Genomic DNA, 103,868 nt, shown 5'->3' with positions numbered 1-103,868 from the left:
TCGTATGGGTTTTATTTTCATATCAGATTTGAACAAGATGCTTCTAAGTCTGAACAGCTCAAATGGGATTGGACTGTCTGTAACCTCACTGTATGCTACATGACGCCTTCATTGACACACCAATCTGTCAGGTGTGTCAATAATGTGGCCCAGTCTGAAAGGGCAAGATCTGATTTGGACACTTGCTAAACATACGTAAACCCATGTCACACACATATCCCGGTAAATTCCCGAGTAAGGTGACACGGGATTCACTCACGTCATTGCTTTCACTAGGGCTTCAGCTATCGATTATTTTAGTAGTCGATTAATCGATGAACTAGTGAGTTCGAATAATCGAGTAATCGGATAAGGAACATGAAAAATTAAAATACCTGAGCTGAGCCTCAAACGGTATAAAATATAAATAAATGGGGATCTATGTACAACAAAAGAACAATTGGCCAACTTACATAGCAACGTCCGCTAGCTTAAATGCTATAAAATGCTTACATTTTTGTTTTTACAAGGCTCTTGACAAATGGTTCAGACTCTGTTCCCACAAAAAATGGCCCAATATACCTATAAACTAAATTATGAATGCATTAAAAAAACATTAGCTCTAACAAAAGCTTACGTTGGTCTTAACAGGGAGCAGTGGGATTCAGCCATGTGAAATGAAGCAGACCAGACGGCAGTGTATCCACCCTAATCAATGAAACTAAATGAAAACACTTTCAAAATAAACCATTACAACGCCACTTTGATTAAACGAATACTCGAAGCAACAAAATTTAATTCGAAATTTTTTTTTCTAATCGAATACTCGAGTTAATTGATTAATCATTGCAGCACTAGCTTTCACGCATGGAGAGATATCGCAGGAATGACGTGGGTTGGACCCTTTCACAGACTTGTCCCGTGTTGCCCCCTCGGCACTCTCTGTGCGGGGAGGTCAGCTGGTACGATTTTATAACCTGGACATTACTTCATTTTTGGTCAGCATTGGCTGTCACGTTCTGCTGGTCAGATCGTGTCTTGTGGGAGCATTCCCGACGTCGTACCTGCAGCCAATTCAAGCTCATCAAGACTGTATTTAAAGTGCTTGTGACACGAAAAAGCATGTTTATTTCATAATACACGCGGTATTTTATGCTCCTGAATGATATGGACCGCTTGGATGTGTGTGGAAGCGATCGCTATATTTATTTAGTTTTTTGAATCCCGCGCCAGGAAAATGAGTGACTTCCGGCTTCGGTCTCGCATTGAGGAGGAGGGCGCTGTGACGTGTACGGTAGAAGACGTCCTCTTCACGCTACAGTGTACTGTTGTGTATGAGGACGAAGGATTCAGCTGATTTTGCGGATTAATACTTTTATTTTTTGCATCAAGCCAGCCAAACGGCTGCAGAAAAATCATTCTGTATGCGGGTTAGGCGTATGCGCCTTTTTGGAGTTTCAAAAGGTTCCCATTCACCGTGGATATTTACTGTGGGACCATTGGACTTACAAGGAAGTGAGTAAACATCTTGTTTTGTATTATGTCAAATACGAATACAGTGATTACAAAGTAAACACTATAAAATTCCTTTAAATAAAGGACTACTTACGTTTGATCATTGATAGGCATGTAAAAAGCTATCCTCACGCTCATTAGCCGTTAGCTATTAGCACGTTAGCTACACAACAATTCCAGCCACCCTCCTCCAGGGAACGAACTGTAAATTGCTCTCCGCCGGGCGGTTTGCCGATCCGCAAAGAAACTCGACAACCGGGTCGTCATGTCAAATAATCCAGGCTAGTTATGTGTGATTTTCCACTTTGAAGACTTTGAAACATCCCTCGGTTCGGGTTAGCATGTCGGCTAGCTGTCACTCCTTCTGGTCTGTTTACATTCTCCGAAGCCGGGGAAGGGAAATGACATATGTCCGATTTAGGTGTCATAAAATATCGTTCGGCAGGTGTGACAGTAAAGGTAAAGTCGACTGTTTTGACCATTATGGAGTAATTTTGCCATGTCGTCTTGAATAAATGGATTTTTATTATTTTATATTCCATTTAGCACAAGTTATTTGTCATGACCATGCCATTTATTTAGCAATTGGGGAAAGTACTTGGGTAAAAAGAATATCCTGTAAAAATATTGAAGTAAAGAGACAGAAACAATGACATTTTGCCGCTCTCTTCGTCGCGTTTTCCTCATTGTGAATAGTTCCCCCTCGACGGGCTGACTGGTCCTTCTCAAGCCATTTATATAGCTATTGGGGAAAATACTTGGATAAAAAGAATATCCTGTAAAAATATTGGGAGTAGAGAGACTGAAACAATGACATTTTGCAGCTCTCTTCGTCTCGTTTTCCTCGTTCTGAATAATTCCCCATCAATGGGCTGAATAGTAAAACCAATGAGCCTAGTCTACCGCTGACGTCATCCACCTGTTGGGGACGCTAAAGCCCTATAATTGTAGGCGTGGCTAACCGGCAGATTAAAAGACTAATTTCTCGTCATCTGTGCTTTGCTAAATTGTTGTATATGGTCGAATCGTCTCAAAATATGATTCTAATTCACATAATAATGCCATTTAAGACTTTTTTTCTGGTGTCGTATGCTCTTTAAGCCCAGGCGATCCAAGAGAACTTGCTGGGCACCATTCGACACCTTGTCTCAAATTTCGTGCATTTGCTAACTTGTTCGTCTGCCGCCCTGTTTTGAAATCCCCTACGATGTGCTTGTATTTGAGTGATTTGTTTTGTTGTCTTATCGACTCTCTGCCTGCCGCTTAAGTTAGTATTATTGATCCCCATCGACCTACTGTCACGGACTCACTGTGTTATTCCCCCTTTTCCGCGATCGCATGTATTTTTGTTTTTATTTAATAAACCCTTGAACGCGTCCCTCCGTTGTTTTCTGCTTTGAGGTACAACCTTGTTTCCACAGTTGCAGACCCTAACATCGACAACAAAATAAACCACATATTTCCAAAGATGGATAATGGACTCTCTTCCTCGGCTCTACGATCCAGGAGCAATTTCATTTCATTATGTTTTCAGCTTAATTTAGCTATTTCCAGGTTGTTATATTATGTCTTACTGCAAAGAAAGAGGACTAACGATCGGCCCGCCGTGATATTTACCGTATTGGCCCAAATATGACTGTGTTTTTTGCATTGAAAGAAGACTGAAAAACAGGGGGTCATCTTATATTCACAGTCCTAACATTACACCCATTCACGACGCTAGATGGCGCCTGATATCATTGAAGCGATGTTCTGTTATGACAGATCTCACCTACTCTCAAGTTTAACTAGTTTGCATTATTTTATTGACATGTATTTCCTTATTCAGATTTGTTTCAAGACTACAGTTACAGTTAGACTTCACTTCGATGGGTAATGCAGTTATTGCAATTTTGTTGTTTTATCACAATAGATCGGTTTATTTACATTTAAAAAACCAGAAGCCATTCATTTATGAATGCGATTGCACTTTAGTTTAAATATTTAAATGTTCAGATATTAAGATTTGAATGAGGCAAAATAATATGCTTTTCTCTAAAATATATTATGATCATTTGTTTCCGATGTACTGTAATTATTTTCTGTGTAAAAATTAATTTGGTGTTCAAAAAGTATTTTTTCAAACTTGAGTCTTGTCAGTCCACCCGGGAAATTGCTTTCACATATAAGGGGTGCCCATCTAAATCCCGGGATTTAAAGGCAAAGGCAAATTTATTTATATAGCACAATTCAACACGAGGCAATTCAAAGTGCTTTACATCACATGAAGATCATAAAAATCACATTTAAATCAATACAACGTAAAAACCAAGACAAAAGATCACACTTAATCACAGAATTAAAATAAATAAATACAAATAAAACAAAAATAAAAAATAAAACAAAAACTACTACTCTTAATAATAATTGAAATCAGCAATGGAGATAAGCACAAGAGGAATAGAAAGCAGGTAGATTGAAATATATAGACAGTTATGGATATGTTGTGCCAAACAAAAGTGTTTTTAGCCCTGATTTAAAAGAGCTAACAGTTTGAGCATACTTCAGAGGTTCGGGTAACTTGTTCCAGAGGTGAGGAGCATAGTAACTAAATGCTGCCTCACCCTGCTTGGTTCTTGTTCTTGGAACATGCAGAAGACCGGTTCCAGACGACCTTAGGGGTCTAGATGTCTCATAGGAATCTAACAAGTCAAGCCTGTATTTTGGTCCAAGGCCATTAAGTGTTTTGTAGACGAGCAGTAGTATTTTATAGTCTATCCTTTGACTCACTGGAAGCCAGTGTAGCGATTTCAAAACTGGTGTAATGTGGTCCAGCTTCCTTGTATTTGTGAGGACTCTGGCTGCAGCATTCTGTACTAGCTGCAGCTTCCTGACTGATTTTTTATCAAGACCTGTAAATATACCGTTGCAATAGTCCAATCTACTGAAAATGAATGCATGCATAAGTTTTTCCATGTCTTGTTGTGTCAGAAGCCCCTTAATTCTGGTTATATTTTTTAGGTGGTAATAAGCGGATTTAGTGACTGACTTTAGATGGCTATCAAATTTTAGGTCTGAGTCAATAATTACGCCGAGGTTTCTGACCTGATTTGTAGCTGTAAGTGACATTGTGCTAAGTTGGCTGCTTATCTTTGACCTTTCCTTTTTTGGCACAAAAATGATCACCTGTCTTCTCCACATTTAACTGGAGAAAATTCTGGCACATCCATTCATTGATTTGATGAATGCATTTACTCAGGGAGACTAAGGGACTATAATCATGCGGGGTTCTTTAAACGGTGTTCATGTATATGTGAAAGGGGCTTTGCTAAAAATAGTGTGAACAGTCAGTTGAGGAGGAATCCAATTGGAATCAGATAAGTCTGCAATCTGAACGCAGCCTTAAAGCCGCTAGATAGTTCTCAAGGACCAAATATCGCTGCAAAGTGTAAGATACCATCACAAGATTAAAGAAAAATAGGTGATCTTTAAAGTCCAGGGTTTGACGAAAATGCTGTTATGAACATGAATAGATGTTTACATAAAGTGACACTTTAGTTCCTTTGCACACAACAGCAATCATAACCCCTAACTCTTAGCAAATAGCACTGTAATTCCATGTTGTTGTAAAGTCCCATATGCACAAGTTGCATTGTATGACTTCATAATCGTTGGAGTGTAATGTATTTTCGATGTATGACGACATGATAATGCCTGTGTAACACAAGTTGTGTTTGTCTGGCCTGATGGGAGCCTAGGAATAATGTGTGTGTATTTAGGTGGGGGAATGGGGAGTTCTATGCTATCTACACATGAATGCCAGGCTTCCACAAAGGCCCCAATGCAGAGGGGGGGTTAAAATGGGGCACATGCCAGGAAGAAAAGACTGAAAGGGGGGCAATACATTACCAGAACACTCTTTGTTATTATAAGGGTGGGGGAGCTACTGTTAAAAGCTCCCATTGACACTCAATTGGACTACTAATAGAGTGAAGTCAGGACATTAGCACCACTAGTCACTGCTTTCAGACCCCTCGTCTTCCTGCCCCTCCAAATCATTAAAACTGTGTTGACTAAGTGTGTTTTTTTTTTGCTTTTTCTTGACATTTTTCTGGTGCCTGTACAGGAAGTGAAAAATGGGATGATACCATCAGATGATACCAGCGAGAAGGAAATGAAACATTCTGATTTTGGCTGCTCAGTACATTATTTAGCATCAGTTACATGTACTGTACACACATCCATTTTACCAAGCGAAAGCTCATATCATGTAGCATAGAACTGACCAGTTTTTCTCATTACTTTTCAAAAATACTACTTTTAAGACAACTAAAAAAAAAAAAAAAAAAACTTCATTTGAATGTTATTAGAGGTAGGAGTGTGACAATATATCGAAAAGGTGATATATCACCAAAAGGTTATCGATATGCTCCAGTAAAGAATCTCTTTATCGATCGAAAAGTGTTACTGTTTAAAAAAAATAAAATGTTGCTACCCAAGGGCGTAGGTTTGCATTTGGGACAGTAGGGACAAAACATTAGCAACTTTTCAGGACGTGTTATATAAATAATGACTTCAGTTATATAGGCCATTTAGATTGTCTTAACCATTTGTTTAAATTGATGTAATTGACCCCACCATTATTACAACAAAATGACTTATTTTCATTATTTTCAGACTTACATGTACCTCTTTTAACTTGCTGAATGTGCCAGTCCATTTTTTTCCCCTCCTAAACGCACGTTTGATTGACTGATGACTTGACCCCCCAGCCAGCAGCAGCCACTGTAAGAAATGTAAAAAGACATCAATAATGTGGAAGTGGGGAACACACCACTTATTTTGCTACTGAACGTCTGACCTGCATCAGAGTTAGCATAACATTAAACTGTGTGAACTTGCTAACCTGCAAAACGCGAATAGGTAGCTGTTTAGAGAGCATGTTTTCTACTGCTAAGGTTAATTAAACTGTGAGAAATGTAGTGAACCGAGTTTTACCCCCTTCTCCCCGATTTGACTTTTTATGGATTTGACGTCTAGCACCGTCAATGGCACTGAAACCATTCACAGTCAGTTTTGTGGGCATTCACATGTTATTTCCAGTTCATTTTAGGGCATTTCCAGGTTACTTCTTCTGGATTTTGAGTCCCTTCCTATTCATTTGGGGACATTCTAGAGTCACTTCCTGTTCAGTAACCCAAAATCAACAGGAAGTGACATGTACACGCCTCAAAAAACGAACCAGAAGTGACCAAAAATTAACTGGAAATGACCTGAAATGCCGCAAAGCGAACTCACGTCCTGGCATTGGCTGCCACTGACGGCCATAGATGTCCAATTCGTTTGAAGTGGGAGGCATGGCACCCTCCCACTTCAAATGGATTGGACGTCTACTCGTGATACATTCATTTTCACGGCAGAAGAATGGAAAGAGCTTGTTTTTCTGTTTATTAGTTGTATTGTAGAATATCCTACTTCCTGACCAAATTGTTTTATCGCCATAGTAGGATTAATTATACATTAGGATTAGTTATACACGGCCATTTTCACAATTTTTGCAACAACAACAAAAAAAAACATTACTAAAATATCAAGCATTTCTAATGTTACGTGACTATGTATCGGTTGTGCTAATCATATTGACATTTATAGGTGTCGTTTGTGTTCAAACAATATTCACAACTTTTTATCTCCTTTCGCCATATAAATGTTAAACATTAAACCGTTTGCCCACAAAACCTACTAGCTTAACAAGAAATATGTTAGCTTTTAAATACGTCATATCAACTGTGTTGACGTGAACAATTAGTTGTTTAGGGATGGTAACGATTGAAAAGGCGTCAGGTTGATATCTAAATTGGAAAAAAAAGTGGAAAAAAGACACTAATATCAAGTTTGACGTTTATATGATGTGAGCTGCCATTCACCTGACCACTTCCACCTTCCTTAAACAACGGAGTACAAGTCAAACCATTACGCTAAACGCAGGGGAAATTAATTTAAAATGTCGCAAAAACAATACTTTTAGTCGTAACTCTTCGCTTATTTATTTTTTAGAATTTGTTAATAGCAACCACTGAAAATACGTATTCCACATATGTGCATAGTTAATAAGAGAGGACGACGAATAGAAACTTGCTACAATACGATCACCCCGCTGTCTGTTTCTATTTGGTACGCTCCACCATTGTGACGTTTTAAAAATTCAGCAAGCTCACTCGGCTGTTGGCTCTCAGAGGTGGAAAAAAGCCCTTGTTGTGGAACGTAAGAAAGACGCTTCGAAGCCCGGAAAAGGACGCCCGACACCGGCACAAACACTCAACGAATCTCATTTCCATTGGTTTCGCGTCCCATTCTTTCGCCGAAGATGGCCTGTGGGGCTACGCTAAAGCGCTCGATGGAGTTCGAGGCCCTCCTGAGTCCCCAATCTCCCAAGCGGAGACGGTGCAACCCCCTACCGGGGACTCCCGGCACTCCGTCCCCGCAAAGATGCAACAACCTGCGCGCCGCCGTCGACGGCTCGACGCTCTCCATGTCGCCGCAGAGTGTGGCGGGCGAGAACAGACTCACACCAGGTACGGTTTTATTCGTTTTTACTTGCTTTTTCTAGGGTGGGTGTCACGGGGAGGGGGGTTTGGGTGGAGTGGTTTGCTTGAATGGGGGTTGGAGGCTAACGCTGAACTCGCTATGCTAACATCCGCGAGGGGAATGTCGTCGTTGAGTTACTGTAATTCATGACCTATATATACTCATATGAAATATATCCTTGACGAACGTCACTCTAAAGTGCGTCACAGTGGAAATAAAACTGTTTTATCGTTAAAATGCTGAAATGGAAGTTGAATAATGCACTTATTCATGTGGACATCACGTCCTCCTTCCTCAGACAGGATGTTAAGCTCATGTGTCGACTAGTCGTATAAGACGTTACAAAATGGCAGGTAAAGGTTGGACAAATACGTTCAAGCTGTTAATTAGGTTGGCACAATCATCCTGCATTGTGGCGGTGGAGGTGAGGGGATGTTGCCATTATTGCTTTCCTCCTGAGGGTGGGAGGGCATTGTTCATTTCCTTCATGCTTTTGCCTTGTCTTCCTTGAAGAAACGAGCTGCAGAAGTGAGGATAAAAGCCTCAAGTAGGGACTAATGGGCCCGAATCCTAGAAATAGTGACAGTCATCCAACTTTGACACCAGATTTGCTATTAGAGGTGTCACAATTTGGAACAGTATATCGATTTCTAAAGCAACAATTCGATCAAATCAATGGGGACGAAAAACCAATCAACATCGTCGACTTTTAGATAAGCCACGTTGCTAAATAGATCAAAATGACTGAAAGGTTTCAGCAAAAAATGTCAAAATGGCTATTCAGTCTCAAATGTGTCGTGGTAAATTAATCGATTCGCATCGAAAAATCGCTATTTCTCAAATTGTAATGAAATTATTCATTCACGCGAGAGTTGTCCAAGGATGACTTTTTAACCAATGTCCTGATATTGTCAAACTCCAAAAATCCAATACCGATATCAAACCGAAATGTTACGGCTAATTGTATTGTGATGCTCCAATGGATGCGTTAATAATGATAAATGTAACAACTAATGAAAATTCTGTGAAAAATTTGAACTTCAGACATTGACTTCGTAACAATATTGACAGGACACGGGGCGCGGGGCCGATTAATATGGGGGCCTGCATTGTTGGTGTGGCCGTCAAAGCTGACTAAGTGGAATCACTGACAAAGAGCTTTTTTCCTTGAAAATTCTTGTGAATAAATGCTTAAATTCCTGAATTCTTTATAGATATGCATGTAAAACTGTCTTGATTCTTGGCTAAAAGCAACAAAAAAAAAACGTGAAGTTAGCATTTATTTTACGTAAATATGTCAAAGTACAATGCTAGTCTGTTAGTCAATGTGGCGGCCGCCTTACGTAAACGGACCTTTTCCGGTGAAAATTGTGAATAAATGCTTAAATCCCCTAATTATTTATAGATATGGACGCAAAATGGTCTAGTTTTTTGGTTAAAAGGGGGGGGGAGTGCAGTTAGCATTTATTTTACTTAAATATGTCGAAGTACGATGCTAGTCTGTTAGTCAATGTGGCGGCGGCAGCCTTACAACACGAAGCTTTTTACGTTGAAAATTCTTGTGAAAAAACGAAAAATATAATTACCTTGAATCCTCAAACAGTCACTCCTGAGACAATCCTGTTTGTATGCGGTACAGCTTCCGTACTTTTTCCAACCTGAATCCGGTGTTGGATCGCTGCATGTGTCGCTGCGACCGACTGTGAATAACTAATGTAGATTGTGGGATGGCCCCCTACTTGATTGGCAGTCTTCTCCCAAAAGCAAACCTCAACATGAAAACTCCCTGGTTTACAGCATTCGCAAATGATGAAAAATAGACAAAATCTACAACTGACACCACATGCATAATGAAAGTATACGTTAATAAGTTTTAATAAGTAATAAGTTGGGTTTTTTTGCCGAGTGTAAAGCTTACGGTTAGTGGCTTAGCGAGCTGACTGCCGATGAACATTTCAAAATAAAGCAGGTAATAAAGGTGGAGTTTCTCTCACATACTTCCGATTCAACACTAAGATAGCTGTAAAATGACACCCATTATGAAAAATCTGATAGGAAGCAAGTAATTTGGCTTTAAATTTGCAAAAATGCACACTTTGCAAGACGAGTCATTTTGGATCAATTCAACACTTGATGGGCTCTAATTGGCAGAAAACAATCATGGCGTTGGGTTTCACACCTAATTATATACTACATACACCTAGCTAGCTTTCAAATGGCGAGTAATGCTTTGTGTCATTTTTAAAAATATTTAAAATACAGTGGTACCTCTACATACAAACTTGTCTTGTTCCAGGACCTTATTTCTAAGTCAAAATGGTCGTATGTGGAGCAGGATTTTCCCATAAAAATACATTATAATTCTATTAATTCGTTCCACTGCCCGAAAACCTACACTAAATCCTTAATAAATACTAGGGCTGTCAAAATGATCGCGTTAACGGGCGGTAATTAATTTTTTAAATTAACCACGTTAAAATATTTGACGCAATTAACGCACGTGCCCCACACAGATTAAAATGACAGCACAGTGCCATTGGCCACTTGTTACTTGTGTTTTCTGGAGTTTTGTCGCCCTCTGCTGGCGCTTGGGTGCGACTGATTTTATGGGTTTAAGCATTGTGTAATTATTGACATCAACAATGGCGAGCTACTAGTTTATTTTTTGATTGAAAATTTTACAAATTGTATTAAAACGAAAACATTAAGAGGGGCTTTAATATAAAATTTCTATAACTTGTACTAACATTTATCTTTTAAGAACTACAAGTCTTTCTGTCCATGGATCGCTTTAACAGAATGTTAATAGCGTTAATGCCATCTTGGTGATTTGTTATAATAAACAAATACAGTACTTATGTACAGTATGTTGAATGTATATATCCATCTTGTGTATTATCTTTCCATTCCAACAACAATTTACAGAAAAATATGGCATAGTTTATAGTTGGGTTGAATTGCGATTAATTACAATTAATTAATTTTTAAGCTGTAATTAACTCGATTAAAAATTTTAATCGTTTGACAGCCCTAATAAATACTGCTGGTACTAGAGGTGTGCGAAGGTTCCGAGTTTTAGATTATTCGCGATTAGGCCGTGGAAGATTCGAGAATGATTCACAAACATCCAAATTCCCATTATTGAGGTATGCCAAGTAAAGCGGAACTAATGCACAGTCAGCGCGGTCTTCGGGACGCAATGAGGAACGGACTGAGAGTAAACCTCATGCTAACTCACGGCTCTGGCTCAACTCATGTCTGCTAGCTTAAAAAACAATAATACCTGACTGCGGCCGACAGCCGCTACAAACTACGTCGACATAATGCTACGGTAGATATCGCATATGCATAGAACTAGATGCGAAATGACAGACTAGGCGGTGTCAGCATACAGTGCCCTCCATAATTATTGGCACCCCTGGTTAAGATGTGTATTTTAGCTTCTAATATTTTTTTTATTCAAATAATATGGGACCTTAATGGAAAAAAAGAGAAAAATCCAACCTTCAATACAAGTGCATTTATTCAGTGGGGAAAAAAGTCCCACATAAAGAAATAATTATTTGACATCAAATAATGTGTGTCCCAATTATTAGCACCCCTGGTGTTAAAACTCTGTACAACCCCCTTTTGCCAACAAAACAAGGTCTGGGGACTGAGATGGCCATGGGAGGAGCTTGATTTTGTGTCTGGTGAACCATTTCTGTGTAGATTTGGCCATATGTTTAGGGTCATTGTCTTGCTGAAAGACCCAGCAGCTTTCGGGCAGAAGGCAACAGATTTTGATTTAAAATGTCCTGGTATTTCAAAGCATTCATGATGCCCTGCACCCTAACAAGGTTCCCAGGGCCTTTGGAAGCGAAACACCCCACAGCATCACTGACCCACCCCCATACTTCACAGTGGGTATGAGGTGCTTTTCAGCATGCACATCTTTCGTGGCACGCCAGACCCACTTAGAGTGTTTGTTGGCAAAAAGCTCAATCTTGGTCTCATCTGACCAAAGCACACGGTCCCGGTTGAAGCCCCAATACCGCTTGGCGAACTCCAGAAGTTTGCGTTTATGATTGTGAGTGAGTAAAGGTTTTCTCCGTGCATGCCCCCCAAACAGCTTGTTGGCGTGTAGACAGCACCTCACACCCACTGTGAAGTATGGGGGTGGGTCGGTGATGCTGTGGGGCTGTTTCGCTTCCAAAGGCCCTGGGAACCTTGTTAGGGTGCATGGCATCATGAATGCTTTGAAATACCAGGGCATTTTAAATCAAATTATGTTGTCCTCTGTCCGAAAGCTGAATATGGGTCGTCACTGGGTCTTTCAGCAAGACAATGACCCTAAACATATGGCCAAATCTACACAGAAATGGTTCATCAGACACAAAATCAAGCTCCTCCCATGGCCATCTCAGTCCCCAGACCTCAACCCCATTGAAAACCTGTGGGGTGAGCTGAAGAGGAGAGTACAGAGGAGAGGACCCAGGTCTCTGGATGATTTAGAGAGATTCTGCAAAGAGGAATGGCTGAAGATCCCTCTTTCTGTCTTTTCCCATCTTGTGGAACATTATAGGAGAAGATTAGGTGCTGTTTTGTTGGCAAAAGGGGGTTGTACAAAGTATTAACACCAGGGGTGCTAATAATTGTGACACACATTATTTGATGTCAAATAATTATTTCTTTATGTGGGATTTTTCCCCCACTGAATAAATGCACTTGTAGGTTGGATTTTTCTTTTTTTTTTTTTTCATTAAGGTCCCATATTATTTAGAAAAAAAATATTAGAAGCTAAAAAACATTTATTATGGAGGGCAATGTAGTCAAATCGTCTCAAAATATGATTATAATTCACATAATAATGCTATTTAAGACTTTTTTTTTTTCTCCTGTCGTGCGTACTTTAAATTCAACAGGAAGTGACTGCAAATCAACAGCAAATGAAATGCCCCAAATTAAACTCATTGCTTGCCATTGACCGCCATAGATGTCCAATGCGTTTGGAGTGGGAGGGATGGCAGCGAATGAACATTCGTTCGGACCCTCCTAGTTTAAATTGATTGCAAGTCTACTAGTCATAAAAGAAGGACGAAGATATCTTGTTTTTCTGTTTATTGTTGTTTTGTAAAATATCCTAGGATGATTTTCTGACCAATGTATGTTAATCGTAGTATCGCCATATCATGAGATCGTAATCGTTAGCCTAAAACGATGTGTCGATTCTTGGCAGGAGCCTATCGATGACCTTTTGGGAAACTAAGTATCACAATCACTATTTCGCCATTTTGTCACACCCTTATTTCTTAGTAGTCTTTTGTTGAAGTGCAAGATATGGACTCTTCCCAGAATTAGATTTAGGACAAAATGGCTCACTTCCAGTCCAGTTAGAAATATGGCTCCCAGAGACGTTTTGTGGATATTGTCATACTGGGAGTCCAAGCGCCGCTAGCAAGCGCCGCTAGTCCAAATAGACTAGACGTCTATCACCGTCAATGGCAGCCAAATAGTTGATGCCTGTTGCAAAAAAACTTCCAAAAAGCCCTACGTTGATTTCAAATGGCCAGAGTAGAGACCTGGTTGAGCACGTGTTTGTAGGCCGACGCAGGGAGTGGTGCTTATCTATCATGCTGCACACTAGTCAAGCTTTGATAGAATACACACACAAGCACACAGCTGTTTTCTGACAAACACATCATGTACTTCTGCTCAGGGACAAGTGTGTCATTCCGCTTTCTTTTTATTTCTCTTTGGAAGGGGTTACTCAAGTTTCATGCCAGTAGCCATCCATTCCCAATTTTTTTTTTGGTTTTTATTTATAAAATAGCCGACCCTTAGATTATTGATTGCTATTGACGGAAGTAGAGGTTTACTAGTGATAGTAAATGTGAATTTAAATTATTGGTGCACGATAATTATTGGTCCGATAATAGGAATTATGACGTCATCCCGATAAATCCAATAACATTATTAATAGGACCGATAATATGTATTGTGCTGGCTTTACAGTTTACAGTGACTTTACACACTAGTATAGGAAAGCAGTTGACCATTTGCGGGGCATTGCTCCCACCTGCTGGTCAGAATGATACGTTGCATCTATTTTTTGTCACAGTAGTTTTGTTCACATTACAAGCTCATTCACATACACAGTGTGGTGTCTAGCGGTCGCGTTGACAATCGTGAATGCTTTCTGTTATGTTTCCGCCTCGGAAATATGTCTAAGTATTTTATGTTTACTATCACATATGGATGTGCACCATATGTTTACTTCTGTGGAGAAGGGTCATATGTACAGAACTTAATAAGTTGTTGTGTTATGGAAGCCAGCCAATGCTTTAGTAGCTCAAGCTAGTGTGCTATGCTATACATATAATAGTTGTGTATATAAGTGTATTGTGCAGTTTGTTGCATATTGAGTATTGAATATGTGTATTATGTGTACTTTCACATTATTAAGACAAGTGTCTTCCCATAAAAGCAAGAAAAGACCAAGCCTTGTGGTTTATGGAAGTGCATTCATTTTTAATTGGCTGTCGGGCAGTGCAGATGTAAACCGCACTGTTTTGTTCATGCAATTATGAAAAATCTGGTGAGATCAAAGGCAAATCTATGTTGAAGCCACCACTATTTATTGTTTTTTTTTTTTTTAAAACCTCCAGGTGTTCAAAAACTAAGGTTATATATTTCATAAAATAATTATATTATCGGTTATCGATATCGGTATCGGCTTTGAGGAGCAGGAAGTTATCGATATCGGTATTGGTTTTAAAATATGGATATTGTGCACCCCTAATTTAAATGAGCTCATCGGTTATTTTGGGGTAAGAAAATGGAGATATTTGAAGGCTGTGTTTTTGTTCATAAATTACTGAGATATTATTGCCCCCCCCCCCCCCCATTTTAAAAAAATCAATTTACAATAACACAGTGAGAATACAGTATACATTAATAGATCAAGTACACCCATTTAAACGCGATAAGAAATCACAATTAAAAACAATAGACCATGCCTCTTAAGTAAAAGACAACAATATTAATGCCGCACAGAAACAGAGTAAATAAAATGTGTTTTTCAAGAAAAAAAAATACAATTGCTGTTAATAACTTAAGCATTTAGGCAAATGAAAACTTTCCCCCTCATAGCTTCTGCAATGGTGTTCCCTAGGGATGCAACGATACAGTTAAGTCACGGTTCGGTACGATTTTCGATACGGGGGACATGATTTTCGATCAGATTCAATACAGTTAATGGTCTGAAAAAAAAAAAAAATTTTACCTTATGTTGGTCTCAACGAGGAGCAGCTGGATCCAGCCATTTTAGATTAGTTATGTCATATTCACTGTTGCCACTAGAGGGCAGTGTATCCACCTAAATGAATAAAGCTTACACACAAACACTTTCAAAGCAAACCATTACAACGCCACTAAAATTAAACTAATCCTCGAAGCAGAAATATTTGGTTCAAATCTTTTTTTTTTTTTTTTTTTTTTTTTCCTAATCAAAATACTTGAGTTTAGTGCTGCAACGATTAATCGATTAACTCGAGTATTCGATTAGAAAAAATATTCAAATTAAATTTTGTTGCTTCGAGTATTCGTTTAAAGTGGCGTTGTAATGGTTTATTTTGAAAGTGTTCACATTTAGTTTTATTGATTAGTGGGATACACTGCCCTCTGGGCTGCCTCTTTTCACGTGGCTGAATCCAACTGCTCCCTGTTAAAGGGTATGTTATGCCCTGGGAAAATGTTAATATTCCATCATTTATCCATAAACGCATGCCTTTCTTATTCATATCATGCCACTTCGTGTAATTACACACAAGAAAATGAGAGAAATTTGGCTCGATTGTCAAGCTAAAACGACCGGCGCCCGAGATCTGGCAGATTGTGTGCGTGACGTCACGACAAGTGAAGAGAGTGCCACCGGCCACTAGGGGGGCAGCGCCCGTCTGCGTCAATATAATTCCTTCTAGTGAGGGGAGAATTAGGGGTGTTTTCAGCTGTTTATGCTGATGCATTGTGTTCGTACTGCACATATTCCAGGTTCCCTCATGAAGAAACACCCCTCGTTGTCAATAAGGCTACGTTCATACTACAGGTCTTAATGCACGAATCCGATTTTTTCGTGTTTTTCCGACTTGAGTGAGGCATTAACTTGACGGTCTGAACGTGACAAGTCGCATAGAACGGGACCATTTCAAATCCGATCTGGGTCACTTTCGTATGTGGTCTAAATCCGATCTGGGCCACATTTTTCCAGACTGTCGCGGCGGTCTGTACTGTCCAGTCCCGCAAATCGGATTTCATGCAGCAATTCCGTCATCAAATAGCGAGAGAGTCGTTACCGTAGCGATGCACCTGTGCGTTATTAGCGCCTAGCTTGCAGTGAACACGGCTTTCGGGGAAGGGCTGAGCTTCACAACAGTCATAAAAAATAAAAATGGGTTGAGGATAAGCCTGAGAATGCTTAGTTTTCTCTGTTACAAGTGAGCAATATTTCAACATTGCTTACACGGCCGAGAGAGAGTCGGGGCAAACTGCCCATATGTGTGTGACGTGCACGGACAGTGCGTGCATGCTATCGATCCATATAAACTTTGAATATAAGCCTAAACGGGGATTATTTATGTCTGTTATTTGTGTCCTCCTTTTGAAAAGCAAAACATGATATCCCTGGAATGACGTGTGTCATTTGTTTTGATGCTTCTGCGCATGCGGGTCTTCTTGCTTAGCGCGTGTCGGACTGCGAATTAGTGCGCATGCGTAATACTTGAACGGTCTCAATGGATAAAAGCAGTCTGAACGGGCACGCCAAAAAAACGGATATGACAAAAAATCGGATTCGTGCATTAAGACCTGTAGTATGAACGTAGCCTAAGAGAATTCAGAATTGACAGTGAGGGGTGTTCCTTCAACAAGAAAAAGGCTCAGTGCTTTAATACTGAATGGCGGCGATGATGGCAGACAATTTCGTTTCTAGTTTCAGCGACGAATCCGACGTAGAAGGACGTAACGAATGTTCATCTAATAGTGACGAGGAGAGTTACGAAGCTTTAATCGGTGTTTTACGTTACCAATTTGAGCCCAAACAAACGCCAATGCAGCGTAATGAAACGGTCATTGAGGGGAGCAATGACACCGATGAAACATCGGCAGCAGATCGTGTGGGAAACACCAATGATTTGTTTTGCATTTCTTTTAGTGAAGCTGATACACCGTGACTGCAAAATAAAGGAATGCATAGAATAATTATCATTTATTGCGCTATCATAGCTTTTAGCTCTGCCAACAGACACAAATATGAATGGGATCAAAGGATTTGTTCTATATATTTTACAAACGATAATGTATACATTTGTCCAGTCCTGTATCCAATGCGTGACATTTTTTTATTATAAAAGAGTACTCACTCTGGCCATTTCGAGCTTGGCTGCTCCCCTCCTTTGCTTAGCCTTAGCCTCCTTTGCTAGTCGTCGTCCTCTTTCTTGATATCTCGGGACATTTAGGTCGCTGCGCGTGTATGGTCATCACCGCATCTCCTTTGAGCAGCAATCTTTTAGCAAAATCCGATTTCACTTGTCCATAGTTCGAGAAGCTTTCAGGTGGAAACTGCGCACCACAGAAAAGCATGCCGGAGGCTGCGTCTAGAAAATTAGCCCTCTTTGCACGGACGAACTTTACCCATTGTCTGCGTAGTCCAGCTTTTTTTTTTTTCGCGTTCGGGAACTCATGGATACTATATTCTGATAAATAACTATTTGTACACCACATAGCACAGCAGTTTTGAACCATTTTTGTGATGTTTTCGTCAAACAAACCCCAACGCTACTCTCTCGTCGTTAAAAAACAATGGCACCTGGCTCCGCCTCGACTGTCAATCACTTGTCGTGACGTCCCCGCCCCATTCGGCTGTTTCTGGAACACTTTCGGGAATGTTCGTCATTTTCGATCTATTTTCGACAATTGCTCATTAATGTGATTGATTTTTTTGTTAACTTTATCAATATTTGTTATCTTGGCACATAATGGTTCTATTGATGTCTCACACCCCCTTTGCCGCTACATACCCTTGAAGATCAACATAAGCTAAGTTTCTGTTTAAGCTGTTTTTTTTTTTAATGCTTTCATAATTTAGTTTATAGCTATATTTAGCCGTTTTTTGTGGGAATTAGTGCTGAACATTTTGACAAGAACATTGAAATAAAAAAATTTTAGCATTTGAGCTAGCGGACTTTTTCTTTGTTAGTTTGCCAATTGTTCTTTATTTGTACATAGATAAATTTTATACCATTTGAGGCTCAGGTATTTTAATTTTTCATGTTCCTTATCCGATTACTCGATTATTCGAACTAACTAGTCCATTGATTAATCGACTAATAAAATAAAATATTCGATAGCTGCAGCCCTACGTGAGTTAATCGTTGTAGTGCTATCTGTCACATGATTCTGCTCTTTTATTGGCTTATTGTTGATGACGTTTCATTTTGGGTTTCGGAGTGTGAAGACTTGTGGGCATTGGTTTTGAGTAGGCCTGAACGATATTGGAAAAAACTACTGCTGCGATTTTTGGGGGGGGTTGCGATATTATACTGCGATATTAAAAAAATATATATTTTTTTTAAAGAAATTTTCACTGGATGACTTGAATAGCTGTTTGGAAAGACTTTGGATGACTCACAATGACCAGTGTACAGATCCCTCGTTTTTCGCGGTTAATAGACCCTACCCACGTGACGTCACAACTCCGCTCTCCTGAATGGTACCGCCCAATTGTCCGTCAAAACATAGTGTTAACCTGTTACGGCTACGTACATTCCTCCTATTTACGGCGTGTTTTTCTGCTCCTTAACATTAATAATCAAAATGGTGAAGGCGTGTGTGGCTGTTGGTTGCACTAACAGAGAAGATGGAAGGAGAGACTTGAAGTTTTACCGTATTCCGAGGGATCCAAAGAGGAGAGCGAAATGGACGGCTGGGCACCAAAAAATCACCACAGACTATGTAGTAGTCATTTTATATCCGGTAAGATGCATTTAAGATATACTTAGAGGGTTTTGGGCTGACAAATAACCACAATTAAGATCATTGCTAGGCTAATCGCCGACAACATACACGTATGTTTGTAGTGAGAGTGCTATCTCTAAACCATATAAACATTAAAAGCCTTAACTCCATTGACAAACGACATGAAATACATTAGACTTGACAGTGGATGTTAGCAATAACAAAAGATTTTGAATTGAAAATTTCGTAACTCACCTTTCCAAGCACAAGATAGATTCCTGCCGAATTTTCGTGGACGAGGACCTGTTTCACCCAACCAGCAACGAAGTATTTATAAGCCTCCAAGCTCTTGAAGTTTTTCAAATTTTCGTGAGAATAGGCTGATTTTGTGTGGACAAGATAATTGTAAATATCAGCGTAGCAGATGTCAGGCAGACAGGGCGAAGACAGTGGGTCGAAAAACATCGATTTGGGCATCAAATATGGATCTGGCGACTGTATAGAACGAAGCTTTTCCACATAACGCCTTTTATGCAACACATCCAGTGAGTTTGCGGCATCAGAAAGCACCGGGTCTTCCATGAAATGCATTTTAAATTCCTCGATCAATTGAAACCAATGCTAATACAGAGACAAAATGACGGACAAGTGGGCGGAACCATACAGCGAGCACGTGGTTTTGTGATGTCGGTGGGTAGGGTCTATAGGGACCAGAACCCGCCGCAACAAAGTTGCGCACCCTGCCCCCCAAATTTTTTTTTTGTGTGTGTGTGTGCTCAATGTATTTATTCAGATTTAACATTGGAAAGAGATACATATAAGGCATGTTTTTTTTCTCACTTTTTCCCCAAAGTATGATTTTAAAAAGTGTGTGTGTGTGTGTGTGTGTATATGGTTTTAAGCACTTCAAATGTAATAATGACGATCAGTTTTAAACATAACTGTCCAACCAAATCATTTTTGAACAAGAATAAAGTACTGAAGTAGAAAAATGCTTGGCTTTATTAAATACTTCTGTTTATCTACCTTAGCTGTGACTCTTGGTGGACATGTAGAAATTACAAACTCCTCATGATCACTACTGGCATTTAATTTATATGTCTCAAACGTCTCCACACACACACACACATTCATTCCAAAGCGGCTTCCTTGCAGAAACTGTTTAACAAGTTAAACGATGATTGACAGCTGCTGCGCTGTGACGTCCGCTTCAACTGTATCTTTGAACTTGCCAAACTGAACTTTGAACTGTGAGGTTCAAAGAAATGCGAGAGGGAGGGTGTAAGGCTCTGCGCAGAGCAGAAAGCAGGGCGTATGTGGATTAAAAAAAATAAAAACTATCGCACGTCCTTGCGATGGGACTATCGTGCATGCACACATCGCGATGGCGATGTTTAAACGATATATCGTTCAGGCTTAGTTTTGAGTCAATTTCTAATCATTTGGGGACATTCTTGAAACCCTTCGGGGCCGTTTACATGGTGACTCTCTGAGAATACGAACTATTTCAAATTTGCATTTGCGTCTCCATTTGAACAATGTCGCAATTCCGCATGAAAACGATGTAGTATTCATGCCAAGCCCTAGGGGGCAGTGCAGATTTACCGGGCGACAGAGAATGATGCACTTTGACCCCACCAAGCTCCCTCAGCCCAGAAAAAAATATGCCCACCCATTCGAAGCGATGTCATTTTTCTTTTGTTCAAAAAGGCACAAAAATTGAAACGTTCAACATATTTAATTTAAAAATATTATTAAAACAGTAAATTAAAGCTGACATTCCGCCATATTTGCTGTTTTTAATGTTTAGTAGCAGCGCTGCGCACGCCCAATGTGACGTGTACGAGTGCTGACGTTAACAGCGCGGTCTCACGCGGCCGGAGCCTTTGATATGCATGCCGAGGAAGCCCCGCTCTACCCCCCGCAATCGGATTCTTTCACTTTGGAGGCAGGATTCAGAATTTTTTGTTTTTGCCTTCCGTCTTCGCCGGCACCATATGCACGCGAGGGGAGTCCGCAACTCAGTCATTGCGTCTTTGTGTCGCAGAGTCGCCATGTAGACTGCCCCTTCCTGTTCAGTTACCCAAAATCAACTGGAAGTGACACGTAAAATGGCTCAGAATTCACTCATTGCCTGGCATTGGCTGCCACTGATGGCCGTAGACGTCCAATCCGTTTGAAGTGGGAGGGTGGCAGCGAATGAACGAAACCACCCTCCCACTTCAAACGGATTGGATGTCTACTAACGATAAACTAATTCCAATTCAGAGCAGGAAGAAAATGGCTTGTTTTCCCGTTTATTAGTTGTTTTGTGATGCTATTCCGATACACTTGTCCACCCAATTACATGTCCCTAGTTGGAACTGGTGCGGTGGTCCTTTACTTTCCCCTCCGGCTGTCTAAATTACAACACAGCAGCTGCCAACATGACCTCGGCACAGCAGGTATCGTTCTCACAAAGATGACCCTCATGGGATTTCGGGGGGGGGTTAACAAGCCAGGCCTGTCTGTCTCGCGGAATTTTGTCCAAGCATCTTCTTTTAGTGTTGAGTTAAATGTCAGCTGTCACGAAGCTCAACCCACTCTCAGCCAATTACTGAGGAGCGAGTTGAATTTTCTTGGAGTTATCATGATAGCTAGTAAAAGATACAATTTTATCTCAGATGAACATTTTATACTTTTTGTCAGCGTGTCGACCTTTTAGCTCAACCACCTTTGTGAACTCCCGGAAGGAAGCATCTGTGAGTGATTGCTCAGCATGGCCATGGTTGCCAAGCAACGCCCCCAGAGTTGAGTTGATACTACTGATGAGGATGTACAAGGGCCATTCTCGCTTTGTTTAGTATAGTCTTGTACGTTGCAATAGGAGCATAAATTTTTGTAGTAAGGAAATTGATCTTGTGTTTTTTCCACTCATTCACGGTTTTCATTTCGCTTTGTCAACAACTAATGATTCCTGATCGCTAGAGGCGTGTGAATTTTCTTTTTATCATTGCGTGTGGTGTCAGTAATAATTTATAATTTTGTTTGCAAATGCTGTTAACCAGCGATTTTTCATGTTTGAAGTGTCACCTTTTAACCGTAAGTTTGCGTTTTGGAGAAGAGTGCCAGTGTTTAATAGCTGGCTAAAGTAGGTTGTCTCCCCACCCCCCATTAGCCTCAAATGTTTTATCTGCTGACAAAGCACAATACCTGTTGAGTATGTTTGTTTTAGTTCAGCAGTGTTGTCAGATTTTTTGAAAAAGTAATTTAATTACTGATTACGCCTTAAAAAAGTAATCTAGTTACTTAACTGATTACTTCATTATCAAAGTAACTAAGTTACTTTAAAAGTAATCTGTCAGTTACTTTTTACCCATTTTTCTCCCTTTGCCGCCTCAACATAAGAATGACAACAGAAAAATGTCATCACATGTAATTTACTTTACGATGATTGAATTTAAAGGGGAATATCAGAATTTCGCGCTAGTTTAGCCACTCCGGAGCCCTGAAATTAAGAAATATCTGACAAACTGCTTGGAATTTGTTGAAATCAACTCCACCGACCAATTAAACCCTGCCAACTCTTAAGATTAAGCCTAATGTCAAAACTTGGGAATTTCGGCTTATGGTTAACAGCGTATCAGTGCCAATGTAAAATAATGCAAACTGACTGCACAAAATTGCAAAGGTGGTGGACGCGCATACGCGCGGTCCACAACCCGGAAGTAGTCCTCTCAACACACACACGCGGTCAATTTGGCCACAAAACGTGGCGGCAACTAAGCACTTTACACTCAATCGGACTTACAACACATCCCACAGATGCTAAACGAACACATCACCTCACGGCATAAATGTGCAACACGCATATGATGTAAACAAAGCTTGCCAACTTTGAGCGATGACTGCCCGCCGTTGCTACAGCAAAGTTACAAAGCGGCCGCGCATGTAGGAAGTCCAACCTTTTGCTGATACCCTCCAGAATGAAGGAAAAATACTCACCTTCATTCATGGATATCCACAGATCAACATTCCCTCGCAACGTGTCAACACTCGACTTCAATGTCGACCCGCCTGGCCCACGCCTTCAGTCCCACAACACATGTGACACGAGACCAAAACAGAGGTTGTCATGGAAACACGTACCGGGAACCTTTTATTTTAGCATTTTCTATTCAAAATGCTCTTCGTACATGACTACAATAATCTTCATTTACATACGTTATGAGGCGATGAAAAAAATAGTAGGACTGCAGCTATCAAATATTTTAGTAATCGAGTAATTGACTGAAAATTCTATCGATTAATCGAGTAATCGGATAAAACAAATATATTTTTAGGTGAAGAGCAATTATAAATATACATGAGAAAACAGGACATTTCATCTAATCTTGATCCATTTTCAGTCAATCAATGTCTTTATTTTCGATGTATATTGTTGAAAACAGCGAACAATTGCATCTCAGATGTAACTACAATAAAAAAAAAAATTCACTGCTTTTCACTCAAAAAACCTTTAGATCTTATTAAAAAAAATATATATATATAAATATATATATATATATATCTTATCTAAAAATGCCGTTACGCTTGATAACACACATCACTTAAAAGTTAGGATTTTTTTTCCCCACGTGTTTCAATTGAATTTCTATTTGTGTCAAGCCATTTTTAAGTTCTAGTTAAGTTTTAAGTTAGTCTAAACTGTGAGTCCTGATAGGATTTTGAGTTTTTGCAGTGTTCAAAATAAATGTATGATACAGGCTGTATTGGAGCACATTAGGGACCAGTGCTACTTGGTGTTTTATCCAGCAATGACTACTGAGCTAAAATTGATAGTTAGCATTATTGAGTTTTTATTTTACACCCTCATCACTCCACAATGCTATGTTATGTTAAAGTCTGTATGTAAGACACGTTAGCCACGCATCGACAGTGGTCATAATTAATAGAAACCTAGCCCTCCGCAGGGCTAACGTTACGTGAGCTTGTGACAGTAACGTTAATCTTATTTATTAGCGCTTAGCGCTCTACTGCTTTAAGATGGCGGCCGTTTACTAACGCTGCCCAGACGCGGCCGAGTCTGTCATTTCGCATCTAGTTCAACATACATGTGATCTCTGAGACGCATCAGACGCTACCTGCTATCAACTAGCATCGTGCGGGCAAGTATTTAGCAATGTCGGCGTCGTGTGTAGCGGTTGTCTGCTGCACTGTTTTTTTGTTGTTTTTTTGCTTCGTCCTCTACGCACGTAACATCAGCGCGCTGTCCCGCATTAAAAGTAGTCTGAGCAAAACATGATGCTTAGAGCTGTCAAAATAAACGAATACTTGTGGTGAATAAAATTACTCGGATCAGTTTTTAAACTCGAGTTGCTCGAGTATTTGTTTCAGCTCTAAAAAATCGTAACGCAGAGACACTAAGGAAACTAACTTTAATCAGATTACTGGTGTAGAAAAATGAACGCGTTAGATTACTCGTTACTGAAAAAAGTAATCAGATTACAGTAACGCGTTACTAATTAACGCGTTACTGACAACACTAGTTCAGTGATCCTTGTTCAGGGGAACACATTGTCAATGATATATTGACTGATTGTGATTGACTCAAATTATATTTATTTGGAAAACATTAATATGGGCCCTTTTATTAGAAGTCAAAATTGTTCTTGTTTTTGTTTTGTTCATTATAATAATGTTCATGTCATCGTGAAAATTCTGGTTAGGTCAAAGGCAAATTCATGCTAAATCCACCTAGTATTTTTGGCCTACTGGTGTTCAAAAACTCAGGTGAATATACATTGAAAAATTATATACATATATTATCGGTTATCTTATCGGTATCGGCCTTGAGGAGCAGGAAGTAATCGATATGTTTTTTTTTTTTTAAAAAAAGGGATATCGTGCAGCCCTAATATTTACAAAAATGATAAGGAAATGGGCAGTTGTTTATTATAGATCCTTTCTTACATCTTGCTAGAATCCCTTCTGCAACATTCAATTTTTGAACACTTGGCGCTATTCCCCCCCATAGTTGTGGAACTTTGAATCGATAAGCCCTGTTTATCCATCATTTGATGAGAAAATTTGAGTTTACAAAAACCCTTTTATCTTGACTCCAGATCAGGTTGCATTTGCTTATCACTTTGCTTTTTTTTTTTTTTTACAGAAACCTTCCCTGAACTTTGAACAAATTTTACAACTCAATATTGGCATGTTTGTACTGACACGCAAATCAGCACTTATGTGTCAACAACTGGAGCACAATTTGGTCACTTGTTTACTTCTTCAGTTTGATTAAAATGTGTATTTATGGGGAAACATGTCTGCTTATAAATGGCATCTTGGACAGACAACAATAAGGTCTACTTTTTGTAAACCATCAGTATAAAAAAAAAAGACATTTGTTTCTTCGCCTGTGGTTCTACAGAGCAAATCTTTCAAAACCTGCGCCAAGAGTACAGCAGGATCCAGAGGAGGCGGCAGTTGGAGGGGGCCTTCAACCAAACTGAGAACTGCGGACCCTCTGATGTCGCCAGCCCATCTACATCCTTGCACGCCCCCAGCTCCCCACCAGGTAGAAGATGCATAACCCACTATAAAAGCTCTAACAGGATTTAACAGCAGCATTTTACAAAAAAATGCAACAGTTATGTTGTGTGTGTGTATATAGGAAAGTACCGTATTGGCCCGACTATAAGACGGCCCTGATTATAAGACGACCCCTCTTTTTCAAGACTCAATTTTGAAAAAAAGACTTTAAACACCAAATTAATTTTTATACAGAAAATAATTACAGTGCATCTGACAAAAATGATTATACCAATATATTTGAGAGAAAAAGCATGTTATTTTGCCTCATTCAAATCTTAATATCTGAACCTTTAAATATGTGCAATCACATTCGTAAATGAATGGCTTCTGGTTTTTGAAATGTAAATAAACCAATCTATTGTGATAAAACAACAAAATTGCAATAACTGCAATAACCATCAAAGTGAGGTCTAACTAACTGTAGTCTTGAAACAAATCTGAATGAGGAAAAACATTGCAATAAAATAATGCAAACTGGTTAAACTTGAGAGTAGCTCAGATCTGTTATGACAGAACATCATTCAGCATTCGCTTCAATGATATCTGGCGCCATCTAGCGTCGTAAATGGGTATAATGTCTAGACCGCGAATATAAGACGACCCCCCTTTTTTCAGTTTTATTTCAATGCAAAAACACAGTCTTATATTTGGGCCAATACGGTATATCTAAAAGCCTAAGTGCTTTGCTCCTGCAGGGCCTGGACATCTTGAAACGTTGACTTTAAAATTTGTGGAAGAACTGATTTTATATTAGAAAACATTTAACTGGAAACCCTTTGTTTGGTCAGGCGCCTCAAGACGGGACCAGCCTTCGTTCACGCTGAAGCAGGTGAGCTACCTGTGCGAGCGTCTGCTCAAAGACCACGAGGAGAAGATCCGCGAGGAGTACGAACACATCCTCAACATCAAACTCTCAGGTAAACCACGACTATATGGATTCTGCTGGATACTCCACTGGCCAGCAATGTTCAACATTTGGTCTTTTTACCACAGAACAATATGAATCATTTGTGAAATTCACACAAGATCAGATCATGCGAAGATACGGTGCCCGGCCTGCTAGTTGTAAGTACACAAACACCTTTTTCATGTGTAAAAATAAGGGCTGGGACTCCTCACACTTGGTTCATTCTTTTGCAGACGTCTCCTGAACGCACCACCTTGGGATTCCAGTTTCTCCCCTCACACACTACTACTACTACTGCTTGATTTGTCATTTTTATCCCCACATTCTGCACGCCCACACATACACACAGTGCCATGGTTATCCGCTTTTTTATCCAAAACTGTCGCTGACGGCCAAAAATGTGCGGAAATCTCAAGAGACAACCTTCGTCACGGCACCCCAACCTTTTATTTTTCTTTCAGCTTTCCTGTCTTTCACTCGCTCTGAAAATACGGACTGAAACCGATCCCTCACGTGTCCATTCTCTGGCCTGGCGCTGTCAATGACAAAAGCTTCTTTGCTCATGTGATGGAAGCTTTTTGGATTGAACAGCTGTATTTAACGCCTCATGTCCTCCCTTCTCGCTCACCCGTTCTCTCTAAAATGAGAATGTGCTCTATTTTTTTTCCCCTCCGCCTCTTTGAAGAAATAAAAAGTCCAGTGATTTAAAAGCTGTCAAATGAGTTTTTCCATTTTGCATCCAATGTTGTTGAGGAAATGTTTCCTATTTAGTATGGTTTGATAACTTTCATGTACAGAACATTTGTGTAAGTCAGGGGCGTGATAGTTACTTAACAACTCGTCCTAAAATTTGTCTACATCATTTATACTAGGGCTGTCAAACGATTAAAAATTTTAATCGAGTTAATCACAGCTTAAAAATTAATCGTAATTAATCACAATTCAAACCATCTCTAAAATGTGCCATATTTTTCTGTAAATTATTGTTGGAATGGAAAGATAAGACAAGACGGATATATACATTCAACATACTGAACATAAGTACTGTATTTGTTTATTATAACAATAAATCCACAAGACTGCATTAACATTCTTTCTGTGAAAGGGATCCACAGATAGAAAGACTTGTAATTCTTAAAAGATAAATGTGAGTACAAGTTATAGTAATTTTGATAGTTTGTATATTGTGACGAAATATTGCCATCTAGTGTATTTGTTGAGCTAAACTTAATGTTTGAATAGAGTATTATTTTGCATAGCTATTTTGATTGGGAATGCCAGATCTCTTTGCATTGAGCGCTTTTCTTTTTGTGAACATTATTTTTGAGAGATAGGAATATTATTTTTGTTGTGCTTTCACAAAATGATAAACTAAATGATACTGTAGCGACTTAAATGTTCTTATCCGCCCAAATGCATGATGGGAATTTGAGCAACCATGAGTCACAGTGGTTGCTGCAAATGGTATATCTTCTCTGCGTTGAGTACAATACATGGGGTTAAGAAAAAGATAATTTCCAGGTATTCTTCCTCATGTCACTTGCCACAATAGCAATAACAGTTGTGGAAGAGATGCCACCGCTTATCCCATTAAATAGCGCAGCTCAAAATAAATGCATGCGGTACCAATTCGTCCTTCTTGGTAATTGGCGGTGCTATGGACCGGCGATTCATTTTGGCTCGTTGTTGTCGGTTGGCTCGGTTCATCCGATTTCCATATAAACACAGAGAGCCGTTGGATGGCTATTTGTGGGTACTTTTATTAACAAAACAAAAGCATGTGGGGGACGCCGCACTTGAGCCTGCGCTAACTGCGCACTTTCTCTACTCTCTCGCTCCCTCTCTCGCTCGACCACTTTCTTCCTCACTGCTCAATCTGAAAAAGCCGGTCACATTGAAAATAACAGCAGCTCCCCTGGCGGGTGCCGGTAACACCTGCGTCCATTCCAACGGCGCCATTGTAGTCTGTTCGCGGCAATGCTTGAGTGGGTCGTTCCGCGCATGCGTTAATTGCTTTAAATATTTGAATGTGATTAATTTAAAAAATGAATTGCCGCCCGTTAACGCGTTAATTTTGACAGCCCTAATTTATACACAATTAAAAAAAAAAAAAAAAAAAGATACTTAGGTGCATAAATGTTCGATAGTTTTTGATAAAAAATGTACTTCTCGTCCGTAATTTGCCAAAAACATACCAATTCATTTCCAATGGCCAAAATTTCTCATTGATTTCCAATGGCCCTATTCGCCATTCATTTTAATAGCAACAAAACTTCAATTCACTCCAATTGAATAGATATCTAATCAGTAGAGGTGGGAATCTTTGAGTACCTAACGATTCGATTACAATTACGATTCAGAGGCTATGATTCGATTATAAATCGATTATTGATGTCACCCAAACCCCCCCTTTTAATGTTTAGTACATGAGTTCCAAAATAGTTTTAAAATCCTATTAGGCAAAACCAAACTAATATTTATGTATCAAGTTAACAGTTAAAACATTAAATAAAATACTCAAGTCCCCATTCTGTTTCAGCAGCTTTAAACTACAATTAATTTAATGATGTGAATCAACCGCTAAAGTTGTTAAAATTGCTCCCGTTATTCCAAAATTTCCCTTCTGTCTACTTACAATATGTCAAAGTTTTAAAACTTAAGTCAAGATTTTGCTGATTTAGGAGTATTTCAGATAAAAAGTTAATTAGGTTCGCTACAACAGAGCCTTCTAGAGCAGCTTTAAGATGGCGGCTGTTTGCAACGCGGCAACTACTAAGCCTGTCGTTTCGCATCTAGTTCTTTTTATATGTTCTAACACCGCAGTCGTCTGTCATTTAGATCTAGTTCTACATATATGTGATATCTACTATAGCCGTATGTGGCCGTATGTTTGTTGCAACTAGCAACTGGGCGTTGTTTGAACCAGCTGTCGGCCGCAGTCAGGTATTAATTTTTTTATCTAGCGGCATGAGTTGAACATATTTGCTCTCCGTCCGTTCCTCATTGCGTCCTGAAGACTGCACCGATTGTGTTTTAGTTCTGCTTTACCTGGTATAATTCAATAATCGGAATTTGGATGTTTGTGAATCGTTCTCGAATCTTCCACGGCCGAATCGCGAATAATCTAAGAATCGGAAATTTCGCATGCCTCTACTAACCAGTGCTTAATTTGTAAATCATAAGGTGCCGGAACGCAAAGTACATATGACAGCGCAAGGATGACAAGATGGGCATAGGTCCCGGAACATACGCAGAAAATGGTGCTGAAAACGGCACGCAAATGCCCACTTGCCATGCTGTGGGACTTACAAGCCTCAATTTCAGATAATATCTATGGTATAAATGTTATGACAAAAATTTACAATTATTTAGGCTATTCTCTGCACAGCACGGGGAATTGCCCACATAACCACAGGTGGGACTTACAGTACACAGTTATCAATTAGTTTCTCAACAGGTCTAACTTGTAAAACATAAAAAAAAAAAATCAGATTACAATAACACAAACCCATTCTTTTGAGAGGTTCACCCCCCCACCTCTGGCCCCAAAGTTCCCAGCGCCTTGCAAATTGTGCAAGCCAAACCGGAATTTCCCATAAGGGTACTGGGCTGTTGCTCCGGCTGTTGGTGGTCCACCTGGCTGACTGCTAGCGCTGTAGCTGGCCCCACTCCGGATGGCGCTGAACCTGACCAGCTGCTGCCTCGGTAGCAGCCTCCTGCCCCGGCTTGGCTGGCTGTCCGTGAACCTGGCTAGCTGCTGCGGCGCTAGCCACCTGCTGCACCTGGTCCTGCCCGTTGACATGATTGCTGCAGCTGCCCTCATCGCCTGTTGTTTCTTTTCTGACTCGTTTTGATCCATCTTCCTTCTTTTTGAAAAAGACAGGAAATGCAACTGTCTTTTTAGCATGTTGAAATACCATTCAATCCTGGCTGCTTGCTCCCAAGATGCCTCAAATTTCCACAAGTTTTTTTTTAATGTCAGGGGCGTGATTTGTTGGTACAGTTTTTCAGTGCGTCAACAAATTTTCGACTCTTTAAAATGACATTAAATTTTTATAAACAACATACAATTCTTGGGATTTTGTTCTGCAAATTAATTTATGCATGTAATTTAATTTTATACATTTTTAAATAACATTTTATATTACTATTATTTTCTATACATGAGAGGTGTTGGATCTGCCCAACTAAGTCCCGGAACACAGGAAGGCCAAAATCAAGAGGTGTCTGATGTTAATCCGGCACAAATTAACGTGTTTCTAACCCAAGTGACCCCAAATGACCCTAGATGAATGGGAAGTGACCCTGGTATGCCTCAAAATCAACAAAATAACCCTAAAATAACCCCAAATCGACAGGAAGTGACTCAATATGTACAGGAAGTAACCCTGGGAGGCTTCAAAGTCAATAGGAAGTGACCCAATATGTACGGGAAGTGACCCTGGGATGCTTTAAAATGGATAGGAAGTGACCCTGAAATAACCCCAAATTGATAGGAAGTGACCCAATATGTACATGAAGTGACCCTGGGATGACCCAAAATCAACAGGAAGTAACTCCGGATGCCTCAAAATCAACAGGAAGTCACCCAATATGAACAGGAAGTGAACCCGAAATGCCCTCAAATCAACAAGAAGTGACCCAATATACCAATGATCACAGTAATGCTACAATCACAATTTCTGCGGAAATTGCATTTTCTATTTTTTATTTTATTTTTTTATATTACTTTATTGAAAAAAAAATCCCAGAGTTTCCTCCATTGTTTTCAACATGCAAGGCACTTTTTTACAGGCACTTTTTAAATCACTAGCTCCATCTAATGGTAAAGCAGAGAACTGCAACAATGTAGGTTGAATTTCAACTTCTTGTGCAGGCCATTTTTATCACTGGCTACAGGTCAAAAACCGGACAGCGGGCTGCAGTTTGGACACACTTAGTGAAATGCTGCCTTCATATGGTGTCGTAATTATGGTAAATACTAAGCTTGAGAACGATAAACCGATACGACCGGATATCCGGTTTTACAGGTGAGAGATACAGATGTATCGTTAGTAAAGTTACCATTCGACAGTAATTAGCCATTAAATATTCAATGAACCGATAGTAGAAATAGAATTCGGCTATCGCGAGCACAAGAATCGGCTTCTAATGCCTAGCTCAATGCATTGCTTAATATTTTGCTTCACATGCTGCGCTTGTGTCATTCACCACACAGCGCACTTGGATCGAGACCGCACGCATGATATAATATGGACAAGCACTTCTCACGGTCGTGGTTGCCTCAACTTCCCATGCATTTCGGCAGAACCGCTACTAGTCGCCGTCATTACCCGATCGTCACGGGCGTGTCATAACAACGTGAGAGCTAACGAAGCCACTGTAACGCACGCTCCGTAGCATGTTCCTCACAGCCCAAAACGAAACTAGTAGTGGCAACGAAGCAACATGCTAAAACAATGGACAGTGTGATCACCGACGCCAGCAACGTGCAGCGATTGATTTTCAACGCACCCAGGAAAACGAAAGTCGGACTTTGAAGTGATGAAGGCAGCCAGATATGTTCACATGGGACCGAGTTTGTGTGAAGTGTGGAGCGTACACAGATCGTGAGTTTTTAATCCTGAAGAATAACCCACTACAATGGTGGAAAGGGTGGCATATTGTCTCCACGAAACGCAGTCTACTTAAACATGAACATGTGGATTAGTTGATCTTCCTCAAGAAAAATCTGCCCTTCAAAAAAGATAGGGACAGTGATGAGGAATAAAAAATGAGGAAGCACAGGCATAATTGAATGACTTTGCTGTGTATTAGGTTAAAGTAATGATTATTGACCTGTCTAAAATGCCTTGTTTTTATTCCCCCAATTATACCAGTCGTAAAGCATAATTTATTATTTATTTATAATAACACTAGCAGGTTTAAAAAAAAATTCTAGAGCTGCTGCATATAATTAATATTTTTTGTTTGTAAGATGTTTACGTTGAAAGTTTGCACTTAAATTACTTACCTGTTGTGTTCAAAACACCAGGAAATACAGTAATTGAATTACTGCTCTTTATTGTTGTCTGTCAATGGAGTTTTATTATCAATTCCAGCCAACAAAATGACGGTCATATAGTAAGCCTTAATTTTTTTTTCATAAAAAAATAAAACATGACGTTGGTATGAAATTTTGTTTAATTTTGCTATTAGTAATGTGGTCTTATTTTATATTTTTAAAATACTGTACGAACACACACAACAAATGTTTACTATCGTATCGTTTTCACTCTGTATCGAACCGTATCGTTTTTAAACTATCGAATCGAATCGCTCGGCCATAAAAATGTATCGTTTTTTAATCGAATCGTAACCTGTGTATCTAGATACATATCGAATCGGCTTCATGCCAGAGATTCCCAACCCTAGTAAATACCACTTGTCGAGTCGAATATTGCACATGAATGCCGGGTCAGGTCGTATTTTCTACTGGACAACTCAGATTTTATTATGATACGTGACTTTCTGAGATGAGTGTACCATTTTTCAAAACGGCAGAGCGCGTACAGGTCGTAAATGGTAAGAAATTTTAAGTTTTCTAAGAATATTTACCGTCAATTCGCAAGTTTTCTTGACGCCAACGTGATAACAAGGTGTACACATTTATAAAAACTTTTTCTTTTTTTTTTGGTAACGCAAGTGTTTTCTAAAATGTTTGTTACAAACAATTAGCAAGTGCTAGGCAGCATCTTTCCCAGAGAATTTGAAAGCAGCATAAGTAAGCACAACACGGACTCTGGCACCATCTCGCGGTCAATTAATATAACACTCCTTTTGTCCCTTGTTCAGAATTGGAAGCATACAAAATCACGTTAAATTCACATGACTGAGTAGTCTGAAAAATGGAGGGATTTACTGCTTGTGCTTACCCAGTTTGCTTTTTCGTCTATGGACTGACAAGCTAGGCAAATTGAGCCCGCCTTTCTTGTCTCAGCTTCCGGGTGTGGCACCAAAAGGAGGGGCGAGCAGGTAGAGTCAGGTAAGGAGCAGCTGTGGAATTGGTAGCCGCCCTCCTGGTTCTCCTCCGGGCTTCCTCGGAACTCTGGAGTCGCACGCTGACATATTCCGAATAACGCGCGGTTTGTTTGTTTAGTCGCTGGGAGGAAGGAAAGGGGGAAAACTCGGGGGACTATAATTATCTTCGAGAGCCATTTTCCTACCCTCCGCCTCCGTCATTTTTTATTCAAGACGCGAGGCAACGACGCCGGTTAGCAACATGGTGGCTCGCTACTACTGAACTATTCAAAACAACACAAAGGCAACTAACCAAATGAGGACTGAAGAGGTCACTTATTAATCCAAGTATCACGTCAATATTTGTTTTCTACTAGAAGCACGCATCTCGTTGAAGTTCGAGGTAAGTTTGCCTTTTTAAAAGAATGGCACGTTGTGAGTCAGTGTCTCGAGTTTTATTGTAGTGTTTATCTTAAAAGCGTTACAAAGAATATTGATAAAACATTGTGAAGATTTATTCATCCTTGAGGCGAACAAATGAGGAAGGAGCGCTCAGGGAGCACGTAGTACCCCTCAATTATTGCGGTTAATTGGGACCAGAACCGACCGCGTAAAATGAAAAACCGCGAAGTAGCGCCCCCAGCCCCAAATGAATTATTTATGTGTGTGTGTGTGTTCAATGTATTTATTCAGATTTAGCATTGAAGATTGATATACAGAAGACACGTTTAAAAAAACAAAACAACTTGGGAACTTCTGCTCTGAGACCCCCAATTTGGCCAAATTTCAAAATTTTCCGATATGCATGTGTGATACATCATTGGAAAGCTTAAAATCTCAATTTTCTGGAGGAAGAAAAATTTTGAACTGGAGGGGATTTAAAATAAAAATGAAACCCCTAAACCCTAACTTGATATGAGAGAGCATAATTACAGAAACCATGATTTTAACGAGATTTCGCGTACTTACCGTGTTTCGATCGAAAAACTGTGGCATGTCTCACCGATTGTCTAGCCACAGCTGTGAATGACCACAGCTGGACTTTTTGGGGATTTTATAGGTGAAACACAGTAATATAACAGTGGTAATGCAGAAATCGCAGACATCAAGGAGTGATTTAGATTTTCTTTGTTTACCCTTTTAAACGTTTTTTTTTTTTCTCTCAATTTTTCTTTGTTTGGATCGATTATCATCTAAGACATCGGGGAAATGCGACAGTAACAAAAAAAAATACAATTAAGCGATATTTATAAGGTAGATGGCCGTGATCTATTTACAGACACTATTTTTTCATTGTGACGTAATTTGTTTAGAAGTCTAAAATATGCGAGTGAATACATTTTAAGAATTTTAAGAATATAAGACATCAATTCAAATGATTCTAAGCTAAAAATGACAGACATTTCGAATAATAAACACGATTACTTACCTTCTTTTTATGGCTGGGTTGAAACAAGCGGTTGCGCGATGTCTGTAAACGGGGGTCTCCAGGATAAAACAGACAAATTAAAAATAGTTCGGGGGCTTAAAACGCCATGAAACTGCTATGGCAGCGTATAGACATATTTTTTCTATCAAACACAACACTTGTTTTGGCTTAAAATAGTTTATTTTAAAGAGAGGTGCAAGAGCAGAAACTGCTTTTTCAGCCTTGTCAGTGTTTTCGCCATATATATCTATATATTTTAGTAAATGATTTCTTCAAATGTAATAATGATTAAGTTTTAAACATGTTACTGTCCCACCGAATTACTTTTAAACAAGAATAAAGCAGAACAATGCTTGTCTTTGTTAAATGCTTCATTGAGTGAGTCCACTCCAATCCGCTCAAACTACTCACACACAATGAGTTGCCACAGCAACTGTTTAACAAGTTAAACAATGATTGACGCATACGGCGGTTGAAGTTCGCTTGATCAAACATTAAACGTCTGTCAATCATCATTAACTTTTATAAGCAACTCCAGTGCACTGCCTGACCAACAAAGAGCAGGGAGAGTGAGATTATGTGATCGACTCTGGACAGCTCATCTGTATATTTTTTGTTTTTAATTGAAAAAAAAAAATCTGCGATGGGATCGCGGTTATTGAGGACCAGAACCGACCGCGTAAAGGGAGAAGCCACGAAGTAGTGTCACCCCCATTTTAAACAAATTTTTTTGTGTATATAAAACTCTATAAATGCACATGTATCATTTAAACAATAGTTTGAAATGTAAATAAAATATTAATAACATACATAAAATAATGTCTGTGCTGTACATTCATTCTCACTCATATGATACGTCTGTAAGTGTACATAAGTAGATGTAAATAAAGTGTTCATAAATGTTTTTAGAACTCTTTTATATAGTAATATACAGTGGTACCTCTACTTACAAAATAACTTGGTTCTGGAAGTAGTTTCTTAAATTAAATTCTGTAAGTATAGATGCATGTAAATTTAGGTGGCTACACTGTCCTCTAGTGGCAACAGTGAATATGACATGTAACATGGCTGGATCCAGCTGCTCCCTGTTAAGACCAACATACGTTTTTGTATGAGCTAACATAATTGTTTATACATTTGTAATTTAGTTTAGAAGTTTATTTAGGTTGCTTTAAATTACCATTTCAATGTATTGTCACAGCTTAGTGGCGATGGCTGACGTGGACCTCGAGCAGCGGGAGCCGTTCCCTGTGGAGCAAGAAGATGCAAAACAGGAACAACAGGAACACCATCCCGACGGGAGGCGGAAATTGGGATGCTTAGAAAAGTTTCAGCAAGGCATCTCCAGGTGGATGCTTCCGGAAGATGTCCGAAGCACTTATTTGGAGAGGGCCAACTGCTGCCCCCCACCCATCTTCATTATCGTCATCAGTGTTGTTGAGGTAAGAGATGTGGAATCAAGAGCTCATTTCAAAAGTCTTTTGAGCGTCACGTCCTTCCTCTTCTGTGGCCTGTGATTCATCACATGCGCTCAAAACAGAGCAGGAGACATCCAAACAGTCCGGTTGAATTATGGTTTGAAGGGCAAAGCCATTGTGGGATGGTGAGAGCTGCAGTCGGTACATAAATAATATGGGTGGGAACGTCTGGGTAGCTCATAATAGGATACGATTTGTGGTGCTGTTTTCGTCACCGATGAAATTAAAATATTTCGTCGATGACAAATTATTTTCGTGACGATGACAAGCTGAAAACATGTCTTGGGGGACTAAAACATAACGAGACGAATGCCAGTTTTCGTCTGACGAGATGAGAACGAGATGAAAATTCGCCATAGTTTCCGTCATAAGTTCACAATGTGTGACATGTGTAGTTAGCACGCATAGTTAGCAGCGTTTGGCCGTGTCACTCATGTGACGTGCTGCGCTCCACACAAAAAATGTCTGGTGCTGCTTGGTAATTTTTTTTGTTATCTTAGCTAGAGTTGCCATGATGCTTCAGCCTTTCAAGGTCTGTGCTGAGTGATCATTAGGGCTGCAGCTATCGAGTATTTTAGTAGTCGATTAATCGATGGACTAGTTAGTTCGAATAATCAAGTAATCGGATAAGGAACATGAAAAATTAAAATACCTGAGCTGAGCCTCAAACGGTATACTTTTTTTTTTTTCTTTTTTTTTTAAATGAGGATCTATGTACAACAAAAGAACAATTGGCTAACTTGCATAGAAAAAGTCAGCTAGCTTAAATGCTATAAAATGCTAAAGTTTTTTCACAATGCTCTGACCTGGTTCAGACACAGATTTTTCTGTAAATTATATATATATTCTGTAAAATGTTGGAATGGAAAGATAAGACACAAGATGGATATATGCAGTGGGGAGAACAAGTATTTGATACACTGCCAATGGGAAAACCCATTGGCAGTGTATCAAATACTTGTTCTCCCCACTGTACATTCAACATAAGGACTGTAGTGGGCATTTCACTCTACTGTCATTTAAATCTGTCTATGCTGTCCTCACTCCGAAGCGTCTACTTTTTCCAAAGCTAGACAGCTAGTGAACGATGCCTTAATAATCAGACTTCTTCCTTTTTCATCTGATTTATTGATAAAATAGCCTCAAACCATTGTCCTCTTTAGACCGTCATAAAACTACAAAATAAAAGTACACAAGCATTGCATTAGCAACAACGTTAGCTTAGCACGCTATACAGGTTCACTAAACATAAAAAGCGTCTCATACAAAAAATATAACATTTCGCTTACTAACATAATATGTACATTCTTTACAACAACCATACTTACGGACAAATCTTGTCCAAGGATCATATAAGCACAACATTACAACGTAGGCGTCAGTCCGAGACGTCGTGCAGCCATATTGAACTGGCAAGAAAAAAATAAACCATGTCGCAAAGCGACCACAAGAGTTCGCTGTTACAGCACAAAAAGCCTTGCTGTAAAACTTACCAAAAGGCAGAATACTGTCTGAGCGGGACATGTGCGTTAATTGCGTCAAATTAATTTAAAAAATTAATTCCCGCGCGTTAACGCGATAATTTTGACAGCCCTAGTTTTTGGTGATTTAAAACGTATTTTACCGTGGATTGGAACATATTCTCGGCTCTGCCGTTCACCATCTGTGTTTCTGTGGAGACGACTTTCGACACGCAAGAGTGACGTTGCTCGTTAAGAACACGTCACGCAAATAAACAAATCTGATTTGTCGATTGATTTTGTACCTGCTCGAGAGGCCCTTAATGGGATGGTTCCCAGACTATACTGTCAGTGTTTGAAATATACAGGGAGAATAGTCTGGCAGAGCCAGGCAACTGTTTTTGTGCCAAATTTGGTGGGTGGCAGCTTATAGTCAGTTGCGCCTTGTAGTCCGAAAGTTACGGTATACATGCATATATCTTAACATTTTTAAATAAAATACTGTATTTATTTATTTAAAACAAATTTTAAATTGAATGAAGATCCATGATGGACTGAGGGGCACAAAGTAGCGAGGTCTCACTGTAATCGATTAATCTATCAATTTGTTGGAATAATCGAGTAATCGAATTAGGGACATTTAATGCGTTTTAAAAGGTTTAAAACAAAGATTTGCTAAGATTGCTCTTTAAAATGAGCATTAAATGCAAAAACAAAATAAAATACCCAAGTGTTTTTTCAAACTATTCAGAATTGTGCAATACATTTAAAAGAAAAATATATATATTTTATAAAATATATTAAAATACCTGAACATAAGCTTCCAACAGTATAGGAAAATAAATAAGGATCAAAGTACATTAAAAGAACAATTGGCTAACTTGCATAACAAAAGCCCGCTAGCTTAAATGCTACAAAATGCTTACCATAGACTTGATAAAGTCCGCTAGCTTAAATGCTACAAAATGCTTACCATAGACTTCATAATGATATTGATGGGACACATTCCCCAGACACAGAGCCACGCCTTCACGTAGGGGGCTGCCCCACTCTCCGCTTCACTCTCTTGAAGTCGGTCGCAGTTGTTCTCAAACAAGTGCAGCAATCCAATGCCGGATTTAGGTTGAAAAAGTATGAAAGCTGTACCGCATACAAACAGGAAGGATTGTCTCAGGAGTGATTTGTTTGAAGATTCCACGTAATTATTATATTTTTTGTACCATGCTTTGAAATGTTGTGAAAAAAATCAATGGGAGAAATTAATCGCTACGGCATTGGTGTCATAATTCGCAATATTTACTTAAAATAAATGCTAACTGCCTGTTTTTTGCTTTTAACCAAGAATCGAGACTGTTTTACGTTCATATCTATAAAGAATTCAGGGATTTAAGCATCTATTCACAAGAATTTTCAACGTAAAATGCTGTTTGTTGTAAGGCTGCCGACGACACAGTGGCTTAAAGACTAGCAGCACATTCGATATATTTACGTGAAATAAATTAGTGCTGCAACGATTAATCGATTAACTCGAGTATTCGATGAGAAAAAAAAGATTCGGATTAAATTTTGCTGCTTCGAGTATTCGTTTAATTATTGTGGCGTTGTAATGGTTTATTTTGAAAGTGTTTGCATTCAGTTTTATTGATTTGAGTGGATGCACTGCCCTCTAGTCTGCCTCATTTCACATGGCCGAATGCAGCTGCTCCAACATAGACCAACATAAGCCAAGTTTTTGTTTGAGCTACTGTTTTTTTAATGCATTTGTAATTTAGTTTATGGGTATATTTGGCCGTTTTTGTGGAAATATGCGTCTGAACCTATTGTTAAGAGTATTGTAAAAAAAAGAAAGAAAGAAAAAAAAAGCGTTTTATAGCATTTAAGCTAGCGGACTTTTGCTCTGTAAGTTAGCCAATTTTTCTTTTGTTGTACATAGATCCTTATTTTTTTAGGCTCAGCTCAGGTATTTTAATTTTCCATATTCGTAATGCGATTACTCGATTATTCGACAAACTAGTTTATCGATTAATCGACTACTAAAATAAATGCTAACTGCCCAGTTTTTTTGCTTTTAACCAAGAATTGACTGTTTTACGTAAATTCTAAAAATAATTCAGGCATTTAAGAATTTATTCACAAGAATTTTCAATGAATTTATTCACAAGAATTTTCAACATAAAAAGCTCTTTGTGTTTCCACTCGGTCAGCTTTGATGACGATGGGCTCCCTATTAATCGGCCCCGTGTCCCGTCGATATATAGTATGAAGTCTATGTGCTAACAATTTTTTTTAATTTACAATGCTCTTAACAAATCTTTCAAACACATATATTCCTGAAAAACTGCCAAATACACCTATAAACTAAATTACTAATGCAATAATAAAAACATATTAGTTCAAGCAATATCGTCCGTTTTGTTGGTCTTAACAGGTAGCAGCTGGATCCAGCCAAGTTAGATGAGTTCTTTCATATTCGCTGTTACCACGAGAGAGCAGTGTTACCGCCCAAAACAACAAAACGCCATTCTAAATGAATACTCGAAGCAGCAAAATTTGATTTTTTTTCTAATTTAATTACTCGAGTGAACCGATTAATCGTTGCAGCACTAGAAATTACTAGAATATGACTAAGACTAAGAAGTATTTTTATCCAAAAGACTAAGAGGAAAATTAAAAGGGCTGCAGAAAACACACTGATGTCATATTACAAAGAAAATTGGTTTACAAAAACAATGCAATTAATGATGAGTGTAGTCAAGAAAAAAAAATTGTAACAGAAGAAATGTTTTTTTTCGGGAGTGAAACAGCAATATGAGACTAACTTGGGGGGAAAATAGTTAAAGGAAATTGTGTTATGAGAAAATAGTTCTCCGTTTTGAGTGGTATGAATCGGTTACTTTTTATATCTTAATATCACAAACAGATGTTAAGATCATTCCAAATAATGTTATCTCTGACTACAACATGGATTTACGATGACTATTCATTCATTCATTCATTTTCCATGCTATTGCAGATGTCAAATTAGTCCAACGGGAAGTTGCTGCAGTGTTTTGTTCAATGACACAATAGCTGTTGTCTTGTTGTCCTCAGCTGTCCATGTTCATCTACTACGCCGTATGGAAACCTCAGAAGCAGTGGGTGACTTTGGAGGAAGGCATCTGGAACAGCCGTCTGACGTACCGGCCCGAGTACAGGCAGCAAGCGTGGCGCTTTCTCTCTTACATGTTGGTCCACGCCGGGTGAGTCCGGCCAAACGGTCAACGGAGAGAAAACAAACAGCGGGTTGTCGTGCTTTGAAGTCATTTAGTTTTAACAACACGAACATTTATTTTTCTATTCAGTGTGGAGCACATTCTAGGCAATCTGTTCATGCAGCTGCTGCTGGGGATCCCATTGGAGTTGGTCCATAAAGGCTTTGAAGTTGGAGTACTTTACATGGCCGGGGTTTTGGCAGGTGAGGAATTTTCTCAACATAATGCCCGAAAACTTCACTAACGTAATGGCACTTACTAAACTAGAAAATGCAGTTTTTAAAGAAATTACTATAGGAGCTTTGCTATGATGGTTGGTACAGTGGGGAGAACAAGTATTTGATACACTGCCGATTTTGCTGGTTTTCCACTTGCAAAGCATGTAGAGGTCTGTAATTTGGATCATAAGTTCTCTTCAACTGTGAGGGACGGAATCGAATACAAAAAAACAGGAAATCACGTTGTATGATTTTAAAATAATAAATTTGCATTTAATTGCATGAAAGTATAAGTATTTGATACATCACAAAAATCGAACTTAATATTTGGTACAGAAACCTTTGTTTGCTATTACAGATACCAAACGTTTCCTGTAGTCCTTGACAAGGTTTGCACACACTGCAGCAGGGATTTTGGCCCACTCCTCCATGCAGATCTTCTCCAGAGCCTTCAGGTTTCGAGGCTGCTGCCGGGCAACACGGACTTTCAGCTCCCTCCATATATTTTCTATAGGGTTCAGATCTGGTGACTGGCTAGGCCACTCCAGGACCTTAAGATGCTTCTTACGGAGCCAGTCTTTAGTTGCCTTGGCTGTGTGCTTTGGGTCGTTGTCATGCTGGAAGACCCAGCCACGACCCATCTTCAGGGCCCTCACTGAAGGAAGGAGGTTGTCAGCCAAGATCTGGCGATACATAGCCCCATCCATCCTCCCCTCAATACGGTGCGGTCGTCCTGTACCCTTGGCAGAGAAGCAGCCCCAAAAAATGATGTTTCCTCCTCCATGTTTCACGGTTGGGATGGTGTTCTTGGGTTGTACTCATCCTTCTTTTTCCTCCAAAAACGACGAGCCAAGTTTAGACCAAAAAGTTCAATTTTGGTCTCATCCGACCACATGACCTTCTCCCATTGCTCCTCTGGATCATCCAGATGGTCAGTGGCAAACCTCAGACGTGTCTGGACATGCACTGGCTTCAGCAGCGGGACCTTGCGTGCGCTGTAGGATTTTAATCCATGACGGCGTAATGTGTTTCCGATGGTTTTCTTCGAGACTGTGGTTCCAGCTCTCTTCAGGTCATTGACCAGGTCCTGCCGTGTAGTTCTGGGCTGATCGCTCACCTTCCTCATGATCAGTGATGCCCCACGAGGTGAGATCTTGCATGGAGCCCCAGAACGAGGCAGATTGACCGTCAACTTGAACTTCTTCCATTTTCTAATAATCGCTCCAACAGTTGTTACCTTCTCACCAAGCTGCTTGCCTATTTTCCTGTAGCCCATCCCAGCCTTGTGCAGGTCTATTATTTTATCCCTGATGTCCTTACACAGCTGTTTGGTCTTAGCCATTGTGGAGAGGTTGGAGTTTGTTTGTTTGAGCATGTGAACAGGTGTCTTTTATACAGGTAACAAGTTCAAACAGGTGCAGTTACTTCTGGTAATGAGTGGAGAACAGGAGGGGTTCTTAAAAAAGAACTAAGAGCCGAAATATTTACTAGTTGGTAATGTATCAAATACTTATTTCATGCAGTTAAATACAAATTTATTATTTAAAAATTATACAATGTGATTTTCTGGATTTTTGTATTAGATTCCGTCGTTCACAGTTGTAGAGAACTTACACAAAGCACATATAAAGTGTCGTCTTTTTTTTTTTTTTAAACTTCCGGGTCATCCACTTGCCGTTGTGTTGCGTGATTTTGCTGCTGTGCTGTGAGCCGTTTGCTGTTGTGCTACGAGCTATTTGCTGTCGTGTTGTGGCAGTTGGGATTCGTGCATTTGCCAATTTGCAATCGCGATTTAGGAATTGGGGATCGTGTTGTGGCAGTTGTCATTAGTGCTGCGAGCCATTTGCTGTCGTGCTGTGGCAATTGGGGTTTGTGATTTTGCCAATTTGCAATCGCGCTTTAGGAATTGGGGACCGTGTTGTGGCAGTTTGCATTCGTGCTTTTTTCTTTTGCAAAGCGTTTACAATTGGGGTTCGTGCTTTTTTCTATTTGCAAAGTGTTTGGACTTTGCATTTCGCCTGACACCTCTCGGCCACCGTAAGTTCTATATACATGTGATATCTTCCGTAGCATCTTATGGGCATAGTTTGTAGCGGCTGTCTGCTGCAGTCAGGTATTATTGGGGATTTCGGGGTCACTTCCTGTTGATTTTGAAGCATTTCAGGGTCACTTCCTGTAGATGTATCAGATCAATTCCTGTTGATTTTGAGGCGTTTCAGGGTCACTTCTAGGGCTGTCCCGAACGATTATTTTTCTCCAAATTAGTGTCCGGTTAGTCTCCCGATTAGACTTTTTTAACGATTTTTTAAAAAAGTTTTTATACTAATCTTGCAATTAAATTTTTGTTGTTGATTTTTACTTCACAAAACTATTTTGGAACACTTAAATTCTTTATTAAAGTGCAAAAAAACACAAAAATAACAATCACGATTAACAATGAGGTCAAATGCTGCTGGCATTCACTAGTGCAAAAAGAATGGAATGTAAACAGTTTCAGAACACTGTGACTTCACTTTTCCAACAGGATTCAAGACAATTCTTACTTTCTCTTTTTGTGCTATGTCTATATTGTTCTCAGCATTAGAGTGAGCACAGGCAGAGCAAATAAATAAATGTGACATATCATTGGAGTAAAGTACGTGAAAAAAACTTCATGATGTACGTTGATATGACGGATGCTACAACAGAGTATTAGGGACAAATAAATAAATAATCAAAAATAATAAAGAATGACATTAAAGTCGTAATATTGCTAAGAGAAACAAAAGTCGCATTATTACGTAGGGATAATGTAGCTGTGAGCCGTTACGCACTTTACATACATGTACCTTCGCTGGGAGCTACGACGAAGGATTAGTCTAAATTCTTCTATTGATTATAATTTGAGGTAGATGAAACAAAATGATAATTTTCTTATTTGTAACAACGACTGTAAAACACAAGATGTTATCATTAATGTTGATTTTAACGTAGGCGGCAACGCGCTATGTACGTAGCTGCTTATTCAGCTACATTAGCCCGACATTAGCCCCTAATACTGTCGTAACAACGCACATAAAGGCAACTTCAATTTAAAGAAATGTTGTTATATGGGCTTACAATCGGCCAACTTGTTGTCTCCTGTCATCTTCCAAAATTATACCTGGGTGACGGCGCTTCAGGTGTTCATTCACGGCCGACGTGCTGCCGTGGTATGCAAGCTTGTTGTACAGTGTACTAGGCCTGAACGATATTGGAAAAAACTATTGTCGCGATTTTTTTTAGGTTTGCAATATATTGCGATATTATATTGCGATATTAAAAAAAAAAAGATCTATCTTTTTTAAAGAAATTTTCACTAAATGACTTGAATAGCTGTTTGGAAATACTTTACATAACACACCGTGACCACAGTGTATTCATATAATACCGTTTAATTTGTTAATGATGAAGATTTCTGTATGAAGGTATCCAGGAAGTCATGTCTGCACAAAATAGATCATTTATTGAATACAATATTTTACACTTCAACAGCAGCAAATACATTAAATGATAAATAAAAGAGCAGGTGCATTAGTCCCCTTAGTTTTTGACAAAATATAACAAATAAAAACTTCTGTAAAATAACAACAAAGTTGTCAACATATTTGAACAAAAATATTAAATATGACAAATAAAAGAGTTGTTCACAAACTATAACAATAAATAAAAACCTCAGTAAAACAACAAAGTTGTCAACATATTTGAACAAAAATATTAAATATGACAAAAGAGTTCACAAACTATAACAATACATAAAAACCTCAGTTAAACAACAAAGTTGTCAACATATTTGAACTTAAATATTAAATCTGACTAATAAAAGTGCAAGTGCATTAGTCCCCTGAGTTGTTTACACAAAATATAACAATATAAAACTGCAAAACGGCAACAAAGTTGTAAAAATATTTCAACAAAAATATTAAGTATATATAGTTATTTGAAAAATACGGTTTACAATAAATTTAAATATAAAAGAAACAAACTCAATTGAACTTGTAAATAATTGAACTGAATAACTGCAAATAACTGTGATGAATAACAGAACCATTTTAACTCCCAAATTTCCTGCCTTCCTGATAGCTGTCACATTAAAAGAAGAAAAGACATTCCTTCAGCTGTGTTATGTATTTGTCTGCATATCGTCCACCTTCCTTGCTCAGCAATTCTCAACTGGGTCTCATAGGTTTTTGGCCAAGACTATTAGTTTATCCACTATAGCAGGCTTGAGACAATAACGTTGGCACGTAACAATGTTCCCACCTGTGCTAAAAAGCCTCTGATGGGGAGCTCGTAGCAGGAATGCATAGATACCTGCGTTTTAAATGGTCCCACATGTTTGACAGATTACTTCTTGTTGAGGCAACCATGGCGAGGCACTGTCGACAGGGCTGTTTTTTGTCCCTTATAGTCTTGTTCTTGCCAAAATACTTCCAAAACTCCTTTTGGATACAGTCTTCCTTGCTCCTCCAACGTGTTGATTGCTTGCTTTCACTTTGAGAACGGGCCCTCCTCCCTCCGCTCTGCTGTTCGGCCCCTCCTCCCTCCACTCCGCTGTTGCAGGGGGAGGGGGAGGAGCCGATGACTTGCTGGAGAGAAAGAGAAGCTGTGCGCTTTTTTTCCCCTCTCCTTCCTCAAAACAAACGTTTGTGGATTAAAAAAAATGAAATTAAAAAACTATCGCACGTCCTTGCGATGGGACTATTGCACATGCGCACATCGCGATGGCGATGTTTAAACGATATATCGTTCAGGCCTACAGTGTACCCTCCTTTGTTTCGTTTAAATTAGTCCATGCTTTGGTCACTCTGATGCACTTTTTTGGCTTTGTGCCGTTTCCCCGCTTGAATCTTGAGCGTCCGCCATTCTCAACTTTCCACGCATATATTTTTTAACCCTCTATTAACCGTCAACGGGTTGGTGTGCTCGTCGACGCATTTACGTTATCAATAACGTAGACTATGTCGACTAGTCGGGACGGCTCTAGTCACTTCCTGTTCATATTGGGTCACTTCCAGTTGATCTTGAGTCACCTAGGTTGAAAATCAATACGAGTGAAGGAAGTTTTTGTGCCATTGAAATGAAAGGTGAATAGACCCTACTCACCTACGTCACAAAATGGGCGTGTCGCTGCTTCCGGCCACCATATTGTACCTCTTTTTCAGACTTATTCTCATTGATTTCAATTAGTCAAGCTAGTTATAGAGCAATTCATGGAAGCCCCGGTGTTATCTGACGCTGTAAACTCATTGGATCCGTTGCATAAAAGGCGTTACGTGGAAAAGCTGCAGTTTATCCATTCGCCAGATCCGTATTTGATGCCTAAATCGATGTTTTTCGACCCGTTGGCTTCGCCTGACATCTGATACCCACACAAAATCAGCCTATTCTCATGAAAGTTTGAAAAACTTTAAGAGCTTGGAGGCTTATAAATGCTACGTTGCTGGTTAGGTGAAACACGTCCTCGTACACGAAAATTCGGCAGGAATCTTGTGCTCGGAAGGTGAGTTACGAAATTTTCAATTCAAAATCTTTTGTTCTTGCTAACATCCACTGTCAAGTCTAATGTATTTCATATCATTTGTCAATGGAGCTAGGGCTTTTAATGTTTATATGGTTTAGCGATAGCACTAACTACATACATACGTGTATGTTGTCGGCGATTAGCCTAGCAATGATCTTAATTGTGGTTGTCAGCCCAAAACCCTCTAAATATATATTAAATGCACCTTACCAGATATAAAATGACTACTACATAATCTGTGGTAGTCGTTTGGAGCCCAGTTTTGTCGTCGAATTGCAGCAGTCCATCTCGCTCTTCTCTCCGGGTCCCTCGGAATCCGGTAAAACTTCAAGTCTCTCCGTCTATCTTCTCTGTTATTGCAACCGACCGCCACACACGACTTCACCATTTTGAGTATTAATGTTGACGAGCAGTAAAACGTGCAATAATAGGAAGAATTTACGAAGCGCTAATGCATTTCTATAGCGAGTATGCGGACATCATGGCGCGGGGGCGTGGCTGTGACGTCACGTGAGTAGGGTCTATAGGGTTGTTCCGATCATGTTTTTTTGCTCCCAATCCGATCCCGATCGTTTTAGTTTGAGTATCTGCCGATCCCGACATTTCCCGACCCGATTGCTTTTTTTTTGCTCCTGATTCAATTCCAATCATTCCCTTTAATTTTTCCCGATCATATACATTTTGGCAATGCATTAAGAAAAAAATGAATAAAACTCGGACTAATATATACATTCAACATACAGAACATAAGTGCTGTATTTGTTTATTATGACAATAAATCCTCAAGATGGCATTTACATTATTAACATCCTTTCTGTGAGAGGGATCCACCGATAGAAAGACTTGTGACTTTGTATATTGTGACTAAATATTGCCATCTAGTGTATTTGTTGAGCTTTCAGTAAATGATACTGTAGCCATGCCCAAATGCATGATGGGAACTGCAACCATGACTGTGCGTAGTGCTACCAATTGATATATCTTCTCTGCGTTGGGAAGTAACATAAGGTGTTACACACCCTTGGTGTAGGGAGAGCGATCGCAAATGTTACTCAGTGACAGCCAATGAACACTTTTAATTTTTTCATTGATAACACATCTTAATCCTAGAATTTACTTACACTTCCCCCTTACTAATGTTGTTTTTTTTTATATATATATATGTATAACAGAAACTGTAACAGTGGCAGTCAGATACCATTGTAATTCTTTTCAGGTCATTCATTGTCAGACAGAAGCAGTATGGCACAACTTTACGCTAAAAAAAATAAGTTAAAAATATAAAAATGGCTTACCTCTTTGTCCTCTGAAAGACCAAGCCAACCCAACATAATGTTTACTGCATATGAAATGTGAATGGATTCACCGAGCTGGTGTTAAAAGTCCGTGCAAGTTGATTCGGTCTTCACATTTTTTCCTCCCGAGTTTTTGGTTTCCGGAAACGTATGAAGAAAACATCCTTCATGTGTGGTAATGTCTATAGTCGTTTCTACAAGTTCCAAAAAAGCAATGCGTGATCAGCATGTTCGTTTTTGAAAGATTACCGGTGATAAGTAGCACAAATTACGTTGTGTCTATGCGAGGGCGGGTCTATAATGTCCCACTTCGGCTTTACTTCCGCTTTAAGATGCGACGTCACGGTCTAAAAATAGCCTGCGTGCGGTACGCCATTAGAAAACGATTTAATTAAAATATACAGTATACTGTATATATTAAAAAAAAAAAGGCATGGCCGTTATTTTTTTTTTTTTGCCGATTCCGATACTTCGAAAATGACGTGATCGGACCCGATCGATCGGCTATTGGAAATTAATAGGAAGTTTTGGCCATTAGAAATGAATGGGTATTTTTTTTGTCAAATTTTGGATGAAAGGTACGTTTTTGGCAAAAACCTGAACGTGAGTTTTGTTCCCGTTAGCGTCCTGGATTTTTTTAATGTGTAATTGATGTGATAAAGTGAACTCCGCATTGGCTGCCACTTTTCGGCCATAGATGTCCAACCCGTTTGAAGTGTGAGGAATGGCAGTGAATAAACGAATGTTCATTTGTTGCCACCTTCCAACTTCAAACAGATTGCACATCTATTAGTGATAAACTCGTTCCAATACACAGCAAAAGGATGAAAATAGTACTACTTGTTTTGTAGAATGTCCTAAAATTATTTCCTACCCAATGCATCCATAATTGTTGTATCGCCATATCGTGAGATCCTCGTTATCGTGAGCCTTGGATCGCAAATCGTATCGCACCATGCGGTGGTCACAGGTTCTAACCACTAATTGTCACGCCACTAGTTGAAATGGTATTGACGTCTGCAAAATATAATGAAGAAATCTGATAATATTTACAACTAGGAAGTTATATGTATGTTATAATTTTAAGAATTTAGACAAGGTTAAAGTGAAGAAGGTCCTAAGCAATTAATTGGTTATCAAAATAGTTGTAGATTAATTTGCTAATCGATTAGTTGTCGATTAATCAATTAATTGTTGCACCGTCTCCTCAGGTTCGCTGGCCAGCTCCATATTTGATCCCCTCAGTGCCTTGGTGGGGGCTTCCGGAGGGGTCTACGCCCTCATCGGGGGCTACTTTATGAACGCCGTGGTGGTGAGTACCCTTACGTACTAAAGTAGGAATTTAAAAGTATTCAGAGAAACGAGGTGGTAACTAGGGCTGCAGCTATCGATTATTTTAGTCGATTAATCTAACAGCTAGTTATCTCGAATAATCGAGTAATCGGATTAGGAACATTTCATGCGTTGTAGAATAAATTTTAGGAGATGTAAAACAAACATATTTTCAAAAGAGCAATAAATGCGAATACAGAATAAAATTCCCAAGTGTTTTTCAAACTATGCTGAATTGCACTTTCATTTAAAACTAAAATAAAATATTTATTTTAGGGCTGTCAAACGATTAAAATTTTTAATCGAGTTAATCACTGCTTAAAAAGGTATTAATCGTAATTAATCGCAATTCAAACAATCTATAAAATACGCCATATTTTTCTGTAAATTATTTTTGGAATGGAAAGATAAGACACAAGACTGATATATACATTCAACGTACTGTACATAAGTACTGTATTTATTATAACAATAAATCAACAAGATGGCCTTAACATTATTAACATTCTGTTAAAGCGATCCATGGATAGAAAGACTTGTAGTTCTTAAAAGATAAATGTTATTACAAGTTATAGAAATTTTATATTTAAACCCCTCTTAATGTTTTCGTTTTAATAAAATTTGTAAAATTTTCAATCAAAAAATAAAGTAGTAGCTCGCCATTGTTGATGTCAAAAATAATTATGGTGCTGAAGCCTGAAACCCATTAAATCAGTCGCACCCAAGCGCCAGCAGAGGGCGACAAAACACCAAAAAACAACAAGTGGACGGTGCTGTCATCTTAATCTGTTTGAGCGGGGCATGTGCGTTAATTGCGTCAAATATTGTAACGTGATTAATTATAAAAAATTAATTACCGCCCGTTAGCGCGATAATTTTGACAGCCCTAATTTATTTTTATTTTTTTAAACATAAAAAAAAAACGATGAAGTACAAGAAAAGAACAATTGGCTAACTTGCATGGCAAAAGTCCATTAGCTTGAATGCTGTAAAATGCCAACCTTTTTTTTTTTTTTTTTTTTTTGCAATGCTCTTAACAAATCGGTGAAACACATAATCCTGCCATTACGAATGCGTAGAAAAAACTTATTAGCTCAAATAACAACTTATCTTATGATGGTCTTAACAGGAAGCAGCTGGATTCTGCCATGTTAAATGAGTTGTCATATTCAGTGTTGATGCTAGAGGGCAGTGTATCCACCCAAATCAATAAAACTAAATGCAAACACTTGCAAAACAAACCATTACAACACCAATCTAATATAAACGAATACTCGAAGAAGCAAAATTTGATTCAAAGCTTTATTTCCCAATCGAATTACTTGAGTTAATCGATTAATCGTTGCAGCACAACGGGTAACTGAATAGTGTATATATTTCTTCTTGCAGAATTTCCGAGAGATGATCCCTCTACTCGGGGTGTTTCGAATCCTCGTTATAGTGATCATCGGTAGGTAGACATGTTGTCTTTTAATTTTTTATTGTATACTTTTTTGTATTATTGAGATGTGTGTTATGCATTACAGTGGGCGTGGACTTTGGCTTTGCCTTCTACAGAAGATTTGCCGGCGACGAGAGCGCTATGAAGGTACGTGTGTCTGCTTGCACTAAATGGCTGACATGCATTTGAGTTTGTTGTTGCGGGCGCGTTACAGTATATCATGTTACAGCTTGATTCTTGTGGATTCTAATTGGTAATGGTACCCAGAAATGAATCAGTAAGCTAATAGTGAAATGCTGTGTAAAGGAGTTTTAACCACGAGTTCCCTACCGCGACCAGGTGTCATTCGTGGCTCATTTTGGGGGGATCGTAGCGGGCATGACGGTGGGCTACGTGTTCTTTAGCGACTACAACAAGAAGCTTTTGAAGGACCCTCGTTTCTGGATGTGTATCGTGGGCTACCTGGTCTTCTTCCTCTTTGCCGTACTCTTCAACATCTTCATCTCGCCAGCGTCATCCTAGCATAGTCACTATTTGCTAGCTTTTTTTTTTTTTAAATTAGCATTTTTACATGTATTGTATTGTCATTAAAAATACGTTTTCAATCTGTGTCATTACTTTCGCCGTCATGTTGGACTGAATCGTTATCGGGTTCATGTTGAAATTGATCGTTTTTAGCATAGCAGCGCTATAGATTGAACCGCGTCTGTTTGGAAGATAACATATCGACGGCATCATTTTTTCCTTGCGTTGTTTACGTGCGATTGCATGCGGCGTTGTTGTGTACTTAACTGTATCGATGCCTTAGTCTCCATTTCCAAACAATCCAAAAGCCCTCCAGTGCTTGAGGTCAATAAGGCCGTGACCTAAATGCACATGTTATGGATTTACTGTAGAGTTGCCGGCGCTATTGCCTGGATGTAAGCCATTTCAGCTCGGAAGGCGAGGTGATGCCAGCGACTTTTTGGGGGGTTCCTTTTTGTTTTGGGACACATGACGCACGGAGATTTGAGTCACCATCGGCAGTCGGTCCATGCCGCTTCAAGGTAAATGGCAAGTTCTGCGTTAAATACATTAATGGAATTACAGTGATATTAAATAGACCGCTGAATGGGGTTAATGGCATTTATTTAACACTGGGTTTGTAAGACTGTCATAAGACAGGCATAATTGTGATATAACACTGTCATGAACATTAATGTATGTTTATGACCTGAGGTGGGTAGAGTAGCCCAAAAAATATAGTCAACCACAAGTAAAAATGCATTTGATGAAAATAATACTCAAGTAATGAGTAACATTGTAACTTTAAGATGTTTGATTTTTTTTCAAAGCACAAGGTCATATTATAGGTTATTATGAGGTTATATGAACTGTTATTATGCGGTACGATAACATACTACAAAACCACATTAAGCCAAAGAAATACAAAATAAAATTGAATTCCTGCGTAATAAATAAACCTACAGAAATTAAGCATGATTCGTCCAAAGAGCATGAGTGCCCTCTAGTGGAGAAAACACATTTCCTATTATGAAACTACAAGATCAAATCTCTGGATTCCCGCGGTCAGTCGGTGCCAAATAAAAACTGGGAGGGAATTTAAGGGGCCGTTTACATGGTGACTCTCCGAGAATGCGAAAAATTTCAAACTTGCATTTATATGGGCACGCCTCCATTCGAACAGTGTCGCAATTTCGCATGAACACGAAGTATTCATGCCAAGCCCTAGGGGGCAGTGCAGATTTACAAGGTGATAGGGAATGATGCACTTTGACCCCACCAAGCTCCTCAACCTGGAAAAAATATGCCCGCCCACTCGAAGCGATGGCATTTTTTTTAAATTAAAAAATGCATAAAAATGGAAACATTCAACGTATTTAAATATATTATTAAAACAGTACATTAAAGCCAACATTCTGCCAAATTTGCCGTTTTTAATGTTTAGTAGCACCGCTGCGCACGCCCAATGTGACGTGTACGAGTGCTGACGTTATCGGCGCAGTCTCGCGCCGCGGGAGCCTTTGATAGGCATGCAGAGAAAGCCCGCCTCAATCCCCCGCAATCGAATTCTTCCACTTTGGAGGCAGGATTCAGAATTTTTCGTCTTCGCCGACACCATATGCACGCGAGGCCACTCCGCAACTCAGTCATTGCGCTGTCACCTTGTAAATCTGCACTGCCCCCTGGGCTTGGCATGAATACTACAATGTGTTCATGCAGAATTGCGACACTGTTCGAATGGCGACGGGCCCGTGTAAATGCAAATTTGAAATTTTTCGTATTCTCGGAGAGTCACCATGTAAACGACCCCTTATTGGTATAATGGAGTCGTGATTATTGTTCCGACATCTCATTGGTAAAACTAGTTGCGTAGCTGTTGGCGTCTCTGGCAATAAAAATAAAAACTAATACATTTTTATTGTAATTACAGTAACGCAAAGTAGCGGAGTAAGAATAGCACTTCTTCACAAATCTATTCAAATAAAACTACTCTAAGAAGTACATTTTTCTTAAAGTTACTCATGTAACAGTAAATTTATGGCGTTACTACCCACCTTTGCATATGACAAATGTCATTGTCAATAATGTCACTTTAGAATGGATGTATAAGATGCAGACTGACATAGAGTTAGTGATCTAAGAAAGGACATGTCATGTCATTAATATGACTGTCTTATGAACCCAATGTCAAAGTGTTACTGCGGCTTATATTTACAAATGGTTTCTGGAGTTGTCTGATATTATCAGGGAGCTACAATATCGATAAAAGTTTTTAAAAATTGGATAATATCAACATGTGTTTATCAGCTTTTGGGCATTTTGCCTTCAACGTGAATGTAAAGCCCTTTGTACAAGTCCTGGGCACAGCTTAGCACAGCAGTTATGCTTATTGATCATTAGATGTCTTCAAACTAAGGCCATGTCCACACCTAGCAGGGCTTTTTAAAAACAAGTATTTTGCCCCATCGATCAAGATAAAGCCACACCACCTCGCTTGTAAGAAAAATATCATCCACAGCTAACCTCATAAGTTTTTTTTTTAACATATTAATGTGCATCTAAGCACACAGTGAATGAAAAAAATTGTTCAACAATTGTATCTTCTGTTTAGCACTTGCCTTGTGAGATGTTAGTGAACCATTAGCATGTTAGTACAGGTCGCCATCGCGGTTATATGTGCATTAGATACGTCTTTAATAGATTTGCAACGTATATGTGATGTTGTCCTCGCAAGCCTAAGTGCAGTCCCAGAATGTAAACATGGGTTTTTTGTCGCAGAGTGACGTTTCAACTTAAAAAAAAAAAACCCACAAACCTCCGGTTATTAATGTACACATTATGTCGCATGAAACGCAGAATGCACAAATCTTCACTTTGGTCGTAAAAACCCTCGTTTTTAATGCCCAAAATGTGCGTCTGCGTGTGGATAATATGCCGTCCTGTGGAAAAAGTTCTTTTTGCGATACCCTGCTACGTGTGGACATGTCCTAAGATAGAGTACAGGTAGTGCAGTGCCCGGATTACGAACGAGTTCCGTTCCAGCGCTGGCGACATCAACCAAGTTTCTGCGCAAATCGGAATTAACCCTTTAAGTACCCCTTAATCTCAAAATAACAATCCAAAAACTACAAAAGTATTGTATTGTTTAATGATGCCCTGTGGTGGCAGAGTTGGGTCTGCCTGGATCGTCACCTTGTATGACTGAGAAGTGACTCAGACGTCTCACATGGATAAAGGATAGCTGCGCTCTGCTTTGGCCCACATTTGGCTGTAAGTTGTTTCAGCTAATATGTTTGTGAATGCATTTGTATTTAAGTTTACACCTACAGTTTGTGAGTTACGTGTGAGCGATTTGCTATGAGAATTGTAAATACGTTAGCATCCGTAGCATTTCAGCTAGCTGACTTTTGTTAGGCAAATTAGGCTAATGTACTAAATTTACGTATTGATCAGACTAGATGGACATTTGAACACCAATTGTTTTGTGTCAAGTGTTTTATTGTTAAAATGTGTGTCATTTTGAACATAATAGTGCATGTGTTACGGCTTAAAATTGTCAAAAGTAAAAAGCTTCAAAAAGCACAATTGCCTTGTTTGATGTCTGTAAAGTTGAACAACCACGTTTAGTGAGGACAGAACACGTCATATTAAAAAAGTAAAAAATAAGATACTGTGAGCTACAATTAAGGTACCGTTTATGCGAAAGAAAATAAACTGACTGGATACAAAATGGCAGAAGAGACTCCAGCGTTGTGAAGTCGAAATTGTGGAAGTCGAGTACGTCATAACCCGGGGACTATGTGTTCTTGGGATTTGTTGTGTGAGCAGATCATTTGCATTCATGGTGCGAAATTTAAATGAACAATAAATGATTGAAAAATATTGAATATGTTAAGTCCACGACCGCATAGAAGAGTATGGGATTTTTGGAGTTGGACAGTATTAAGCTAATAACTTTTGAATGGTTAATTACACGTAGCTCATTCGTAATACAGGTAGTACCCAGGTTGCGCCGTACTCCTTACGTAATTTCCACTTTACGACACCGGAGTCTCGTCCGCCATTTTGTCTCCAGTCCGCAAAACGGTACCTTATTGTACCAGTCTTATTTTTTACTTTATTAATATGACGTGTTGTGCTTAGGGATGTCCCGATCCAGGTTTTTGCACTTCCGATCCGATACCGATATTGTTTTGCACTTCCGATCCGATACCGATACTGGCCGATACCGACCTATTTGAGCATGTGTTAAAGTTAAAAGTTATTTAGTCTCCTTACTTAGTTGTCAGACTCATGTTGAAAAAGGTTTTAGTACCCTTGATAACAACTAGCCACACACAACGGTCGGTAACAAGAAACTGACCTGTTTATTCAGTGACAAACAAAACATTATAAATAACAGAAATGGCATAGTCAGTCAGTAAATCGTGCAAATAATATTGTAAACTGTCTTAAAAAAGCAAAACACACCAACAACCTCAGTGGAAAATCCCACAAATCCCCCAAGCTATTAGATGCTTTTAATGTTTCAAGCATTAGTTACAAAAATTGTATAAAAAAGCCTCTCAGGTTTAAATAAACGACTATTTCAGTATCAGGTTAACATTTTAAAACAATAAATAAAATACTCAAGTCCCCATTCTGTATCAGCAGCTTTAAACTACATTCATTTAATTTTGCGAATCAACTGTTAAAGTTGTTAAAATTGCTACCGTTAGTCCATAATTTCCCTTCTGTCTACTTTCGACATGTGAAAGTTTTAAACTGTTTTGAAGATAGATTCAAGTCAAGATTTTGCCGATTTAGGAGTATTTTAGATGAAAAGTTAATTAGGTTCGCTTGGAAGGTTCACAACAGCCTACTAGGGAAGTCTGCTTTAAGATGGCGGCTGTTTACTAACGCATCTTGTTTTCAATACTTCAAATGTTGCTAACGCAGTCGAGTCTGTCGTGTAGCATCTGGTTCTATATACATATGATATCTATTATCTCCAGTAAAACGACGTTGACGTAGTTTGTTGCGGCTGTCAGCAGAAGTCAGGTATTCTTGTGTTTTTTATCCAGCGGCGTGAGTTGAGCATTGGCATTACCCGGGTCTAAGACAAGTTATGTTTACTTTCGGGACGCAATGCGGTCAGTTTCTCATTGCGTCCCGAAGACCGCGCTGTGTATTAGTTCCGCTTAACTTGACATATTTCAATAATCGGAATTTGGATGTTTGTGAATCGTTCTCGAATCTTCAGCCGAATCTCGTGTTGGATGGTGCGTCTTTACTCACGTGAGATAATGGCTCGTCATCCAGAATGAATTCCTCGGCAATGACTCTTGTTATTCCCTGGGCTTTGGGACTGTCGAGTGCCAGTTTTTCCCGCATAGCAAAAGTTTCTGCCAGTGTTAGTTGCGTAGGACCTTTTTTTTTTGTCTTCGGTTTTCTTAACTTACTCATATTGTTTGTGGTGGTATTTCGCTAAATGCTTGATTAGGTTGGTTGCATTAAAACTTCTTACAGCTTTACCACTACGCTTGACTTTATTGTGGCATATGTTGCTCTCTGCCTCTTCGTCTTTGTTGTCCTTTAAGGTGAAATGATCCCACACAGCTGACATTTTTACCGATAAAGTCTCTCGGTAAATGGGGAGACGGTAATGTAAATGTAGTGCTGAAGGTGTGCTGTAAAATGCCGACCGGATTTTAGGGAAACCGAAGCAAAAACTGGAATGGATTATGTAAATCAGTGCGCTGGAAAACCCGGACCGGACTTTTAAAAAAACTGGATCGGAATTTTTCCCGTGTTCCGATCCGATACTGATGCATTTTTTTCTCCCATATCGGCGTCCGATCCGATCCAAATATCGGGTCGGGACATCTCTAGTTGTGCTCACTGAACGTAAAGTTGTTCCGCTTTACAGACATTAAACAAGGCAGTTGTGCTTTTTACTTTCTTCACTTTTGACAATTTGTAACGTATACTTATGTTCAAAACAATATGCATACAAACAATAAAACATGACACAAAACAGTTGTTCAAACGTCAAAGTCCACTAGCTTAAATGCTATGAATTCTAACGTATTTACAACTCTGATAACAAATCGCTCACAGCAACTCCACAAACTGTAGCTGTAAACTTAATTACAAATGCATACACAAACATATACTGTATTAGCTGAAACAACTTACAGCTTTATGTGAGCCAAACCAGAGCGCAGCAGTCCTTTATTAATGTCAGACGAGTCTCTTCATTCATGAGGTGGAAGTCCAGCCAGACCCAACCCTGCCAGCAGAGGGCAGTTTATCTTCCATCATTAAACAAAATACTTTTGGACGTCTGGGATAGTTATTTTGAGGTACTTAAAGGGTTCATTTGGACACATACGGAAATTCAGTTTATGTCGCCAGCGTGGGAACGGAACTCGTTCGTAACCTGGGGACTACCTGTATTCATTTAATGATTTGGCATTTATAGCCATAGATGTCTAGTTCATTGTAGTCAACGGTCGCGGACTTGACTGATTTTTTTCCCCCCCGTAACGTTATTTTAACACGCAGTCACAATGGCAAAATGGACGACTGGAACGTTTTGGGTGGAATCCTGGAGGACGTGCACGCGCACTCCACAATGGTGGGAAAAATGTGGCTGACGCTTTTGCTGGTGTTCCGCATGCTGGTTTTGGGCGTGGCGGCCGAAAACGTGTGGACGGACGAGCAGGACCACTTCGCGTGCAACACGCAGCAGCCGGGTTGTCGCAACGCCTGTTACGACCTTGCTTTTCCAGTCTCGCCCGTACGCTTTTGGGTGCTCCAGGTGGTCTCCGTGGCGTCCCCCTCGCTGGTCTACGCCGGTCATGCCTTCTACAGGCTTAGAGTTTTGGAAAAAGCTCGACGTCTCCGAAAGGTGTCGCTCAGGAGATACCTAGAGCAGGCGGAAGCAGAGGAAACCAAGCAACGAATCGAACGGGAGCTGAAGCGTCTCGAACGCGGGAGGCAAGACAAAGCGCCTCTCAGGGGGGCGCTGCTGCACACCTACGTGGCTCACGTCTTCACACGTTCCGCTGTGGAAGTCGGCTTCATGGCGGCCCAGTATTTCCTGTACGGAATCCGCTTGTACCCGCTGTTCAAATGTCGGTGCTATCCCTGCCCCGAAGCCGTCGACTGCTACGTGTCCAGACCTACGGAGAAGAGTTTCTTCATGGTCTTCATGCAGTTCATGGCCGCTCTGTCCCTGATTCTCAATGTCCTGGAGCTCATGAACCTAGCCTACAAGGTTGTAAAGAGGAGAGTAATCCAAGCCTACGCAGATGATGATGAAGACGATGACACAAGTAAAAAAGTGTCCTTCGTGTAAATGCGTTGAGAGGTACAGAGCCCCAAACATGACATGAATGAAAAAAAAACTTGTGCCCATTCACGAAATCGTTACTGCGAGCTCACAAAGTAGATCTAGCACCGTACAGGACACGAGGGTATACAATCCCTAACAAAAGTCTTGTCGCATATCCATTTTGTAGAAACAATTTGCTAATAACCTGACTTAGTTATTCAATTGGTTTCAGAAATGGCTCATATGAAAGCTAAGACCTTCCCAAATGATGTTGAATGTAAAAAAATATATTTCGCAGAAAAAAGATTTATCATTTAGTGAAGACATAAAGGTCAAATTTTGGCAAGACAAAAGTTTTGTCGCCTACAGAAAGTAGTGTGAAAATTGAACAAAAAATATACTTCAAATACAAAAATGTTACATAACAAACGAATTAAGAAGTGGTGCTGTGAGATGCAAATTTAATATTTTGTATGACTTCCATGGGCTTTGGCAAGGATTCATACACTTTATTGATGAAGTCATCAGGGACGTCAAAGAAAGCAGTCTTGCATGCCTCCCAGAGTTCATCAACATTCTTGGGTTTCGTCTTTCATGCTTCCTCTTTCATCCTGTTCACTGCTGGTGACTGGGCTGGCCAGTCCTGGAGGATCTTGATCTTCTTTGCCTTGAGGAACTTTGAGGTAGAGATTGTAGTATGGGATGGAACACCATCCTGCTGCAGAATTTGTCCCTTTTTATGGTTAGGAATGTAAGAGGCAGCTAAGATTTGTTGATATTTCAGACTATGTTGCCTTGTACATTCAACGTCATATGGGAGGGTCTTAGCTTTCATATGAGCCATTTCTGAAACCAATTGAATAATTAAAAGTCAGGTTATTAGCAATGTTTCTACAAAATGGATAAGCGACAAGACTTTGGTCAAGGACTGTAGAGCACTTCATTTCCCTTTTTTCCACTTAACACGCAGAATGTAAATTGACGTAACGATGGCACCGATAATGATTTGGATGAAGTCTAGTCGTGAGGCAAATGTCACATTTGACAGCGAAGTTGATAAACATAGGACTGTTCAGCAAAGGATTTTGAAAAAAAACCTAGGAAGCGACGACAAACGACTTTATGCGGCAACCCCGCTGCAAGAGTAGACAAACCGACTCGTAGGGAACCATCTTATTTAGTTATGTTACAAATTATTTAATTGAATGAACCGAAGGCATGTGTGAGTTTATGCTAATGCTAGCAGCCATCCTAGTTTAAACGTATAGGCATACACTTTGAGTGACGCAAAAGTAACACTACAGCCACGAAAGAATATGGGATATTATTTGCAAGTTCTTTAAACATTACGTTGACTTACCTTGTTTCGTTGTCTTTTTTCTGATTCTTTTACATGTTTGCTGTAAAAGCTAATGTGTTTCGCTGCTCCGAAATATGCCATGGCATGTATTACGTCACTTCCGCCACGTGACGCGTCATAATTAGCTTAAAATACTGTTTTTAAATAAAATGAAAAAGGAAAAATAACGCAAATCTCAAAAAAAAAAAAAAATTTTTTTCAGTGAAACAAATATATCATTTAATGAAGACATAAAGGTCAAATTTTGGTAGGACTATAGTTTTGTCGCCTACAGAAAGTAGTGTGAAAATTGAACAAAAAATGTACTTTAAATACAAAAATGTTACATAAGATAAGCAAATTAAATCATTGTGCTTTGAGATCCAAATTTAATATTTTGTATGACTTCCATGGGCTTGAAGGACTGCATCCATGCAGTTCAGCAAGGATTCATACGATTTATTGATGAAGGAATATCAAAGAAAGCAGTCTTGCATGCCTCCCAGAGTTCATCAACATTTTTGGGTTTCGTCTTCCATGCTTCCTCTTTCATCCTGTTCATGTCTGGTGACTGGTTTGGCCAGTCCTGGAGAATCTTGATCTTTGCCTTGTGGAACTTTGAGGTAGAGATTGTAGTAAGGGATGGAGCACCATCCTGCTGAAGAATTTGTCCCTTTTCATGGTTAGGAATGTAAGAGGCAGCTAAGAGTTGTTGATATTTCAGACTATTTATGTTGCCTTCCACCCTGCAAATCTCTCACACACCCCCCTACTGGATGTAACCCCAGACCATGATTTTGCCACCACCAAACTTGACTGTTTTGTGGCAAAAGGGGGATTTTTCAGATTAATCTTCCATTGTATTAAACCACAGTTGCCGCAAATATTGCAGGAGACCTACCGGAGCCCGCATGAATACGAGATTCACTCAGAAAACAGTATACATATACAGTGGGTTTTCCCATTGACTGTGTATCAAATACTTGTTCTCCCCACTGTATATACACAGCATAGTTAGTTTTGCTAACAGAATAATACTGCTATTAATGTCCATAGGGGGCATTAAAAAAATAAAAACTACATATGTATAGATAGGTCTGATGCCAATGAACATTTTTGAGTGGTTGAAAGTGAAAAAATTATTCATAAATGACGTAGTTATCACACTTCAAAGGAAAAGCCATACTTTGGACAAAATCAGAAGAATTTAGTCAAAATAAAATAACACCCACGGGTTTAAAGCAGACACTGTTTTTTAATCTGTGATTTTGACAAAGATCTGATCACATTTCATGATTTTATGCAGAAATGTGAGAAATTCCAAAAAGTTCAGATACTTTTTCATACTACTGTATACTGCTCGCTTGATTAAACTCCAAACTACTCACCACACGGGCTCAAACCCACGATCCTCAATGTGACGCGGGACATTCTGGAAAGCAACTTCAGAACGTGCGGGTTTGATAATTTATGTATTTGATACCTCAAAATACTTCCAAACCGCACACACGTGTTGGCTTTGACCCAATAGTGTTGCTTCTCGCCGTGTTTTGTTTACGTCATCAAAAAAGGACTACGGTTCTTCACTAAATTCAGTGGTAAACTTTCAGCCTTTTAACCAAAAATGCGAATTTTCGCCACCGAATTTTCGGTCACATCTAATTTTTACTTACTCTTGCATGCAAAGCTAAATATAAATTCATCCCACTGTGCTGTAGTTTTTGTAGAAGTGATTTTATTTTTACATAAAGAAAGTCAACCACTAATTAGCATGTGCAAAACATGGTTTTTATCAGTTAAACTCATAGAATGTGACAAAATGTTACCTCCTCTTTTGTGTATTTAAGTCAAACAATGTGCAGTATTTACTATATAGGCAAATGACTTTCATTTTGATATTTCCTCTGCAGTGTTTTGTGATTGTAACTGAAACCCAATTACAATTTTTAAATTAAGAATTGAACATGACATTCCAACTTGAATGTACACCTGATCATATCAACTGATTTTTTTTGTAAATATGATCATAATAAATTCAAGGAGTGATATGTGTGCCTCGAAATAAAATATATTTTCTAAGGTGTCATCTCCATAAATAGTGTGAGTTTTGATAAAGGCACTTATTTTTAAAGCCACACTAACCAAATGAAACATCAAAATGTAAGGCAATCAAACCCCTTTGGAGTTTGGAGTCTATTCTGTCGCAGGCGCCGCGCTTTCGTCAGGTTGCTCGTCGCACTGCAGCTGAAGGAAGGAGACAAAACATGGTAAGTACTGAATACAACTAAAATTGAAGTAAACTAGACAATGCTGGGGGAAATTTTGGAAGGGGGCAAATTTGGGACACTCAGCCTTATGTAGCAATCATTATTGTTGTGTGATAATCGTTATTGTATGGTGAGTTAGGCCAGAGGTTCCCACCCCTACTCACCCTAGCTTTGAGTTCCTGGTTCTCCTCCTCCAGCCTGGCACACTTTTGCCTCAGGTCCACCACTTCCTGCTGCAGAGCCGCCGTGTCCGCCGCAGTTAGGCCGCCGGGGGTGCCGAGGTGCTGCTTGACAAATCTGGACGGTGACCGTTAAAGGCTAAACAATTAGGGTTAATACTAGGGCTGTCAAACGATTAAAAATTTTAATCGCGTTAATTACAGCTTAAAAATAAATTAATCATAATTAATCGCAATTCAAACCATCTCTAAAATATGCCTTATTTTTCTGTAAATTATTGTTGGAATGGAAAGGTAAGACAAGACAGATATATACATTCAACATACTGTACATAAGTACTGTATTTGTTTATTATAATAAATCAACATTAACATTCTGTGAAAGGGATCCACGGATAAAAAGACTTGTAATTCTTAAAAGATAAATGTGAGTACAAGTTATAGTAATTTTGATAGTTTGTATATTGTGACTAAATGCCATCTCGTGTATTTGTTGAGCTAAACTTAATGGAAAAAAATGGACCGGCACATTCAGTAAGTGAAAAGATGTACATGAAAATCTATACATAATAAAAATAATTCACTTAATAATGGTGGGGTCAAATACAACAATTAAAACATATAGGAAGACAATATAAATAACCTATATAACTGAAGTCATTACATAATGCAAATAAGGTTGCTTAAAAGTTGGTGGGGACAATTCAAGCATCCTGAAAAGTTGGTAGTGTTTTGTCCCAACTGTCCCTATGCAAACCTACCCCCTTGACTGTAGTATAGTTAAGTTCAAACAAAACATTTATTCTAAGGCAACGATTATGGTATTTGCTTTGAGAATATTTCTAATAAAAATACATTTAGATTGTAAAAGATGGCCTTCAGTACATTTCTTATAGATAATATCAGTCTATTCATTATTGCTCTACACCCTGTATGTTTATAATAATATATTTTCATCTTAAATGAATGCAGAAAATGCACAAATTAGTGTGTAAAGATTCACCAGAATGCAGGAAATTACGTAGTTGATACTCTAAATGTGTGTGTCCCGGCACTGGTGGTGGGGCCCAAAGTGATATCTTTTCTTGTGGGCCCAAAATCCCTGGCAGCGCCCCTGCCCTGACCCCCGTTAAACCCATTCTGTTTGGTCTTATTAATGTCCTGTCCCCAGCCAAAAGTGTACCTACGGGTTATGCTGTTACATCATCCCTACCAATGTTGAGACCAAACCTACGCCCATGGTTTAGTGCCAATCTAAACTCAGCATTGAGGATACTCCAGAGCGTTGGTAGGCTTCTCCGGTTGTTCATACAGCGCCACTAAAACTGAAATGCAGACATGTTTTTTAAAAAAAATGCATTTTCATAGGTATTGTGTACATATTGAAACATGTTGCTAGGCAGGTTAACTCAGAAATGTGTATTTTCTCTTACCACTAGTAAGACTATCAACAACACCAGCTTTCTCCAAGTACCTCCGAAATTGCTCTCTCTTGTGGTCTGGAGCCTATTGAAATTTTGAACAAAAAACAAACAAATTATGGTTTAAAAAAAAAAGTCATACAAACATTTTAGAGTGCTTCATCAAATTACAAAACTATATAAATTAACTTTAAATTATGGATTTCGTTTGTTGCGGTCAAATGTCATTTCATTCTACCAACAGGTGTCCGACTTCCTTTTAATTGAGGTATTAGTCCACTGTTACGTTCTATTTTAACTCCTCGTCGACTATTTCAGTCAAAAACTTGTACTTACCTTATAATGCGACATGTTGACGCAGAATTTCAAACTATATCAACAGGAATGAAAAGAAATGCTTTGTTTTGGTAGTAGTACTTGGTAACGAGGTACGCCGTCGTAGTTTGACGCGGTTCTGGAGTCGCAAATGACAACCTCCGGTTCAGACAGGAAGTAGATTTGTTATTTTTTTTATTATCTTTAAATTTAATTATTCTCTCTTTGTTCTGTAGATTATTACAGCTAAAAATTGAAAACAATCCAACCCATGGTTTCAATGTCGTATTAATGTTGTCACACTGCAATATAATGATGTTCAACTCGGTTCTCACTTTGGTACGCTGACGAATCGTCACATTAGTGAGCTTTATCAACAAGTATAATATCAGTGGCATATTGTTTTAACGCTACGCGATTATTTGATTTTAAAAGTGAATCACGACACAACAATGCAATAACGTCAGTGTTTGATATTTTACGCTTCCATAACGCTTCCTGCTTAGTTAGCTCTAGATATAATATATGTTAAACTAGATATATCATGAGACGCTCCGAGACACCGGCGACAAGTGTCGTAATTCGTTGGCCATTTTTGTACTGTAAATCAACCAATAACTTCAAAGACATAACTTTTTGTTCAGCATTTAGCCCAATTCATAGGTTTTTAAATGAATCAACAATTCAACTAGAGTATTTTAGTGAAGAAAATCATTCAAAATTGTGCCCGTCGTAGAAGTTCTCCGACGCAAGATGGCCGCCAGTTACGTTGTTGATGGTATCAGCGTATATTTTCTTAACTTTGTAGGTGTATAAAAGATTTTCCACTTGTGCTAAATGTTTAATATCACACATGCAGTCAAAAACTTGCCCATTTAAAGACTCAAAATGTGACAACAGGCCGTTTTAAGGCATGAAAACATCCGCTTCTGTCGCGACTTTCTCAAATATGTCTAGACATATTTGCCATTTTGCTCCAGAAAGGCACTTTCCGACATTTTCTTTTCACCTAGGACATTTTGCAACTTTTTCGAGATTAATCTTTTTTTAACGTAATCTTTTTTTTTGTGTGTGTATTTTATTTAAAAAATATATGTAAGTTAATGATGACGCGTCATATGGCGGAAGTGACGCAGCGGTGCGGCGGAGCACGTTAGCTTTCACTGCAAACATGTAAAGAAAAAGAATCAGAAGAAAGACAACAAAACATAAAGTAAGTTAAGTCGACTTATTTGAAGAACTTGCAAATAATATCCCGTATTTTTTCGTGGTTGTAGTGTTACTTTTGCGACACTCAAGAAGTGTAAAACGTTTAGGATGGCTGCTAGCACTAGCATACCCTAGCACATGCCTTTGGTTCATTCATTGGTTAAATAATTTGTAACCTAACCAAATGAGATGGTTCCCTACGAGTTTGTTTGTCTACTCTTGCAACGGGGTTGCCGCATAAAGTCGTTTGTTGTCGCTTCATAGGTTCGCGTCAAAATCCTTTGCTGACAGTCTTCTTTTTATAAACTTTCCTGTCAAATGCGACATTTGATCAATCATAAATCAGTTTCGTCCCTCAACATCAAATTTACAGGATTTTCCATCATGCAACAATATGTAACATTGTAGTATTGGACTACACTGAAAAAAATATAAATACAGTTTATTTTTTGCTCATTTTTCATTGTTCACAAATCTGTCTAAATGTTGCAGCTGTTGGAGATGTAGTTGTGCTTTCAGAAGGGGCATTATTGAACTCCTGAGTCTTTATTCTCAACATACTCATATATCCAATCCACTTTCTGCATTTGAAGGAATATTTGTATATTTGTAAAAAAAAAAATTTTAATGAGAAAGTGACTCAAGTCAACCAAAAGGAAGTTCACAGTGTGTTTGTGTTTGCACTAGAGCTGCAGCTATCGATTATTTTAGTAGTCGATTAATCTATGAACTAGTTAGTTCGAATTATCGAGTCATCAGATTAGGAATATAAAAATTAAATTTAGGGCTGTCAAACGATTAAAATTTTTAATCGAGTTAATCACAGCTTGAAAATTAATTAATCGCAATTCATACCATCTATAAAATATGACGTATTTTTCTGTAAATTATTGTTGGAATGGAAAGATAAGACACAAGACGGATATATTCATTCAACATATTGTACATAAGTACTGTATTTGTTTATTATAACAATAAATCAACAAGATGGCATTAACATTATTAACAATCTGTTACAGCGATAGAAAGAAAGACTTGGAATTCTTAAAAGATAAATGTTAGTACAAGTTATAGGAATTTTATATCAAAACCCTTCTTAATGTCTTCGTTTTAGTAAAGTTTGTAAAATTTTCAATCAAAAACAAAACTAATAGCTCGCCATTGTTGATGTCAATAATAAGTATGGTGCTGAAACCCATAAAATCAGTCGCACCCAAGCGCCAACAGAGGGCGACAAAACACCAAAAAACACAAGTAGCAAGTGGAAATGACACTTTACTGTAATTTTAATCTGTTTGAGAGGGGCATGTGCGTTAAATGCGTCAAATATTTTAACGTGATTAATTTAGAAAATTTGTTAATGCCCGATAACACGATAATTTTGACAGCCCTAATTAAAATACAATATCTTAGCCTCATGGTATAAAAAAAAAAAATAATGATCTATGTACAACAAAAGAACTAGCTAAATTGCATAGCAAAAGTCTGCTAGCTTAAATGCTATAAAATGCTAACGTTCTTTTTTTTTTTTTTTAACAATGCTCTTAAAACATCGTATAAACATATTCCCATAAAAAACTGCAAAATATGCCTATAAATTAAATAACGAATGCATTAAAAACATTAACTCAACCAAAAATTTACCTTATGTTGGTCTTAATAGGGAGCAGCTGGATTCAGCCATGTTAAATGAGTTATGCCATATTTCGTGTTGCCACTAGAGGGTAGTTTAGCCACCCAATCAATTAAAAATGAATTCAAACACTTTCAAAACAAACCATTACAACTTTAATGAAACGCATACTGGAAGCAGCAAAATTCGAAGCTTTTTTTCTAATTCAATAACTCAAGTTAATCGATTAATCGTTGCAGCACTAATTTGCACCCAGATGGAGAACTACAGCAAGGTCCGCAGCGTGGAGCATCCGTCTGTATGTCCTTTCAGCGTGCCCGCCGATACACCGGAGGTGCGGGTCAAAGATGGCAGCAAGATCCGTAACCTGTTACGCTTCGCCCTGGGCCGCATGGAGGCCAAACCCAAGGTAGACGAGGAGGGAGAAGAGGTAAGCGAGGCAGACCGCGGTCCGCCGGGACCTCCCGCCCGGCCCCTCTGCCGCCAGCTGGTGTTCACGGCGAGCGGCAAGGGCGTATCCAAAGCTATCACGTGCGCCGAGCTGGTAAAAAAGCGCATTCGCGGCCTTCATCAGCAGACCTCGTTGGCCAGCAACACGCTAACGGACGTGTGGGAGCCCCTGGAGCCGGCCGCCGGCCTCGACGGCCTCACCGTCAGCAGAAAGCTGCCCGTCATTTGGATTCTCCTTTCTAAGGACCCTCTGGACCAAAGCCTTCCCGGGTACCAAGCGCCCGGACGCTGTGATAACTTGTGGCCCGGTGAGGAGAAAGAAGAGGCGGGGCCGTACAAGAGGAAGAGGGGCACCGGCAGAGGCGGGGGAGGCAGAGGAAGGGGTGGAGGGCGCCACGCGGGACGTCCTCGGGACATTTACGCACCATGCTGATAAAAAAAAAGAAAAAAAAAAAACATTATGAGTGACTCCTTGTAATTTGGCTGCCAAAAAGGAGTTAAAATGAATGCAAATACAGAGCCTCAATTTTTTATGTTGACAGTTTGGACCCAAAAGTCAATGTCAGACTTTCCGCTAGATGGCGACAGCGAGCTTCCGAAATCCAACATTTATGTTATTTTGAACGCCTTACTGGACAGTGCATATACAATAAAATACATCATGTGATTAATCAAAATCTGGCCGGCATATTAATGTTCTGTGACTTAACTTTGGTTTCTGATGTCATTGGATGTTTTTTTTTTTTTTTTTTTTTTTTAAATCAATAAAGTTATCGTTACTTTTAACCCATGGTCTGATACTGTATGGTTTCAGTAATGCCAAACTCCACTGTAAATTTTCATTCATTATGATAGGGTGACCATATTTTGATTTCCAAAAAAGAGGACACCTAGCCCGGCCTCAAGATACTTGAATTTTACTCGAAGTTCACTCAAAATGCCTAACAATAACCGAAATAAGCTGACAAATATTCAACCAGCATATTTCTAAACGTAGCAGTTGAAAACTACGTTTCCCATAATGCCTAGTGTGGTTTAGCTTACTGATAGCTAGCTGAGGCAAAAATCAGACTTTGCTCTAAAAGTTTACAATCATCGGCAGCGCAACGATGCGACACCAAAAGGGATTTTACAGTCAAAGCTCCAACAGAAGTAAACAGTTTCCATTATATACGTATTTATCGTAAAAAACTTAACAACTGGGCAGGCGTTGTGGCCAAATCGTCAACCCAGTAGATGGCGGTAAAGCCTCATGATAGGGGTAAACTGCCAACAAAAACAAGAACTACTCCTTCCCGCCCTACTACTAGGAGCCATGTCATCGCAGGCAGGCGCTGCCACCCAGTGGCCGGAGGGATTCTCTTCAAATTGGTCCCGTGAAAAATCATAAAAACCGGACATTTTTATGAATTTATAAAACCCGCCCGGACGACGAGGATACTACGTGAAAGTAGGACTTGTCCAGGCAAAAGAGGACGTTTGGTCACCCAACATTATGATATGACTAATGGTACAAGACACCCTTTAAATATACACTTAAAAAAAGTTCAGTTATTGGTAACCTAATTGTATTCATTGAAATCAAATTTTCGGTACATACAGTGTAAATGTCTAATAAATGTGACCCCTAAGCCCAAAATAACAAGTAAATATTAAAGGAAGCTGAATTTTGAACTTTTTCTGTGTAGTTACATATATTTGTCATGTTTTTTATTTTATTTTATTTTATTAATTTTTTTTGTGTAGAGTGCGTAACAGTGCTAACAGAGGGGACATTTTGTGCTAAATTTAGCCCTCAGCTTTGCTAGCATAATAGCTAACATGACTGGATATTTGATGAGAAATCTATCGTTTTACAAATAAACCTTTTGAAATTATTCAATTTTTTATTATATACAGTGGGGCAAATAAGTATTTAGTCAACCACTAATTGTGCAAGTTCTCCCACTTGAAAATATTAGAGAGGCCTGTAATTGTCAACATGGGTAAACCTCAACCATGAGAGACAGAATGTGGGGGAAAAAAACAGAAGATCACATTGTTTGATTTTTAAAAAATTTATTTGCAAATCATGGTGGAAAATAAGTATTTGGTCAATACCAAAAGTGAATCTCAATATTTTATGTACCCTTTCTTGGCAATAACTGAGGCCAAACGTTTTCTGTAACTATTCACAAGCTTTTCACACACTTTTGTTGGTATTTTGGCCCATTCCTCCATGCAGATCTCCTCTAGAGCAGTGATGTTTTAGGGCTGTCGTTTGGCAACACGGACTTTTTAACCTCAACTTTTTAACCCCTGACCCATGAAGAAGGCCCCTGGATATGTTCGCCTTAGGCCCCAAAATTGCCAAGACCGCCACTGTTAATGGGTTATTGTACAGTATCATTATAACAACAGTTCGTAAAGATAGTTTATGCTGGGAGTAAAAAAAAAAAAACACTTACTCAAAATGTTACTCATTACTTGAGTATTATTTTCACTGGAAAAAAAACTGGAAAGCGTAGATTTTAACCTCTCCCCCAGTTCTTGTTTGGCACCGACTGACCACGGAAAACCGGAAATATGATCCTTTTAATTTCATAATGGAAAATATTTTCTCCACTAGAGGGCAATCGTGCTCTTTGACATTTCCGTGTTGCTTCATTTTTCCCCTTCGCCCTAATGCAATGATTTATTTATTTATTTATTTATTTATTAATTTCTTGGGCTTAATGTGTTTATATAATATGTTATAGTGCAGTATATTAATAACAGTTCATATAGATAACTTTTTGCTGAGAAAAAAAATACAATTGTTCAAAAAAAAAGGCAAACATTGTAAGCAGTTGCAATGTTACTCATTACTTGAGTATTATTTCAGCAAATATTTTTTACTTGTTCTTGAGTACATTTTTTAGATGACGTCCTTTACTTCAGTAACATTGTTTTTAAGTAACGTTACTCTTAACTTGAGTAAAATTTTCGGCTATTCTACCCACCTCTAAAAACAACACATGATTAACGATAGTTCATCCATGACAATAAAACAATTATTATTAGGGTTGTTCCGATCATGTTTTTTTGCTCCCGATCTAATCCCGATCATTTTAGTTTGAGTATCTGCCGATCCCGATATTTCCCGATCCGATTGCTTTTTTTTGCTCCCGATTCAATTCCAATCATTCCCGATCATATACATTTTGGCAATGCATTAAGAAAAAAATGAATAAAACTCGGACGAATATATACATTCAACATGCAGTACATAAGTACTGTATTTGTTTATTATGACAATAAATCCTCAAGATGGCATTTACATTATTAACAATCTTTCTGTGAGAGGGATCCACGGATAGAAAGACTTGTGACTTTGTATATTGTGACTAAATATTGCCATCTAGTGTATTTGTTGAGCTTTCAGTAAATGATACTATAGTCATGCCTAATTGCATGATGGGAAGTGGAACCACGACTGTGCGTAGTGCTACCAATTGATATATCTTCTCTGGTGTTAAGCTAAAGATCAATTGCTACCTTGCTTCCCCACATTGCTTCCCATGATATTTCTAATCTTAGGGAGAGGGATTGTAAGGTTTTAGCCAATTAAAAAAAGGCTCCAAAGGCTGCCAAAATTCACTCTACTCATTTTACGCTGCCTTTAATCTCTCTATATAGGTAAAACGGCGCCATTACAGATTGAGCGCGACGATGCGTGAGTGGGTCGTGCAGCACATGCATTAATTGCGTTAAATACTTTAACGTGATACATTTTTTAAAAAATTAATTACCGCCGCAATTAGGATAAATTTGATAACCCTACCGTAAGCCTAAACTAAAGACTTTGGAAGAGTGAAACATATTATGTCTGTAACGTTAAATACAATTAGAAAACGATTTAATTAAAAAAATATATATATATATTTTTTTTTAAATTCAAAAAAAGGCACGGCCGATATTTTTTGCAGATTCCGATACTTTGAAAATGACGTGATCGGACATCGGGACAGCTGTAATTATTATTATTATTATTATTTTTCTACTTCTATTATTTCATAGATTAATTTTGAATGAAACACACTGGAGACATAACAAAATTCCTTAACCTTTTGCCAGAAGTAATTTAAAAGGGAAAAAAATCGGAACCTGTATCTTGGAATTTATAATTGACGGAAATTTATAATACACCCAAAAAAATAAGTTGAATGAGTATTTGTCCAACTTTAATAACAAAACAAAACAAAAAACTGCTTAATTTATACTAGGAATACAAATGGCAATGTATTAAAAAAATGACCTATATAGTTGTAAACGTGAAAGTGACGAATTATTTGTCAACACTACACAATACTTTTACAAACCTCCCTTTTTAATCTTATTGTGCAATTATTAAGTCGGAATGTGTAAAGACTTTTCACTCGTTGTAGAATTGTGAACTTTGTAGTACTTTGGTGAGAACTCCTAGCCTTGTGTTTATTGACTCGTGGGCGCCAAGTCGTGTTTTTACAGTTTTATGAGCTGTTAAAGGTCATTTACATTGTTAGCGGCAGGCAGACGTTTCTCACGTCCACGCATACACGCGTGTCCGTGCGGGGTTTGAAGTGCAAACTTATGTGTTTGAAGATCGAGAACGGAGCTTTTTACACTTCTGCACGCTTATTATTGAATGCTGCTTCAGCCACTTTGTAGCTCGGTAACATTTCGTTGTTCCCCCCCCCCAAATTATTATTTTAATTGTTTTAATATAGCAACACGAATTAGACGCGCACCGTAAGTGATGTTTAACATTTTCTATGAGTTAATATATTGGTTTCAATGGGGGGAAAAAATCCTGTGATACTATAATCGAGTTCATAGGAAAAAGAAATGACGTCACAAATCAGTCACCCGGAAGATTTTTGGTAAAAAAAAAATGTTAAACGTGTAGTGTTAATCATAGTGAGTAAAACTGTCTTTTATAGAAACATTCTGCATGATGGGTCACATCAATTTTTACGGCTGCAGCAATTGATTGTTTTAGTAGTCGATTAATCAACTAGTTCGAACAATCGAGTTATCGGATTATGAACATTTAATATGTTGCAGAATAAATTTTAGGAGATATAAAACAAAGGTTTGCCAAGGTTTTAGGCTTGCTATGTTTTGAAAGAAGCACTTTCAACCAAGGGCGTAGGTTTGGTCTCAACATTGGTAGGGATGCTATAAAAGCATGATCTGCATGTACACTTTTTGCTGGGGACGGGACATTTATAAGACCAAACAGATTGGGTACATTTCTCAAAAATAGCTGCTTCCTACGTAAAAATGAAAAAGTTACAATTATTTTCTATGGGTTATTTTTATTTTTCAAAATGCTTGCTTCATATAAAGGAAATTTACAGTGGTCGTGTTATTGTTATTTATTTTTTTATTTTTTAAACAATAACAAAAATAAATTATATATGAATTAAAAATGTGCATAGGCTGCAAATTTAAAAAAAAATGATGTAGAAAATATGTACATTTTAATTAGGGAATAAATGCACAAAATGAACAGTTGAATTAACATTAAGAGTAGAAAACGGACAGGAAGACACCTTTATAAGCAGCTTTCTACTCGAGGTTGACAGGTTAATAAGTTCACACAATTTAACGTTATGTTAACTCTGATGCAGATTTGACTTTCAGTAGCAAAATTAGTGATGTGTTCCCCACCTCCACAACATTGACATCTTTTTTACATTAATTACAGTGGCTGCTGCTGCTGGCCGAAAAAAAAATATCCCTCCTCTTCAAAGGGGGCGAAATGTTGAAATTTGTCGGGATTGTGTGAATGTCGGGGTTCTAGTCAACAGCCAATCAAACGTGCGTTTGATGGGAAAAAATGGAACGGCACATTCAGCAAGTGAAAAGGGGTAAATGTAAGTCTGAACATATTGAAAGTAATTCACTTAATAATAGTAGGGTCAATTCTACCCCTACAACATATTGGAAGACAATCTAAATTACCTATAAAACTGAACTCATTATATGACGCAAAAAATTTTACTTCTAAGTTGGTGGGAACAATTTGAGCATCCCTAAAAGTTGGTGGTGTTATGTCCCTACCGTCCCTATGCAAACCTACGCCCTTGCTTTCAAAACAGCATGAAATGTGAATACAAAATAATATTCCAGAGTGTTAATTCAAACAATGCAGAATTGCACGTTCATTAAAAAAAATAATAACTTGAGTTTAGCCTCAAACTGTACAAAAAATAAATGAGGATCTAAGAACAGCTGGCTAACTTGCATAGCAAAAGTCCGCTAGCTTAAATGCTATAAAATGCTAACAATTTTTTTTTTTTTTTGCAATGCGCTTAACAAATCGTTCAAACACATATTCCTACAAAAAAGCAGCTAAATATACCTAGAAACTAAATTAAAAATGTACTAAAAACATATTAGCTCAAACAAAAACTTACAACCTTATGATGGCCATGTCCACATTGCGCATTATATTAATATACAAGGAGGAAAACACTCAGGTGACCTGAAGTTCTGCTGTGAGACCCCAGATTTGGCCAACTTTAAAAAATTGTCCAATATGCACGTGTGATACATAATTGGAAAGCTTAAAATCTCCATTCTCTGGGTGAAGCAAAATTTTGAACTGGAGGGCATTTTTAAAGTAAAATTTTTTAAAAATTAAACAGCGAAACCCTGTCTGGAGGTGAGAGCATGAACGGGCAGAATTAAAGATGCCATGACTTTAAACGAGATTTTATCGCGTACTTACCTTGTTTCCATTCAAAATCTCCATGTTGCATGTATCACTGAGTGTTAAGACACACCTGTAAATGGCCACGGCTGGATTTTGGGGGGGATTTTATAGGTGAAACATGGTAATATAACGAGTCGCGATGCAGAAATCGCACACATCAAGGAGTGGTTGACATTTTCTTTTTCATATATTTACCCTTTTAAACATTTTTTTTTCTTCAATTTTTCTTTGTTTGGATCGATTACTTATCATCTAACATATCGGAGAAAATGCGACAGTAAAAAAAAATACAATGACGCGATAGTTATGAGGTAGATATCCATGACTTTTTTTTACAGACGCCATTATTGTCATTGCGACATAATTTGTTTAAAAGTTTGACCCCTTAATGCCTGCAATATTCAATATATGCAATATATTAGAATATATATAATATATATATATATAAATATAATACAATATGCAATTGTCGGAGAATCACAAAATTTGAAAAATAAGGTCTTAATGAAACCTTTTTTTCAAATTTGTAAAAAAGAAAATAATAATAATATGTATAATAAGCGCTCCAATATCTATAACCCTTGCTAAATCCAGTTTTTTTTCCTCATGGAACCTGCAGGTTCATGAGTTGACTTGCATCCATTATTTTGCATCCAAAATTCTGAATTAGTCTCAAAATCAGGAAATTCTAAGTGTGTCAAATGTGATACATTTGGCATTACATTACATTACATACAAAGACATTGGTTAATGATTCCAAGCTAAAAATGACAGACATTTTGAATAAGAAATTGTAGGGCTGCAGCTATTGAATATTTCCGTAATCGAGTATTCGACTGAAAATTCTATCGATTAATCGAGCAATCGGATAAAACTTTCTTTTTTTGGGGGGGGGTAAGGAGCAATTATAAATATATACGAGAAATCAAGACATTTCATCTAATTTTGAACCATTTTGAGTCAATCAATGTCTTTATTTTCGATGTACATTGTTGAAAACGGCCAACAATGGTATCTCAGAAGTGACTAGAGAAAAGAAAAAAAAAAACTTTTTACTGTTTTCACTCAAAAACTTATATATATATATATCTTATTTCTTACCTAAAAATTTCATTACGTTTGATAACACACTAGGGCTGCAGCTATCGATTATTTTAGTAGTCAATTAATCGATGAACTAGTTAGTTCAAATAATCGAGTAATCTGATAAAGATGAAAAAATTAAAATACCTGAGCTGTGCCTAAAACGGTATAAATAAATAAGGATCTACATATGGACAACAAAAGGACAATTGGCTAACATGGCAAAAGTCCACTAGCTTAAATGCTATAAAATACTAACTTTTATTTATTTTTTTAACGATGCTGTCAACAAATAATTCTGACACATATTCCCACAAAAATTGGCTGAATATACCTTCGAACTAAATTACGAATGCATTAAAATACATGAGCTCAAACAAAAACCCAGCTTATGTTGGTCTTAACAGAGAGCAGCTGGATTTGGCAGACTAGAGGGCAGTGTATCCACCCAAATTAATGAAACTAAATGCAAACACTTTAAAAAACAAACCATTACAACGCCACTTTAATTAAACGAATACTCGAAGCAGCAACATTTAATCCGAGTATTTTTTTTTCTAATCGAATACTCGAGTTAATCGATTAATGGTTGCAGCACTAATAAATATAATTACCTTCGTTTTATGGCTGGGTTGAAACAAAAGCAGTTGCGCCACGTCTGTAAACGGGGGTCTCCAGGGTAAAACGGACAAATTAAAAATAGTTTGGGGGCTTAATGTGCCATGAATCTGCTATGGCAGCATAGACATATTGTTCTAGCAAACACAACAGTTATTTTGGCTTTAAATACAGCAGTTTCTTTTAAAGATGAGTGCAAGAGCAGAAACTGCTTTTTCAGTCTTGTCTGTGTTTTCCGCCACAAACAATATTAGTTATATTTAAGTGATTTCACTTGATATTTGGAGTTATATTCCCATGCGTTTCATTTCTCAGTAATATGTTGGTCTTTATTAACACATTGGCTGTATGCAATGGACGGCGTTGGATGTCCAAATTCGCTCATTCACTGCTCGCTCACCCGTTCTAATAAATTGGACTAGTGACAAACTAATTTAAATTCACACCAGTAGAATGGAAAAGAGCCACATGACTGGACGTCTATCACCGTCAATAGCACTGAAATAGTTAATATCCTGATCCACATTAGAATTTACGTGCCTGCCATTCATGTATTCGACAGTCGTCTTAATGATTAATATTAACACTTTTGATTCCTTCGCTCATCAAAGGCACGTGGACGACGTAGAACCCGCACCCGTGCAAAGACCCCCACTCACGCGACACGCGCCCCCTGAGGTGCGAGCAGCTCGTGTTATATTAACACATGTGAAAAAAGAAGGGGAGGCGATGGGGGATCATGGCGTCAAGTATCCGGTGGAAACAACTTTGAACTCTCACGTCAGTGTGACCAAAACAAGTGGCGAAAACGACGCGCAAACATGCGCCAAATTTCAAGCTTGTGCACGTCTTTTGCACTTTCTCACCTCCACCAAGAGACACTTTTATCAGCCGTTCTCCCATCGTCACACTCGGCAACCAACATTTGTCTCCATGCACGTCGATTTCTTTACACAATGCCACCCTTTTTATTCCTTTTATCAATAGTTCTCTTTAATATAATAATAGTTTTTTTTTAGCACCATTCACTTCAATTTGTATACCAATACCTGGTTTGAATAGATAAAAGCTAAGTGTGATTATATAGCTCATATCTGGTTCATTTTATTTTATGATCTCATTGGGATATATTTTTTTAGGGCTGTCAAACGATTAAAATTTTTAATCGAGTTAATTACAGCTTAAAAATTAATCATAATCGCAATTCAAACCATCTATAAAATATGCCATATATATATATATATATATATATATATATATGTAAATTACTGTTGGAATGGAAAGATAAGACACAAGACGGATATATACATTCAACATACGGTACATAAGTACTGTATTTGTTTATTATAACAAATCAACAAGATGGCATTACAATTGTCAACTTTCTCTTAAAGCGATCCATGGATAGAAAAACTTGTAGTTCTTAAAAGATAAATGTTAGTACAAGTTATATTAAAACCCCTCAATGTTTTCGTTTGATTCAAATTTATAAAATTTTCAATCAAAAAATAAACTAGTAGTTCGCCATTGTTGATGTCAATAATTACACCATGCTCACTCCCCAAACCCATAAAATCATTTGGACCCAAGCACCAGCAGAGGGCGCCAAACAAAAAACAAGTAACAAGCGGACATTACACTGCTGTCATTTTAATCTGTTTGAGTGGGGCATGTGCGTTAATTGCGTCAAATATTTTAACGTGATTCATTTTAAAAAGTAATTACCGCCCGTTAACGCGATAATTTTGACAGCCCAATTTTTTTTTTAGTTATATAAAATCTCGTTTGTTTTTCACTCATTTGTGTATGTGCGTGCATTTCATATAGACATGTTATATTTTGTATTCCAATAGAATCTATTAAATAGGTTATCGATATGATCCAGTCGAGAATCAATATATATTTTAAAAAAGGTGTCATTCTTTAATAGAGCTAGGAGGCAACATTGTTCCTAGCAAAAATTTCCACTAAAATAATGTCTTTAATAACTCATTACCAGTGGTGGATGGAGTACTCACTTTTTTTTTTTACCTAAGTAAAGGTACAGATACAGGTGCCAAAAAATACTTTAGTAAAAGTACAAGTATCTAAGAAAAAAATTACTAAAGTAAAAGTACAAAAGAATTGCTTTAAAATTCATTGACTGGTGAGTTTTATTTAAAACTCTGCAGAATGGATAAAACAAGCAAATTCATTGACTGGTGAGTTTTATTTAAAACTCTGCAGAATGGATAAAACAAGCAATAAAATTTACTGCACTGTCGAAGCTTAACTCATTCACTCCTAGCCATTTTCCCCGGTTCAACCCCATTCGCTCCCGGCCGTTTTACTGGATTTTGACTGATTTTGCAAGGCCCACAGAAAATTCTGTTCTATTGCTATATAAACATGGAACCCACCAAAAGAAAGATTAAACTCTCTTCTTTCAGCCGAAAAAAAAAGAGTTCATATCTTTTTCCATTCTTTAGAAATCAGCATTAGAATATAGCTTAGTTTGAGCAATTTTCCAATTTCTGATGAAAAAACAGAATTTGAGCTTTTTGTAAAAGCATACATTTCAAACATAACTTTGACTTTAACAGCTATTTTTTTCTTTTGTGACATCCCAAACATCTGAAAAATGTTTTCTTTCTACAAAATTACATAAACAACAAGACAAATAGAGCTTTTGATAGCAAAGTAACAATTTATTTACACACAACTAAACTATTGAACTGAGAGATGATGCTGTTGTGGCCGCAACAGCTGGGGTAAACTTTTCCCTCATCGTCGCCTGTCTAATCAAGATGGATTTTTTGTGTGTGTTTCTTTTGTGGTGACCACCGTCTCGTGGCGGAGTTCGCCTGGGAAATTGTGTGGGGCATGTTGTGTTCCTGGGGGGGACTGGTTTGGAAATGTGCATTTCCGCCTGAATCGCGGGACACTGTAGGGTAGCAGGGGACGCAAGCGGCCGAACACGGTGGCGAGGACTCTGCTCGGCGAGCAACACGGACTCAACGGCAGCGTCTGCAGCACTGGTGGTCCCGTTCGTTCTGCTTGGACGTCCAGTGCCTGGCACCCCGGGCGTCCTCCCGGTTGTTCTGCTTGGTCGTCCGCCGCCTGGCATCCTGGACGTCCATTCAGTTGTCTTCCACTGGCAACCCAGCCGTGCAGCCCGGCCGTTCATTCCGTTGAATCGGGTTGCGGGTCTTACCAAATGCGCTACTGCCCTCCAGTGGCCAGTTTTATTGCTTTAAAATGGATTTTAAGCATTGTGCTTTTGAGCCAAGTTGCATCAGAACCTAGAGATGTCTCTTGTGAAAAAAAAAATGTAAAACACGTCTTTGGGACACTGAAACTATTAAAAATAGAACGTATTTATACGTTTTTGGGAGCAAATGAGTTGACAAGCTGAAAAAAAAACTCAAACTTGCCTTAAAGACGGATTGCAAGCAACTATCAGGTGCATATCGCCACCTGCTGTACAAGAGTGTGGTGGTTTTTATTGGTCAGTGTCTTGTTCACCTTCCTAATCTTGCTTGTTCTCATGTTACTGCCTGTTGTGCTCAGTTACGGTATAGTTGCACGGGGCTTATTGATTGCCCCGGACGCATGAAAACAAAAATGAAGACAAACAAAATGAACTTGTAACGGAGGCAACAATTTGAAAAGCAGTGGAGTATAAACAACATATACCTGCTGTAAAATGTAGTGAAATATTTGTATTTGTACTCTTGTTCAAATTTTTACTCAAGTAAAGTACAGATACACAAATGCCAGGGCAACAAAGGAGTGGCTTCGTAAGAAGTATTTCAAGGTCCTGGAGTGGCCTAACCAGTCTCCAGATCTCAACCCCATAGAAAATCTGTGAAGGGAGTTGAAAGTCCATGTTGCTCAAGGACAGCCCCAAAACATCACTGCTCTACAGGGGATCTGCATGAAGGAATGGGCCAAAATACCAGCAACAGTGTGTGAAAAGCTTGTGAAGAGTAACAGAAAACGTTTGGCCTCCGTTATTGCCAACAAACGGTAAATATCAAAGTATTGAGATGAACTTTTGGTATTGACCAAATACTTATTTTCCACCATGATTTGCAAATAAATTATTTAAAAATCAAACAATGCGATTTTCTGTTTTTTTCCCCCCACATTCTGTCTCTCATGGTTGAGGTTTACCCAAGTCGACAATTACAGGCCTCTCTAATATTTTCAAGTGGGAGAACTTGCACAATTAGTGGTTGACTAAATACTTATTTGCCCTACTGTAACTTGGACAATTTCTACTAAAGCATACTAAAAATGCATTTTTGGGGGGATGTAAACGAGAGCAGCTGGGATATAAACCACAAAAATGAAGTTTCTGCGTTGAGAACTTGTTCGTAATTTTTATTATTATTATTATTTAAATATCCCATGTACTGAATGACCATTTCAATTGGAAAAGACGTCCCATGGGAGGGTTGGAATTCACATAGTTAGGTAAAATTCTTAACTTTTATGCGGAAAACACTTCTTTTTAATCATTAAAATAATTCTTATTTATTTTGCACAAACATAGCGATTTCAAATTCGAAGTATAACCAATAAACTCACTTTTTCTGGATTTTTTTTCTTGGGTCGTGTGTGTCGTTCAAGTGGGGTTCTTCTCACTCACGCACCCACGGGTGCAAATGGTGGCCCAAATGTCGAGTGAGTGCTGTTTATTACGCGTCTACTACAACTACGTGAAACCAATTTGTCAATCAAAGTGTGTCCCGTGGGAACACCACTCGATTGCCCTTCTCAGTGCAGGAAGCAATAAATGAGGTGTTGGTGTGTATGAATGAGGTGTTGGTTAGTTGTTAGGTTGTGTCGTTTGCGCCAAAATTCAATATACACGCAGAATAAGAAACGTTTCAAAAGTCACTGGATGCATTCAAATAAAAAGCAATAGTCTTTCTTCGGATAAAATATATTGCATTGCTATTTGAAATAAATGCACATCTAAATAGATACAGAAAATCAACATTATTTCCAATTATTTCAACGACCAAATGTAACGAATACAAACCTATTTAAAACCGAAAATTCAATTGCATAGATAAAAACAAAATGCAGGCAGTTGAAGTGCACTTGGGGGGGGGGGGGGGGGGGGGGGGGGTTCTGCAGACGCATGCCAGCAGACGCGTCTCGTCGTGCATGTGGAGGTGTGAGAGAACAAAGTGGAATGGCTTCACTTAAGACACTATTTGAATTGAAATACACGCACGCGTCTTTACACGCGCACGAGGTTCGTTAAGTTTATTGAGGGAATCAGTCATGTGGATGTGAAAGAGACAACACTATCCGAGACCAAGACCAGAACACAGGACTTTAGGAAATCAAGACCGAGACATATAGTACATCATTAAAAATAATAATAATTTAAATCAGTGCTTCTCAATTATTTTATACTGCGCCCCCCCAACTTTCTGCCGCCAATATAAATAGTATAATTTGTCTAAATAATTATTATTCACCATAACATTGTGCCCTTTTTAATATTAAAGAAAAAAAGTAATATTGATCAACTTACAATAAAGTATAATTTCATAGACATTGTTTTGTTTGTAACAAGTTGTTTTTGGCAGGCCTTTTAATTTTCGTCAAAGTCCTTTGGACAAAAATACTATTACTCTTAGTCATATTTTCATATGTTTTAAAATTTGCTCATCTTCGTCTAGTTTTAGTCGACAATTACTCAAAATGTTTTCGTCTGAAAATTTCTAAAGTTTTAGTCCATGACACTTTGGCAGTGGCGCCTCCAGAAATTTTTCATAGGGGTGACCAGATGGGGCCACTTAAAATTTTGGGGTGGCCAAAACTAAAAGCCATAATTTCAGGTTTTCATTGTATTATTGCAGTAAAAAGGTCAGGGGGAAACTATCAGAAAGACTTAACGACACGGCTATTGATATACTTTGGTGTATTGTGTAATATTTGATGTTACTAATGATTTCATGTGCATAGTCCATAACTGTCCAGTAAACATGTTGAGTTCCGCAGCAATTCTGTTTTATTGTGTTATGTATAAATTAGGCATAAGGTGTAAATTTAACTAGGGCTGTCAAAAGATGAAAATTTTTAATCGAGTTAATCACAGCTTAAAATTTAATTAGTTGTAATTAATCGCAATTCAAACCATCTCTAAAATGTGCCCTATTTTTCTGTAAATTATTGTTGGAATGGAAAGACAAGACGGATATATACATTCAACATACTGTGCATATAGACCCACGTGACGTCACAACTCCTTCCTCCTGACTGGTGCCGCCCAATTGTCCGTCAACACATCATGTTTACCTGTTACGGCTACGTACATTCCTCCTATTTACGACGTGTTTTTCTGCTCGTTAACATTAATAATCAAAATGGTGAAGGCGTGTGTGGCGGTCGGTTGCAATAACAGAGAAGATAGACGGAGAAGATGGAGAGACTTGAAGTTCTACCGAATTCCGAGAGACCCGGAGAGAAGAGAGCGAGATGGGCTGCTGCAATTCGACGAGAAAACTGGGCTCCAAACGATTACCACAGATTATGTAGTAGTCATTTTATATCTGGTAAGATGCATTTGATATATATTTAGAGGGTTTTGGGCTGACAACCACAATTAAGATCATTGCTAGGCTAATCGCCGACAACATACACGTATGTATGTAGTGAGAGTGCTATCGCTAAACCATATAAACATTAAAAGCCCTAACTCCATTGACAAACGACATGAAATACATTAGACTTGACAGTGGATGTTAGCAATAACAAAAGATTTTGAATTGAAAATTTCGTTACTCACCTTTCCGAGCACAAGATAGATTCCTGCCGAATTTTCGTGGACGAGGACCTGTTTCACCCAACCAGCAACGAAGTATTTATAAGCCTCCAAGCTCTTAAAGTTTTTCAAACTTTCGTGAGAATAGGCTGATTTTGTGTGGACAAGATAGTTGTACAGTTCAGGGTAGCTAGCAGATGTCAGGCAAATACGGCGGAGACAGCGGGTCGAAAAACATCGATTTAGGCATCAAATATGGATCTGGCGAATGGATAAACTGAAGCTTTTCCACATAACGCATTTTATGCGACGCATCAAGTGAGTTTACGGCATCCGAAAGCACCGGGTCTTCCATGAAATGCATTACAAATTGTTCGATCAATTGAGACCATTGATAATACAGACACAAAATGACGGACAAGGGGGCGGAACCATACAGCGAGCGCGTGATTTTGTGACGTCGGTGGGTAGGGTCTATACTGTATCTGTTTATTATAACAATAAATCCTCAAGATGGCATTAACATTATTAACATTCTTCCTGTGAAAGGGATCCACGGGTAGAAAGACTTGTAATTCTTAACAGATAAATGTGAGTTTGTATATTGTGACTAAATATTGCCAGCTAGTGTATTTGTTGAGCTTTCAGTAAGTGATACTCTAGTGACTTAACCGTTCTGCCCAAATGCATGATGGGAAGTGGTGCAACCATGACTGTGAGTGGTGGCTGCAAATGCTATATCTTGGGCGGGCGGGCAGGTAGGCAGGCAGGCGGGATGGATGGATGGATGGCAGGCAGGATGGATGGATGGATGGCAGGATGAATGGATGGATGGATGCCCACACCTGTTCAGTCTCTGCAGCAATGCTGACAGCACTCCTTTAACGAGTCACATGACATTTTGGAGGGAAAATGGCAAGCAGTACTCAATTTGGACATTTAGGGCTGTACGTAGTTTCCATGCGGTGTACTCACTTTTGTTGCCAGGGGTTAAGATATTAATGGCTATATTTTGAGTTATTTTGAGGGGAAAATAAATGAACTCTATTATCTAAGCTGCACACAGACTACTTTTCATTGTGTCAAAGTGTCATTTTGTCAGTGTTGTCCCATGAAAAGATATACTTTAATGTCTGCAGAAATGCGAGGGGTGTACTCACTTTTGTGATACACTGTAAATCAACAAATAAGCCGCAGGATTCAAAATGAAGGAAAAAGTAGCGGCTCATAGTCCGAAATTTACGGTAGCCATAATAGACCGCATATATCGGTATTGATTTCGGTAACAGATTTTTGGAGTTGGACAATATCGGGTTATCGGTAAAAAAGTCATTATCGGACAAGTTAACTTCAAATGGATTGGACATCTATTGCTGTCAGTAGCATTGAAACATCATTTACATACAACAAAAACAGACAAGACATTTGATAGAAGTGGAACGGAAAATATTTAATTGTAACAAAGGCAATACAATCTCACCATAGGGAGACATGTGCAATAAGTTAGTGTGCAAAATATACAAATTATATATTATCATCAGGAGGGTTCACAGAGGTTGTTCATGACTTGTGGATGTGAGTGGGGGTGGGGCCCCTCGTACCTCAAAGCAGCTGGAAACAAGACAGGACACTTGGTTATGATCCACGCTCCTGGTTGTGCGTCTGTATGCGCGTGTGACAACTCACCTCTGGAATGGACACACGGGGGCGGTAAAATCCAGCTCCCGTCCCGAGTGGCACTATAGTACAAATAACGTCTTTACACTATTTACACCATAAGAGATAATAGAGAGGAAAGAGGAGTCAAAGTTCACTGTTCAGGGCCAAGGCCTCCACACGCTCTGGCCCAACGAAGGGCCTTCCGCCGGGGGGCTCTCCATGCACGTCCCCAGCCAGTTTGGCCCCTGCGGTGGGGTCCTGGGGGGCGGAGCCGCCGCTCGCCGGTTGTGCTTGGACTTGTGTCTCAGCGCGTGGAGGACCGAGGAAGAGGATGAGGAAGACGAAGGTGAACGGGGGGCCAAAGTGGCATCCAGGGCTAGCCACAACCCTTTGCCTTGGGGGCCCAGGAAGTGGGCGGCTCTTTGGAGGCAAGTGTGGAAGCCGTCTTGGAAGGAGTGTTGTTGCGGTTGCGCCCCGCTCGTTGCCTTACTGGTGTTGTGCAGGAACAGGACAGTGTGCTCCAGGATCTCGGTCTTCTCCACGCGACGCTGGGATGCACCCTAGAGCAGAAAATGGACATCCATTTTATATACCGAATGACCTCATGGGTTGCCGCACCATATCTGCTTTAAAATTGAACTGTTTTACATTGACCTAACAGGGCTGTTGGCATATTATCACTCAATGTAAAGAAATATATATAAAAAAAAAAAACATCTTTTTTTTATTGTTGTTACATTGGCTTATACTACTCAAATTTATGCAGTGATTCGTAAAGTATCGTAATTTTTGCACTATAAGGTGGTATATGGGATATTTACACCAAAAGATATTAACCGGTAACACTTTATTTGACAGCAGTGTCATATAACTGTCATAAGACCAAATGAACCACCATGAAGCTTTGAACCAACTGGCTGCAAAGCTTCATTGCTTCAAGAACCTGGCCATCACTGCTCCCTTGGGGGAGACAGTCAACCTCTGCCCCCTGGTGTCAACACTGTTGTCCAACATGCCTCCTAGCATGCATTACAGCTCTACAGATGTAAATAATCAAAATTCATGTTTTGTGCTAATTATGTCTTCAGTTACTGTGCCAGTTGTTTCATTAATTGCTAGTTATTGTATTTGGTAACACTTTATTTGACAGTGGCGTTATAAGACTGTCATTAGACAATCATAAATATGACATGACACTGTCATGAGCATTTATGAATGCTTATAACAGATGTCATTTACTGTAGTATTAGCCGACAAATTATATCACTTTTGAATGGATGTAAAGAATCCGAACTGGACACAAATGGGGTTGGTAACATAATTTGCCGGATGACACTTAATGACATCTGTCATAAGCATTCATTAATGCTTATGATAGTGTCATGTCATATATATGACTGTCTTATGACAGTCTTATTACGCCACTGTCAAATAAAGTGTTACCAAATACAATAACAAGCAATAATTAATCAACTGGAACAGTAATTGAATAAATAATTAGCAGAGAACATGAATTTTGATTGTTATTTACATCAGTAGCGCTGCAATGCATACTAGGAGGCATGTGTTGCCTATTAACCCAAATAAATAAAAAAATAAGCCGCACTGGACTATAAGCCACAGGATTCAAAATGAAGGAAAAAAGTATGGGTTTATAGTCCGAAAATTATGGTATGTTAAATGGGCTCCCTCTAGTGGTACGCGAATGAAAGGGAATCAAACGCAGGTTTGCGTGTGTTTAACTTAATTTATTGGCAGGGGCGGATCTAAAAAAATATTTATGGGGTGGGAGGTTGGCAAATTTTTTATGATGGTATCATACTTAATCGATTCTTTGGAGAATGATATGATATTTTGCGCTGATTCGATCGATTTTATACAAAATTATGAAGACATTTAACACAATCTGTTCCAATTTAGCAAAAGCAATAAAAATATACAAATCACTTTTAATGTGTATTACAATTTTGTTGAAATATTTATTATCATTATTTTGTTTTTACAAAACGGCATATAAAAATTATAATCTTGATCGCATTCAGTTGTGCTTAACAAATCCATATATTAATCCACAATGATTAATTGTTACACCCCTTTAGTGTCATCATATGGCAGATGTCTACACATATTAAATCAGTTTGCTAAGAAATCATATGTAGACACTACAAAAAGGCCCGAGTGATATTTACAAACTGATATAGAGAACCTTAGTTACATAAAGTATTTTTTTTATATTATTATAAGGATCCTCACTGACACTACTACTTAATTAATTGCAGTAAATGTCAAATTGACATGAGCTTTTTTTTTTTTTTTTTAAATTCCATGGCAAGCCTGTCTTATAGGGTGGGAGTTGCCCCCCCATTCCATCCTGGTGGATCCGCCCCTGCTTAATGGCTACCATTGACTGTGATAGACGTCCAATCCATTTGAACGGAGAAGATGGTCGCAATCATTCCTCCCAGTTCTAAAAGATTGGACGTCTATTGCTGTCAACCAATGAGTCAAGTTCCATAAAATTACATTTTCATTTTAAAAAATCAATGTGTTTAATGTATAAATAGATGTTTAAAAAAATAATAATAATAAGTGCAAAACATTGAAATTATTTAATTTGCTTATTTATTGGTATTATTTTTAAATTTCTGAATGTTTTTTCATGCACTTGTTTAAATTTACCATTATTACGATGTTTTTCAACCTTAATTAAGTTTATAAACTGGGATTTTCTTCCTCTTAAATATATATTTTTTGTTTTTACATTTTTTTGTAATATTCTATTCTATATTTTCTTTTAGTTGTAATATTTTAACGGATTACCCGCAAAGCCTACAGTTTTGCTCTTCCCAAATCACAATTTCTTTCATGACCTTGAATATTATTTCATGATTTTAAATGTAAAATTTCCACTTAATTGATTGGCTGCCACAGGAAGCAATAAACCCCCAATTGTGATCATGTTTCAGTGCCATTGACGGCGATAGAGGTCCAATCTATTTAAACTGAGAGTCAAAGCAGATTGGACAGCCATCACCGTCAATGGCAGAAAATGACTTTATTATTGAAGACTCTTTCACTCTTGTAATGTTCCAACTTGGAGCACAACCATTTCGTTTTTTATCAATATTTGGGGGTGTAAAAACTTTCACAAGCACTTATTTAGTCTTCAACATAAATAATTTTTATGGATGTGGGAGGAAGCCGGATCACCTGCAACCCACGAGAGATTTGAACCCAGACCTGTAAGGCAGATGGGCTAATCACGAAGTTAACATGCGTGTTTTTGATTGTGGGAGGAAGCAGGGGTGAACATGGAGACAACAGGGAGAACATGCAAACTCCACTCAGGAAGGCCTGAAACGAGATTTGAACCCAGAACTGTGAAGCAGACGTGCTCACCACTAGGTCACTGTTCGGCCTTCTCAACTGTCTTTTGAGCAAATATTGCTTCATATAGGCTACTGGTATACCTGCTGCTGTTGTTGCTGCGGCTCTTGCATCAACATGCTCCTCAAACGCTCCAAACTGTGGTTCATTCTTTCACGGCGACGCTTCTCCACTTGGGATTTCAGAAGCTAGAATGAGTAAGAAAAAAGTATAAAGTCTTTCAAAACATGCTAGACTAAACTTCAACTTTTATTCCTACAAAAACAAAAGATTGACTAGTGTATATAAATGTTTTTTGTTAGAGTTTCTCTTACCTTTTTGTCGCGATTTGCATCGTCTGCTTCTTGCATGAGCTTCATGATTCGAGCTTCTTCCAATTTTGAGCTTCTTTCAGGATCTGCAGAAGGTCAGGAAAAAGACCGGATTCCAAGCTGACTGCTCTTTTTAAACCCTCTCTGTCCGCCCGCCCAAGCCCCGCCCACGCACCCCAACAGCCAATCACATGCCACCTCAGCACATGAGTGTCACGTTGCCTCCTAACGCGCTCCTACGCGCTTTTTTTTTTTTTTTTTTTTTTTTAAAGATTTTATATTATATTATTTTAGCTGCCACTCATTAAGCCACTGCTTAGTGCAATAAATCAACTTAATGATTATAGGTGTACATAGCAGAGTGAAGGGCCCAGGCAAACTTGACATTTTGCCCGGTTGAGAGTGGCTTTAGGCCTGACACACGCTGATACAACTGGGGTGAACTGAGCCGCGTTTTGTTCAAGCCAGCCGCACTTTCTTTTCTGTTGCGTTTCTCTTTCAGGTTTTACCGCACAGTGACAGCTGGCGTACGTGCCGAAACATTGTTCTAGAAGCAGAAAAAAAATTACCCGTGACGTCACATGGAAGAGTAGCTCGGTAACAGAAGCGGTCGTCTGTCGCACCTGAGAATGCGGGTTCGAATCCCGCTTGAGGGCTTTGAATTATTGTTTTTTTTCTCAAGAAAAAAAAGAATGATGGCTCAATAAAAAAAAGAATGATGGCTGCCTGATAAATAAAAACACTGTTAAAATAAAAAGTTTAAAATCAGGCATGCATTTTCTGTACTTGTATCAAGTATATTGACAGATCGTATTCAATTTGTGGTAGGATTTAACGAAACAGATGGAAAATGTGTAGCTGTCTGAATGAAAAAAAAGAAAAATTCAGAAACAGCAAGAATAGGACTACAAATGTACACTGATAATGAACAAAAAGGTCAAATGACCTCACAGCTACTTAAGTTTTAATCAAGTAAATTTATTAACAACCTATACATAAAAAAAAGGGAAAACTAAGAGGTGTGCCTTGAACTCCAAGTAAAGTATGTCAACCCTGCACTGGTTTGGGGTCAAAAGGTCAAATGGCCTAGGAGCTATTGAAGTTTGAAGCTGGTCAATAATTTAAAAAATCATAAACATTTTTTTGGAGGGATAAATTGGAAAACTAAGAGGTGTGCCTTGAACTCCAAGTAATGTATGTCAACCCTGCACTGGTTTGGGGTCAAAAGGTCAAATGGCCGAGGAGCTATTGAAGTTTGAAGCTAGTCAATAATTTAAAAAATCATGAAAAAAATTTTGGAGGCATAAATTGGAAAACTAAGAGGTGTACCTTGAACTCCAAGTAAAGTATGTCAACCCTGCACTGGTTTGGGGTCAAAACGTCAAATGGCCTAGGAGCTATTGAAGTTTGAAGCTAGTCAATAAATTAAAAAATCAGAAAAAATATTTTGGAGGCATGAATTGGAAAACTAAGAGGTGTGCCTTGAACACCAAGTAAAGTACTTTAATCTTGCACTGGTTTGAGGTCAAAAGGTCAAATGGCCTAGGAGCTATTGAAGTTTGAAGCTAGTCAATAATTTAAAAAATCATGAAAAATTTTTTTGAGGCATAAATTGGAAAACTAAGAGGTGTGCCTTGAACTCCAAGTAAAGTATGTCAACCCTGCACTGGTTTGGGGTCAAAAGGTCAAATGGCCTAGGAGCTATTGAAGTTTGAAGCTAGTCAATAATTTAAAAAAATCATCAAAAAAAATTTGGAGGGATAAGTTGGAAAACTAAGAGGTGTGCCTTGAACTCCAAGTAAAGTATGTCAACCCTGCACTGGTTTGGGGTCAAAAGGTCAAATGGCCTAGGAGCTATTGAAGTTTGAAGCTAGTCAATAATTTAAAAAATCATCAAAAAAAATTTGGAGGGATAAGTTGGAAAACTAAGAGGTGTGCCTTGAACTCCAAGTAAAGTATGTCAACCCTGCACTGGTTTGGGGTCAAAAGGTCAAATGGCCGAGGAGCTATTGAAGTTTGAAACTAGTCAATAATTTAAAAAATCATAAATTTTTTTTTGGAGGGATAAATTGGAAAACTAAGAGGTGTGCCTTGAACTCCAAGTAAAGTATGTCAACCCTGCACTGGTTTGGGGTCAAAAGGTCAAATGGCCTAGGAGCTATTGAAGTTTGAAGCTAGTCAATAATTTAAAAAATCATGAAAAAAATTTTGGAGGCATAAATTGGAAAACTAAGAGGTGTGCCTTGAACACCAAGTAAATTACTTCAACCTTGCACTGGTTTGAGGTCAAAAGTTTCAAATGGCCTAGGAGCTATTGACGTTTGAAGCTAGTCAATAATTTAAAAAATCATGAAAAAAAATTTGGAGGCATAAATTGGAAAACTAAGAGGTGTGCCTTGAACTCCAAGTAAAGTACTTCAACCCTACACTGGTTTGGGGTCAAAAGGTCAAATGGGCTAGGAGCTATTGAAGTTGGAAGCTAGTACAGAACAAACTTTATATTATTGCCGTGGCCAGATCAATAAGTTAAAAGTTAAGGTTATCTAAATGGTGTCTTGCATGTAAGTGGAATTCGTTCCCAGTGAGGGTTGGACTCCGCCAAGGCTGCCCTTTGTCACCGATTTTGTTCATAATTTTTATGGACAGAATTTCTAGGCGCAGCCGAAGCGTTTAGGGGGTCCGGTTTGGTGACCTCAGCATTGAATCTCTGCTTTTTGCAGATGATTTAGTGCTGTTGGCTTCATCAAGCCCAGACCTCCAACTCTCACTGGAGCGGTTCGCAGCTGGGTGTGAAGTGGTTGGGATGAAGATCAGCACCTCCAAATCCGAGACCATGGTCCTCAGTCGGAAAAGGGTGGAGTGCCCTCTCCGGGTCGGGGATGAGATCCTGCCCCAAGTGGGGGAGTTCAAGTATCTTGGGGTCTTGTTCACGAGTGACGGTAGGAGGGAGCGGGAGATCGACAGGCGAATCGGTGCGGCGTCTGCAGTAATGCGGACTCTGCAACGGTCCGTAGTGGTGAAGAAGGAGCTGAGCCGAAAGGCAAAGCTCTCGATTTACCAGTCGATCTACGTTCCTACCCTCACCTATGGTCACGAGCTTTGGGTCGTGACCGAAAGAACAAGATCCCGGATACAAGCGGCCGAAATGAGTTTCCTCCGCAGGGTGTCCGGGCTCTCCCTTAGAGATAGGGTGAGAAGCTCGGTCATCCGGGAGGGACTCGGCGTCGAGCCGCTACTCCTCCGCGTAGAGAGGAGCCAGCTGAGGTGGCTCGGGCATCTGGTTCGGATGCCTCCCGGACGCCTCCCTGGAGAGGTGTTCCGGGCATGTCCCACCGGCGGGAGGCCCCGGGGACGACCCAGGACACGCTGGAGAGACTATGTCTCTCGGCTGGCCTGGGAACGCCTTGGGATCCCGCCGGAGGAGCTGGTTGAAGTGGCTGGGGAGAGGGAAGTCTGGGCTTCCCTGTTAAAGCTGCTGCCCCGGCGACCCGACCCCGGAACAAGCGGAAGATAATGGATGGATGGATGGATGGCATGTATTACGGAAAATGTTACAGTCCAGAGTCAAGCAAGGACAAGGCCTTTTCCTTAAAGCAGACCCACGATATCGATTATATCAGACCCATCCCCCACTACAGTGCATGCAAATAAATACAATTTTGAATTTAAACCCACTTATATCCTCGATTTATAGGGTGAAAATAGCAGAACATATGAATGATGCATCATAATTTTTGCGCAACTCAAATGTGGAAAACACATTTTGACTTCATGGGCTTATATGCATTAACCTATTACCCATAGAGTCTACCCACGTACCACGTGTTCGCTGTAGGGTTCCGCCCACTTGTCCGTCAAAACATAGTGTTAACCTATTACGGCTACGTACATTTCTCCTATTTACGGCGTGTTTTTCTGCTCCTTAACATTAATAATCAAAATGGTGAAGGCGTGTGTGGCTGTTGGTTGCACTAACAGAGAAGATGGAAGGAGAGACTTGAAGTTTTACCGTATTCCGAGGGATCCAAAGAGACGAGCGAAATGGACGGCTGCAATTCGACGTGAAAACTGGACACCAAAAAATCACCACAGACTATGTAGTAGTCATTTTATATCCGGTAAGATGCATTTAATATATATTTAGAGGGTTTTGGCCTGACAACCACAATTAAGATCATTGCTAGGCTAATCGCCAACAACATACGACGTAGTACGACATAGTTTCAAATTCAAGATGTTTGTGACTTCCCTTTCTTCCACCATCGTTATTTTTTGAATAATATTTAGCTGGTACCAAGTGAAGGAAACTGGCCTCGTCTACGGGGCTGACAAATAACCACAATTAAGATCATTGCTAGGCTAATCGCCGACAACATACACGTATGTATGTAGTGAGTGCGATCGCTAAACCATATAAACATTAAAAGCCTTAACTCCATTGACAAACGACATGAAATACATTAGACTTGACAGTGGATGTTAGCAATAACAAAAGAATTCGAATTGAAAATTTTGTAACTCACCTTTCCAAGCACAAGATAGATTCCTGCCAAACGAGGACCTGTTTCACCCAACCAGCAACGAAGTATTTATAAGCGTCCAAGCTCTTGAAGTTTTTCGTGAGAATAGGCTGATTTTGTGTGGACAAGATCATTGTAAAAATCAGCGTAGCAGATGTCAGGCAGACAGGGCGAAGACAGTGGGTCGAAAAACATTGATTTGGGCATCAAATATGGATCTGACGACTGTATAAAACGAAGCTTTTCCTCATAATGCCTTTTATGCAACAGATCCAGTGAGTTTGCGGCATCAGAAAGCACCGGGTCTTCCATGAAATGCATTTTAAATTCCGCCATCAATTGAAAACAATGCAAATACAGAGTCAAAATGACGGACAAGTGGGCGGAACCCTACAGCGAACACGTGGTACGTGGGTAGACTCTATAGGCCTATGGCTCGCTCGCTAATGGCATGATTTATTAAAGAACATTGTGTTAATGAACACTTTTGACATAGATTAATTGCCTGGTTTTTTTTCAAATTTTATTTGGCATTCCATATTTTATTTATATATTTCTACATTTTATTTTTTATTTTGAGTCCGATTAACCCATTCAGATTTATAATGTAATAAACATGAGCAAGTTGTACTGTGTTCCTTTTCATATTTAAAGGCATTGGATTATTACAAGTAACTATATAACTTTTTTTTTTAATTGATGAATCCCAATGACAGCCTTACTTTACTACTGTAAACTACTACTTTACTACTTCACTACTGTACTGTACTTGCTTCAAAATCTAGATTAAAGTAATAAAAGTAAAAGATACCACCCACTCCAATCATTTGGGTAATTCCTATTTTACTTAATTAAAAAATTATTTACTTTATTCATTCATTCAATAATTCGTTTCGTTTCAACATTACAGTTAGAACATAATGGAGTCTTGCATGTAATAATGTACACTAAAATGAAATCCACAAAGGCATCCAATTACATTGGAAAACCATAATGTGCAACATGTAATTAAAAATACAATTATAACATTTCAATAGTAACTGTCAAGGTATTGGAATCTTGTCAATTATTTTTTTGTTCCAAGACGTAAGCAAAACCCAAACATGTCAAATTCTACTAGGTGCAACTTTCAAATAATGGAAGAATCCTTCCACCCTGTAGACATTGTAATAATAATCAAGTCATTAGTTTGATAGATAATTACTTGTCATTTAATCTTTTTTATTTATTTTTTTAAGAAAGAGCTGTGAATTGTAAAGGGTGTGTTCACTTTATCATTTCATTTCATTTCATTTGTTTATTTCAGGCCATAATTTTTCTTGTCAAGACAGCAAACATATTCAGCTCTTATAAACATATAACAAAAAAGAGCAGCAAAACTAACATAGCAACATCAACTACATGCCTGAAAAGGAGTGGGAAGAAGAAAACATATTTAATCCCACCCCTATTCTCATCTAATTAGGAACAAAAAAAAATCTTGCTACTTCCTTCTCAAAATGTAGGCAACCAAAAAATCAGTTCAAACAGTTATGTACAATTTCATTTTTGTAACAAATGTTGTCCCTTGACATGAAGTTACCACAGGTAACACCCAAACCCAAAAACAATTTCATACCAACATGGTAATGAAAGTTAAACCATACCAACTATGGTAAAGGCCACTCACACAGGGCAAACAAATGATAAATGGCAACAATAACTATACCAACAATGGTACCGGGCAATATACCAGCAATGGTAAGAAACAACCAGCAGTCCAGCACTCATACCAAGACAACTTATTGATTTAATTAAGACCTTAAATCAGTATACTGTGACCAGACCATACGTTTGTATAACCGTTTAAATCTGTAGATAGTTTGGCATTGCTTGTGTTGCATTCCCAGATTAATCCACACACAGACACACAAAAACCTTTACGAGTTGTTCGAATTTTTGGTATTTTGAAGTCTCCATATCCTCTCAAATTATGAGTTCTCTCTTTCATTGCAAAAAGGTTTTGCAATTTAATTGGTAATAATTTATTAAATGCTTTATAGAGGATTATTGAGGTATTATACTTTACAAGATCGTTAAATTTTAGCAGCTTTGAGTAAATAAACAAATTATGTGTGTGCTCCAGAAACCCGACCTTATGGATGATTCGCACAGCCCGTTTCTGTAAGGTGACTAAAGGATTTATCGTGCTTTGATAGGTGTTTCCCCAGACTTCAACACAATATGAGAAGTATGGAAGAACCAAGGAGCAGTATAAAGTGCGGAGTGCGTTCTCGTCAAGAAATTGTTTAGCTTTATTTATAATTGAGAGACTCTTGGAAATTTTTGTTTTTATATGTCTGATGTGGGTTTCCATGTCAGTTTACTATCAATTTTGACATCTAAAAATGTATTCACATCTGCGTTTTCAATTTGGAAACCGTCAATAATTATATGCAAATCAGAATTAGTTTTAACGCTACCAAACATCATAGCTTTGGTTTTACTCAAATTTAACAACCATTTATTTATATCCATCCATTTTTTTATTGTAAACCAACATGAACAAACCCTGGCTATTTTTGGAAGAACATTTTTTTGAAAAAATTACAATGTAGATACCACATAGATGTTTATGGATATGTACATAACTAAGTAAAAACATAAATTTGATTTCAAAATACTTTATTTAGACTGCCTATCAATAAATAAGTAATTTCATTATTTTTTTATACAACAAATACTCCACTTCAGAAACAATTAATTTTTTTATTTTCAATACTTTTAAAGAATATATATTCTTTCATCCTGTACCGGTTCTCCTGACTAGGATCACGGGGGTGCTGTAGCCTATCTACGCAAACTTTAGGCAGTAGCTGGGTTACACCTTAACACTACAAGTACCAGAGAATTCTGGTACTCCTACAGGTCCCAAGCAAAGGCCGATTTTTCTTCTCCCCGGTAAAAACCCTGAGAGGTGGCCAGAATTACCCAAGTACTTTTGAATGAGCAAGTCCTTGGTCAACAGACAACAGCTCTTCATATATAAATGCAACCACTACAGTGGACATGCATTGCGTTGGAATGCGGCCAAAACTGAGAACACACCATGGTTGAACTATTCATTTGATATTTTGTGTCAGTTCAGGTTTATTTATGGGGTTTTGCACATTTTATTAGTGTGTTGTTTTACAATTTTAATGTTGGACATATAAAATACTTCTTACAGTATACTTGTTGGGCCTGTATATGCTCACATATACAGATTTTTTTAATAGACTGACTAGCTTCCAACTTCAATAGCTCCTAGCCCATTTGACCTTTTGACCCCAAACCAGTGCAGTGTTGAAGTACTTTACTTGGAGATCAGGGCACACCTCTTAGTTTTCCAATTTATATATTTATAAATTTTTAATGATTTTTTTAATTGACTGACTAGCTTCCAACTTCAATAGCTCCTAGCCCATTTGACCTTTTGACCCCAAACCAGTGCAGGGTTGAAGTACTTTACTTGGAGATCAGGGCACACCTCTTAGTTTTCCAATTTATCTCTTTATAAATTTTTAATGATTTTTTTATTTTTTGACTAGCTTCCAACTTCAATAGCTCCTAGCCCATTTGACCTTTTGACCCCAAACCAGTGCAGGGTTGAAGTACTTTACTTGGAGATCAGGGCACACTTCTTAGTTTTCCAATTTTTCTCTTTAAAAATATTTCATGATTTTTTAAATTGACTGACTTGCTTCCAACTTCAATAGCTCCTAGCCCATTTTACCTTTTGACCCCAAACCAGTGCAGGGTTGAAGTACTTTACTTGGAGATCAGGGCACACCTCTTAGTTTTCCAATTTATCTCTTTATAAATTTTTAATGATTTTTTTTATTTTTTGACTAGCTTCCAACTTCAATAGCTCCTAGCCCATTTGACCTTTTGACCCCAAACCAGTGCAGGGTTGAAGTACTTTACTTGGAGATCAGGGCACACTTCTTAGTTTTCCAATTTTTCTCTTTAAAAATATTTCATGATTTTTTAAATTGACTGACTTGCTTCCAACTTCAATAGCTCCTAGCCCATTTGACCTTTTGACCCCAAACCAGTGCAGGGTTGAAGTACTTTACTTGGAGATCAGGGCACACTTCTTAGTTTTCCAATTTTTCTCTTTAAAAATATTTCATGATTTTTTTAAATTGACTGACTTGCTTCCAACTTCAATAGCTCCTAGCCCATTTGACCTTTTGACCCCAAACCAGTGCAGGGTTGAAGTACTTTACTTGGAGATCAGGGCCCACCTCTTAGTTTTCCAATTTATACATTTATACATTTTTCAAATTTTTCATAATTTTTTGATTGAGTGACTTGATTCAAATTTTAATAGCTGTGATGTCACCTTTTGTTAATTATCAGTCTACATTCGTAGTGCTGTCCTCTCAGTTTGTGGATTAAAAAAAAAATATATATAATTAAGACAGCTACACATTTTCCATGTTTCTGTAAATCCTAGCACATATTGATTATGATCTGTCAATATACTTGAGACAAAATGGGTGCTTGATTTAAATTTTTTTATTTTAACAGTTTTTAATTAGTCAGGCAGCCATAGAAAAATACTAAGAAACACAATTCTTCAGCAGGATACGAACCCGCGTTGTCACGTATAAGTCACGAATAACTTTACCACTAGGCCATTCTGGCACATGACGAAGTAGGCATGTTGTTGTATATAAACTAAATGCACCACACCTACGCCGTCTATCACGGTACGATAATAGAGCCTACCCACGTACCACGTGTTCGCTGTAGGGTTCCGCCCACTTGTCCGTCAAAACATAGTGTTAACCTATTACGGCTACGTACATTTCTCCTATTTACGGCGTGTTTTTCTGCTCCTTAACATTAATAATCAAAATGGTGAAGGCGTGTGTGGCTGTTGGTTGCACTAACAGAAAAGATGGAAGGAGAGACTTGAAATTTTACCCTGTTCCGAGGGATTCAAATCGGTCTTTGTCAGTCACGTGCCCAAACTAGCGGACACGCCCCCATGCGCCATTTTGAGTGTATCACGGATGTAAACAAACCAGAACAGGAGTAGCTCCGACGCCACATTACTGCCTCCAACTTCATCCCTGGATATAAAAAAAGTCCCTCGTTTACGGTATCAGCGCTTACATTTTAAAAACTATAAATCTCTCGAAGCTCACGGACATTTAACGAATGGCTCCGTGCAGGATCTTCGCATTTCGACCGCAGGACTGCGACAACACAGTCGTCACTCGTTGCTACTCTCAGAAACATGATACAGCTCTTACTTGAACATCCTTGAACTTGAATTGTACCTTGAATATCATCTTAAACATCACATGACTAAAACAGGTGAAGGAACTGTCATAATGACATGCAAATTCATGCATATTGCACAATATATTGTTTCAGTGTTGACATTGCCATGCAAAGATGTGCAATTCTCTCAATGCAGGACTTATCATGTGAAGTGGGACAAATTTACTTGAACACGTTATTTTACAACTAGTGTTATTTTTCTTCATATGCACGTTTTATATTTCCTTGTATTGCTATTTTCTGTTTACCATTGTGCTGCTGCTGTGTTTTGATTGAGAATTCTAGTAAAAATTATAAATCCAAAAAAAGTAAACCTGTCAAACATCTCGTTTTGTTAGCAAACATTGTATTTCCTATTCAGTGTTTATCTCCACAAAATTGTTTGAATTAGTAAAAAAAAAAAAAAAAGTACTTTTCATTATCAAAACCAACACTAGTGTTTTACGTACCTAAGAGAGGCAAGGAGTCAAGACTTCAAAATTGTCACTGACATACTTTATTAAACAGGTTTAAGTCATCTACAAACGTATTAAAAAAAAACTGCTTGTACAAACACTACGAAAAGAAATTTGTACTATACTACTGTTGGGCAATGGCTTATCAGGGCACAGCAGAAAGTGACCTTATCCAACATTGTAGCTTCTTCACCTTCACATGGAAGAATCATGTTTATGGGTATGGTTCCTGTTAAGATATTAGACTTCTGACAAACATTTCCGATGACCCTTTCAACATGGATTCTCAAATGTGCTGACAGCGGCCTTTTGTAAATGCTGGGAGTTTGACATCTGAACACTACATGCCCACACATTCTTGTATGTCAAAACCTCTGTCAGCCAAGACAATGTCCCCAGGCAACAAATTATCAACAAAAAAAAATCACTGTTCAGGGTTATATGTTTGTCACTTGTACGCCCTCCCCAGCCTTTTGATAAGAAACAAATGGCTCCCTTGGGTGTAATACATATTAAATACTTCATAGTGTGGTGGTGCTTGTACAGTGGGGAAAACAAGTATTTGATACACTGCCAATGAGTTTTCCCATTGGCAGTGTATCAAATACTTGTTCTCCCCACTGTAGCTGGAAAACATTTGGGCACGTGCTTTCAGATTTGATGGGTTTTCTGTGAAAATTTCAAAACGGTCAATAATCACAGTCTGTGTCACATCCTGATTGGTGTTGTGCGTCTCATCCTCTGTGATTAGCTGATCACCTTCTTCTCCAGCTTCATGTGTCCCCTCTTCAGTCTGTAGCCGACCACTTTCTTCTCCAGCGTCAGGTGTCCCTTCCTCATTCTGTTGGTGACTGTTTATTTCACGAGGCTCAGATGGTCCCTCCTTAGTCTGCAGCTCTTCAATGTTTGCATCCTGCTGGACCCCCATCTCTGGTGCTTGCAGTGTCTCTTTCCGTAGCTGCTCACGTTCGTCTTGCAGAGCCCAGTCTGGGTCAGTCTCCATCATTTCATAAGCTGGTTCACCTGCAATCACAGGTTTTATTTAGAAAGCTAGGTAAGATTGGATATTTCCATGGCATTTCACTTTCGTAAACACTTAATCAGACATGCTACCATCCCATCAGATCTCTCAGATCACAAAAGGAAATCTCGCGCATTGATAAATATTTCTGTGCATTTTTGCTGTTTACCTTTATCTTTTAAATCATTCACTCTATAATGTTTTTATAAACAATGACTGAATAAAATAAACACTGATTTATAACGTACAGATTAACCCATTTCAACTGCCCTCCCTCTTTGCTTGTAGTTTACAAGTGAAGCTAGCTAGCTAAGGTTAGCCAATGAGAAAATAGCGACTTTAGAAAGAAAAAAAAAACAGCATATTCAGTATCAATACTTTGAAAAAAACTGACTTGCCTTCATGAAAATGCCGAGAGCAAACACGCCGGAAGGGAGATATGGTGTAGAAAGTCGTTTCACCGCTGCGACCCAGGCCATCTGACGCCGCTTCGTTAGTTCCTCAACCTGCTGTCTATAACCTCTTTTCCAAGAGGGAAAACGAAAAAATCATACGTCGTGGTCAACTTTGCTGCCATTTTTGCCGCGTGATTTAGTATGGCAGCCTTTCAAACAACACGAGTGTCCCATTAATCAAAGACAATGATGAAAGCAAAGACGATTCTCACTGCTCAGTGCTCAGTTGTTTACAATAAGTGTACACTCAAAATGGCGATTCAACCCACAATGCACTGCGGCTTTTGACAGCGTTACGTCACCTGACAAAGACCGATAGAAGAGCGAAATGGACGGCTGCAATTCGACGTGAAAGCTGGACACCAAAAAATCACCACAGACTATGTAGTAGTCATTTTATATCCGGTAAGATGCATTTAATATATATTTAGAGGGTTTTGGCCTGACAACCACAATTAAGATCATTGCTAGGCTAATCGCCGACAACATACGACGTAGTACGACATAGTTTCAAATTCAAGATGTTTGTGACTTCCCTTTCTTCCACCATCGTTATTTTTTGAATAATATTTAGCTGGTACCAAGTAAAAGAAACTGGCCTCGTCTATGGGGCTGACAAATAACCACAATAGGGAATGGGACGTACTACGTCATTGTTTGGACCCGCCTCCATGCTGGCAATATAATTCACTTCCGGGCCGGCAGAGTCAATGCGGATTGCAACGTGTGATAGTGCTAAGCTAACTCTTTCGGTGTTTTAGAAAGAAAATATGGGTGCTTTATTGTTGCGTTACCGGGTGCAACAGCGTCTCCTACGACAAAAAAAGGGGTGAGGAAAAATGGACTCACTTTTCACCGTTTTCCTGCATGGAGGACCAAATATCAGATCACGAAGGTACGACGGATGGCTGGATTGCAGCGGTTCGTCGGAGAAGCATTTCTTATGATCATATTTCTGCTGGAATGAGAGTGTGTTCCTGTCATCTCTACTCTTGTAAGTTGAACGATTTATCCACTTTTGGTTTCAATACGTTTTTGTTTTTTTACACCGTTGTGTAAATCTGCCTCGGTAGCAATGCTCGCCTACTACGACTCCCCTACCTGTTGTGTTCCTAGGTAAACCTGCAGACAACACATCCCGATTGGTCACCATCTCTCTTCTTGGATCATTTGACAAAGAAAATTTGTTCAATGGAGTGGTTCCATTTGTCCTGTGTCGGACTCAAACAAGCCCCTGCAGCAGACGCCATCTGGGTCTGCCCTTCTCGTCGATGAACTGCGGGCTTTTAACTTGTGAAAATGCAAGAACTTTAATGCACATATTTATTCTGCCTGGCTATTTAACTATGGCCAGTGACGTTTTTTTTTTTTTTTTTTTTTTTTAACCACTTTGACAAAGACACCTTTCATTGTAATGTTGAATTTATATATTCTATTATTATTTTTAAATTATAATATTCTTATTTGCACTTATGTAGACTTCAGACTGTCAATTCAAATAGTGTTGGAAAAGTTGCAATACCTAAAATAGAAATGCAAGAACTGTAAAGTACATATTTATACACCTTTATTTACCTAAGGCCACTGGATGTTTTTTAACTGCTTTGAAAAATACAGGTTTTGTTGTGATCTTGTATTTATATAGTATATAGCTTTTTATAATGTATTATGTATTATAATATTTGCTGCCCCCTGCCAGAGTGTGGGCCATTTTGTACTAAAATGATTTTAAACTGTCAGTTCAAATACTGTGTTGGAGACTAGTACTTGCAATACTTAAAATGGAAATGCAAGAACTTTAAAGCACATATTTATCCTGTCTGGCAATTTACCCAAGGCCAGTAAATAGTGTTTTAAACTGCTTTGACAAAGACACGTTTATTGTGATCTTGTATTTGTGTATTACTTATATAATATTTGCTGCCACCGTCAGAGGGTGGGCCTTGTTTGCACTAATTTAAAGATTTTAAACTGTCAATTCAAATATCGTATTGGAGAAATTGCATTACTTGAAATATATTGCAACTTATCAGTCCCAGTTCTTGTCTACAACACTGTCCAAAAATTGTCAATGCATATTCCAAATAGAATAACAAAATTAAGTCACCTGACTTTGTAATTATTACACCTGTTTATTATGAAGACCTGAAGTAAACAACAAGCAGTTACAGTTTGTCAAGAAGTTGTTCAAGTCATGTTTTGGTATTCATATTTTATTGACTTTTCATAACACTTGGGATCGTGTTTGTAAGAGCAGAGCAAACTGAAGTTTCAGCGTGCACTCTTCGCCTTTCCAACCTCTCAACGCTCCGATGTGGTGCGCTTGACCTCAGAATAACCCAAGAAGAGATATGGTGACCAATCGGGATGTGTTGTCAGCATTTCATATGCAGGTTTTCCTAGTAACACAACAGGTAGGTGATGAGGAGGAGTAGGTTAGCATTGCTACCGAGGCAGATTTACACAACAGTAAAGAAAAAAAACAAAAACAAAAAACGTATTGAAACCAAAACGGATAAATCGTTCAACTTACAAGAGTAGAGATGAGGGGAATACACTCTCATTCCAGCAGAAATATGATCATAAGAAATGCTTTTCCGACGAACCGCTGCAATCCAGCCATCCGTCGTACCTTCGTGATCTGATATTTGGTCCTCCATGCAGGAAAACGGTGAAAAGTGAGTCCATTTTTCCTCACCCCTTTTTTTTGTCGTAGGAGACGCTGTTGCACCCGGTAACGCAACAATAAGCACCCATATTTTCTTTCTAAAACACCGAAAGAGTTAGCTTAGCACTACCACACGTTACAATCCGCATTGACTCTGCCGCCCCGGAAGTGAATTATATTGCCAGCATGGAGGCGGGTCCAAACAATGACGTAGTACGTCCCATTCCCTATTAAGATCATTGCTTGGCTAATCGCCGACAACATACGACGTAGTACGACATAGTTTCAAATTCAAGATGATTGTGACTTCCCTTTCTTCCACCATCGTTATTTTTTGAATAATATTTAGCTGGTACCAAGTGAAGGAAACTGGCCTCGTCTACGGGGCTGACAAATAACTACAATTAAGATCATTGCTAGGCTAATCGCCGACAACATACGACGTAGTACGACATAGGTTCAAATTCAAGATGTTTGTGACTTCCCTTTCTTCCACCATCGTTATTTTTTGAATAATATTTAGCTGGTACCAAGTGAAGGAAACTGGCCTCGTCTACGGGGCTGACAAATAACCACAATTAAGATCATTGCTAGGCTAATCGCCGACAACATACACGTATGTATGTAGTGAGTGCTATCGCTAAACCATATAATCATTAAAAGCCTTAACTCCATTGACAAACGACATGAAATACATTAGACTTGACAGTGGATGTTAGCAATAACAAAAGAATTCGAATTGAAAATTTCGTAACTCACCTTTCCAAGCACAAGATAGATTCCTGCCAAACGAGGACCAGTTTCACCCAACCAGCAACGAAGTATTTATAAGCGTCCAAGCTCTTGAAGTTTTTCGTGAGAATAGGCTGATTTTGTGTGGACAAGATCATTTTAAATATCAGCGTAGCAGATGTCAGGCAGACAGATTTGGGCATCAAATATGGATCTGGCGACTGTATAGAACGAAGCTTTTCCTCATAACGCCTTTTATGCAACAGATCCAGTGAGTTTGCGGCATCAGAAAGCACCGGGTCTTCCATGAAATGTATTTTAAATTCCGCCATCAATTGAAAACAATGCTAATACAGAGTCAAAATGACGGACAAGTGGGCGGAACCATACAGCGATCACGTGGTACGTGGGTAGGCTCTATACCCGAAAGGGGAACGCAAAAGAAAAGAAAGTGCGGCTGGCTTGGACAAAACGTGGCTCAGTTCACCGCAGTCAAAATAGACACAGGTATAGAGCCATTCCTTTACTTTCCCACAGTAG

The 103,868-nt window shown here is 38.7% G+C and overlaps 6 protein-coding genes and 1 long non-coding RNA gene across 11 annotated transcripts; 5 read left to right on the top strand and 2 right to left on the bottom strand.

The window, feature by feature from the left end:
* The first annotated feature begins 7,681 nt into the window (after positions 1-7,681).
* Positions 7,682-27,246, top strand: LOC130915269 (akirin-1-like). Its single transcript, XM_057835192.1, has 5 exons — positions 7,682-8,048; positions 25,466-25,612; positions 26,418-26,546; positions 26,623-26,694; positions 26,770-27,246. Exons 1-5 carry the CDS (start codon positions 7,841-7,843, stop codon positions 26,778-26,780), a joined length of 567 nt encoding a protein of 188 aa, XP_057691175.1. The 5' UTR covers positions 7,682-7,840; the 3' UTR covers positions 26,781-27,246.
* A 6,162-nt stretch (positions 27,247-33,408) lies between these two features.
* On the top strand, positions 33,409-52,580 carry LOC130914850 (rhomboid-related protein 2-like). Of its 2 annotated transcripts, none has more exons than XM_057834399.1 (8): positions 33,409-33,560; positions 36,166-36,406; positions 40,993-41,141; positions 41,244-41,356; positions 49,420-49,520; positions 50,930-50,990; positions 51,067-51,128; positions 51,321-52,580. In XM_057834399.1, exons 2-8 carry the CDS (start codon positions 36,176-36,178, stop codon positions 51,501-51,503), a joined length of 900 nt encoding a protein of 299 aa, XP_057690382.1. In that variant the 5' UTR covers positions 33,409-33,560; positions 36,166-36,175; the 3' UTR covers positions 51,504-52,580. The 2 variants fall into 2 exon arrangements, with proteins under 2 accessions (XP_057690382.1, XP_057690381.1); XM_057834398.1 differs by lacking the exon at positions 33,409-33,560 and adding an exon at positions 33,572-33,938.
* Positions 52,581-57,676: 5,096 nt separating this feature from the next.
* On the top strand, positions 57,677-58,874 carry LOC130915024 (gap junction alpha-9 protein-like). Its single transcript, XM_057834698.1, has one exon. It carries the CDS (start codon positions 58,045-58,047, stop codon positions 58,825-58,827), a length of 783 nt encoding a protein of 260 aa, XP_057690681.1. The 5' UTR covers positions 57,677-58,044; the 3' UTR covers positions 58,828-58,874.
* Positions 58,875-62,293: 3,419 nt separating this feature from the next.
* Positions 62,294-64,507, bottom strand: LOC130914280 (c-Myc-binding protein-like). Its single transcript, XM_057833315.1, has 5 exons — positions 64,346-64,507; positions 64,022-64,094; positions 63,865-63,913; positions 62,574-62,706; positions 62,294-62,386 (listed from the first exon to the last, which is right to left on the bottom strand). Exons 1-5 carry the CDS (start codon positions 64,358-64,360, stop codon positions 62,336-62,338), a joined length of 321 nt encoding a protein of 106 aa, XP_057689298.1. The 5' UTR covers positions 64,361-64,507; the 3' UTR covers positions 62,294-62,335.
* On the top strand, positions 64,230-68,344 carry LOC130914279 (ribonuclease P protein subunit p25-like protein). 3 transcript variants are annotated; one of them, XM_057833314.1, is made up of 2 exons: positions 64,230-64,277; positions 67,423-68,344. In XM_057833314.1, exon 2 carries the CDS (start codon positions 67,423-67,425, stop codon positions 68,047-68,049), a length of 627 nt encoding a protein of 208 aa, XP_057689297.1. In that variant the 5' UTR covers positions 64,230-64,277; the 3' UTR covers positions 68,050-68,344. The 3 variants fall into 3 exon arrangements, with proteins under 3 accessions (XP_057689297.1, XP_057689295.1, XP_057689296.1); XM_057833312.1 differs by lacking the exon at positions 64,230-64,277 and adding an exon at positions 65,445-65,537 and having other exon boundaries at positions 67,406-68,344; XM_057833313.1 differs by lacking the exon at positions 64,230-64,277 and adding an exon at positions 65,449-65,537.
* A 15,906-nt stretch (positions 68,345-84,250) lies between these two features.
* Positions 84,251-88,250, bottom strand: LOC130915195 (transcription factor HES-7.1-like). 2 transcript variants are annotated; one of them, XR_009063062.1, is made up of 4 exons: positions 88,165-88,250; positions 87,934-88,038; positions 84,491-85,023; positions 84,251-84,415 (listed from the first exon to the last, which is right to left on the bottom strand). XR_009063062.1 is itself a non-coding variant. In XM_057835033.1 (3 exons), exons 1-3 carry the CDS (start codon positions 88,207-88,209, stop codon positions 84,622-84,624), a joined length of 552 nt encoding a protein of 183 aa, XP_057691016.1. In that variant the 5' UTR covers positions 88,210-88,250; the 3' UTR covers positions 84,251-84,621. The 2 variants fall into 2 exon arrangements, 1 of the variants encoding a protein (XP_057691016.1); XM_057835033.1 differs by having other exon boundaries at positions 84,251-85,023.
* A 12,386-nt stretch (positions 88,251-100,636) lies between these two features.
* LOC130915071 (uncharacterized) lies at positions 100,637-101,326 on the top strand. Its single transcript, XR_009063050.1, has 2 exons — positions 100,637-100,922; positions 101,045-101,326. It is a non-coding gene; the product is annotated as an uncharacterized LOC130915071 (long non-coding RNA).
* The last annotated feature ends 2,542 nt before the right edge of the window (positions 101,327-103,868 follow it).

Source organism: Corythoichthys intestinalis, chromosome 4, assembly GCF_030265065.1.
Source record: "Corythoichthys intestinalis isolate RoL2023-P3 chromosome 4, ASM3026506v1, whole genome shotgun sequence".
Classification (NCBI taxonomy): domain Eukaryota; kingdom Metazoa; phylum Chordata; class Actinopteri; order Syngnathiformes; family Syngnathidae; genus Corythoichthys; species Corythoichthys intestinalis.
Note: the sequence above shows the minus strand (reverse complement) of the source record. Positions and strands in the feature narration are given on the sequence as shown.

Excerpts from the sequence above, each read along its gene's own strand:
- LOC130914850 (XM_057834399.1), top strand. The coding sequence starts at position 36,176 with ATGGCTGACGTGGACCTCGAGCAGCGGGAGCCGTTCCCTGTGGAGCAA. Across the intron at positions 41,357-49,419 it reads CATGGCCGGGGTTTTGGCAG|GTTCGCTGGCCAGCTCCATA; the intron begins GTGAGGAATTTT and ends CCGTCTCCTCAG. Across the intron at positions 49,521-50,929 it reads ACTTTATGAACGCCGTGGTG|AATTTCCGAGAGATGATCCC; the intron begins GTGAGTACCCTT and ends TTCTTCTTGCAG.
- LOC130915024 (XM_057834698.1), top strand. The coding sequence starts at position 58,045 with ATGGACGACTGGAACGTTTTGGGTGGAATCCTGGAGGACGTGCACGCG.
- LOC130915269 (XM_057835192.1), top strand. The coding sequence starts at position 7,841 with ATGGCCTGTGGGGCTACGCTAAAGCGCTCGATGGAGTTCGAGGCCCTC. Across the intron at positions 8,049-25,465 it reads CGAGAACAGACTCACACCAG|AGCAAATCTTTCAAAACCTG; the intron begins GTACGGTTTTAT and ends GTGGTTCTACAG. Across the intron at positions 25,613-26,417 it reads CGCCCCCAGCTCCCCACCAG|GCGCCTCAAGACGGGACCAG; the intron begins GTAGAAGATGCA and ends TTGTTTGGTCAG.
- LOC130914279 (XM_057833314.1), top strand. The coding sequence starts at position 67,423 with ATGGAGAACTACAGCAAGGTCCGCAGCGTGGAGCATCCGTCTGTATGT.
- LOC130915195 (XM_057835033.1), bottom strand. The coding sequence starts at position 88,209 with ATGAAGCTCATGCAAGAAGCAGACGATGCAAATCGCGACAAAAAG. Across the intron at positions 88,039-88,164 it reads ATGCAAATCGCGACAAAAAG|CTTCTGAAATCCCAAGTGGA; the intron begins GTAAGAGAAACT and ends TACTCATTCTAG. Across the intron at positions 85,024-87,933 it reads CGCAGCAACAACAGCAGCAG|GGTGCATCCCAGCGTCGCGT; the intron begins GTATACCAGTAG and ends TTTCTGCTCTAG.
- LOC130914280 (XM_057833315.1), bottom strand. Across the intron at positions 63,914-64,021 it reads TGTTGATAGTCTTACTAGTG|TTTTAGTGGCGCTGTATGAA; the intron begins GTAAGAGAAAAT and ends TCTGCATTTCAG. Across the intron at positions 62,707-63,864 it reads AAGCCTACCAACGCTCTGGA|ATTTGTCAAGCAGCACCTCG; the intron begins GTATCCTCAATG and ends GTCACCGTCCAG.